Source organism: Chamaea fasciata, unplaced genomic scaffold (genome assembly GCF_029207755.1).
Source record: "Chamaea fasciata isolate MVZ Bird 193981 ecotype frontalis unplaced genomic scaffold, bChaFas1.0.hap1 SCAF_13, whole genome shotgun sequence".
NCBI lineage: Eukaryota > Metazoa > Chordata > Aves > Passeriformes > Sylviidae > Chamaea > Chamaea fasciata.
In genome coordinates this window covers 19,743,428-19,884,563 of record NW_027094098.1, presented here as the reverse complement: position 1 = coordinate 19,884,563, position 141,136 = coordinate 19,743,428, and the positions used below count along the sequence as shown (strand labels likewise).

The following is a 141,136-nucleotide window of genomic DNA, read 5'->3' as shown; positions in this document are numbered from 1 at the left end:
GGCCTCCATGCACCCACGGCTGCAGCAAACAGCAGTCTGGGCTCTAAAGGAGTGCATTCTGTTTTTCCAACACCAGTTTCCCATTTCATGCCCATTCCGTCCTCTGTTACAGAATTGTTCCCACAACCACGGAGATCCACCACGTCTAAAAGCACAGCATGCAATCAAATTAATTTTCGAATGTTGAGGAAATCAGGGACTCTTCACCGCAAATTTCAGAGCCAAGCTGGGTTCTGAGGTGCATAATAAGATTCACAGCACTCCTCTAACAGCACAGATCAAACATTTGCTGCAGATGCTCTGGAGGCCACCAAGAGACCCAAGTGCAGCAGCTCCACGTGCACCTGCACTCTCTCCCTCCAACACCTTCCCATTCCACTGCTGCTGGAGAAAACGACCTCGTTTATTTGAAATATGTTTATCCTACCTTGCTGCAGGCCAGCTCTCTTCAGGTTCTCCTTTCTCCTCGCGGCACCCTGGCTGAATTTTGGAGGTGACCTCTCTCAACTGCCCTCCCTGGGAGCTGTCCAGGAGCTCAGCACAGCTCTCCTGTGCCAGCGTCACAGATGTCGTCTGCCAGTGGGACACCCTGTGCCAGCCCCTCCTGCTGTTTGCAGATGTTCTCTAAGTGCTCACCAAGTGATGAGAACCTGGAAAAATCCAGCAGCAGCATCTCGGGATAACGGGTGGCTGCGGTTTGCAAACCGCCATCCAAGGTGGATAATGGACTTGGCAAAGCACGAGCTGGAAGGGAGCAGAGTCTTCACACAAAGCAGATTGGAGGCCACTCAACCATCCAAAAAACGCTGGCGTTGGCATCCAACCTCCTCTGCAGCCAGACAACCCCGGGGGGAGCATCACGTGGGCACCCTGAAGGACAAGTTCACAACTTCAAGTGAGAGCAGCTCCAGTTTTCAAGTTTTTAACAGCAGCTCATGGCTTAGCGCAGAGCTGGGATGAAGCCCAGCACTCAGCTCCCCCAGGGGAGGCAGCACAGCCTGGCACAGCCCCCGACAGGGCTGGGGATCCAACTCCAGCTGCACTTCCCCGAGTGCATCTCCCATCCCGTCTGTCCCACTGACACCATCACAGCCTGATCACTGCAGGAGAGATCCTGCAGCACCTCGGCTGCTCCACTCCAGCTGCAGGGGCCTCCACTGCTCAGAGTGTTATGTGATAACTTCGAAACGTGGAATCACACCCTGGCTTGGGTTGGAAGGGACCTTAAATCCCAGCCAGTGTCACCCCTGCCATGACAGGGACACCTCCCACTGTCCCAGGCTGCTCCAAGCAGGCCTTGGGCACTGCCAGGGACCCAGGGCCTCCCCACCCTCCCGAGGAAGAAATTCTTCCCAACATCCCCTCTAAATCCACCCTCCTTCCGCTAAAAGCCATTATTTGTTGCTTCATAAGGAATTTTTTCTATTCAAACCCCTCCTTTCCATTCCGCCTCACGGCATGGAGTCAGAGAGCTGCGATCACCCCTGGAACAGCCACTCCTCTGCCTTGCTCCAGCCTCTCATGCAGAGCAATTTTTTATCTCCGTTATTTAGCACTTACAGCGTCAGATATTGTTTTCCAACACAGAAGAGCAAGAAAACCGGTGAAACAGGAGAGAGAGGAGAGAAGAGAATTCCAGGTCTGGGTTATTACATGCCAAATTTCTACCCAGAATAAATTTTCACAATGGATCACATTGCAAATGCTGACAGACTCTTAATTGGAGCTCCACAGAGCTCACGCTCAGCTACAGAGCAACCATTTGGAAATGTCTTGTTTAAAATACATCGAGGTTATTCAAAGCAGATATTGATATTCTCGTGTAGTACGAGATGCCAACAACGCCTCGCAGGCATCTCGGAGCAGCAGAACCCTTTCCAGCAGCAGGTGGGATGAAACGCTGACAAATGGGGTGGAAGCAGCACGCAGGAATAAACTCTATAATATCCTATTTGTTTCCCCAGCCTGGCTGCTGGTGGTGTTATTTTTCAGGAGCTGGCAGCTGAGAGCAGCCGGAGCACAGCCCCGTTCCCCCGCAGCTCCGTCCCGCGGGAGCTCGGCAGCGATTTGGGCTCTCCCCAGGAAAGCACAAAGTGTCCCCGGGGACACAGAGCTGCCTGGGGCAATAACTGATGAACAGAGCTCTGCTCTTCCTCCGGAGCAGGTTTGCAGAGAGCTTTATTAACAGCACATCCCCGAGAGGGAAAAGCTGCCAGCTCCCACCCCGCGCTGTCCTGCTGCTCCCCTGTTCGCTGGCACTCAAGGGACAAACAGCTCCTGACGTGCCCAGCCTCACAGGGCAGCAAAATTCCTCCTCTAGGGACTCATTCACACTGTATCAGGTGTACTTACATCGAGGAAGAGCCAAGATGTAAAATCCTTACCAAAGCAGAATGAAGTAGCAAAGGAAACCAAAAAATAAAAAAAAAAGTCGACACCGGGTTTTCAAAGCCTGTAAATGACAAAGAAAAAAATAGTGATTTTGTTCTACAAATCTTGTTTGGGACCCATGCGGGGAGGACTTAAAACACCTAAAGAGGATCTCTTGAAGAGGAGCAGCTCTTTGCAGAGCTCTGATCCTGCACAGCTGGGGCTCAGTGGGAGCCCTGCCAGCTCCTCGGCTTGGCCGGATTTTGGCCGGGCACCACGGCAGGTCTGCTCATCATTTATCATTACGCTGTCTCAGCTCGTGTTGCCTTAGCCATGAAATGAGACGGTAAATATTTGCCTCCCTCCCACAGCTGGGGGGACGTGTGATAAGCTGAAGCCTGCTCGCTGTTCTGTGGGAAGGCCGAGGGTGGAATTGCCTCGGAGGGGAGCAGCAGCACAGCGGGGAAGGCAGAGTTGGGTAAGCTGTGCTCCAAATGACCTCTGAGAGGTTCCCTAATCCCTGATGTTCAGTCGTGGAAAAGGGGCTCCGTGCTGTCCTCACACGGAGGAGACAAAGGTGAATTTACCACGACACAGACACACAAAGGAGCCAAGGGCACATTGCCCTGAGGGCCAAACGCCCTTGAATGGAGGGTAAGCACGATATTGGGATTTCTTGATTTAGAAATCGCAGCATCCCAGAGTTATTGAGGTTGGAAAAGCCCTCCCAGATCATCAGCTCCAAGCTGTGTCCAATCCCCACCCTGTCCCCAGCCCAGAGCACTGAGTGCCACGTCCAGGAGTTCCTTGGATACCTCCAGGGATGGAGATCCAAACCTCCCTGGGCAGTTCCAAGGCCTGAGCACCCTTTCCATGGAGAAATTCCTCCTGATGTCCAACCTGACCCTCCCCTGACACAGCTGAAGCCTTTTCCTCTTGCTCCTGGTGGCAGGAATGCTGCTCCCTGCCAGCCCAGGAAGGTAAAATCAGACCAGAATCCTTATGAACAGCATTCTGCCTTCTTTAGTCAAATATTTTCCGTTTCTTCTCTAACCTGTCCATCTAAGCCTTCTTGGCACCCCATTTCTCCACTGCAGCACTTCCTCACAAACGCTGGCCATGGAGAGAAAGCTGGATGTGCTCAGTCTGAGCTAACAAACAGCATTTGTCAGCGATCCCAGAGGGAATGTTTCTCCTCCCGGGTTTGGGAGGGATGGGGGGGACAGGACACAATGATCATTGAGCATCCTCACTCTTTCTGGACATGCAACCAGATAAATTAAGCTGAGGGGAAAATGAAGCTTTTTTTTTTTTGGTGGATTTCCAGAAGGAGGTTATGAATAATGCTCTTTGAATTCCAGGATGAAAAGTGACTGAGCGCAGGAATCAGGATTCTTCTGTCAAGCTCATTCTTTCAGGAGAGGAAGCGGAGAACATCCATCCTCTCTGTGCTGGGTGCACCGAAAAACTCATCTTTGGGGAAAACATGGGCACATTTTCACCTTGCTGGAGAAATACTAAAGAGAAAATACCCTCAGTGTCCTCTGCAGTCCTCAAAAACCCAGCTCAGAAAATCTGCCAGGTACTCACGGGCGCTGCCCTCCTGGATCCACTTCACTCTGAAGTGCTTCTCCATCATTTCCACAGCGATTAAATTGAGATCCACGACTCAAATACCCAGAAAAGCTGTTTCACGAGTGATTTAAACTCAGGTTTAAGCCCAAACATTCAGAACGTTCCCAAACCCAAATTGTATTTAGGGTGACACAGCCTAACCAACACAAAATCCCGAATAACGCAGTCGAATCCATTTAAAGGGCTGAGATTCTCAGTTTGTGGGTTGAAGGGTTAAAATATCTTCAGCCTTTGCTTTACTCAAGCTCAGAATTTCAATGCTGCCTCAGAGCAAACATCACTTACCTTGTCTTTTACTATTGCAGCTTTTAAGTCTCCCTACAATCATCTGATTACACTACAAGATGTGCATTTAATGCTCAGTATTACCTGTGGGTTCCTGAGACAAAATCACATTTTATGCGTTTTTACATCCATAAATTGCTGGGTTCTGTTGCTGTGGTAGAAATCCTGCTCACTCCGAAGCAGTTTGCCTTTGAGGGGGAGCAAGGACAGATTATTCCCCAATGCTGCCGTGCCCTTGCACAGAATTCAGCTCAAAAGTTGCCCAAAGATTTGGGGTCAACTTCAGAGAAGTGTTTTCTACTTTGCAGGATAATAAAGTCCTCAACAGTAACAACCATGGGACCAAGTGACAAATACAACTTAATCAAGGGAAAATCTATTTCAAACAGAAGGCAAATTGCCTCAGGCCTTGGTAATTATCTCTCCGGGATTAATAATCGACTTTAATTTAATAATTGGCTTAATATTTCCTTTTTGAAGTTTTCAATAATTAACCTGCAGTCTCTCAAAAATAAAGATTCCCAGGCACTTCAGAGAAGCGTGTTATTTAATGAAAACAAAGTTCGATAAGCTGTCACTGGATTATAAAAATCAAAGGGTAATTTATAATCCTCCGAAGGCTTTCACAACACACAAATCTGTAGGGAACAGGTACCTGGAGTGCTGTCACTCCACGTGTGGGGCCAGCAGGAGGAGGTGCTGGAGTGCCCAAAGCCAGGCTTTAAAAGAAAGGCAGATGAACCCCTAGGAAAAGCTGGATAGAAAAGATGTTTTCATAGCAGAGCAATGCAGGGGCTGCCCAAGGTGAGGAAATCATCAGATGATGCTGGAGAAGTGCTGCCCCTCCTGCAGTGGGCTCCGGCCACTTTAAATACTCTCGTGGCCGAACGGCTGAAGGTCATCCCCGGATATTTCCATATTTTATTTTCTTATAAAGGAGCTTCAAGCCACACAATATCTTCTGTGTGGAACAAAATCTGATAAAGATCCTCAGCTCAAGGCACGGCCCGAGCAGAGGCAGTGGGGGCACAGACCCTCAGCCTGTGGGGACTGATCTGCTGCCGGGCCTGGGGGCTTCTCCAGCATTTTCTAGACCTGCCTGATGGTTGCTGACACCTGTGGAGGTGCCCACCTGAGGGGCCTTTAGCTCTACACCTTTGACACCTGCTGGTGCTCACTAGAAAAATCTCATTCTGAAAGCGAATCACAACGCAGAGCTCCGCCGTGGCTTTTCTGGTGTCACACACGAGCTCTAATTCGGCTGAGAAATGGGTTTTCCTTCCCCAAAACACCAATCCCTCTCCACCAGCGTGACATGCAGTGCTCCGATGTCACCCAGAGCAGATTGGGAGCTGGAGCTCAGCACCCCCGGGTGAGGCACAGGCACGCAGCACAGGCGGGGGCTGCTCACTCACAATAAATGTGCCTCTCTCACGCTGCCAGAAAGTAATTGCCAATCTGAAAAGCTGAGGCAGAAATAACGGGCTGAAATAACGCCGAGATCTCTGACCAAAGTCGCCCACAGCACTGAATTATTCCCTCCTTCAGCGTTGCGAAGTCAGCCCAGATGAGGCACTTCGTCCGAGACTGGCTGGATCCTGTTAACTTGGTGTCATGGCTTGTTTCAGGGAACCTGGGTCTCGAGTCAGCCTGAATTTGGCTCTTTGGCAGCACTTGCGAAATTGAAATGCACCGGGCAGAGAAAGCCTGTTCATTTGTTTTCTAATATCATTATGAATCCAGAAATCAGTTGCCGCCAGTTTTATAAATAGAGAAAAATAACAAAAGCAATTTAAAAAATCAGTCTTCCAGCCTCTGAGGTTTTCTAGGCGTCCTTTAAACCCGTTTTCTTTTGAGAATCTCCTTTCCCCAAAACACAGCACTTCCTTTGGAGGGAGCAGAGCGTGAGCTGTTCTCACACTGCTCCAAAGTCACCTTGCTCCTTCCTTTTGCCTCTTTGCTACTTCATTGCTCTTCTTACTCAAAGTTTCCTACTTTGTTATTACCTGATTTTAAACAGAGCTAATGCAGAGCTGGGAAATCAGATTCAGTTGATGTGGGGGCAGCAATTCCTTAAACATCACACCCACCCCAGTGACCACCTTAACCTGGTCCCGCAGCAAAACCTCTCTCCAGAAGCCACCCCTGTCCTCCCCACCACCAGAGGACACCACAGACCTGCTCCCTGGAGTATTTCCCGGCACAACCTTTTTTTTAATTTCCCTTTTTCACTCAGTTTGCTTTCTTCCAGTGCTCAAGTTTCCTTTCCCTTCTATTTAAGGATGGAGAGCGCAGCTTGTGACCCCCCTCAGCTGCTCCTTTGAACCTCCCAGCCCCACACAGCAGCTCTGTTCCCATTTTCCTCGCTGTGACTCACCAGCCTCTCCCTGGGTTTTTTCCCAGGTCACCTCCACTCTGATTTAGGAGAAACAAGAGCACAAAACAAATCCATTGCCCGGGTTAATGGAAGAGCTTTTGGGGGAAGGACACGTGAGCAGCTCATAAACCTGCCAGGGCACCCTGAAGGAGAATTCCTGCTGCGATGGTCCTGGCAGCTGGATAAACCTCAGACACACCTGGCAGCAGCAGGAAAGGTTTGCTTTGGTCTTTCATGGAGCCACAATTTCCTGTGCAGCTCTGGGCTTTAAATTCCCAGTTCTATTCATCCCTACAGCAGAAACCAGGCCGGTTTTTCCCAGTGTACGCATCCCAGCGCACAAGAATCAAGGGAAAGCAAGATTTCCGCCCATTACAAATCCAAATCACTCCTGTGCCCATCAGTCATTCCTTAATCTGCTTGAAACTCCACTTCCCTTTTGAGCTGTTCCTATCACACGGTGCTTTTTCCAAACAGAGCTGGGATTTCAGGATTCCTCACAGAAATAAGTTGCTTTTCCATTTGTTTTTTTTTTTTAAAACCCGTTTCTGTTAATTTTCTCCTTCACGTGCATTTGCAGCCTCTGAAGGGAGAAAAAGTGTGCGGGAGAAAAAAGGTGAAAATGTTTTTTAAGACCTCTAGCAATCAATAAAGGCAAGGCTCCAGAAGGCAGAGTGTTCCCCCCTGCACTGCCTGTCCTGGAAATATTGATGGTGTTGTGGGAGAGCTTTTTTCCTTCCTGTTGCCTTTTGAAAATACTGATAATATGAATGTTCCCATTAGCAAGAAATATGTCACATCAATATTAATGGCATCCAGCCAATAACAATGCGACTGTGGCTGTCAGCTTAACTCAATTCCAGGGCAGCAGAGCAATTCTGCCATCCGAACCTTCTCCAGAGACAGAGATGGATGCAGGTGATTCTCCCGGGCTGCAGAGCCTTGAGAGTGTGCCCCGGATCCCAGGGATTGTCTGGAACCTTCCCCAAAACCCTTTAATTCCAGCGCTGGGCACTGTCCTGATCCCAAACCTGCAGGGGAAAGGAGGGAAATGGGAATGTTGTTACCTCCCCACTGGTTAAAAAGAGTCAGGATCTGCTCTGGGGGTTTGACCATCTTGCTTTACTCAGTTTTAGGTTTTAAAAGCTGACCAGTGTTGTCCTCCACATAATGTTTGACTCCTTTTTATTGAAATATTCAAGAGCAAGTTAAACACTTGTTAAGACAACTGAGATAAAAGATTCTTTTGCTTGCCTTTCTCATTCAAAAAGTCCTCTCGAAAGATAAAAATGTGTTAACAGCTTGGCTAAACTGCAGCAAGACCAGACTGGAGATGCCTGCCAAGACTGACGTGAAATCTTTATTCTAAAAAAGGTTATGGACAGATCAATGCTCCGGGGTGATTAAGTGACTAAATCATTTCATATGAGCAGCAGATGTTTCACTGGCAGGCAGTGGACAAAGGGAATCCGAAATGAGGTGCCCACGATGACACTGGCACAAACCTTAAACATTCTGGGTACAACAAGAAGGTGACATTGGGACAAATCAGCGATGCCAGCAGCTCCTGTGCTGTGAAATCCAATATCAATGGCCATAAAAACACAGCTATCCATGCTCCAGACACTTGAAATGTGTCCTGAAATTTCCAGCGGTGTTTTGAGAAGTGCCCAAGCATTTATCCTGTTGATATGATTAGATAAACACCACTGGAAATTATATTTGGTGCCTTTAAGAACAAGTCTGCTGGAGCTGGTTTGATGGATGCAATAACTTTTAGTTCCATCTAAATCTCCTCCCAGACTAAATTGCTCCTCACCAGGACTAACCTGGCTTAAATATTACAGTTTAAATTCAGAATTTATACCTGGAAGAAAAACCCTTCTGTGCTCAGCAAACAGGTTTTCTCTTCTAGCTCCAGCTCTTGTGGCCTCCCAGCCTAATTGTGGCCAGAGCTTCCTGCAGATCTCTCATTGCCCTGGGAATTCTGGATGATTTCCTCTAAATTTCCATTAGCAATGTTAGCTATGGACTGGGCTGTCAGAAAAGATCTTTTCTCAGTTCCAGTCTCCAACACTGGCTCCCATTCTCCACCCAGGCAGAATTCACAGCCAAACGCAGCAATTCCAACCCCCCAAGGGAGGCAGCCTGGCACAGCAAACGTGGCTAAAATCACATTTGGATGAAGGTTACTGGAGCTTTGGCTGGTTTCAGTCAGGACCCCCTGAGTGGCACTTTGGAGGGGATGGAGTGTTGACCCCCCGAAAACTGACAGCAAACACAACAAGAGCCACTCCAGGATCCATCACGTCCCAATAAACATCCTCCACCCACCTTCCCATGGAAGATCATGTTATTAATAAGTAATATAATGAATCAATAAAGCGAAATCTGAGAGCAATGCCTTCAAAGCCAAGGCTCAGAGCATCTCCTTGATGTTCTGTGAGCCTGCTCCCCCTCGGAGAGCTCCTGCCCCAAGGCTCCCAGGGGGTCAGATCCCTCCACAGGAGCTGAAAACCTCCTCTGGAGCTTTCCTTTTCCCCTTCCCTTCCCTTCCCTTCCCCTCCCCTTTTCCCTTTTCCCTTTTCCCTTTTCCTTTTTCCCTTTTCCCTTTTCCCTTTTCCCTTTTCCCTTTTCCCTTTTCCCTTTTCCCTTTTCCCTTTTCCCTTTTCTCTCCCTTCCCTTTCCCTGGACATGCACCTCAATCCCACTGTTGTGCAAGGGACAATTTCTCCCCCGAGCCCAGCGAGTCAGGCTGGAAACACGGGGAAAACAAACAGCAAATTGTTATGGGGAAAGCACAGAATTAGATGTAAAATTGCTGTGGACTCACTGCACTTTCAAAAACCTATTTGGCTGCTACCACTAGAGAGTGATCTTCTAATATTTCCCTTGCTTTAGAACAAGCAGAGTTGTTTTGCAGTATTTCTGCAAAAAGAAAATTACTCCTGATTATACTCTCTGCAGGAATCTATTTTTGAATCTATTTCTTCTTTTTCCCCCCTCGGCTATTTTTTTTTCTTTTTTTTTTTTGAAGTTCAGATGTGCTCTTTTCAGGCTGACAGTAAAATCAGGGACTGATTGGAGCCGTTCTGAATAACAAAATCATCCCAGAAGGCAAGAGACAATGTGAGAGGTCTGAATGTAAACTCAGGAGCTCCTAGTTTTACAGCTGTAGTACAGCACAGAATGTCCAAAAGAATCAAACTATCGTTTCATTTTTGTTTAATCAGTGAAATATATTTATTTTTATACCAAATGTTGGAGGGGTTTTGAGCCACAGTTGTTTCATGAGCCAGAAAGAACAACTGTTTTCTATCTGCGAATATGATTAAAACAACCAGATATTTATTTGTGATATTTAACCACGAGTATTTCCTGAGTAACTGTTCACTCTTTAGGATCTGTTTGGTTGCTCTTTGACCCCACACTCAAATACAAATTAACTTCATTCACAGATGTCCCTGGGGACTGTCAGAACTGAGTGAAGGGAACAGGGCAGTGCTTTGGAAGGTGTCCTAAATCACGGAATTATTAAGGTTGGGAAAGACCTTTAAGATGATGAGTCCAGCCATCTCCAGAACAATGGGGTAAGCACTGAAACAACATCAAAGTTGTAACATGGAAGAACTAACTACTGCTGTTGCCTCATGAATATTTGATGGCAACATTAAAATATTATAATCACCTCTTCTAGACCCAGCTCTGCTGAAATGCCAATGAGATCAAGGTGATTAAAGGCACCACAATATTCATTAAGGCTCAAATACCAGCACCAGAATGATTTCTTTTCCATCACAATTACGCTGAATTATTAAAATATATATTCCATATGTTGTGCATTAAAGTTTTACCTGTGGAGGCTTTGCTGGCATAAAAATGCAGATTTTCAGTTTGGTTAACAATACAAATGAAGTTAAGACCCCATCAGAGAATGTTATCGTTCAAAAACATTTTTTCATTGCCACATTAAAACTTGGAATGAACCGGCAAAGCAGCTCCACTTACTCATGAGCACAGCAGCCAAAATCCTCCACGGAGAGCGAGCAGGAACTTTCCACAACAGAGTTCAGGGCACCACTTCCACACTGAGAAAATGTCCCCGTGTACTTTCATTTGAAATATGCACAACTTTCACACTTACTTTGTGCATGGCCTTGTGAACATCCCCTAATTTCAAAGAAAAAAAAAATCAGTTAAATTTACAGAAAAAAAAAAAAAAAAAAAACAACCCTCCACCACTCACAAACAGATTTTGCAGCTTTTGGAGCCCTCAGCTCTGAAATGTTGTCAGGCAGCTCTGAGTTACACACACTCCTGAAGGAATCCGTTTCTCTAGATAAATATTGCTGTAAGTGACTGCCCCATCTCCCTGGGTCTGACACCTTTAATTCCAGGTAAATCCAGAGCCCAGGCTGTTCCATGGTGACTGTTCCAAACCTCTCCCCATCTCCTGCAGTTCCAGGGGGTTTTTGGACAGGAAACAGCTCCTGCTTCATGGGGAACACTGGGATTCCTCTCCAGGCCCAGTTCTAACCCCAACAGCTCCACATTCCCCATTTTCCAAGGGCCACACTTCCTTTTGGACCAGCTAATAAGACAAAGATGATCCCTGCTACTGTAGGGATTTCCTGGGAAAGGGGGAAAACCCCAAACCAACAGCTGCAGGTGAGTGGAGCACCCCAGAAACTCTGGGTTTGTCCAAAAGGGAAGAAGCAGCAGCAATTGCAGACAGAGAATTCCAGAAGGGCAGCGGGGCAAGGCTCTGTCAGCACAACCCTGCTCACCTGGGATGGAGCTGCAGCCTCTCAGGAGATTCCCTGGGAATTGCTTCAAGTTCCTGCAACAGCCACTTCATTGTCACTGCATTTCATGAGGCAGCCAAGGCCAAAGTGATCCGAGGGACTGGCTGGGGCTGCCCCTGCCAGCCTGGCCAGCTCCTGGAGCAACATCCCAGGCTGGCCACGTTTTCACTCAGGGAAATGCTCCTGCTGGAATAAAAGATCCCATTCCTCTTGCTGAGCTCTGTGAGCTTTAATGCCTTTGTGTGGTGCTGCTCCTCCTTTCATCCTAAGCACACCTTTTATCCCAAAACTGGCCAGGGGAGATGAAAGGAGGAGACAGGAGGTTAATCACACCTGACAAACTTGGTGGGGTTCTGGGACCGGGTCCCAGCGTGGGTGGGGAAGGGAAGAGCCAGGGGCAGCAGCAGCTGGGCTTGTGCAGAGCTCTGGGTGCTGCCCACGGGACATCCCTGCCTGCAGGATGGACAGACCGCACGACGTTGTTATACACCACAACAACACAGACTCCGACTTCAGAAGGCTGAAAATGATTCTTTTATTTTTGGGAAGTGTTTCCCTTTTATACTATTTTACACAAACCAATTTGATTCGTGAAACAAAGATAAACCTCTTCACTCACATTGGTCAGGGCAGAGGGACAGCAAGAAGTCCCTCCCGGGGAAAGGAATGAATAACAAAGTTACAGTTACAGAAACACTTCACTTGTTTACAGAAAATTCCCTGGGAAAAGAATTTCAGAAAACCAAAACACCTCAGGCACGGAACCGGGGCTACAACTGCATCTGATGGAGGGGCAGCTCAGGGGGCAGGAATTGTCTGCTCCAGCAGCTCCATGCCCACGCAGGGAGAGCAGTGACCAGGGATGTTGGGACTGGCACTGCGTGACATCCTCACGGTGACACAGGCACTGCTGATGCCTTGAGTTTGAACTTTCCTGGATTTCAGGTTCTGTGGTGCCCAGGGGTGCAGCTCTGAGCTCACAGTCAGTGTCACTCAGCTCTGCACACAGCAGGGACACAAAACAAATCCTTCTCCTGCTGCACACCAAGGACAACTTTCAGCCCCAAAAGTACAAACAAGGGTGGGCTGGAGGGAGGGACAAGGATGGGAGCTCACAGCCTGGAGCTGGGATTGGACAATTAAACACCAAAATGCAAATGGACCAAAACTTATGGAAGTGTGAGACCTGGTGACCATTTGTCCATTTTGTGACCATTTTGTGCCCATTTTGTGTCCATTTTGTGACCATTTTGTGCCCATTTTGGGTCCACCTTGGGTGTAGCTCTGGCCAGGCTCTTGTCCTGCCCAAGGTGGATCCTAAAGGCCTTTTAATAAATATGTGCTTTATTCCCCAGCTCTGCCCAGTCTCTATTCCAGCTCAGCCTGGAACATCGGTGGCATTGGGACACCTTCTCCAGGTGTCCCAGGACACGGAGGTGAGGGGTGCTGAGGGGTCTGGGCAGCCTGGACTCACTGATGCTTTGTCTCCTTAAAAACAACCCGGCAGAGACAATAGAAATGTCCTGGCTGGATTGTCACACACACTGACGTGCCACAATCCTGCCCATTCCCACCGGGATTACTCTTCCTCCTGCTTTGTTCCTCCTGCTCCTTTGTTGGATTGTGAGGTGGAAGAAGTGCACGCCATTCATAATTCAGGGCTGCAGAAACAAAAACATCCTGAGGGCTGCCAAGTCTAGACAGACAACAAACGAAGTTTGGGCAGACCATCTCTTCTCAGGGCTCTCTTTAAGCACTCAAACATCCCACTTTTCCACAGAAATCCTTTTGACCTTACTTTTGTACGTCTTTAGCTCAGTTTCTGGAGACTTTTCTACAACTGTGCCTGACTCAGGTGCGAGACAAGTCCCAGAATTGTGCTGGGATGGGCCTGGAGAAATTTGAAGTGGAAAAAATTCAAGGGGAGAAATGTGGTCAATCTAAGGGGCACCAGGGCTGAACATCCCAAAGGGATTTGGAGGACTTCAGACCCACCAGTGTCAGACCTGACCAGACAGGAAAATCATCCAATTATGCCCCTAGGTCAGAAAAACCCCAGGCACAGCTAAAAAAATCACTTTAACCCCCACTGTGGGCACTCACATAGAATTTTAGGGTTTGCTTTTTTTAAGTGCCTATAGAAACATCTCCAAAAACCTACACGAAAAATGAGCTTTTTTACTCCAAGAAAGTTCCCAGAGAATGGGATGTTTCTATAACTGTATCAGCTGCGACTTGTGTTTTAAGGCAAAAATATTTTCTGAACAACAACAAAAAAAAAATAAAGAGTTTAGCGCAGTCCATAAACGGCTGAAATACAGCAGCTATTACAGGAATGGAAAGAGGACCACAATGCCTACGTAAATTGATAGATCCATTTCTCGGTGAGATACACAAGCTGGTAAAATAAACCGTGTATTACAGTAATGGCAGAGCACAGGAGCACCTGGAGAGGTCTCTCTACATAACAAATGCGTCTGAACCCGTCCCCGCCGCTTCCCACCGCACAATTACTGATTTACCGTGGAGGTTTCCAAAGGCGTCCTCACAAATGGGAGCTGCCGGGGGAGGCTCTGCCGTTCATTCAGGTTTTATTTGCGCCCAAGAGCAAAGCCAGGCTGGGGAGGGCTCAGCTCCTCCCTCAGCCTCGGCTGGCAGCGAACACGGGGAAAAGGAGCAGCTCCTGCTCCTCTCACCCAGGGAACCACCCGTACCACGGCCAGCGACCAAACGAGCGCGTTCCCCTCTGGTGTGCTGGGCCGTACATTAAACGGACAAGTTTCACACTCTGCTCTCTCTCCTCAGGCTCTTCTCCCCTTCCAGGGTTTGTTTTTTGTTGTTTTTTTTTTTTCAAACAGCATCAGCCACACGAGATAAAAACGGGATAATTACCACGTCACCCAGTGCTTTCTCTGCAGAAAGCAGCCAGCTGCACTGCCAGGCCTCCAGTGCGTTCCCTGCTCATTCCTGACTACAAATCCTCTTGTGGAGCGCTGAATTTGGGAACTGGCAGCATCCCTCACCCCTGCCTGGGCAGACAGAGGTCACCAGCCAGTCTGGCCATGAAGATCTGCCCTGCACTGCTCAGAAACCTCAGCTGGGACCAGGGACCTGCTGCAGCTCCCGTTTGTGACCCAAAGCAGCTGCATGTGTGGGGAATTGGTTACAGAACATTTACAGCACGAAATGTGCGTGCAAGGGGACTGAGGGCACGGCTGGGGCAGCGTGCAAGGGCCAGCCCCTCATCCTGCCTGGTCAGAACCCCTTGGGCAGAAAAACCCTGCAGCAGCAGCTCCTCACTCCCAAATCCTGCCACAGCCCTCCCCAAATCCTGCCACAGCCCTCACTCCCAAATCCTGCCACAGCCCTCACTCCCAAATCCTGCCACAGCCCTCACTCCCAAATCCTGCCACAACCCTCACTCCCAAATCCTGCCACAACCCTCCCCAAATCCTGCCACAGCTCTCCCCAAATCCTGCCACAGCCCTCACTCCCAAATCCTGCCACAGCCCTCACTCCCAAATCCTGCCACAGCCCTCACTCCCAAATCCTGCCACAGCCCTCCCAAATCCTGCCACAGCCCTCACTCCCAAATCCTGCCACAGCCCTCCCTCCCAAATCCTGCCACAGCCCTCCCTCCCAAATCCTGCCACAGCCCTCACTCCCAAATCCTGCCACAGCCCTCCCAGCATTGTCCATGGCAGGGAAATGGGACCAGCTCTGACAGGTCCAGGTCTGTTCCCAAACCGGAGCTGGGAACATCCATGTTTGACTGACCCTGGGCTGGGAGCACAGCAGGACCAAAGTTTCCCTCTGAGCTCTGCCCACCCTGCAGGATCCAGCTGGGTTTTACTGTCCCCAGGTCCCGGAGGGTTTGGCAGGAACGAGGCTGGTTCTTCTTTCATCCAACCTGATTTACCTTGCAGAAACGTGGGGAGAACTGCAAATGAACAAGGCACAGGGCGTTCCAGTCTGCAGGAACACACAGAGAGGTGAATTCAGGGGGGTTTCCTTTTGCTCTGTTAAAAATGAATGCGAAAACCATCAACAGTTCTGTTTGAATACAATATTTTTTTAAAATCTAAACGTTGTTTTCCCTCTAGCCCCAAGAGCCTGCTGTTCTACAGGATATTTTTACGGCTCAAAACTATTTCTGCAGAAATGGTCTGCGTTTCTTGGCAGTGAGGAGCAGAGCTCCTCAGAACAGAAAGGCAGCAGCAAAGAGGCTTTGCTGGTTCTGGCAGAGCCACCAGCAACCTTGGGCAGACCTGCTCACATCAGCTGCTAAATTGTGTCCCCAGGGGTCACCTGGTGCTCAGCACACCCCTCAGCTCAGTCTCACCCCAGCTTTGCCCTCCCTCACCTGTGCCAGGGAGCAGGAGCTGGCCTGGCTGAAGGAAAACAAGAGAAGCTGAACCTCCTCAGGGCACAAATTGGGATAAATAACCACAGTCCTTGGGTTTTGTCCTTTTTGCAGTCAGTTCTGCTGCTGTTCAGGATGTTCCAGTGAGTCAGAAGTGGCTGAAAGCACAGGAAAATGAAGCTGGAGCCTGCCATGAGAGCAGAGTGCCAAATCCCTGCCTGTGGTGGGCTGGGAGCCATCCCTGCCCCAGGCTCCAGCAGGGAAAGGATCACCTGGGGCTCTGTCCTGCTCCCCAGGAGAGGTGGAAAGGGGCAGCAGACCCTGGAGTGCAGCAGAGGGGCACAACCACCTCCCTCAATCTATGCAAATATAAAAAAAAAATGGAAATATTTATAGACATCTATTCTTGAATGCGTCATGAAGCCATTTAGATATTTACATTCGTGCCATGGAGATGCCACAGGACACACATTTAACCTCAGGTCTGAGTCGTTCCATCCTTTCCTTCCACAGCCTGACCCTGTGACTACAGGGAGAGGCCAAGCCCAGCCCCAGCATCCCACAAAACCCCACACTCCATCTTCTGGACCAGGTGCTCCCAAATGTGCAGGAAAAGAGGGAAGACAAAAAAAAAAAAAAACAACAAAAAACCCCACAAAAAAGTGACCTGAGGGGGCACTTCAGACAGTGACAAGGAAGCCCAAGCTCCATAATCATTTGTTTCCAAGACAAAAACTGAAGTAGGGGAGGAAGAAAGCAGCAAATGGGCTTCTTAAAATATAAACTTCTTAAAATAAAATATAGTCCTGTCAAGTGTTGTCTCACTGTGAGCTCAACTGCTATGCTAAAGCTGCAAGGTATATTAAGAGTTGAAGAACCCATAAAGTCGACCATAAGTCTCTTTAATTTATGGCTGCCTGACAGTTTCCTTCTCCTGAGCCATTCACTTGATGTATACCTGACGTCACCCCCGGTGCACATTGAAATAGAAAATACAATGGCGTGGGGTAAACAAGTTTGCCTGGGAGACGTTCCAAAGCTGGCCTGGAAAGCACACCTGGCTCAGGAACTTTCTCACTCCTCCCCATCCGCACATGGCCCTTCCCACACGCAGAGCCCGGGCCAAAATGCAAATTCCGGCTCTCCCCTCCTTTCACCCTCTTTCAACAGGCACCAGGAATTCTAAATATATGTTTGTTTGTTTGCCAAGCCGGGGAAGATTCAGGAGATTTTCGCCAAGCTTCTCTTTGGAAGCTGATAAAAACAACTTAAGAGGTGCTGGGGAAAGGGAACCTTCTCCCCATCGAGGGCCCTTTGCCTCAGCCCAGCAGAGCACTGAGGCACACAGATCATTTCCAGCACGCAAATAACGTCACTGCAAACAGCACTAAAAAGCAGTTTACAAGATCAAGGCTAGAATATCACAGCCTCTCCTCGCGAAGCCTCAAAAATACGAGGGAGCCCGTGAAAGCAGCTTCCTAATAGAACATCTCCCCGAGGAGCTGCTCCTGACCCTTCTCCTCCTGCAGAACAAATGTTTATCCAAATATTCGACAATTAGTCCTGGCGAGGAGGAAAAAACCTCAGTGGCATCACACTGCAGAGATAAAGCCCTGGTGGTAATGAGCTGCTGCTCGACACTTCCGCGACGTTCTGCCTCGTAATTACCCTGTCCAGGGCTCCTCAGCTCCCAGCTCCAGCCCAGGGTGGAGGTTGGATTTATTTGGGCAGAATTCCTGCTCCTCCCCGCCCTGGGAAGGATCCACCCATAAACCAGCCCGTGTCCAGGCAGGAGCAATGACAGAGGCAATTCCTATCGCTGCCACTGCAAAATCCTCCTCACCAAGAGCGCAGTAGCCCATTATTAGCTTGTCAGGAATCTCTGATTTAAAGGCCATAAAAGCCGTATTTTCCCCTGGATTTTGCTATACCAAGGAATTTCTAGGCTGTAGGATGAAATTGCTTAAGGATGAGAACTCCCCAGCCCTACCTGCTGCTCCTGGCACGTGGCTCCAGGCGTTGGGGCACACAGGACAGGGAGCAGGACAGATTTAATTAGCACAGCCAGCTTGACAACCAAGACGCCTTGGCAAGAACAAACATCGCTTTGAAGATGACAAGAAGATTGGATCAAGTCTGGCTCGACAGGAAGAGAAGATTGAATCAGACTCCTGAAAGCAAGAGATGTGAAATGTATGTTTGTCTGTGCGATGCTTAACCTAATCACTGTAGTAAAAATATGGAATAGTGCGTAAGAATAGTAGAAAAAATAGAATAGTATCTAAATACAGTATATACTTATTGTATATGCTTACTATATATAAGTATATACTAGATACAAGTATATACTTATTATATATATATAACAGTATAGAAGTATAAAAACAGATTAGTATATAAGCCTTCCTGGAATGGTATTTAAGCATTCGGAAATCACAGTAAAAGTGAATTCTGATCAGCCAATCGTTGTTCCCATCCCTCTGTAAACCATGGATATCCCGGGGCTGTGCAGTCCCAGATGAGGGAATGGGGTGAGCGGGGCCCCGAGGGGACAGGAGCAGCTTTGGGTCACACCTGGGGGCCGCTGGCACAGCCCAGGGACAGGAGAGAGGCACAGCCACACGCCCTGAGAGACGGGACGTGCTGCTGCACCAGGGACAGGGTCTGCACCCTGTCTGCAATGACATTTTCGGGTATTTAGGGGAAAAAATCACCTCAGCTAAATTCGGTGTAGTGCTTTACTCTTGCCTGTAGGAAATTATTAATGGAGGGAGAGCTGGAAAAGGTTTGGAATCACAGAACGTCCTGAGCTGGGAGGGACCCACGGGGATCATCCAGTCCAACCCTGGCCCTGCACAGACACCCCAAAAACCCCCAATTGTCCAAAGGCTCCTGGAGCTTTGGGGTTGTGCCCGTTCCCTGGGCAGTGCCCTCTAAATTCCACCTCAGGAATGGAGCTGGGAAGATGATAATCTCTGAAGGTCCAGAGACACAAAGAGGAGCTGAAACGCTTCATGTCAAAGCCCCTCTCCCTCAGACCCTCCTCCTGCCTACACCCTCCCTCCAGCACGAGGCAAGGTAGTCCAAGAAACCCCTTAGGGCAGACAACAGATTTCCTGTAAGTTCTGAAATCGGGATTAAAAGTGCCTGTCCCTTGTCATGGGCAGTTCTTCCCAACGAGCTGTTTGCAGCAGATTTTGCAATACTGTTTTCCCATAACGAGCAGGCATCTGCATCCTGTTCCCACTTTAAAATCCAACACCAGAACTCTCATTTTCCATGTGGCAAGAGAATGACTGCCCAGCTTCTCTTCCAGGAGAGCAGAAATGTCTGGGAGGGAAAGAATCTCACCAATTTGGAGCGTGCTGCTTCCACCAGGGAAGAAAAGGGTTATTTCCCTTCTGTCAAAACAACGTGTCCTGAAATGTGCTTCAATTTTCTCACAAAATGGACCAGAAGGGAACAAAAAAAAAACCCCATATCAGAAAGACTGCTGAAAAGAGAAAATGTTCTCTGCTGAGGAATGCTAATATAAGGCAGAAATATTGGGAACTGTTTCAGGGAAAGGAGAGGCCTTGGAGCTGCCTGGTGCAGGTACAGCCTTGGAGAACTTTGAATCGTAGGACAGAGGCTTAAATCTCATTCAGGGACACAGGCAGGGACACCTCCCACTGTCCCAGGTGCTCCAACCTGGCCTGGGACATTCCAGGGACAGCCACAGCTGCTCAGGGCACCCGTGCCAGGGCCTCACATAACACAAAACACTCTGAGCTGATCAGTCACTCCTCTGACCCCGAGTTTCCTTGTGGGAAACCACCAAAATTATTACTGGAACCAAGGCTGGTGAATGGGAACATTGCTGGCTCCTGTTTGCTTGGCAGGGCTGGCCCAGCTGGGTACCCGTGGGTGACACCCAGGTCCCTCAGGGGCCCCCAACAAATCCCAGCTGTGCTGGCAAATCCCGACTGTTCCACGTTGGGTTTTCACATCAGCAAGGTCAAATGCAGAGGTGCCTGTGACAGCTGAAACCAGCAAGGATAAGTCCCAGGGATTTGTGGATTTGTTGGGAGCACTCCAGCCTTGCAGGAGGAGCCCTGACCCCGAGGAACTCCCAGAGCAGCCAGGAAAGGCTGCGAAATGTCCTCCCAGGTACAAACATGCTCTGCTTGTGTTTTCAGCTGGGCTTTTTTAAAAATTCATGAGGCCTTGAACACTGCGAAGATCCAGCCAGTGTTGAGCTATTAAAAAAATAACAGTACATAAAGTACTTGGGTTTGGTTTTTTTTTCTTCTCCATAAAAAAACAGTGCAGTCAAGTGGAAAAAACCTGGGATATGAGCTGCTGCCTTGTAAAGGTTCCTGCAGAGCATGAACCACCCCTGCTCTTTTCCCTCCATCCACATCCTCCTTCCCCGCTGCAGCCTGGGCTCTTCCATGGCTCTGGACCTTGACCTGCCCTTTGGGAGTCGGGAGTTTGTTCCCAGGGAACACCCAGGGACTGGAACGAGGCACTGAGACAAACAGATTTAAAATCCCATTAAGCTGTGAGTCAGCAGAGACAAATCAAACTATTTAAACAAATATTTCTGGTTGGGGAGACAGAGTGGTGGCATCCAAGGCTGGGCAGGAGGGGAGGGGACAGCCCCCCCTGGAGCTCTGCTGATGTGGAAACTCAAGAATTTCACCAAATGCTTCGAGTTACCGAGTGAATTTCCTGCAGAAGGCAGAAGAGGGGGGAATTTTCATAAACGTAAATAGGAGCTCAGCACGTTTGGGACACTGTTTGATTTGCCATCAGCTGTCCATCAGCACCCTGCTGGAAGCACAGGGGTTCCTGGGAGCTGCCCCCACATCCTGCCCCCTTTTCCCCCCCATCCCTGTGCCCAGCTGGGCACAGCCTTGTAATGCACTGGGAGGGAAAATTCCTGGGAGGGGAATGGAAAAGGCTCGCTCTGTGTGAGGCAGCAGCAGCTCCTGCTCACCGCAGCTCAGCTGGAGCCGGAGCTTTGCGTCTCTCATGGGCAGGACGGTCCCACCGCTCTTTGTGTGCTTGGTGGATATTTCCCTGAAAGCAATCCACTGAAAATAATTTTTTAAAAAAAATAGAATCATCAACAGGGAACTGAGCAAAACAAGGAGAGCAGAGCTGGAAAAGCTGAACAGCACTGCTGCAATGCACTCTGCTGGAAGGAGAGGAGAAATCCTGGAGACGCCAGGGGAGGTGATGCCCGAGGAGCAGCTCCTCCTGTTCTGAGCCACAGGCAGCGCCCTGACCCTGCTGGCTGCAGCAAAACTCCTTCACCCTTCCAGCTCCAAGTGCTGCCTGCCCAAAGCTCTCACCTAAACCTGCAGCAGGACACGCCTTAACCGACACAGAGAGGGGCAGGAGCTGACAAACATCTCCTGAGTGATAAAAACCAGAGAAGAGCTGCAAAAGGACAAAAAAAAGCTTCATCCCCTCTACGTTTTGGTGCCCCGCTCTCTCCAGCAGACTTCCAAAGCCGTTTCTTCCCTCCAGGACCAGGGACAGCTCCAGGAGGGAGGTCGCACGCGGCTCTGGGAAATTCCAGGATTTCAGCCGCTCTCTGGGATTTAAGGGGCATCTCCAACTTCCCGGCAGTGGCTCAGAGGAAATTCCCAGGAAATTCCGCTCCCCAGAAGTTCCCCCAGGGGTCGAAGTGAGGATTTTCTCCCGGCTTGCAGCAGAGTCACCTCTGGGTGTCTTTGCAGGAGAGTCAGGCAGGCGCCGAGGGAAAGTGGGACAGCACCAACACGCCGGAATTGCTGCTGGAAACGGGGATGATGAGCATGACCAAAGCACTGGAACAGCCATTAATAAATAATGGTGATGATAATGGGGGAATAATAACTTATTAACGGCCAGGAATAAAGAAAATTTCCATGCTCTAGGGTGCTGCTCAATATGAGGAGCCACTCCAGACATCAGCTCATTAACAAATTGTCTCAGTTGCTCCCTGAAATGATTTGCAGGACGTGTTTTGGGTTTGAAAACGCTGCGCTCTGGGTGATGACAATCACAAACCTCACTTACGTCTCCAGGAGAAATGAGCAAGTTTAAAATAAAAGAGAAAAAAAAGAAAAAAAGGCGTTCAGGGGCCATCACATCAATAAATGAATCCAGCAGAGGGGATTTTTGGAGGGGTTCCCCACTGCCCATGGCAATGGCACAATGTCCTTTCACTCCTCAGAGGGGACAGTTCCGAAGGGACACTTGAGTAAATCACAAATAAGCTGTAACATGAAAACAAATGCAAGAAATGTCTCCAAACTCCCCGAATAAAGAGCTCTAGTTCTTCAATAAATTGCTCCTCGAGCACTATGGCTAATAATTATTTTCCCAAACTTAGGAACTTTCAATCTTCTCGTAAAGATATATATATTTTTACCTGATATATCCATACTATTTATATTACTTTGACACTCACTATAAAAAAAATCAACCCTTTTGGTGACTGGCCATGCTTATTTGCTGCTTAATAAATAGCATTTATATTTGTCACTATTTGTCTTCTAAATATTAAATCACGGACTGATTTTGTTAAATATACAGTGTGATGAAAAATTATATGCGATGCTTAATCAGATCAAAATAAATTCAAGCTAGCACTGACATCTCCACGAGATAGAAGCGTTCTTTTATTTTTATTTTCCAGTTCATTTGAGCTCTATTTATGTCTGTGGAGTAAATACCAGTAAAATTAGGCACTATTTATAATTTCAAATTATAGCTGCGCCTATACAGCAGGATAATATTTGTGTTCCCAAACAGCTGCTGGGAAGGAGGGGAAAACTACAAGGATGAGGTTTGCTTTGCCCTTATTTCCATGTAAAACAACCCCCTAATCCCAGACCCTACGGGATGTGACATCCTGGAGGAAGAAAAACCAAATTATTCTAAAAATCTCCATTTATCCAGACTCCCAAAGAGGAACCTTCTCTTCAAACCCTGGCTCAAGTTGCTTTGAGCCCATTTCTGGAGTTACTTCCAACTGGAAATGAGCTTTAGGAAGGGTTTTCAGGCGAGTGTTTCCCAAAGTAATCCTCTCTGGGCACTCGAAAAGATTGAAGGATCTAATATGGCTCTCCCCTCTGAAGCTCCAATTGTGTATCTATTAACAGGACACAATAAATCATCAAAGTCTGCCACGGCCGGAGACAACGGGATGAGTTGGGAAGCGAGGATTAAATAAAGTTTAATAAAAAAGTATTATGAAGCAGTGATAAATGGGAAGCAATACTTACTGTGTAATTCCACCGTATTTCCTTGACATGAAATATCCCAAAGTGCCCAAGTTACTTCCAATATTATCTGGTTTTCGGCTCAGGAAGCGTTTCAGGGAGAGCCAGAGACTCTTACTGGGGATCCCAGTAAATGCTGGTTGTTAAAGAACTGGGAAGGGACAGGAATGGCTGCAGCAGCCTTTGGAGGAATTCTATTTACAGCAAGAGGGAGCAAAGCAGAGGATGGATTCCCTGGGAATAAGACAGCCAGGAAAGGGGAGCCCAGCCAAGGGGAAGGTACCTGGGGGAGCCCTGGTCACTCACAGGAGGCCTCCAGGTCAACACCCTCCCATGGCCAGGTCCAGGGCTCTCCTCAGCTCCTCTCCCAAGGCTCTGGCCTCAGGGAAAGCAGAAGGATCAGTTTAAAGTCTCAAACCTGGAATGTGACACAGCTGACTTTCTCCTTTCTCCAGCATCTCCAGTCTACTGAGGGAAAACGCAACAGATCAAACACAATACATCCGAATTCAAACACAAATTAATGTTTTGGGCAATTCTCGTTCAGCTGAAAGGTCTTTCCTAACATAAATTATTTCAAGTGCTGCCAGGAGGTCCCATACCCTGAGTTCCCACTGGAAAACCAGCAGCTCTTAATTCAGAGAAGATAAACAAACAGGAATCTGTTAATTTAGAGGAGATAAACTGACAGGGGAGAAGTCCATAAAACTGCTGCTGTCGCCTCCCAGTTTTCCAGCTCCATCATGCTGGAAAAGCAACGGCAGTGGCCTGGGTTTATTCCCTGCACATGGATGTGGCAGGCTGTGGGCACGAGTGGAACTGAGAAGCTTTTGAGAAGCATTTTGTTGGGATGGATGGCTCGTGCTTAAAGCTTAATAGAGCTCAGGCAATTTCACCTCACTGCCCGTCTGGATGAGGAAGAGCTCATAAATGGGTGAACTCCGAGACAAAATGAGACCTTTCCCTCCATCCAGGGAGATTGCTGCACCTCGAGTGCGGGAGCCAGGGACATTTCCTGGTTGTGAGGAGCCATTCCCAGTGATCAGCGCCGTGTTCCGGAGAAAAATGCCTGCAATTTCCACGGCCAGAATGCACCAAGTGATTTTGCCAACTCGGATCCTCCTTTGTTAAACATTCCATTGCTCCTGCTCTTGGTGGAGGAGCGAGAGCCAGGCCTGCTGCTCCCTGGAACCACGACTGCCTGGATTCAGGTGAGATGTCCCCCTGGGAATGACCCAGGTGAGTGCAGAGCCCCAGCAGCACCGCAATCTCTTCCCCCTGCCCTGACGCCAGACCCCAGAGGAGCCCATTCCTGTGGCAGCCGATCTAGCTGAGATGGATAACACCTTAGCCCAGGTAGCCCATGCAGAAAGCACAAACCTGAGACCGTGGGAGGCGGGATATGGAAATTAGCATGCTAATGACATCATTCCAGAACAGGTCATGTCTTCAGTTCTGCCTCTCTGTTGGCTCAGGACCTTTGACATGTAAAGTCATGCCCCTATTGCCTGTTTGGGGTTAGACACCTGCCCCCGGATAACCTGACATACTGCTAAGTTAAACCCTATATATTGTTAAGTTATTAAAACTTATATATTGTTAAGTTAAACCTTATATATTGTTAATTTGTCCACGCCCCCGGGCCTTTGGATGCTGCCTCCCAAAACCACGTGGTCACCACGTCTGTGATCAGATCACCATTAAGGTTCTATTTTTGGGCACTCCGTCCTTCCCATCCCGTTTATTTTGCCACGCCAGACCCAGAGCCTCACAATGCCAACCGGGAGACATTTCCACCCCCTTTCCCATTCCCATTCCCATTCCCATTCCCATCCCTCCACTCCACATTCCCAACTCCAGCCCCTCAACTCCTCCCCCAGCAAAGCCATCAAAGCTCCCCCAAAGCTCCTGATGTCTCCTGAAGGCTCGGTGAGCCAGCCCGGGGATGTGTTTGGGATAATTCAGCCTCCCTCTGTTCACGGCAGATTAGACACTGTGGTCAGTGAGTCTGAAAGGAAGAAAACGCAGAACTCATTTGCATTAATGCCTTCAATTTGCTCAGAATGTTTTCTCTTTTAATTATTAGCCCACAGTAAACTACTTATCAATTAATTGCTAGAAAATGGAAGTGAGTGTGTGTTATTGCTTAAATCTCTAATTGGCTAGACTGTTGCTTTCTTGTTAAATGCTAATTAAAGTTTTGAAACAGGCAAACATTACTTAACTTTAAATGGCTTAACGAGCTCCACCAAGGTATAAACATTTACATTGCACATTATTTTCATGCCAGATCATGGGAAACCCAAAGCAAATATGACTAGGGTGGTTTTTCACTAATAAATCCCACAATTGATATGGATTTTAATTAAATTTAAAAGGTCTTTTTCTTAATCTCTTTTGTCAGTTATCCAGTAAATATTGCAAATAACACTTTCCCCATCAGTGTTTAGATGTATTTTTTTTTCTTCTCAGAAGCACAGAATGGCTTGTGATGGAAGGGACCTCAAAGAGCCTCTGGTTCCACCCTCTGCCCTGGGGATCTCATTGCCATCAGGAGAAACTGGGATTTATGACCAAATTTATCACATCACTATAATCACCTCAGCAAGAACTTCATTTATGATTTACACACCTTTTGTAAATGTATGGAACGATTGAAAAACACTCCTGAAAAAAATATCCGACGAGATACTGATGTTAAATTAAGTTCGTGGAACTCAGCCAAAGTTAAAACTATAGGCAAGAGAAGAGCTGTGGCAGCCCCAAAATGTTATTTTTAGTGTGGCATTTCGAGCCTCAGATTGAGTTCAGCGACTGGAACCAGCAATGCGAGAGATTAAAGCTCAGCCACTCCCCCAGGCATTGCTCTCCCCGAAAAAGGTTCAGGCAAAAAAGGAAAGTCTCACACGGGCAACGTCATCTTCACGGAGCAGTTTCTGACCAAAGAGGGAAGGTGTTGGCACAAAAAAATATGAGTTGCAAACACAAGGAGTTTACAGCAAGCACAAACGCTGGCACTTCTTCGAACGCCTCTAATCTGGAAGTAATAAATAATTTCATTATAACCCCAGATGTCAATGAAAGCCTATCGAGTATTCATTGTTCAGTTCAAGCATATCTGCGACCTCCGTATTTAATTAGATATTGGGCAAGGCAGGCAAACACGCTGATTTATTTAAAGCCTGGAAATCAAACAGGGAACTGAGGCCTTGACAAAGAGGCAATGACACAAAGCTTCATCTCCACGCTCTAGGTTTTTATCGAGTGTTTTAAAAAACGTAATTTAAGCTCCCCAAAGGTGTGCCCTAAGCACAGCTCCCAGAGCCCTCCTCACCTTTGAGGGAGCAGAGTTAGAAAGGCCCAGGTAACGCCGAGTACTTCTGCAAATGAGAGCGTGGTTTAGAGCCCTGAGGATGGGATTTCTGAGGGGCTTCCAGTCATTAGGAGTGTACAAGTCCCATTGATTTGCAGCGGGACTTGATCTCCCTGGGCAGGTGAAAATCCCACTCTGAATGCCAAACAAAGGAGCCAACGGGGAGCAATTCTTGGCGAAGATTTGTATGCCACAATTACACCTGGCTGTGCCCTGCAGGGCCTTTAACCATTCGAGCTCCTGGAGTAAATTAGAACTGCACTCGGAGCCGGGAATGTCTCCCAGTGGGTTTATTAACCTGAGAAAGGACAACCAGGGAGCTGCTCCCAGCCCGGCCTCCCTGTGTTCCACACCCAGACAGCTCAGAAGGCAAAAGCTGCCCGCTCACAGCCAATTATTGCCATTGCTGAGCACATTCTGCCTTTTCTGAAACCAGCAGAAATAGAAAACTCCTTTTATTTATTTTTTTTTTTAATCCCAAACGGTTCTGCAGAGTGACTGAGCCATTAACAGGTCCTGGGTGTCCCTCTCCCCGCCTGATAATGAGCATTTTCTCCCAGGTCCATTTCAAAAGCCGGCCCTGGAGGCTCAATTTTCCAGGAATTCAGGCACACAGGAAGGGCCCGGAGCAGCTGGAGCTGCTCACACACTCGCTGTGGGGGACACCGGGGAATTCAGGTTCATTTAGAGCCGCTTTCATTAACCTGATACACGGTAACAAATTAAAACTTCAATTACCTGCGAGCCAAAATGGAGGAGCTGCCCAGACTGAAAAGATACAGAAAAGCATTTAGCCTGCTGAAGTGATAGCACTTTTTTTTTTTTTTCCCCCTCCGGCTTTAATTGATTCCCTAATTTCAGGCAGTTTCCATGGCAGCCACATGTCGCCTTGTCCGTGCGCCCAGCAGCACCTTTGGATCGGGAGGAGCAGCTGGATGGAGCACCACCGGGCAGCAATGTTGGATAAAACTCAAATATCGGGCAAAATCACGCCCTGCTTTTGAGCCTGTGGACTTCAGCCGGCCGTGGTGAAGCTGCACAGCCACAAAGCAAATTTTTGGACACCTCTGGGAGGCGGGAAGGTTTTGCATCCCCGGGATATCCAGTCGGTGCATCCATTGGAGGCAGCAGGGACAGAGCTCCGGGGTGGGTTAAAATTCCTCCTCTGGCTTCCAAAAAGCCTCACCTGGCACAGCTGCTCCCCCAGCTCCCCATTTAAAGCCATCCCTGTAAAAAAAATAAAAAAATAAAAAAAACCTCTCAGTGTTTAAGGTCCTGCAGGGAGAAAGGAGAAAGTTTATGAGAAAACTGCCTGATAAAATAAGAGGGGGGAAAAAAACCAACCCAAAACCCCCAAAGATTTAAGAAAAAGCTGCCATCCAGAGATATTAGACTGAGCTTGAGAATAGATTGTATCTGATCAAAAGCTCGTTCCACCAAGGCCTCTCCTGGAATTTTAATAAGTCTGAGGCTTGTCTGGCTGCTTTGCATCCCCACCTTTCCCCGGCAGAGAGGAGCCGGGGCTCTCAGGACCTGCCTGTGGGGAGAGAAAAAGGCAAATCTGGAGCTCAGGTTCATTGGAGAGGGAGCCCTGCTGCTGCTGAACAGCAAATAACCATCCCAGGAAACAAACTGCACCTCTGAAGGGCAATAAAAAACCTCCCGGAGGCTCTTTGTGCTGGGCAGGGATGGAAAAAAACCTCCCTGCGGAGAGGCCAGCTCGGAGGGACGTGTCCACGCTGAGGTTTGGCCCCAGCAAAGCCCTTTTGTCCCCTCCGTGCAGCCACCCCGGGAGGGAGAGCTGGAAAAGCTGCCGGGAGATGCTTCTGAGGAGGAAAATGTGGGACGGGAGAACTCTCACCTGGCTGCAGTCAGGAATTCCTCCGAGTTCAGCAGGAATTCCTCCGAGTTCAGCTGGTTCAGGGGCAACTCAAGGGTATCAGTCCCCTACAATACAAAGTGATAAACAAAGCAAGCACATAAATAAGCTATTTCTATTAAAAATAAACTCCCCAGCACATTTTGGGACAAGCACCCAAACCTCCCCCTGGAGCACAATTGCCGAAAAGAGGCAGCTGTGAGCTGACAGCGTTTGTCGGTGTTGTCATGTTAATGTAAAACCTGCCCAGGAAATCAGTCCTTGACAGCAAAACGTTCCTTTTTCTCCTCGTGGCACAACCAAACACGGGAACCAAGTGTCCCACACAGCTGTTTGTTTATAAAATGCAACACAAATGGCTCTGATCACTCCTTAAAAGCTCCCAGGAGAGCTCTGTAGGAAAACAATTGTTTGCATCCAGATGTTTTGGGTCACTGTTCTCTCACTGAGAGACTGAGGAAAATAAATATACCTGCTAAAAAAGCAGGAACCCGCAGTGGTTATCCCAGCAAAATCTACTGCAAGCAAATGAAATTTTGCTAAGGCTGTTAACAGAAGAATTCTTTCACCCTGCATTCCCTCTTATTAAAAAAAAAAAAATTAATTCCACTGCTTGCTTTGCTCTCTCAACCTTCAATTCCTCCAACGCTGCTGATTCCAAAGGAAACGTTCCTGGTGCTGCCGGTGTGAGTGCTCAGGATCTGATGTCAACATCTGAAATGCCTTTGGGGTTGCTGGGTATCCCCTGTGCCCCGTTCCCAGCCACAAAACCCCTGCAGCATCACCCTCTTCACTCCGGGGGAGATTTCAGCAATGGGAATGTGATTGTGGACGGACAAACCTGACCCCAGCCAGCCCTGTGTGCATCCTCCAGCTTCACCCAGACCTGCGGATTCTACTCCACAGCAACATTCCATCTCCCCTGCCTCCAGCCAAGGACACACAGAGGCCTCAGTGGCTTTCAAACGTTCAATTTCCCATTTCTGAAGCCCAGCCAGAGGATCCCCCTGCACTCCTGACACCCAGCACAGGGGGATGCGGGAGGAGAGGCGACCCCACGGCCCATCCCTGTGTGAGGAGGAGAGGTGGCACCTGAAGGGAAGGCTGACAATCCCCCACCTGCCTGAAACAGCAAAAAAAAAATGGGGCTGGGGTGGGTATTGTTCGTGTGATTTGATGCCAATGGGCTGTTAAAACCCACCCTGTCGTTGGCAAAAATAATATTTCAATATTAACTTTGTTATTTGGATGGAATGTCTGCGGTGTAACAGCGTTACCCTCACAGCTGCATGGGTGATGTATTGATGCTCTTACACGTTCTGGCTGGAGGAAACAAGAAATAGTTACGATATTTTTAATAAAAACCTCATTTTTCCTGTTCATTTTTGTACACAGCAAACAGATTTCACCGTAGGTGGTTGGATCTAATTCATTAGCTCCATCATGCACTGATATCCCAGAATAATCTCCCCAGCAGCCCAGCTGCCTCCTTGCAGCTCTCCTGAAGGTACTTGGGAATCCAATTTCCATGTGGAATATCAATCAGTCGCTTCTGGCTCGGCCAGCGATGCACAAAACGGAATTTTGGAGCTTTTCCCTGCGCCCCGGGCTGGGAGGGGACAAACCCCGTGGTGCTGCCTCTCCTGTGGGCTGGGCCATCCTGGGCCCCCAAAAAACAAACCCTGGGAAACAAAACGCTGCAGGATTTCCCCCACTGCCCTGGGGGGATTGCTGCTGGTCCTGGGATAACCGCTGAGGCTGGAAAAGCTCTCCAGGGCCAGGAGAACAGGGATTTCTCAGAGTTTGACTGGCCAAGAGGCAGCTCAGGGGTAACAGTCTCCTAAAACACAGAGGGATAAACAGACCAAGTGTATAAATAAGTCATTTTTATTGAAAATAAGTTCCCCAGGAAGTTATCAATCAATTCCAGCCACGCCCAGCACCGCCCATGGCCCCAAGTGCCACATCCCTGAGGTTTTTCAGAAGAATCCTGCAGGAAATCCTACAGGATCACTCTGTTCAGCAGCAGCCACCTCTTGTTCTGCTCTCCTGATCCTCCAGCGTGGAGACAACAGGATGTGAACCAGCTCCCAGATCCAAGGATTTGCAGGGAGCAGGCAGAGGGCTCCTCACCCTGCCTGGCCCCTCTCCTGAGGAACACCTCACCAGGGCACCGCGTCTCTGTCCTCTCGCTTCACTCTTCAATAATTTAGATGGGGAAACAACCAACCAAACAAACAACAAAACCACAACTTTTATAAGTGTATCCCCAGCCAAAAAAAAAAAAAAAACAACACAAAAAACCCCATATTTCATAACCTTGAGGAGATTAACTTCCCCAGCAGTGATTTCAATGCATATTGCTACAATCAAAAGACAATTTTGTTCTCTGACAGTTATGATATTTCTCGGTGAAAATACGGCCTATCGCCTCCATTTCCGCTGATCCATAAATCAGATTGTTGTGTTCTGCAACGCTCTTCCCAAAACGTTTTCCTGCACTTTGGCTCTACCCTGAGCAACCCTCCCAGAAGGGCCTCTCAGTGCCCCTGGCATCAGCAGCTTGGACAGAACGTTGTGGTGGGAATTCTTCAGCACGGGGAGTTCACAGGTGACATTTTTCGGGATTTTTGGCATTTCAGGCCACATTTCCCACCTGTGTAACCCACCCACCTCTGGCACTGATCCACTCTGAGCACTCTTAACCCTACAAAAACCAGCTCCGATCAGTAGAAAGGTCTTTAGATAACAACAGGAGCTTCATCGCTGAGATAAGCAGCATGGGGAGAGGTGTGTGCTGGATTTGGGGAGAAGAGCAGGGTGTGCTCAGAGGAGGGGGGAGAGCCCTGGGGACACAACAGGGACAAGGCTGAGCCTGAGGGACTCAGGAGCAAACCAACCCCCATTATTGGAGCCCATATCCCAACAACAGCTACTGCACCCCCATGAAAACTCCTGGCTGATGAAACATTCCTCCCTGGAACTGCTGCAGCTCACGAGCAAGAGCTAAAACGAGAGAACAACGTCATTTCAAATTTTAAAAAGTAAATCTCGGATTCCAAACCAGCTTAGAAAACAGGAAACACATCTCCACGTTATCAGAGTCTATTTAAGGGCAATTTCCACCACCAGCCTCATCTGGACGGTGGAAAGTCCCACTGGAACAAGGGTTTGCCTAAACCCTTGGCAAACCAAGGGATTTGGGGTTTCAATCCCAAATTCAATTGTCCAATTCCAACTGCAGATTATGAAGTCCCATCCTTCTTGTTTTCTCCCTTCAGCCCACCCTTGTTTGTGCTGTTGGGCTGAAAGTTGTCCTTGGTGTGCAGCAGGAGAAGGATTTGTTTTGTGTCCCTGCTGTGTGCAGAGCTGAGTGACACTGACTGTGAGCTCAGAGCTGCAGCCCTGGGCACCACAGAACCTGAAATACATCACAGATAAAACTGAAGGCATCATTTCCATCAGCCCCTGGAGCCTCTTTACCTGTGAGCACCTCACCACCTCCATAAAGAACATCATCCATCCTTCCAGCATCCCCTGGAGCCTCATTCCCTGTGAGCCCTCCATGGGCACCTCACAACTTCCATAAAGAACATCATCCATCCCTCCATCACCCCCTGGACCTCTGTTCACTGTGGGCACCTCACCATTTCCACAAGGAATGTCATCCATCCTTCCAGCACCCCCTGGAGCCCTCCATGGGCACCTCACGACTTCCACAAGAAACATAATCCATCTTCCAGCATCCCCTGGACCTTTATTCCCTGTGAGCACCTCACCACTTCAATAAGGAACATCATCCATCCTTCCAGCATCCCCTGGAGCCCCCTGTGAGCACCTCATCCCTTCCATAGGAACATAATCCATCATGCCCTGGAGCCTCATTCCCTGTGAGCCCTCTCTGAGCACCTCACAATTTCCACAAGGAACATCATCCATCCCTCCATCACCCCCTGGACCTCTATTCCCTGTGGGCACCTCACCACTTCCACAAGGAACATCATCCATCCTTCCATGACCCTCTGGACCTTTATTCCCTGTGATTCCTCCCTGGTGCCCACAGAATGCCAGCAGAAGGGCCGAGCCCTGGCTGAGGGGACCCTGCCAAGCACAGCCCATGTTCATTAAGAGCTCTGCCGGTGATTTATTTGTGCCTGGGAGGGATTGCAGCTCCGTCCCCACAGCGCTGCCCCAGCCACCGATGCCTCAGCAGTGATTGATTAGCGCTTCAGAGGGGATTCATTAACAGATCCCTGCGCACAAACCGCTCCCAGAGCGTGCTGCGGGTCCTCTAGTAAAGCACAAAGAAAAGGTTTGAGCAGCTTGTATCAATATTCCCGGCAATGAGTGCGAATTCAGCCCGTCTCCGTTGCTCAGGTGAGCGTGAAGCAGAACAAGGAACGAGGCACTTTGTGCTATTATTGCCCAATCTGCCGGGATCCCTGGGCTGGCTCCATCACGGCAATGGGCTCCTCTGCAGTCTGTATCCATCCGGGGAGCTGTGGCAGCAGCAAGACGTGTCCTGTGCTTCCCTCTCCTCCTCCAGCCCTGCCCAGTGCTCCCAGTGAATGCACTCCCGAGGTGACCATTCCACCTTTGCACAGCTGATCTGCCCAGGCCGAGGAGCCACCGAACCGAAGGGCAAAAAGGGATTTATTCCCGCAGCTCCTGCTTTGTATTATTAATGCCGGAGCTCTGTATCCTCCAGCAGCACGGTCCATGTCACCCCGCCACTCTCCCGACGCAAAATGCAACTTTTTTTCCCATTTTTTCCATTTTTTTCCCCCCATTTTACTCTTTCAGTTGATCTCAAAACCCAGTCAAGTGTTAAGCAGCCCCCGTGTGTGTTCTACAGGTTAAATGAGCTGCGCTCTCAATTACATTATGTACAAAACGTGGGTACAGGAATAATGCTGAAATTTGGATTCGCCTCTTGGGTGGATTGTTTCTGCTCTGTCCCCATCTAGAAGTGCAGTTTGGGATGAAGTTGCTGGTTCAAAGCAGCGAGGTTTAGTCTTTTTCTCCAGAACTGAAGGAAAAGCCTTGATAAAAAGGGTTGGAATCAGCTTCATCCGGGCGTTTAAAATGATGAAAAGATGAATTCAGAGCAGGCAATTTTCTGTCAGTTAACTAATCATGGAACAAGGGGACAGAAATAGCAACAACCCCAAACAACCAGCAACTGGCTCCCAATGGCAGAAGAGAAGAATTTGTCTACGCGCACACGGAGCTGTGTCTGCCTCCTCCCAAAGCCTCAGTCTTTTGTTAGAGTCAGGATTCCTTAGGAACACTGGATTATTCCGCTTTTGCTGCTGGTTTCGATATCATTTTTATATTAAATAAGACATCTGAATTGAAAACTGCTCTGGATTTAAATAAATAAATTAAATTTTAAAAACCCGAATTTAAAACTCCAGTTTGTGCACAAACTCTGCTGGTAAGGTTTGGGCTTTGGGGGTTCCCATTTGCCCCCACGTTGGGAATCCAGTGGCAGGAGAGCAGAGTATCAAATGTTAGGGACTGAGCTAAGGATAGAAGAAAATGTAAAAGGAAAGAGTCCCAAAGCAATTTAATACTAAATTAAAAATTGAATCCTAAACCAATTCCCCAGTAATGGACTATTTCTAATTAATTACCTCGTGTGTCTATAAAGATTTCTGTGGACCTCCCAGGCATGGCTCGTTTTACCAGGGTTGTTTTTACAGGAACTCCTTCATCTCGGTGAATGAGTCCCAAACCATTTGGAAACCACGCCGAGCTTCACCTCACAGCCACAGGGGCAGGAAAAGTGTGCTGGGGGAAACTGAGGCACGGCAGGGATCACAGGGATTTGCGATCCAGGATTTGGGCTCTCCACACAGACAGGACTTTGTGGACTTTTGGGATTTGCCACGGATTTGTTTACACGGCAAAGCTGTGCCTGTCTCTGCAGGGCTGGGATTAAAACCTGCTGTTCAGGAGAGAGGAGCTCATCCAAGGGAACAACACAAGTCCCCAAATTTCAGTTTGACTCCAGCTTACAGAGAAGGAAATGCTGGAGGATCTCACGTGTAACAGAGTGACCCTGGGCAGTCAGAAACGGCAGAGATCAAACATCTGAGCACAATTCCGTGGGAATTATTTGTCCATTTTACCTCTGCAGAAGGGCAGGGATGCAAGGAAGCCTAAAGATCAGCCAAAATCTTGATGAAAGCACCACCAGCCCCCAGGAGAGCTCAACCCCGGGCTGTTTGTTTGATAAAATCTGTTCAGCAGAGGGGGGAAAAGCTCAGCTGGCACAAATTCTGGCTGGTTGTTCTGTGATCCCATCCCCCAGCTCCGGGGACGGGGTCATTCCCACTTCCATCCTTTTAAATTGCTTTGCTAAATGTCAGCTTGGGCCAGGCTATGAAATCCAGCGTCTCAGCACCAGCGTGGGGGCACCAAAATCAGAGTTTGATTTTTTTCTCATCCAGCTGCTCCCAGAGCTGGGCAGGGCAGGAGTTAACCCAGCACCAAGGGGCTGGTGATGGGATGCCCCTGAAATTCCTGAGGGATCCCTCCTGTACTGCTCAACCCACCCATCGCATTCCCTGCCACCTCCACCTGGAAAGGGCCCCAATTCCCACCTGGAAAGGGCCCCAAATTCCCCACATTGTCCAGAATTTCTGCTGTAGTTCCTTCTGCAGGCCCAGCGCCCCCTCTCCAATCAGAATTCTGGGAGATGCTCAGGCCCGTGGAAGCAGCAAGTTTGGCCCACTGATAACTTCCTTGAGAGCAACTTCCCGCTGGAAACTTCCTGATGGGAAAAAACAAGAAGTTGTAGGGATCATTTTGTGAGGCGACTGTTAACCAGTCATGGCAGGGCTCTTTTCCCTCTCCCAACGAGCAGATTTCCCAGGAAAACACCAAATCACCACGAGGTAAATTCCCTGTGATTTCCCTGTGGAGAGAGCAGGTGCTGATCCACCAGCACACATCCCACTGAACCAGAATTCCCACCCATCCAGGAATTTGCACGGGATAACTCGGGGCACTGGCGGGTAACAACAAGAAAATCTGTTTCCAAAGGGACAATTAAAAGGGCTCAAATGTTTTCTTGGTGGGTGAGAGCCTCATCCATCCTGCGGCAAAGCTGATTTGAGCGACGTGAGCAGCATTGAGCTGCACTTTGTAATTATGGGCAGGCTGAACTTCTAATCGCGTCTGTCTGCCAGCTCCCCGCATGCCAGCCCGGAGCTAAGGAACGGGCAGTAATATTGTTGATATTTATTTGTTGAAATTGCTGCTGTTGACCTCTCTCAGCTGCTCCTTCCATGACTCCACCAGGGCCCTCCCAGCTCAGGATATTCCATATTCCACAATCCCTGGCTCAGCTCTGTCGCTGTAGGACACGAAAGACTCCGAATATTTCAGAAGGCAAGGAGAATTTTTTTTAAAAAAGGCTTTATTGTCTGAATTCTTACTACCTTTTATAAAGTGTTTGCACACAAACGTAACACGATTAGTGAATAAGAACAACACCTTTCTAATCCCATTGGTTAAACTAGAGAAACAGTAAAACAACACTTAGACAAAGATTGTTTTGAGAAGGGAGAGTTGTTTGCCAAGATTGCTTTGAGAAAAAGCTTTCTTGAGAATTTTTTCCTTGGGGAAAGACAGCAGCTGCTGAAATCTCCCAGGCCCACACAGTTCCATCCCTGGAAGGGCTCCACATCCCCCCCTCCACCCCAGGCACAACCCACAGGTGACCCTGCTTGGTGCAGGGGATCCAGGGAATTAAAAAGTTCCACAGGAGCAGCGGCGATGCTGCTCAGGCCCCTGTAACACAGCAGGGCTTTATGGACACGTGCCTCAGACAAGCCAGGGAGGAAAACCCATAAAATGCCGAGTTCAGCTTCACTGACACATCACACCAGGCACAGAGGGGAATAAACAACTCACAGAAAGCTCCTTTATGATCCTACAGGCTCTTCCCTTTCTCTTCAATTACTTTTTCTCTTCTAAAAGATGCAACTACAAGGCTTTTTCTCTGCTTCTGAGGGATTTTCCATTCTTTGACTTATTTATAATTAAAAGGTGTGCGAAATGCCAAGAGATTATTTGCTGTCTCACGAGGGATTTGAAGAACCATCACAATAAATCAATGAAAGGTTCACTGTAAAAGGGAGGGAGAGATGGATACTGTCAGTGTGAAACAGCAGTGAACTGTAAAAATAAGAATTAGGGTGCTGAGCTGTTTGTCAAACACGCGCAAGCACTGCCAGGGAAAGCAAGAAATTCTGTTTAGAATCATAAAGAGCTTAGGTTGGAAGGGAGCTTAAAACCCATCCATGGCCATGGGCAGGGACACCCTCACTGTCCCAGGCTGCTCCAAACCCCAGTCTCCAAGCTGGGACATTCCAGGGGCCTCCCCACCCTCCCAGGGAAGGAATTTTTTCGGTATATAACCTCAATTTCCCCTCTTTCAGCTGCTCTCCAGGCGCCCTTGGAGCAGAGTCTCTCCTGCACCACAAATCCCAGAAAATACCTCCCCTACCCCCTTGAAGCCAGGCAGTAGCCGGAATTCCTGCCTCCAGAATTCCCGCCTCCAGAATTCCTGTTTGTCCCCAGCACGGGATAAGGGCAGTGGCTCTCTGCTCTGTTTTCCTTCGGCTCTTATCGAATTTCCCAAAATCCCAGGAATTCCAGGACGACAGTCCCTGCACAGGGACTCCCCTGGGTCAGGAGGGTTTGGGTGCAGCCTGTCGGGCTCGTTGCAGGCACATCACTGCCAGGAACAGGGAAACCATCCAAGCAGTGGACGGGCAGAGGAGCAAGGCTGCAGGAAATGCAGAAATCAGAATACTGCATTTCCTGCACTGCTCTGCGGAGGGCTGGGGCTCTGGGCTGAGCTCAATGCTCTGTTCAGGCCGAGCTGGAGCGTTTTGGGAGGGACTCACCCCCCTCAGAGGGGTCACTGTGAGGAGCAGGATCCACGTGCTGACCCCGCAGATCCAGCTCGGTGTCCCTGGGGGAGCCAAAATTTACAGTGGAACCCCAGCTGTGCTCATCGCAGGGTCCCACGAGGGGATAAATGAGGAATAACGCCCATTTTGCCTCAAAAGGGCCCTCGGGTTGTATTTCTGCCGAAGGAGAACTGCCTCAGCCAGCTCACAGATCACCCTGGAGCGGGTCTCAGTGACCACAGCACCTCGAGACATGAAAATTCAGTGAAAATTCATTCAGAGAGCACCAGAACCGTTCACCAAAGAGCTCCAGCACAATTATCTCCTTCCTTAGCCCCTCCAGGATGGTTTCCCCATCACTGCAGTAAAAATCTATTTAATTCCCTCATTCCTGAGTCAATCCAGCTCCTTCCCTCAGCTCTGCCGGCACACAGGCAGCGAGGCTGGAAGTGCTGGAACAATTTATTACCTGGGAACGCCGCGCAAATGAGCCCGTTCATATGCACATCTCCGATGTTTAAATTACCCTCCCTGCCGTCTGCTGCTCCGCGGGGCTGCCTTTGAACAGGTAACGGATTTATTGGGAATTATTTTTTTTCTTTCCCAAGATTTCAGATCTAAACAGAGCGTTCCTTCTCCCGGGACGGCGATCCCGGCATTTGGCACCTTCCGAGCCTGGGTTTAAATGAGGAGTGAGAAGGACGGAGGTTCAGAGGGATTGATGCTGTTAGAAAGTTTATTTTATGGCCACGGGGCCCTCCAGTCCCAAATCCTGGAGATCTTGGGGATGCAAAAATGGCTTCGTGGTGTCCCAGCCTGGAATTCAAGGTGGTGCAGGCAAGAGCAGCGGGAAGGATCTCAGGAGGTTTTATTCAAATTTTGCCTTTTCCAAGACGAATGTGAATCACCCCACACAAACTCCCTCCGTTCCTCCACAGTTTATGGCTTATCCCAGACGATTTTTCTGGGCTCTTGAGGGAAAGTGTCGCACGCTACTCAAATCCGCACCACCCAACAACAGCCCTGACGCTTTAACAGGGTCTTTCATTTCGTTCTTTACTCGCAATTAGACTTCACACTAATTCCTGTAGCCCTCAATTATGGATGCGCTTTAACGACGCACCTGAAAGAATTCGAGAGACATTTTATCTCCCGATGCAGCCCCTGGAAAGAAAAGAAAAAGAAAAAAAAAATGGGGGGGCATAATTGCTTGCCATTTCAAAGAAAATTCAGAATCATTTGGGGGACGATGTGAATGGAATTCGCGATTTATCTGAGGATTTTTTTTCCCCTCTCCCTGTGCGTCGGAGGGCCCTTCAGCAGACAGGTGAAGGACAACGACTGCCCTGGGTGCGAATTTCACCACGCCGAGGATCCCTTTACATGAATTTAGATGTTCAGTCGCACCCTCAGCTGACCTGTACCTAATCAAGCTGCAATTCCCCCTCCCTTTCCATGGAAATGAAGCTGTCAGCTGCTCCTGGAAGCCCCAGTGGCCAATAAAAGGCAGGAATTAACACGTGTGGTGGCCACTCATCCCATCCCCTCCCAGCTGCTGGGGTCCTCCGAGCCCTGAGCGTCATTTCCCTGATGTCACCGGCACAAAATCGCGGCCAAATTAATTCGTCCTGGAGCAGGTGGGTTTGCAGGCACAGCAGGGGATATTCTCATATTAATAAAAAGAAAACCCAATCAAAACCCCCACGTTTAGTGCCTGCCTACATTTTTTTTTTCCTTTAAAGGTTCAATTGAGAATAAACCATGAATGTTTTTTTTTCCTATGGAACATCTGGCCCTGTAATCCACAACACATTTTCCTATCAGAAGCCACAGGGAAAAAATAGGAAAATAGATGGAGTTTCACAGGGAAATATTCTTTCTAATTGAAGTTTAAGCAGTTCATTTTTTTTTTAATAAAAGTGTTGTTGTGTTTAGTGATTTTAGTACAAACTTGGGGGAAAAAAAAAAAAACAGCCAGAACATCTCATTTAAGACCCTCAATAATTACGGAAATTAGTGACACGGCATGACTTTCCATCCTCAGCCCCACCTGCCTGTGCATCTCCTTCATTGACAAGTTTTTAATTACATCATCAGCCCTTCCCCACGTGTGTGTCTGCTGCCCCCTGAGCACACCGAGTTCAATCCTTCCTCCTAAACGAGCCTGGATTTAATATTTTGGGGTTGCCTCATTTTTCAGCGTGTGTCTGAGCCTTATCTCCTGCCGACTGTCCAAACACTGCTCCCGAGAAAGAATTTTTCATTTCCTTTGGGCTTTTCTCAGCTGTTTGTCGCTATCTGAAGGCTCCACAACATTAATTAAACTGACAAGGTAAGGCAGCAAAATTATCTCCACTTCACACGCACAGGGGGCTGAGGCAGAGAGTTCAAGCTAAAACTGAAAATAAACTCCACAGAAACACTGGAGTTGAAACCAACTCCAAAAGGCAGCGTGGCCTTTCCACGAGGGCACGGGAGGAGGAGCTGGACAAACACAGGTGTCAGGTGAGCGCAGAAAAAAAAACCACCTGAAAATTTCCATTTAGTCTTTGGATTTACAGTGTGAGCCTGAAAACTCTGTGAGTTTGCTTTGGAGCAGCCAAAACCAGCCACGCTTCGGATGTTTCCTGCTGGGCTTCCCATGCAAAGGCACGGATGGGATTTAAAGGGAAGCAGCTCCCGAAAATCAACATTAAGGGGTCTGAACTGCAGGTTCCAGCGCTGCCGTAGAACCAAACATCCCTCTGCAAGGTCAGGTAGTTCAGGGATCCATTTGGCCCCTGTCACATCCATTGCTCTGCTGGGATCACCACTCAGCCTTCCCAGGTTTTCCATCACTGCTTGGACCTCCCCAACCCTGGGGCCATCACCAGGATGGCGGAGGTGCCCATCTGACTGACCCCGGTGCTCTTGGTGAGAATTCTCTGCGCAAACCGCAGATTTTCGGGAGTTTGACTCTTTACCAAGCATGGGCAAGAGGTGCTCCAAGAAAAACCTGGAGGAGCTGAAAAAATGGAGCCAAACATTTTGCACTGCACTTCTTTCCAGCCCCTGAGTGTCATTGGAAATCCCCCAGCTCTGGCACCAGATGTGGTTCTGTTCCTTCTTCGTGCCCTGGGAGCTGCTCACATCCAAACCCCCCGGAACAAGTGAATCCCATCAGAGTCTCCCAAACAAGGGCTGAAAGGAGGGGTTGGACAAGGAGCAGAGAATTCTGGCTGCTCCAGTGACTCTGCTCTCCTCTTGGCAAGGCAGAGCTTCGGGACAGCCCCAAAGTGCCAGACTCAGTCCCCAAAAATCCCGTCCTCAAGGTAATTAACAGGCTTCCAAAGCCAATGTTTCCAAAAATAAATGACAAAGACAAAATCATCAAAACTCTTGCAGAAAGCAAGGGTTTCAACTGCCAGAGAAATGTCATAACATTTTCTCTGAAAACCGTTCCTAGCCTCCCAATCAGTTCCAGAATCTTCTGCTTCCTTCCCTCCCTCCAAACTGCCGTGAAATGCAGCAAGGCGCCGACTGCAAGGCTTTGCCTCTGCTAAATCCCTTCCCAGCACGTCAAGTGTATCAATATTTGAACAGGCAACGGCAAAACTCCACGGCCACGCAGATATATTTATTAATTCCAATCATCCAGGCCAGGGAGGTGTGAAGGAGGGCACTGTCATTTAGGGCTGTAATTAATCATCCCGGACACTTCCCTGTCAGGGCCCATAAATCAAGAAGCAAAGTGTTTCTCCTGCTGAGTGATAGGGAGGCAGCGTTAACGGGGTGACAAAAAATCTGATGCTGTCAGGGAGTGGGAGATATTTTATCTGCCTTTGACACGGGGCTGTTCCACACAGGTGCCCTCCACCTCGGGGGTTATTTTCTGCCTGTAGAGCACACATTTTAAAAAAACACGAACGGAGCAGAACAACGAGGCTGAAGCACGAAGTTGCCAAATGCCAAGATAGAGAAAAGTTTCTGGAGGAAAGGGGAGAAAAACAACCCTGACACATCAGTCCGAGGCGTAACCAGCACGTGGTGGAAGTGAGAAGGGACAAATCCCCGTTTGCAGGGCAATTCCTGGAGTGTGGAACAGCTCCAAAGCAGCCCCTGCTCAGCTCCACATCCAACAGCCACCGAGTCATTAAGGAAAAGACAAGGAAAAACAAGTCTTAAAGCACTGATTTAAAAAAAATATATATATATATAAAAAGAACTAAATCTCCTTTCTAAAAAATGCCTGAGCCCACAGGCCATGTCCGTGGTGAGGGGATTGCCGGGCTGGTGCTCTCAGCTCATGGCAGGGATCACCAGCCTCTCCTGCCAGGGCATTGCCTGCCCATATTTCACATGAGAAATACCAAATGCGACCCGTTAAGCCTCCGAATTTTCACTTTTCAAAAGATTGTTTTAAAGTGCAGCTATACAGGAGCATTTATTACCTTTAATATTTGGGTGGAGCTGCGGCAAACCAAACCCAAACCAGGCACAGCCAGGCTGGTGACAGACCTGCAACTGAAGAGGTCCAAGCCCTGCGCTAAGAGCTTGTCTGAAACACATTCAAACACTTGAAATTCTTTTTAAAAAACCCTTGTTAGATTCTGGGAATAACAGCCAGTGTCTTTTTATTTGATGTTTCTCCCATCTCCAGCTACCCCACGTGCCCCTGGGATTATTCACAGCATCTCCCAGCAGTCACTCTGACATTTTTCACAACACGAATTACCTGGGGATTGCTCTGATCTCCAGGCAGGGGCTGGAGCAGTTTTGGGGCTGTGTGAGAGGGATCTCAGGCAGCTGCCATGAGGAACAGTGGACACTGAATTTTCTGAATGTTCTGGAAGCTGAACAGAGCCCAGCTCTGGGATGATGAAGCACAGCCATGAACACACCTCATCACCTGGCACTAAACACAGCTCAAGGCTCCCCCCGAGACCTTTCCTCTCGAAATATCTGAGCCCTCAGCACTTCCATTCTGCCAGTAACAATTCAACCTGCGACTTCTTATCCCGCTCGTTCGCAGGCTACAAATTTTACAGCCAGAATCAAACCTAAATATACCGACTGCAATCCACGACGGGAAAAGAAATCATAAAATTTCTTATTTAATCACACCATTCTATCACCAATCTGCTGAAAAACAGATGCAGGAGTGTAGTACTGCCTGTGCTCTAAGTGCTAAGGTGGAAATCTGCCCACAGGCAATAACGATAAAGCCAGGTCTGAGATAATCCAGTTGTAAAACACTGAGCATAAACCACATGCTTTTAGCCTCTGATGGAAGCATTCTTCTCCAAAGCACAATTTACATTTAAATTGATATTGTAGGGAATCGAATACTCAAAATAAGTGTCAAGGTTTTCTCCTTCGCCAAGTTGTTTCCTAATTGGATTCAAGTGTTTTGCCGAATCACTTCATAGCCTTATTTTGTTCTGGAAATTAAAAATAAAATCTCTCATTATTCATGATCCCTAACTTCTGGGAAGTGCCTCGAATTGTTTTTGTTAAGAAAATAAGAACAGGCTGTTTACATTTAACTGCTGAGAGGCAGCAAACAAAAGGGAAGAGATTCCTCCTGGTGCAGCAACAGCAGAGAGTTCTGATGGCAGCCAGGAGAAACATCCACATCCCAAATCCCTCTCCTGGCCAGAGGGAACAGAGCACCCGGGGATTCCTCACGGGAACGTGCTGCTGGAGCCAGAGACCCCCCTGCCTTGCCCTGGCTCTGCTTCTCCTCACACCCACCCCGATATTTCAGGTGAATTGCAAACCAGACTCTGGATTCCCTACAGAAGGATAATACCGAAAAACTTCTGGCCATCTAAACAAACAAACGCTTTTTTCAGCAATAAAGCAGCAGCTCCCTACCGGAGAACTTTCTAAATGAATTCCAGAACTAATGAGGCTGAGGAACGTCCATGACCGGGGTAAACCTGCAAAGAGCAGCCGAGTGCCCATCGCACTTTGCATTTCTGGCAGGGCCGGAAGGGAACAGAACCTGTTCAATCCTTCCTTCGCTGCCACCAGGACAAAGCACAGGCGCTGCCGTGGGTTGTTAGACACAAATAAAATCCATTAAGTGGTGAAAGAACGCCGTTGAGTGATCCCCTACCAGGTTTGTCTGGTTGTTTTTTGTCCTGGCAGAAGACATGGTGAGGACAAAGTTCGGTGAGAAACTTCTCTGCAGTGAAAGTAGAAAAACAATCAGGCGCTGAGATTTCGCACAGAAGCCACACAAGGCCCCTGATGGCTGCACCAGCAAATTGCTCGAGTTAACAAAACATTTTCCACGTCCCGAATTCCTTCATTTCCGTCCCGAGTACCGCGAAAGGAATCACAGACATTCCCGAACCATTCCGCAGCCAGATGTGCTGAGACCTCCCGGACTGAGCGGGCTCATTTTTAATTCACAAAATCTCTTTCTGCACCTGGTTTTTCTATTCTGCTCCTACAAGAACTTGAGGCTGAACTTCTGCCAGTTTCCTCTGCCAAGTGCTCCCGGTGTAATTCCTTTCCAGCCCATAACATCACGCAGGGAAATTTCACTCCTCAGCTCTCCTCAGAGCTAAATGTGCTGCTAATTTGTGAAATATTTCACCTGACCCGTCAAATCAACTGAACACTTCCATGTCCTTTCCTTTCTTCCCGTGATAACCGATTCAAAGCCATTTATTCCGCTTGGCTAAAATCAAAAGTTGAGCTGGAAAACAATAGCTGGGGCTTGCACTGGATCGAGCTACGCGTCCTCAATGCAGCAGGAAAACAACAGCAAAAATCAGAATATTGTTTATCTCTAAATGATCATCACCTTCGCAAGGATTTTATTTTTTTTACATCGATCTTTGGCCCATCTCAGCAGCCCGGGGCAATGCCAGCAGTGCCCCCAGGCAGGGAAGGGAATAATCCCATCCCATCCCATGGGGCAGAGCAGCAGCCCCATTCCCCGGCTGGGAACGGACAAATGGGGTCCAATTTAGCCCACCCTAAAAACAACCAGACATTTCAGCCTCGTTCAGCCACTCGAGGCCAAAAGCACAAAGCTCTCCACCCAGAATTTCCAACTCTCTCAAAGGAAAAGCAACAATAAAATATTGATTTCAAGAAAACTCGACAGGCTCAACAAGGTGCCAAATGCAGTTCCTGAATTAAGGAGAGAGAAGGTGAAAGGGATGAAGAGAATTTACTTTTATTGGCCCAAGAAAAACTTGCCCCTTGACCAAAGGGCAATGGCTGGGCCTAGCTCAGGTTTTTAAACACGTCTATTAAAAGCTTTCATTTAGGAGACATCTAGATTTTCAGCCCCAATTCCCACCTAATCAATTTTTATCAAATTGTTAAAACGCCAGCAAGAAAGAAGAAAGTTTTAGGATCTCTTTCCCTTTTCCCTAGAGGGTGACCTACACCATGGAGCTGCTCACAGCGTGGCAGAGCAGGCAAACCTCAGGCTGTAAAAATGGATTTAGAGGGCACAGAAATGAAACGTTGTGGTTCAGTTCAGGTTAAATAAATTCACCCCCGGCACTCGGGCTGGCTGGCACAACCTTAGACCTAAAAAATTACCTTTGGAAGAAGCTGGGTGAGGTCCTCGACTGGAGGGAAGGAGAAAAAAAAGGTCCCGGTTTAGAAAAGATAACGAGAGGAGGAAATTGGGAGCCTTAAATTGGCTCTGCCTCCATCCCATGAGGACCACCGGGGGCATGGGCAACCCCTGGGAGTGTCTGGGATGTCCCGAAGGATCTGCCAGAGGCCGGGCAGGAATTTTCCCCCGTTTCCAGCTCCTTCAGAGGCCACTGTTAACCTGCCCTCACCTCACCCTCATTAGCGTTAGTGATGCTTGATTAGCCAGCGCTGCCCCGCGGGGATGCTGCACCTCAGGATTCCAGGGAATCCTCCAGGAGTTCCTCCTCTGCCATTCCAGGGAAATTCCCCTCCATCCACGCCGTGACAGCTGAGGATGAGAAATCAGACATCCCCTCTCCCCCAGCCTCACGTGGCTTATAACCTGGTGAATTTATCCAAACTGGGCATCGTGGTTAGGAATTCCAGCCAGGGAAAGAAAGGCTCTGGGGCAATTCCCCACCTTCTCAGGGAAATCAGATTTAACAAGTGTTTGCCTCAGCCCTGCAGAACTCGGTGTCCCTGTCCAAGCCGCTCTGGAGCAGCGAACTCGAGGGTAGTCTATGAAATGTGTAATTCCCCAAATTGCTGCCATCGATGGGACTCCAGTGAGAGATGTGTGAGTGCAGCAGCTTCCCCTGCAATGCATTCCTGCTTGGAAAATTCCACCTTCCCCTTGGAGGGCAGAGCAGAACTCCTGAGCTGCCTTTCATCAGCCCAAGCCAGTGGCAGAGCTCGTTGGATTTGTCATTTACTCCTTTGGCAAAGAGATGAAATAATTCACATTAAAGAAAGATTAAAATTAAACTGAACCCCTCTGCAAACCTCACCTTTGTGGAGGTGTGGGATTCCACTTGCCTCGGAGCAAAATGTTCTGTTCCAGCTGGCCGGGAGTGAAATAAGTGCCACGAATGGGTAAAGATTTTCTGTGGTCAGCTGGTACAGATTTATTTCCTTTAAAGTGGAAGCTCCTTACGTTATCCCTCTGGGAAGGGTAAAGTCAGAGAGACCTCAGACAGTGGTTAAGATTTACCAAATGCTATTATGTGTCAGCTAAAGAAGAGGCCGCCGTTATAATAAAAACCGCACAGCATGCACGCATCACAAAGGGTTTTATTCCATTTTATTGGAAATCACAGTCACACCTTTCAAACGCCGAGGTGACAGATTTCTCTGCCAGCGCTGTCTCAGAGACTGTTCAGAAACCTCCGCTGTTGTTCATCAGCTTGTGCAAAATAATTGGCACTATAATTTTATACCTGTCAGAAATGCAATGTGCGGCATTGACTAATTGCTATTTTGTGTGCTCAGAAAGGTATAAAATCAATGGAACCACAGTGGGAAACAACAAATCCTTTTGTGAAGCTGCAGAACGCTACACATAATTATGTTTACTACCCCCGGTCTTTGGGGGCACCAGATTTGCTTCTATCACACATAATCTACTAACAACTTACAAGAGCAATCTTGTAAAGCACTTAAAGCACCCTCCCACTGGTGAGAGGCCTCAAAACCTGTCAGATTCTCCCCGAGTTTATGGTTTGCATGACTGTGGGAATAATGGAAACTCTCTGCATCCCCAGTGATTCACTTCTTCCGCTCCTGGCCTTTGTAACTCTGCCTGAATCAATGAACATCACAGACCTGTAAAGCTTTTTAGGATTTGAACGTGTGAGCACGTGGCAAGGCCTGTGAGGTGTAAAAATCCTGCAGAATGCTCCCTCTATTTCTTGCGCCTCACACTGGAGAGCTTCACCCATTGCCTGGGAGCGAAATAATGTTATTTTCCTCTTGCTGTGCCCCCCCTGCTCCCACTGAAACAAACAAACAAAAAAAAGCCTTTTCCACGAATGCCACTTTTATCAGGCCCTGGAAAGAACTTAATGAGAAGCTGGAAGTGGCTGCCATCAAATTTGATGTCGGTGTGTTTCGGCAAACAATGCCTCTGTCCCGGTTTTACAGCCTGTTTGGGCAGAGCGTTCTCGGCTGTGCAAACAGCCTCTCGGCCCTCCCCACAGGGGTTTATTGGCAGCTGCACTGGATCCTTGCAGATGCAATAAAGGCAGAGAAAAGAAACTGTTACAGCCGAAATAAAAAGGGTTTCAGCAACAGGTGAAGTGCAGAGAGAGGTGGTGCCGGCGCCGATTTCCTCGGCTGGCAATAATCGATGTGCAATAAAAGAACCAAGCAGAGGCTCTAATGAGCTGGTGGCTGAGGAGAAGGGAATGCTGTGTGCAGCCTTAAATGAATGTGTTTGGTTGTCAGTGCAGTTGTTCGTTCCTGCACAGGTTTCTGTGAGGTCCCGGGTGTCCTGCAGCAGTTGGGGTTGGAAGGCAATGACCCAAATGGGTTCATTTGGGGGGTTAATAACCCTCCAAAACCCACCCACACCACCGAGTCCATGCCCCAAAGCGCCACACCCACGTGGCTTTTAAATCCCTCCGGGGATGCGAACTTGGATTCAAGGACGTGAAGACATGAAGGCCAAATAGCACAAAATAAAATTGCTTTTGCCCAGACCGCCTTTTGTTGAAACCCTGGAGGTTGAAAAATTCGGGTTTTCTGTGCTAAAAGCTGCTGACCCTCAGGTGAACACCACATTTGACTTGAGACCGTGGAACAGGCTCCCAAAATTAAGTGGCAGCACTGGGGTTGGGAGGGTGTCGTTTGAATGGAATTGTGTGATCTCACAGGGTGAAAAACTTAGATTTAAGATTTGAGTAAATAGCAATACGTGTGAGTCAAAATAAAAAAACTTTAAGCACTGTCTAAGTCCTTTTTCTTCACCTTGTTCTTCCTTCTTCTTCATAGGTTTAAGTAGTTTTCTGAAATTAAGTGAAAAAGGTCCTCATTGTCATCCTTGAGTAGTCATTATTAAGTCAAAAATATAAATAATATAAGTGTCACCTCATTATTAAGTAATTAGCGCTTACATAACCTTAAAAAAAAAACCTTAAAAAAAAAGTTTAAAGTGCTCCATTTTACCTCATTTCTCTAACTTACCAGTTCAGGCTCACAGCTCATGAATCTGTCAATAAATAAAAATTAATAAACACCCAAGTCCAAACACCAACTCCAAGTCCCATGTATTAACCCCAAGCTTAACAAAAAAAAACCCCAACAAAGCCCAAACCATCTCACCCTGGAGCTGTGGCCCCAGTTTTTAGCAGCCACCACCTCCCCCAGCAGGAAAACCACTTTTATCCTTCTGATAAAACCCCCCGTGATCTCTTCCCTTTGCATTTGCTCTCCTAATACATTCAATTAATCCATGACACGGCAGAGGCAGCACGAGAACAGACTTAAGGCTCAGCTTTAATGAGCATTAGTGCAGTTAGGCTGGGCTTGGCAGAGCAGCCCCCTCCTAATTCTTCTCTGCCCAGATTCCAGCCCCGGGAATTAATGATCTGTCACTGGGCTTGCCGGGGTTCTAATGAAATAGTTAGTCAAGTACAAGGCAAGTCAGGTGGAAGGAGCTGCCTCTTCCCGTTTGCAATAAAGCCTTTCCCCCTCTTTGGCTAACAAATTAACTTAGCTGAGAGGAAATATTTAATTACTGTCATGCACCATCTTCGTGTTTGTGATCAAAGAAGTGCCTCTCTGGGAGCTTTGTAGTCCCCTGCTCTGCTGAGACGGGAGAGAAGGACGAGAAGCTTTGGCTGAAGATCAGGATGGATTTAGAAGTCTTGTTTTCTCCGAGAAAAAAAAAAAAAAATCTTGGGGGGAAAAAGGTTTTATTTCTTTGATTTAAGTGCAAAAGTTTCTTTGAGCAGTGTGAGAGCAGAGCTGCTGGCGCTCATCAGAACCCCCCTCTGCGACTCCCCAGCTCCCGTTAGGGTTAAACTTCTCCTGAGCTACTGGGCTGTGCTCCACTGCTCTGGAAATCTGCAGCGTTCCTGTGTACCTGCCTGCTCCCTGTCACATCGTACATCAAATAAATCCCCGGGGACAATCCAAACCCCATCAGCCTCTCTCTTTTTCTGTGTGTCTGTAAGCTGGGAAAAGTTAGCGCAGTCCTGAGCCCTTTCCCTTGCTCTGCTGTTAACGATTTCTCTCTCTTTTTTTTCCCCCGGAATTGATGTTCAGCATCCCTCAGCCCCTCTCTGCAGGAGGAGGAGCTGCTTTGTGTGGCAGAGCAGAACTGGAGTCCAACAGAGAGCAGACACACTCGGAGTGTCCTCTGCTGAAGCCTGAGGTGTTGTTCCTTTGCTCTCTCCGTTGTCGGTGGAGAGGATGGGCTGGGATCTGTGGGCTCCTCGTGTCACTGGGGATCCCAACATCACCCTGATCACCAGAATGAACAGCGTGATGATTAAATGCGTCCTGATCGTTAAAATAAACAGCAAATAGGGGCTTTCCTTGGAATTTCCCCTCAAACCATGGATATTTCCAATACTTTGCCATAAATGAGTTAACAAAGGACCTTTCTGTTCCTCATCTCACAGCTGGATTGACCTCTGGAAGACTCCAAGGGGCACCTAAAGGCTCAGGGTAGGCGATGCACAGCAGCAGCAGCAGAGCTCTGAAGGTTCTGCTGTGAGCTCTGGGCTGAGTTTTGGGCACTAAAGTTTAACATGAGCTCTCTCCTGCTGGACTGCAGCCTGGGCAATGCTGCTGCTGCTCACTCCGGTGTGCTCAGCTCACCCAGAGCCTGGAAATCAAAGGTAGATGAGCCAGAGGAGCCAAGTCCTGCTGCTCCCCCACAGCTGCAGAGCTTTCCTTATGCTCTGAATCAGGAATTTCCCCGGGGACCTTTTCCTGTGGCATCAGTCAGGGTTATCTCCGTGCTTTATCTGCCCCCACTGCCTTTCTCTGCACACCCCCTGTGTGCTAAGACAGTATTATTGTATATATTATTTCTCCCCAACAAGGCCGGGAATAAAAGATCAGAAATCCCCCCCAAAGCTGGCTGATGTGTCTGAGGTCTGAGCATTATTTCCAGAGTGTTTCTCGTTCTCTGGGGCCCCACAAGCAGAGTGCAGCAGGCAGGAGGAGCAGCTGAGGCAGGGGAGGTGGAGAGGACAGAGGTAACTGCACTCCCAGCGTCTCCTCAGAGCCAACAGCCAAAATTACAGAGAGCAATGCTAAATGAGCTTCCATTCCCGCAGCTCCTGGGGGGAAACAAACAGTCCAAATCCATCTGTTTCCTAAAAACACCTCTCCCACCTTAAACAAACGCCAGTTAATCCCAACAGCACAACAAACACTCGGTGTTTACACAGCGGCAGGAGCGAAGCGGCGCGCGGGGGGGGGGAAAAATGGAATTTGTAATGTGCTCCTCTATCTCCAGCAGCAAGAGCACAGCAGTGGATTTTTCAAAACTGCTTCTTTGTGAATATGCATGGAACACATGTAGTGGCGTGGAACGGGCTCTTCTTTCAACGGGCAACTCATTTTTCACGCACAAAAGGGGAAAAAAAAAAAAAAGAGCATTGTCTTTTTTTTTTTTTTTTTTTTTGAGTAGCCACAGAGCCTGGTGCTTGTCTTTTAAATTCAGGCAGGGCACGGTGTCAAACAGGAGACTCTGAAATCCTAAAATCCTGAGAGATTTAGGAAAAGATCACGGAATTCTAGAGTGGTCGGGTTGGAAGGGAGCACAGGGGGTCACCTTGTCCCATCCCAGGATTGTGCGCACTGGAATATCGCCAGTGAGGAGGATCCACCTGGGCAGCCTGGGCAGGGCTCAGCTGTGGGAAATGGATTTGTGGAGAATCCCCAAAGCCTGACCGAAGGCTCACATAGCATTGTACATCTGTGTGGAAACTTCCAGATGAAAAACTGCTGGCTTGGGAATGCCGTGGGATAGGACAGACTTTGAGAGAAAGGGAACTGGGAACAAGTTTTAAATGGTGGCCTTGCAAATAGACTGGATACTTTGGAGAAATGGAAATATGAAAGGTGCACTGTAGTAGGACCCACGAGGGGTAATTTTAGATGACTGGCTTCAAGGCATCAACAGAACTGTGTGGCAAAAGCTGATAGGCCAAGAAATAATTATAGTGTAATTAGGAAATAGTTTGGCTTCTGATTGTGATGGCGTGAACTGTGATATCTGTATTGTTATGATTGAATAAAAGTTTAAAAACTTTCGTTGAATAGAAGTTTTTAAAACACCTCCCAGTTGCCCCGTCTCTGGGTCAGAAAAAGGAATAATCTGACACTCAGTCTCTGCTCAGGGAAGTTCTGCCTCCTGTCCCCTGTGCGGCTGGAACTCCCCGCTCACCATCACCCCCTGTGCGTGGCTGGGCTCCCACAGAGCCTCACAGCAGGGCAGGAACACAACGCAGATCTCAGGGCCTGAGAATAACAGAAAATGCTCCACTGAATGAGCGTGGCTGCACTTTCCTTCCAGAACCTTCATCTTCAGGCCTCCCTCACCCCCTTCCTGCCCCAGCCCCTGTGGAGCAGGCTCTGGATCCCTGAGGAATCCCCGATCCCCTCGCCCCTGAGGAATGGGAGCCCAACCAAAGCTCTGGGAGGGAGAAACCAGCCGCAGTCACCCCTCCCGGGAGGTCACAGCTCAGGGGATGGAATGTGTTGGGCGATGTCCTTGGGTTCCTTCAGCTTCCTGGTGTTTGTGGCAGGGAAGTGCAGCTGCTCCAAGGTGTCCCAAACGCTGCCCTGCAGGAGCTGTCCCCATGTCACCAGGTGAGTGACAACGGGAGCCGGCTCCCGTTCCCCCCGGGGCTCTGCCCCACCAGCTGGGAGCAGCAGCAGCTGTGTCCCAGGCTGGCTGTGGGCTGGGAGCCTTCACCCTGTGATTTATGGCAGTCATTACAGCTCAGGCAAACACCTGCCTGGATCCATACACAAAAAATTCCCATCTCCAGCGCACTTCAATCATCTCCTTTGCCTAAAGCCTCTTCCCTTTCTGGCATTTTTCCTGCCCGTTCTCAGGACTCCTCCATTTAGAATTCCACAAGTCGCTTATTCCTTGTCCGTTGTCATCCTGAACCAAACCTGGGGTTATCCTTTCTCTTCTTCCTGCTGCTGCAAAATACTGGCTTGGGGTTGTTTTTTTATTTGTAAATTAAACCAGAAGCTCACAATAAATTGCAGGTTACCATAACTCAGAAACTCAGACCTAAAACCTTTCACCTGTCGCAGCGCTGGGCTCCTCAAAACTTCCTCCTTCCCCTTTGGAATTTGGGATTCCAAACCAAACCTAACCCCAAAGGCTCCCAAATCCTCTTCACTCCTGGAAATCTCGTGGCATCTTGAAGTTTTAGTGTCTTTAACTTTAGTTTAGTGTTTTTAACTCTGGCTTTTGAAGCCTCAGACAAATCCTTCAGCTGTGCCACAGACCGGTTCTGACCACCCAGAACTAACTGGGCTCCTTCAAGGCTCCTCTCTCCTCATCCTCACCATCATCACCCCCTACTACAAGGAGGACAGCTCCCCAAAAGTTAAAGGTGGTGGATTTCTCCTTATCACAGGAATTTCAGCGGGGTAAAGAGAACAAATATTGATTCTATGAGTGCACGAGCTGCTTTCCTGAAAACTCCTTCGTTTTGCCACGGGCCTGAACGAACAGGAAGAAAATCAAACAAGCAGGGCAGGAGTTTCAAGGACCACGTTTAGAAACCCTTCTCATTTCGAGCAGGTGATTTAGCAGGAAGTTAGAGAGTAGAAAGGGCCTTTGAATAGTTCCCTCCCCATCCCTACATGGGAGTGCACGGCCCTGATTTTCAGCTGGAATTGGAGTGATGAGGGCAATGAACGGCGCCTTTCCAGAAATCCTCTCAGAAACTCTGGGAAATTCCTTCCTGGGAACAATTAAACATTGTATTTTATCATATGAGGGGCTATTCATGGTTTTGGATTCCATTTCATTTAACCAGTAACCACTGAGAGGTGACAAAGCTTTCCCAGATCACAGAATCCCAGAATGGTTTGGGTTGGAAGGGACATCTCATCCCACACCCCTGCCATGGGGAAAACTTCCACACCTGCAGAAGTCCCACCAGCCCTTTGGGATCCTGTCTGACCTCCCCAAAAAACCAGCTCCTCGGCAGGAAAACTGAAAACTAAAGCGCTAAAATTACAACCATTAGCCGAGCAAATCGAATCTTTGGAAAAGGGTATTTGACATTGTTATTTAAACTTAATTATTCACTCGTTCAGGGAGATGTTCCGTGGCTTGGTGCTTTGTGGGGAACAAACATTCCGTGGTGGCTTCTGTTCCTCAGCTGGGGAAGTGACATGTGGCAGTTGTAAAGATTAATTGGTGCTGCTGCGTGGCACCGCTGCTGGCTGCTCCTCGGGGAGCGGGGATGGGGGGGAAAACATCCTGAAACATTCCAGTAAATTAATTAACAACGGAATGCTCGGATCTAATTAGGAAACCGGCAGCTCGTTAGTACTGCACGAAGTGTATGAAGGGATCTCCAGCGAGTGGGGCCTGCAGGATCACGCCTGCAGTGTCCCAAAGTTTTTGGGATGTCCAACCTCCCCTCAGGAGGAAAAGCAGGGATGAGATTCAGGAAAAATGAACTTAATTCTTGCTGAGCTGGGGGGGATAATTCCCAGGCTGAGATGATTCTGAGGCTGTTTTCAGAGCACAGCCAAGCTTTGGGGGAGTTTCACACCACCAGGAACAGGAGTGAGGTTCAGGGACACACATTCCAAGCAGGCACTGGAGGGATTCAAGGAACAGGCACCTGCTTTACCCGGGCTCAGCAAATCCACAAAACCCCCTGCAAAGCCACAGAAAAGCCTTTCCCTGCCTCCTAGAGCTGCTCTGCATCCCTCCCTCAGCTCTGGGACTTCCCTTCCCACATTCCTGTGGATTATCCCTCTGCTAAGCACAGGCAGATTGTTGAGAATGGGCTTTAAATTTCCAAAAGTGCCTCTCTTGCTCTCAAAAATCTCTGCCTGAGCACCGCAGACAACACTTTAAAACATCCTCCCCGGTAAATCTTCGATCCCATCAGAGCAGCCAGGAGTATTTACTGTGCTCAGCCCCTCCAGTGGCAGCCCCAAACCTCCCAAGTCTCTTCAGCCTCATTCCCTCCTTTCCAAGCCTCGTAATTCCTCGTGTTCCCATCCTCTCTCCCTGCTCCCGGGGCTGGGGGGAGGAAAGGAGCTGCTGCTGCCACAGGAGGTTACAACATCGGCTGCTCCAGAGGTTTCTCTGGAATGTCAGCGCTGTGGGGATCCTTTGGGGGGACATGTCTCACCTTCGGAGGGACATTCCTCACTTTTGGAGGGACTTTCCTCACCTTTGGAGGGTCGTTCCCCATTTTTGGAGGGTGGAGATTTGCTGCTGCTTGGTGGGTGAGGCTTCTCTCATGGGATCATGGAATTCCAGGATGATTTGGGTGGGAATGGACCTTAAAGATCATCTCAGCCGTGGGCAGGGACACCTCCCACTGTCCCAGGCTGCTCCAAACCCTGTCCAGCTTGGCCTTGGACACTTCCAGGGATCCAGGGGCAGCCACAGCTGCTCTGGGAATCTGTGCCAGAGCCACCAACACAGCTGAGGTCATCCATGGATCCAAGGAAAGGGAAATATTACCGGAGGCACTTTCTTCTGCAAGGGTCAGAAAAGTTGATTTTTGCCCTTAAACAGCAATAGTTGTGACATGTAAGGCAGCCTTAAGGACGCATTCCAGTCCCCAGCTTTTTCCCAGCAAATAAACTGACCAAACCCTGCTGAACATTTCGTGTTCACATCAGTGCAGGCTCCAGGGGTGTGCACGAAATAAGCATCAAATTAAAAGCACGTTGGAAGTGGACGCGACCTTCAGCCCTGCCTGTACCGGCGGCAGCTGAGTGAGACACACAGTCTGGCAGCTTGTGCTCTAGGGGGGCTCAAAACAGGTGTAAATATAGCTGGAGTGAATACAGTGGATGTAAATACAGATGTAAATACAGGGAAGTGCCAATTCCCACCTCCACACCCTGCTGGGAATGGACGGAGCTGCTTGAGGCACTCCTTGAAGCCCACCTGAAGCCCGTGACCTCCGCGGGAGCCGCAGCAATCCCGGCATGCGCACAGCAATCAAGGAAACGGAATTTTCACAAGTTGCTTTTTTCCCCATCAGGAGCCACGGTGGTTAGTGAGGGGGCTGTTCATTTCACTTCGACAAGAATTACATGGCTTTTAATTGAAATTTCCCTGCCTAAGTGGTCAAATGTTAATATTTTAGTGATCTTAACATATTTTCCTGCTTCCTCTGCGCTTTTTCAAAGCCACATTACCGTCCATTGGGCCTCTTCTTTTTTTTTCCTGTTACTTCTCCTAAACACAAGTTGCTCTGAAAGATCGCCAGTAATTTGCATAAAATATAGAGCTGTTACTTTTTCTTTTCTTAAAAGAAGCAGAATAATTGCAAGCTGCAACTACTGGAGCTGAAAATAACTCTCCAGACAGTTGCACATGCAGAATTAGATTAAAATGAGCTCATTTTTTTTAAATGACCTGATAATTTGTGAGGGGAAAAAAAAAAAAAAACACTCTCAAAGTATTTTCATCAGTAGAGAATGCTACAGCCCTTAAACCAAGGAGGAGGTGCCTCCCTGCATGCAGATGAGGCCAGCATGACCTAGAGAGGCCAAATTAACAGGAATGGAGTTTTGTAGACCAATAACCATCAGTGTCTTCTCCTGGAAAACACAGCAGGGGCAGATGTGGGACATCCTGTGGCACTCAGGGGGGAGAAATTCCATGGAAAAGCCGGGACAAAAAGTTGGAGGGATCAGTGCTTGGGGTTGAAAGTGGAGCTCAATGTTTTGTTCCCTCTCCTCTGGACTTGGGGACACCACGGCAGGAGCAGAACAAGGAAATCATGGAATGGTTTGGGTTGGAAGGATCTCAAAGCTCGTCCTGTTTGCAGTGGGCAGGGACAGGTTCCACTGTCCCAGGCTGCTCCCAGCCCTGTCCAGCCTGGCCTGGGACACTGCCAGGGACAGCCACAGCTCCTCTGGGAATTCCATCCCAGCCCCATCCTCACGGGAAATGTTTTCCGACCAGTGGCTTGAGGGGAAATGTTTTCAGATCAAAGGTTTTCCCTGACCACGAGGGCAAATATGACCAACACTTGGATTTGTCGGCCAACTTCATCAAACTTTCCCAACTTTGCTCAGCCGAGAAGCGCTTCCTAATTTCTGGGAGAGAATTCAGAAACAGAGAATGGGGAAGTCTGTTAAAGCTTCCGTTTCCAGGGATTACGACGAGGAATTAGCAGGCACAGCTCCCTGCAGCAATAAATTCTGACTGGTTTTTATGGTTAACCTCTAGTATTGTCAATATTACTCAAACCCCCTCGAGTGGGCTTTGCAGGTTTATAAATACACCCAATTATCACGTTTTTTGATGAGATTTCATTTAAATCCAGCAAAAAATATTCCCAAGTGAATCATCTATTATTCATAACTGAAGATGAATTCAGCCTCCCTATCACAACTTTTCCTCCTCCTCCTTTTTCAGACCCATTGCTCCGGCATAAATTAAATCCTTCGCTACATGCGTCCCAGTCAGATTTCCTTTTAGAGAGCCGTATTTTAGAGAAAGCAATTACATTTGGTCATTGATGGATCACCCAGGCTCTCAGAGCCCCCCAAAATAGAAGAGGGGGTTGAGATGTTAATCCGAACAAATGTTACACTTGGATCATAACTCAGAGGAGGAAACAGAAATCACCGTGCCATGGGATGTCGCCCACTCCAGAGGCAGCCCTGGGAGGTTTGGGGATGGGATGGGGCTGGGCTGGAGATGCCACTGGTCACTGTTCACCAGGACTGTGAGGAATGGTGGCAATTCCTGCCAGAAAATCTCAGATCTCAGGCCGGGGGCAGCAGGGCTGGGGGAGCCCAGCAGAACCATCCTCACCCTGGAGCTGAGGGGACAGGAGCAAGAAAAGCCTTTGCTTGGAGTTAAATCCCACAAACCCCCCACCTTCCTCCTTGGAGTTTTTTCCCCTCATTTGCTGGTGCTCTGTACATGAATCTGATTTTGCTGGTCCTGTGCCTGCCCTGGCCGGGCAGTGGCTGCAGCCCTGCCCAGGTCCTGGCGTTTGACTCTGGGCTTCTGTTGGCTGAAGATCCCTCCCGGCTGCAGCACCAGCCCAGAGCGAGTCAATTAACCCCAGTGCCCCCAGCCTGGCTGTGGGATAATCCTCAGCTAAGCTCTGGAAGACGGGCGGGTTGAGAGGGTTTTATAAAATAATCATCATTACCATTATTATTATTATTACTATTACCGTAATTATTATTACTATCATCACTATTAATTGAACAGTGCCGCGAATGCCTGGCCCTGGAAGGAAAGAATCCCTGCTGCGCTCCCGGGTTTTGTGCAGACACGAGGGGGAGGAAAGGCAAAGGGAGGCAGAGAACAGCCCCTGGTGCCCCCCCAGGCCAGCAGTGATGGGGCTGAGGGCAACAATTCACCCGCGGGAGATGGGGGATCACCTTGAACTTCCACAACGTCCACATTTCCTGGAGTCATGGAACCACTAAGGCTGGAAAACACCTCCAAGATGATCGTGTCTGAACTTCAACCACCAAATCCAACCTTTTAGCTGGACCTTTAGTCCACCCTCACACGGTGACCCTTAAGGAAGAGTTGCTAAAGCCAGTGCAGATTTCAAACAGGGGAAGGGATGCAGGGGCTTTCAATCCCCACCTGCACAGGGATGGGTTTTATTCTGCAGCCTCTGTGCCCAGGACGTGCTGCTCCCAGGGATTTGTGTGGAGCAACCACAGCTGGGTTCCCCTGGATTCTCCACAGCCCAGGGATCACCCAGACCAGCTCCATTTGAACATCTGAGGACAGGGACACGTGGCTTTCATTACCGTTAAATCACGAGTCAATTAAATCAAGGCAGCAGCTCTGTGCTTTTTGATGATCCTAAATCAGAGGCAATGATTCATTCTCGGGCCTCTTAAGCGAGGATGTTTGATGACATGGTGGGAAATGGAGCCTCTTTGTAACAGGAGAGGAAACTCTGCTGCCTTTAACAGCACTTGCTGAATAATTAACCTGCACCCCTGTCATTACTTAAGAGTGTTTGCCATTACCCCGATAGAAAAATCATCTGAGGCATGAATGGGAGCGATGAAAACGCACAGCTCAGACCACATCACCGGGATAACACCCACATGCCTGTCTGAGCCTAGTGAAGGAGACGCAGTTTAAATCGGTGAATACAAACAGGAGACATTTGTTCAGCGCGTATTCCAGCTTTGATTCTGGAGCTGAGCCTGACCCTCTCCTGCCATGGCTATAAATCATCCGAAAACAGGTGGCTTCCCCCTTTGTTGGAGTTCAACTCCTTTGTGCCACACTTGACCAGACATGATTATTTCTGTGTTGCTGCCAAGACTGCAACCTTTTCCTGGCGAGGGAAGCAGGAGCTCAGTGAGAATGTCATCGCTGACAGCTCTGAGAATGGCTCCTGGGAAGCCTCTCCTCAATCCTCAACACTTCAGCTCTCTGAGGCAAAGGTGCCCTCTTCCCTTTGCCACAAAAAAAAGAGAATTTTTAAATTATGGATGGAAGGTCTTTGGCTGTTCTGGCCTTTTATCCACCAGGAGTCTCTTTGGCGTTGGACTCTCTGATCCCACTCACCTGATTAAAAATCGTCGAAGAACTTTGTGTTCCGTTCACACTTTGCCTCAGTTTCTCACAGTTTCGGGCTGAGCCGTTGTTCAGTCCTACAAAACCACCTGAGAGCCAAAACAACCGGCAGTGTTTGCAGGCTGAAGTCGGTTATTAGCTGGAAACACTCACCTGATTAATGGACACAGAAATTAACAGATCCCACGGGTAATCATCCTCCTCCTTCCAGAGCGATGCCAGACAGACCTTGTTGTGTGGTGTCTCTGTGCAGTTAAGTGACCTTCAGTGTGGCTGCTTAAGGTGGCCTGATAATGATTTGATTATCATTTCATGCAAATTAAGAGTTACCTCTCCTAAAAGAGCTGATTTTCAATTTCATCCTTATTTGCACACTGCATGAAACCATGACATTTCGGAGCTCTCCAGAGTCTGTCACCCTCCCTGGCACCGTTAGATGCTGTTATCCAGCTCTTTTTCTTTTTTTTTTTTCTCTCCTTAATTTATTTCCTAACTCTTTGTTCTTTGTTCTCAGCACAGTTGAAAAGGTGCATCCCCCAAACACGACATTTCCAACAGCTGGGCTGGGGCGGGTTCCTGGCCAGGGAACCTGCAGCTCCACAAAAGATCCGTCAATTCCATCAGCCCCCAGTGCAAACCTTCGGCAAAGCACTCGAACACGTCTGCATGTGCTGATGGAAAAGCAAAACTTTATACTCTTAAAATAATAATACTTTCTACTCTTAAAGTAATAATTAAAAAAGGAGTAAGAGAGAAGCTGGGGGTCTCTGAAAACCCAAAACCCGGCTTCTCTCTCCAAGATTCTTCAAATTCCCTGTTCTGCTTGGTGAGTTACATTTTACTTTTTTCTCTAGGTATTTTCTCAGTATTCGCATTTGAACAAGAATCCAAAATAAAGCAAAAGCTTCAAGGTCAACAATCTTTTTATAGAAGAAAAAAAAAACCCCCAAGAGAGAAATTTAAGCAATTACTCTTAGCCAAAGGAGCAGTCAGCTCAAACAAATGTATCAAAGCCTCCAAATTATCAGCAATAAAATCTTATGTCATCTAATAACCACAATGATGACAATAATTACTGGGACAATGATTTAAAGCTCAGCGTTTTTATAGTGCCTAATTTAACAAGTACAGGTTGCTTATTTGTGCCTTTCCAGACTGAAAAAAAAGCATTCGTCTGGCTTTGTTTAGTGTCTGAGATTCGACTTGGGGAAGACAAAAAAGCTTCGGGAAATTGCCCGAGTTCCTGCAGAGGGAGACGCTGATGGAGGCACAATTTCCATGGGCAGAAAGTTTGCAGGTGTCAATTCTGCGTTTACCCAGAAAAGGGGAAGGAAGGAGAGCAGAGGAGCAGCAAGCTCGTGGAAAACAAAGTCGGGATTTAGAAACCACCTCAGCAACCACCCGAGTGGATTCCTCACGTGGAAATCATCCCCAGCCTCTCCCTGTGCCTCGCAGGCAGCGGCAGGATGTTTGCGTGTGAGGAATGCTTAAAAAACCTCTCCTGGAATGCTTAAAAAAACCTCTCCTGGAATGCTTAAAAAAACCTCTCCTGGAATGCTAAAAACCCTCTCCTGGAATGCTAAAAACCCTCTCCTGCATCAGCAGGGATCCATGGCCCGGCCCTGCTGTGGCTCTGAGGACAAACCCCTCGGGAGCAGCAGCAGGAATCGTGGCTGGGAACAGCCCAGATGTGGTGGGGAACAGCTGGAGCAGCCCAGCTCTCCTGGCTGGGAGTGTCCCCGGGCCAGGACATCAGTGCAGGCAGAGAAACACAACCCCACCTCCCACAGCACTGCAGGGCTGGTGGGAGTCTGAGACTTTTCCTTTTGGTAGATCAAAAAATCACGGAATGGAATTGTTTGGGTCGGGAAGAGCTTTCAGATCAAACCCAGGCATTGCCCGGGACTGACCCATGTCCCCAAGTGCCACATCCACGGAGTTCTTAAATCCTCCCACTCTGCGATAGACTCAAAATCATGCCCACACTGTTTTTGTCTCTGTCATTTTTTTAAATGAACCTCACTCATCAAACAAGGAGTTCAAAAGGCTTTCTTTCCTTTTCTTTTTTTTTTTTTTTTCTTTTTTTCTTTATAAGCAGAAGGAATAAAACACATTAAAAGCTGCAGAAATTCCCTCTCACTCTGGACAAGGAGAGATCAAAGGCAGAAGATTTCTTTGGGATGGATCCTGAAAGGTCAGATTTCTGAAGAGTCTGGAAAACGCCGTGTCCTCCGTGTTCATCTGCAACCAGCAAAACTTCTGAGATCCCAGAATCCCAGAAGGGTTTGGGTTGGGAGGACCTGACAGCGCATCCAGTGCCTCCAGGGACACCTCCCACTGTCCCAGGCTGCTCCAAGCCCCAGTGTCCAACCTGGCCTTGGGCACTGCCAGGGATCCACAGCTGCTCTGGGAATTCCAGCCCAGTCAGGAATTTCTTCTTGATATCGCCCCCAAATCTCCCCTTTCCCAGCTAAAAGCCATTCCCTGTGTCCTGTCCCTCCATCCCTTGTCCCCAGTCCCTCTCCAGCTCTCCTGGAGCCCCTTCAGGCCCTGGCAGGGGCTCGGAGCTCTCCCTGGAGCTTCTCCTCTCCAGGTGAGCGCCCCCAGGTGTCCCAGCCTGGCCTGACCCCGTGAGGTGTCACCCACTGCTCCCTCTCCTGTCAGTGACTCCCACAACCTTTCTCAGTGAAATGGTGATTTTTTTTTTCTGATTTCTCGAACTACTCCTCATTAACATGAAGAAGATAATTTCCATTTGGCAGCATTAGCATGAATAAAACATCCCCGGGATAAAAACCTGCTCGGGGCTAGGGGTGGTGACCTTCACAAATGAGGACAGGCCTGGGGCTGGGTGCAGGAGTGAGAAAATCCAGGGACTTCCAACGTTCCTCAGCTTGGAGGAGAAGAGGGAAAATTTTCCACTGCTGAATATTCACACTACGGGCGTTTTTTCCAGCTAATACCATTTGGGTTTGGAATTTCTGCACGCCGGCTGCCAAAAATAAATGACTGTGACTCCGAAGGGGGCTGCTGTGTGTGGATGGGCTGGGTGAGGCTGCACGTTCTGCAGGGCCCTGCAGGAGAAGGGAGACACGAGCAGCCAGCCCAGACACGGCAGCAGCTCCTGGGAGACATCCAGCACCTGCAGAGGAGGTGCAGGAATCTCCCAGGGATGAGGAGGGCAGGGGGGGTCAGCCAAGCATTTCAGGAGGTCTCACCTTGATTTTTCAAACCACAGAGCTCAATATCTTCTCTAAAATATTTATCCCTTTAGGTTTTCATATCACATCACAGCAGCCTTTTTTTATTATTATTATTTTTGAGCACCAGGACCTCAGCGCGGCAGGAAACCGAGATATTGATTCCAGGCTGTTTCTAATTAACGAGGCATTCTGATCTTGTGCCTGTCATCAGGGTCCTTATTGGAAAAAGCTCAATTTCTTCCCTTTAAATATGCCTTTGGTGGTGCCTCTGCTGGCGTGGATGCCAACAGGCACACACACACACCCCCACACACAGAATTCCTTTTGCAACCCAGCACCAGGCACCCAGAGGTTCCCACTCCCCTCCTGTTAATCACATTTTGTCTCCAGGCAGCCTGGCCCACAGTTTGCACCCATCAACCCCCGTGTAACGTAATGTGCCAGCCATTTAGGGCTGGAAAATTCATCACTCGACCAGAGTCAAGGATCCTGTAGCAAGCAACACTCCCACCTCCCAATGGCTGTCATTTCACCTGCTCCACACAATTTGCCAAAGCCTCTCCCTCCCTCGGCCCTGCGAGGATTCCAGCCCTGTGGTTTATGTGTTTAACTGGTCAGGGAAAGGCCAGAATGAATTCGTCCCTAAAAGCCAGCCCTGCAGCGTGTCACAGCACGCTCTGATGGCAGTCACACGTACAAATGGATATAAATGCTGGATTTGTGCAGCCGAGCAATTAGACACTGTCACATTAACAACAGCATCTCCTCCGTGGATGGGGAAGGGAAGGGAAGGGAAGGGAAGGGAAGGGAAGGGAAGGGAAGGGAAGGGAAGGGAAGGGAAGGGAAGGGAAGGGAAGGGAAGGGAAGGGAAGGGAAGGGAAGGGAAGGGAAGGGAAGGGAAGGGAAGGGAAGGGAAGGGAAGGGAAGGGAAGGGAAGGGAAGGGAAGGGAAGGGAAGGGAAGGGAAGGGAAGGGAAGGGAAGGGAAGGGAAGGGAAGGGAAGGGAAGGGAAGGGAAGGGAAGGGAAGGGAAGGGAAGGGAAGGGAAGGGAAGGGAAGGGAAGGGAAGGGAAGGGAAGGGAAGGGAAGGGAAGGGAAGGGAAGGGAAGGGAAGGGAAGGGAAGGGAAGGGATTTCCTGCTGCGTGGGGCCCTGGCCATTTGTCACACAAGTGGTGCAGATGACCAGTGAGGAGCTGCGGGAAATTCATCATCATAATGAATGGCCACGAGTGCGATTCCTTTTCATAACGTTATCATCGCAGTAATTAACTGCCTGCTTGTTCACTTGTGCACCAGAGTTGTTGCACATAATCCATCACAGTTTCCAGTGGTAACAGGCATTAAACACATCCCCAGCCATGAAATTCCAGGGCTTTGGCACAGAGAGAGAGAGCTGCTTTCACACCCCACCACCAGCACAGCCCAGGTTTTGTGTCCCTCACAGGTGCTCCATGCACGGAGCTGCCCTGGGATGTGGGAGAAGCTGGAGGATTCCCTGCCTTGCATGGCCACAAACACAGCTGAAAGAAGAAATAAGAAGAAATAAGAAGAAATAAGAAGAAATAAGAAGAAATAAGAAGAAATAAGAAGAAATAAGAAGAAATAAGAAGAAATAAGAAGAAATAAGAAGAAATAAGAAGAAATAAGAAGAAATAAGAAGAAATAAGAAATAAGGAACCTTCGCACTGCAATCAAGGGCAAAGAGGTTTGCTCTGAGGGCTGGCACTTTCCTGTGCTGTACAAGGCAGATGAATTGCTCCGGGCAATCCCAGCAGTTAAACTGCAACGAGGCTCAAACCCCATCCTGAATCTCCCAAAAAAACCTGCAGTGTGCAGCCCCTCCATTCCTGCAGCCCCATGCACAGCTGGGAAAGCACCTGAGAGCTCAGGAAGGGTTTTTCTCAGAAGGTCAATGACTTTTATCTCTCACGGTGCTGTTTTTAACACTTCTTCGAATACTGGAATTCCCTGCTTTGTATCTTTTCTGACCAGGGACACTGGCCATGCTGCAGCTCCCACCTCCTCTGCATCCAGGAGATTCCAGTTCCTCCTCTGCCCTAACACTGCTCCCATCTCTGAGAGAATTTATTCTGTTGAAAGGATTAACCTGGGAGAGAGGTTTTAAATACCCCAGGCTCCTACACGTCTGCTTTATTTTTCCACGGCGTTTCATTCCACCTCAACAGGAGGAGTTAAACCCAAAGAGATTCCCAAGGGACAGGCAATAAAAAGCCAGGGGTGGGGAGGTGCTTGGACAAAAGCCCCCAGAGAACAGCTCCAGGATTGCCAGGGATAAGGCAAGGGTTGGTCACTGCAGACAAATGAGATTAGCTCAGCAAGACGCTGGATGATTAAAACACTTGTCCTTATGCAAAATTCAGCAGATATTCCCTGATGTCCATGGCAGACAAATTGCACCATCTGGCCAAGTGAGATAAAGTCTTTAAACAAGAACTTTGCAGGCCGAAGGTTCTCAGCTGTAAAAACAGGTCATGCTGGTGGCCCTGTGATTTGCCAAATTGAGGGCAATCCACTCTGCCTCTCCTCTCCCACTTCACTGCGGCATTAAAAACCACATATGGTGCCTTCCCAAAGTGACACTGCCCAAAAGAATAGAGGATCTGATCTCAGCTCTCTCTTTTCTACAGTGATAATTCCCTATTTTATCTGATTCCTGACGCCAACGTTGCTGCTAAAACACCACTTTTCCTGTTAGGAAGCTATCTAATTAATGAATATATTTATATATAAGCTAATTGATAAATATGCTCTCTCTTAATATATTTACCACGTATTCGGCAGGGTCTGAAGCCCTTTGAGCAGTCCCTGTGTGAACACACAGGAATTTCTCATCTCACGTCTGCCAAACGAGCCCAGGAGCCACGGGGAGCCCCAAAAAACCCAATAAAGGAGCATTCCATACAAAGACAGGGGCAATCCCTCCATTTATCTCAGCCCAGCTGGATCAGAGAACCCACATCAAACATCTGTAAATTGGCCATTAGTTTGGCACGTCCAGACCCCCAAAAGTCAGGTAATTAGTGCACAGCCCTTTCCCCGGGGCACCTGGAGACAGCTCGGGAGCGGTTAAACCTGCAAAATCCGTTCTGAGCAGAGATGAACTGACATTACATAATAATAATCTCAGCGCCTGGACGTCAGGAGCGCTGCAAGGGGAAGCAGCAGCTTTGCACAGGGGGAAGATCTGCCCTGCCAGTGTGAGTTCAGAACTCTAACGGCCTTAATTACTTAATTGCTATTTTATACATTGCGCTAATTTCCTTGATTGTGCTGCGAAATCACAACACGTAATGAAGACCTTTTCGCCCCTCTAATAGAAGCTGTCAAAGTAAATAAATATTCATCCCCATCTGCCCCTCTGGATGAAGGGAGAATTAATTGATGATTTTCCGAGCTCTGTAACCTGCTGCCCGGTGCTGTGTTGGCTGAGGGCTCGGTGTGGAGTCTGCCTTCCTGCAATCCTGTTAACACAAGTTTAAAAGTCAGACAGGCGTGGTGCACTGAATCAAATCTGTTTTCTAGGCTGCACCACGTGGCAAAAGACTCATCTGTTCCTGGGGAGCTGGGTTCCACATCCCCCGGCTGCTCTCAGATAACCTGCGTGCAGCCACAGCAGCGCTGTGGCCACCAGGACACCTGCACACACCTAGATTTCCCAGAACACCTGCACAGATCCTGATTCCTCAGGACACCGCACAGACCCTGATTTCTCAGGACACCTGCACAGATTTTTATTTCTCAGGCCATCTGCACAGATCCTGGTTCCTCAGAACACCTGCACAGATCCTGATTCCTCAGGACACCTGCACAGACCGATTCCTCAGGCCACCTGCACAGATTTTTATTTCTCAGGGCATCTGCACAGATCCTGGTTTCTCAGGACACCTGCACAGATCCTGATTCCTCAGGCCACCTGCACAGATTTTTATTTCTCAGGCCATCTGCACAGATCCTGGTTCCTCAGAACACCTGCACAGATTCTGATTCCTCAGGGCACCTGCACACATCCCGATTTCCCAGGGCACCTGCACAGATCCCGATTTCTCTGCTCTGAGTAAGTTACTACGTGCTGGAGCCCAGCCCTGAGCACCACACTGGATTTGTTGCCCGGTTGGGGAATGAGGAAACACAGCTGGGTGAGGAACTGGCAGATCTGCCAGTGTGGACGGCCTCCTTTTCCTGCTGTTCCCGAGATTTCGGGTGCAGAGCAGTGATGTTCAGGGAGGTATTCGAGCAGAGAGGCTGCAGGTGCTGCTCGTGTTCCCAGGGCACGGCCGCTCCTGGAGAAGCTCCGGGAGGATGCGAAGACGTTTTAAAATTAATTTGAAGTGCAAATCTAACTCCTCTTTGTCACACAGGATCCCGTAATGGAAACGTGCCCCCCGCGCCGGGGAGGAGAGGGAATAATCACAAAGGTAAATGCCACTCGAGGGATTTTTATCTCCCCGTGACATTTGCGGTAGCTCGTTCTTCCTCCCGTCGGCGCAGCCCTGCCTGGATGTTCTGCATATCCAAACTGCTAAAGCCTTCCAGGAATTCCGGGGCAGTGGAGACGGGGGAGTCACTGCAGGTGAGCAAACGTGAACCAAGCACACAGGACAAAACCCACGGAGTGAGGTGCAGATTGCCAGGGAAGGCAATCCCTCGTTTTCTGATGTCCCAGGAACACACATCCCTGCAGGAACTCTGGGGCTGGGGGGGATCTCAGCCAGCACTGAGCAGGATAATCCATGCAAAGCCCAGGAGCAAAAACTCCATCCCGAGCCCAACTTTGCAAGCAGACACCCTGGGAAAGTCGGCAGTGCCAGGCTAATGAGAGCAGTGGTGTGGGGGATGTATACATATTTTATATCTGTATTTTCTCACTCCTGTAACTCTCCAGAAAAGGAAAATCCATCTCATTCGGAACCAGATGCTGGACATGAATTTATTAAGATGAACGAAGCTGCTTCATTCCCCTTTAGCGCCTGGAGGTTGAAAACTCAGGCAATATTGCCTCTCCCTGGCACCAGAGCACTCCATCTCTCCCCGAAGTTCTCAACAATAATTCATGCCTCTGTATGGCATTGATCAGCCAGGCTTTGAGATCCTGTTCTTTTGTCGACATCTTCTCTTGCACTCAGCTCCCGAGACCACGGGGAAGAAAGGATTCTGGCAGGAAAGATAAAAACTATTTATTGTACTGACCTTTTTGATTAATGGGTGGAGTTGGGTGTGAAATCATTTTTATCAGGTGAACATAATGACTCGCAGGACAACAAAAAGGGCATTTCAATTTTTTATCAAAACCTTCAGCGGAGAGCTCAATCCCCCAAGGTGAACTCCGGGGACAGCCCAAGTAGCCAGGAGTGAATAAATATCTTATAACTTCAGTATTAGCTGAGAATTGGCTCATGAATCAGCAGGGATCATTTGAAGGAGCCGGGCACTCCTTCCCCCTGCCTGCGGAGAGTGATTTCATGGAGCTGTGCTGGCAGGAGATGGAGGCAGGCAGACTCAGACACTCCGGATGTTCTAAATAACTCCGTTATCAACTCTACCTCCACTGGGCCTCGTGCTCTGAAATCATCCACTCGAGCCTAATTAAGTAGACATTAATGAGATCAGAGTGTCTGACTGTGTGTTAGTCTCTCAGAACATGATAGAGCCGTTCCATTTTTTTTGCCACACTGCTGCAGGAAACCCATCTGCCCAATGTTTACCAGCAGCACAAAATCCTGGAACTGCTTCCCTGGACCCTGCGCCCCTGATCCTGGGCTCGGGATATTCTGTGATTCCATGGAAACCGCATTCAACCTGTACGCACACACACAGAGTTATAACAACACACACGAAGGCTTGCAGACATTAAAGAAATACATTTTGGATCATTGGTTGAATTAATGAACCCTTACAACTTGTTCAAAACGAACCCTCCTGACCCAAGGCCCACCTGATGAGGTTTGAGCTGTGTTTACCCAGGCACTGAGTTCTCCCAGCCCCTGGAAAACTCTGTCTGACACTTCATCACCTTCCACCTCCCCGCATCCTGATAATTCCGGCCGAAAGGCTCAAAGTTTGAGGCTATAAAAGTGAAAATGTTTCGAGGCAAAATGGCCTTTTAATAATATTTTTGAAGCCCAGCATGGCCGAGATGGCAGGCTGCAGTAACTAAACCGGGATGGTTTTTTGGCAGAGGGCTGTAAAGGGCACTCTGTCAGACACAGTCCTGTTATCTCTGCGCCCCCGGCCAGCCGGAGAGGAAATGGAGACTGGTATAAAACAAGGGTGGGCTGCAGACAGAGAGGGTGGGGAGCGTCCACAGAGGCTTTGGAGCATCCCTGGGGGAGGGCTGGTTCTCTCCAGGGCGCGGGGATGGAGCTGCCTCCTGCCCCCCGAGCGTTCCCAAGGCTCGCCCACTCAAGGGCATCATCATGACGACTTTGGAGCTCGTTCCTCCCTGCCCGTCTCCGTGCATAATTTCAAACCAGCCTCCCAGGCAACCGGCGAGGAGAGCTGCACGGAAAGCAGTGGCAGCCTTTGAAGTCGGAGTCTCTGTTCTGTTTCCAGACAGATTTTTGATTTAATGATAGATGCCTGCCCCTGCCAGGGAAGAAATTCGGAGTGATGTGGGTATAAATAGAAGCCAGCTGCGGTGTGGAGCGAGGAGGGCAGGAGCGGAGGACAGGCTGGGCTTTGGGTCGAGCTCAGATCTGGGCTCAGCCACCCCTCAGGCTTTGCCCTGGGGTAGAAACCTGATTGAGGCTCATTTTTTTCTGCGGCTGCAAGGGTGGTAAAGGCGGCGATAACCCGGGCACAGCCGGGAGCCAAAATCTCGGTGTGAGCTGTGACAAACCCAGGGCGGGGTCTGTCCCGGGAGCTCCCATTTCCACAGGGTTTGTTCCTGAGCGAGGAATGCCCATCTCAGTTATCCAGGCTGTGGGATGCCTGCAGGGTGTCAGGAAATGATTTAAAGGCTTCAGCACCATGGAATGGCCTGGGCTGGGAGGGCCATCAAAGCCTTCCCAATATAATCTCCAAGATTCTGGAGCATTATCTGGGCATTAGGAGTTGCTTTTCGTTACTGCTTCAGTAACTGTCCTTTAGGGAGGATGTCCCCTTTCCCCAAGCACACAGACATTTCCCCACGCCACAAAAACCTGATCTCACCCGGCTCAGGATTCTGAGAGCCCAGGCAGCCCTTTTTTTGGGAATTTTCCCTGTTATCCTGTTTGTTGCCATCACGGCTCTGGTTTCTGCAGAGGGATGGACCAGCCCAGCCTCTCTCACCTTTGAGAGCAGTGACAGACTTGTCTTCACAACCAAACTCTGGGTCTGCTGGTGGATAAAACCAGCACTGAGAGAGAAAACAAACAATGGGAAGGATCCCACTGATTGATGGATGGAAAAGAGGATATTCGCCTTTACAAACAAATTGTGGGTCTGCTGATAAATGAAATTGGATATTGAAAGATGAAAGAAACAATGGGGAAAAGCCATAAATTCCATAAGAATTAAAAATTCAAAGGGGGGTTGTGGATTAAAGGGGAAATTTAGGTATTAGGCACTCCGGGAAGTCTGTAACTCTCAAGTGCCTCAGCCAATGGGGAAAGAGAGAGGGAAATTAGGATAGAGAGGAGGCCGTGTCCTCCAGAAACTGGAGCCACGCCAGGGGAAATGCCCCACGGCCTCTCCCTTTATTGGAACAAAGTCAAAGGACTCCTCGGTCTCCTTTAAGGACATAAACCTCTGGCGTTTGGGGATTAATTTTCCTAACACCTTCAATCATTCTGATCAGCTGAGATCAGAGAGATGCTTTAACTTATTTTGGGGGAAACGGCACAAGAGGCTGAGCACGGCTGCGTGCAGCACCCACCAGCTGCTTCCATCCGCTGCCGGCACCCGCCTGGGAAGGAAAATCCTCTCCCAGCTCCCCACCTTTCCTCACCCTCGGCTGTGTGCAGCTGTAATTCCACCTCAACCAGTGGGAAAACGCACTCCTCCTTTCTCTTTCAAGATATATCTTCCGGCTCGTGCGCGTGGTGCTGATATTCATCTCAAATACCAGCAGCCAGATGAACCCACTGTGACTTTCATTCCTCAGCTACAACATCCTTGTCAGCCCTGCAGAGCTTAAGTGCTCTTCCTTTCACACCTATTAGGTCGGAACGCGCCTTAAAAGCATAAATAACCTTCCCCACAACATAATGAAAGACCTTATTACAGCTTGGGATTAATTTTTTTCTAATCTGTTTACAAGCAAAAAGGTCGAGCTCAAATTTGACAGTGAGGAAGGGAGGCAGGATTCATTATCTCCAGGAAGGCTGGAGAAAATGGATGAGCACGAACAGAAGATAGTTTTGGAGCTTGAATCCATGTCCTAGCCTCTAATTAAAAATTACCCAGCAAGGCACTGCCTCGCAAACACCATTAGCTGCAGGAAAAATGAAATTCCTAATGGCTGAGCAGAAATGTTTTGATCTCAACAATTTTGAAGTTTTATTTTAAAAATCCATCCTTACTGCTCAAACCCCCGCTCCATTCCTTTTCCTTCTCCGTGTAAAAGCTCTGCTTTATCCTTTTATTATCAAAGGACCAGCAGGACATAACCACACATGGAGCACTGATGGGTTTTTTGGGGTTTTTTTCCATTCAGCTGCCCTCACAAACCTCCCCTTGCTGCCCACGGATCTCATCCCGTTCCCTCTGGCTGCAGCTGCGGGCAAAGAGGCAACGCTGGGCTGAGGCTGTTCCCTCAGCTCTGCAGAACAACCTGGGAAGGGCTGAGCTGGTGGGGAAAAGGGGACAGTTCCTACAATTCCGGAGGCTGTTTGAGCTGGATAGAGGGAAACCGGCCAGGATCGGCCCGGATGATGAGGAATCCCGGAGGGGGAAGGGATTGCACACACGCTGCGAGGTGAGTACCCACAGCAGGCACCTCCGGCCACGGAAAGCTCCCGGCGGGGATTTGGGAAAGGGCTCGGCTGTGCCTCCGCAGGCTCTGCTGTTCCTGAGGCTGTGCCTCCCTCTCCAGGCAGCCCGGGAGCTGGCACTGCTCCTGCTTCATCCAACCCAACCTCTTCCCAAAATCCCATCCCGACCCTGCCCTTTGTCGGTTTGAGGCCATTCCCCCTTGTCCTCTCACTGCCCTTGTAATTATTTGCTCTAATAATTATAAAACTTGTAATTTTTTGCTTTGATGTTGCTTGAGTAGCTGACTGCACTCCCTGGGCATCAGAGGAGCCAGTGGCCAGAGATAATTTGTATTTATTCCACGTGTTAACTGTATTTGTACGTGCTCGTTGCATTTAAGCGTGCAGCGAATTTATTTATTTAACTCCGCGAAAAGAGTGCCAGGAGGTTTTTCAGTTTGTTTCCATCTTCAGCGGCTGTAAATAAACCCCAGCTCATTAAGAGCCCTGCACAGAGCTCTGCTTCCATTAGTGCTGGGGCTGGTGCCGCCAGGCTGGGCACGATCCTATCCCTGCCGCGAGGATCACATGGAATTATGGTGCCTAACAAAGCAGGAAAGCAGTGGAGATGGGGAGCAGCCTCCAGCCCTCCTGGAGCCAGCCCAAAACTCCACTCTGGACAATTCCTACTAGGAAAAAAGAAAAAAATATGCAAATACCATTATTTTTCTGGGCTATTCCTTAGCAGAGGGATGTGGGCACTGGGAGGATGAGCTTTTATCTCATTCAGCTGAGGGCAACCTGGGGAGGCAGGTTCCTATCAACCACTTGCTTTTTCTATTCCTTTTTAGCACAAAGAGAGAATGTTCCGTGTGCTCTTTGAAGGGGGAGGCAGAGGATGGCGGGGGCTCGGCGCCTTTTGCCCGAGGAGCCAGAAATCCAAGGGCTCCACCAGGGAGAACTCAGGGAATTCCATCCCTGCCCCGGCTGCAAATCTCTCATCTCATCTCATCTCATCTCCCCGTTCTTCCTAAAAGCCACTTTGCTGAGAACACGGAGCTCTCGGGGCAGCCGAACCACCTGGACCAGAGCGAGCCGCAGTCAAACCCACGGAACATCCATTTTTATGGGCGCCGATTCCCAGAGAATTCCAGCACCTGGAGAAGGAGGCGAGGAGTTCAGAGCTTCAGTCCTCTGGCAGAGAGGTCGGAGATTATTCTAAATGGCTCTTGAGATTCCTGAATGCTAAAGGAAGGAGGATTAAAGGAAAAGGAAATCAAGAGGAGTTTGAAATCCGGGCCTAAATAAACAGGATTATTGAGACCGCCTGAACTGAACAGCTTTCCTGCCTGGGGCAGGGGAGAAAAGGGAGGTGGGAAAAAAGCTTTCCTCCAGCTCAGGGAGCGGCAGGAATCGGAGCAGATTTTGGGGACAATCTGGTTTTTCAGGCATCGCACCTGAGTCCGGCTGGGGCTGGGGACGGGCCCGCGGAGCCACAGAGCCAAAGGTGCGGAATTCCTGCAGAAACCACGCTTTTGAGAACTCCATCCCTGCTGCGGCCTTAATCGAGGGATAATTAGGATTTAGTGAAGCCTGCAACCTTTCTGCTCTGCTCGCTCATGAAAGGGAGAGGATGAGAGCCCGCACAGCTTGCGGCCGCTTTGTTTTTGTGATCACCTTGCCGAGCGTTTGCGGGTTCCCAGTCGGGCTCCACCTCCGCCCCACGCCCTTCCAGAGCTCAGGAAAACTCCGGCAGGTTTCTCCCGATTCCCATTTTTCACCAACGCAATTATCGGTGGATGAGTCTCAGCAACTATTCGAAAAGCGTTTTCAAAAATCGCTTTTTAAATAAGGCTTATAAAGCCCTCACAAAACTCCTTTCCAAAAGCCGGGCACGCGTTTCTGAAAACAAGTCTGGAATCGCCTGTTATCACTATTTATGTCTTCATTTTTTTTGAGCTCGCAGCTCATTTTCTGACACTCGCAGGGCGTTCAAACAATTTGGCCGCGTCCTCTGGATGATTATAATGAGCCGCAGCCTCCCCAAAACCCCCAGAAAATGCGATTCTGCTCATGCTGACTTAATCTGGCTGCAGCATTCATCCTCTCCCCTGGGAATACTTACAGGATATAGAGGATTTCTTGCCAGGAGAGGGGGAAAAAAAGGAAAAGGAGCCGGTTGGGGTTGTTCCCTCACCTTTCCACCCTCCCCAGAGCCTCGGGATAAAACCCCTCCTGTAGCCCCGGGCCTGCAGCAACACCTGGGCCGTTTACTGCCCCTTAATTCAGTGCAAAGATCCTCCGGGGCTGGCAAACACCGCACGGAAAGTGACGATAAACGTGAGTTATTGGACTTTTGGAAGCCTGAACTCCCCGCACAAGGGCAGGGGCAGCCTGTGGTGCCTGTGGCTGGATTTCCCCGGGGGTTTGCCTGAGCTCTGGGGCTGGGATTGCTCCCACACAGGGGTGTGGGGTTCCAGGAGAGCTCTGCTCCCGCCCAGGGGGGAATTCACCAAACCATCACTCAGAGCAAGAAATGTCTCAGCAGGGTCTCCTCCTCCTCCTGAGGTGAACTGGGCTTGAGGTTTTCCTGAAGGGAGCCACGAAAATGATGGGGAAGGACTTTGGAGAGGGGCCTGGAGAGCCAGGACAAGGGGGAATGGCTTCAAAGTGACAGAGAGTGGGTTTAGATGGGATATAAATGGTATAAATTATAATTGTATATTGATTTATGCATATATAATTGTATTATGGAATTGTCATTGTCGTTATTATTTGTGTTTTTCTTGAATCACCCACGGCCCTGGCAGAGCTGGGGATGAAGATTCACCCATCGCTGCTGGATTTGGTTGGAAAGGCCCTGCAGAAGCACTGGATGGGATTTAAGGTCCTCCCAACCCACTCTGGGATTTGTGATTTTCCACAGTGCCGTTTGCTCTTAGGCAGGGCCAAAAGGGACAGGAAAGCACGGAAAATGTGCGGGTGCTGCACAACCATCTCACCCTGCAGAACTGGGATGGGGAATGATTTAACTGGACAGGACCAGGAAAGAGCTGGAACTGGCAGGAATCCCCAAAGACACATCAGTGCCACGGGGCTGGTGAAGAACTCACTCTGTACAGCCCTGGGATTTTATTTCTTTGTCATCATTATCACGAATTGCTATTGTTACTATTATTTTAAAATTGTATATATATATATATATTTGTATTATAGCATTGTGCTTGTTATTATTATCTGTGTTTTTCTAGAATGACCCACGGCCCTGGCAGAGCTGGGGGTGAAGATTCCCCGATCACTGCTGGATTTGGCTGCAGGAGCATCCATCAGCACCGCCTGCCCCTCGCCCCTGGCCAGCTGCAGCGCCTCCCTCGGTCCGTGATCTATGGAATGTTCGCCCAAACATCTGCCAGGCGGGGAACGGCAAATTAACTCGCTGTAATTAAGGCTGAGCACGCGGTGCTTTGAGCAGGAGCTTTGCGAAAAGGGCACAAAGAGTCTCCCATCACTCATTAATGTTGATAAAACAACGGAGCTCTTCACTAAACTGGATGCCCGGCAGCGCTGCTCTGCCAAATTGCGACACGAGTCGTTTTAATTAGTGCCTTAATACAGGGCAGGTCGTGGGACACGACGGGGGAGAGACAACCAGGGGAAGTTTGGGGTTAGGCATTAAAAACTGGATTGGTGTCGGAGATGAGATGGTCTCCCTCCTGTTTGTCAGCCAAACCCAGGTGGGAAAGGCTGCGGTGACACTCCATCGCTGTCTGCTTTATTCTCTGTATGTTGTGCGAAATAGAGTAGAAAGAGATTTTTATGTATATTTATGTTACATTATGTTACATTGTATTATGTTTTATATTATTATATTACATTATATTATATGTTATTATATGTTATTATATGTTATTATATTATGTTATTATATGTTATTATATTATATGTTATTATTATAGGTTATTATGTTATATTATATGCTATGTTATATGTTGCTATATTACATTACATGATATTTATTATTTTTACTATTATTATTACTATTATTACTATTATTATTATTATTATTATTATTATTATTACATTATTATTATATTCAGTATTTACTGCATTCTCTACTTCTCTGTATTGATTTGCCACCCCTGGTGCAGGGGCCGGGTGTGGAAAAGTTGGCAGGGCGAGTTTCAAATGTTCCAGGTTGTTAAAAACGGTGACATGAATAACAATGACGGTTTGTAAAGACAAACTGAGAAATAAAAAGAGGAGGGATTGCTAGGGAAGACGTGTGTTCATGTCTTTATAAACAATGTGATGGGTGTTAATGTCTGGACTGACCTTGGGCACCAGGGTGGCTCCTGAAACAAACCAGGGTCTGCCCAAGGCTGAATTTTTGGGTAAAAGGACAAATGTGATTTATTGGAATAAACTTGAGTCCTCAGTCTCCTTTCTGGACATGAACCCCTGACATTTGTGGATTTTACTGACAGAGGAAGGAAAATGGTTACTTGGGGTCATTTGGGGTTACTTGAGGCCCTTTGAGTCTCTGATAGAGGTTTCTTGAGGGCACTTCAGTTTATTTGAGACCCTCATCGGGGTTATTTGGGGTTATTTGGAGTTATTTAGGGTTATTTGGGGTTCCTTGAGGTCACCGAGTCCCTGGTCAGGGCTACTTGAGGTCATTTGGGGTTCCTTGAACAGGAAGCCCCGTTAGCCCAGACTCTCCTTTGGACTTTGATGGTCAGAACATCCAGGCAGGACAGCAGGAACAGCAGCCAGGACAGCTGGACACAGCTGGACCCATCACACTCAGGCCAAGCTCCACAAAACCCCAGAGATGCGGAGCTGTCAGCTGGAGGGAAAGGATGGGACACCTCAGCTCTCAGTAGCCACAGACAAGGACCCCCCCAGTGATAATTTGGGTCAGTATTTGCCACGCCTGGTGCAAGGAGCTGACGTGGAAAAGTTGGGATGGCTTGTTTCAAATGTTCCAGGTTGTCGAAAGCCACGGGTTTCCCCTCTGGAGCAGCCAGCAGAATGAATCCATGAGCAAAATGAGTCCAAAATTCTGAATGAGTCCACGATCCTCTTCCAGTTCATCCCTCTCGCAGAGTATTTCTCCAGATAAATACATGGAGCTTGAAAGCTTTTCGTCTTTGCAGCTTGTTAGGAATCCAGATTTAAAAAAATAAAATACAACTAGAAATCCCAGCTCTCTGCAGGGGTTTGTCCCAAGGCTGGCTCGCTGTAGGAACACATCTCTGCTTTCCTTTGCTTTCAGCCTGGTGAAACATCTCATGAATAAGTTTGTCCATTATTATTATTATCATTATTAGGTTTTTAAATAATTTATGGGAAGGGGGTTGTGGGCCTGGCCCAGATCTCTGTGTCTGTGGCAGTGACTCTGCTCCCACCCCACGAGGGACAATGATGGCTCATCCCCCTCCTTGGGGAAACGCATCCAGCTTTGATTGGAAAAGGTGGCAAAACCTGAACCTTTTAAAAAATGCTGTGGCTTAATTTTTAACTCTAAAAAAAAAATGAAAATAATTTTAAAAGAATTGTCTAAACCCCTTTGGCACCATCAACATTGAGCTCAGGCATGGAGAGCCTGGGAAGGGATGGAGTTCCCAGCCCCTCACCCCCCCAGGGTTCTGTGTGCTCTGTGCTTTTTAAAACATGCACCCAAAGAATCCATTTCTGCAGGAGAGACAGGCCCACGTAATTACCTGTCCTCTGCACTGCCAGGCAATGTATATTAAAATGTTTGAATGGAGGATCCTGCAGTAAGTCCAGTTTGGAATTATTTTTTTTACCTCCTGGAAAGCATTAAAAAAAAAAAAAAAAAAAAAAAAAAAAAAAAAAAAAAAACCAAAAACCAGAAGGGAATAGAATAACCAATAAAAGATAAAAATTCTCATCTTCTTTCTCTCAAATCGACGTTCACCTCAGTTACACCAATGCAGCGTTTGACACTTCAGAAGGGTTTTGTGCTAATACTAAAACCCAATCAGTGGAGTTCATCATTTAACTAATCCCATTTGCAGGAATAAACCCCAGAGTCTTTCCTGGCGTGGTTCTCTTTGTCGTATTTTCGGTTTGGGAGGCAGAGCAGGGAACCCCGCGGCCACCAAACCCTACAGGTGATTTTATCCACCTCAGAGCTTGGAGCAGAACATTTCCTTCCCTGCAGCCCCACCCTGAGAGCCACGACTGCTGAAATGAACTTTCTGCCGGCTGGGGGATGGTTTGGGACCATTAATTAATTAATTACAGATTACAGGGACACCTTCCCCTGTCCCAGCTTGTCCCAAAGCCATCCAGCCTGGCCTTGGGCACTGCCAGGGATCCAGGGGCAGCCCCAGCAAGTCTGTCTCCCCTGGATTTCTCCCAGAGATGCCACACTCCTGCCCAGCCCTGCGGTTCTGCTGCAAGCACACATCTGAGAGAGGGAAGAAAACTTACACGCTTGTTTATTGCTTATACTGAGCTTTTTTTAATTTCTTTTTTTTCTTTTTTTTTTTCTTTTTTTTGGAGTGAATCCTTTCCTTTGACATAATGGCATAAATATATCGAAAAGAACCAAAGCAAACCTGGCATAAATCAGAATTTAACACGGGCGAGCGTGGTGGTTTAGTTATAGTATAGGTTAATAGTTTAGCTGATGGATAGTAATTCCTCTCCCGGAGTAATACAAAATTACGCTTAAATAGTTGCAACTAACTAAAATCATCATTTTCTCTCTGTGTTAAGTAAAAAAGGAAACAATTTGTAATAATAAAAAAGAAAGTGTTTAAATTTTTCTCTTTTTTTCTTTCTTTTCTTAATGTCTATTAATAAAATCTATCTGTTTTACCTTGAAATTAAACCCATTCCACCCTTTTTCTCCCAATTTCCTGTCTCCCAATGAAGAAACAAAATTTAGCAACCATAAAACCACGGCAGTGAGCCAGCAAGGCTCAGCTGGGTGCAGTGGGTCCTCCTGCACCTGCCAAGGGCTGTTGGTGAGCTTACAGTGACCACACAATGAGCTCTGACCCACCTGCTCCAAAAATCCCCGAGGGAACGAAGTGCTGAGGATCCCCGGGTCTCAAATCCCCCTTTTGCACCCAGTCAGGCTTCCCCAATACTGGATCACCAGAGAGGAGCTTCTGATGGAGCAGCAACCTTCAGCTGCCCCCCGGGTCAGGTTTTACCTCCTGGGGATGTCCTGAGGCCGGATTTGCCCGCGGAGAGGTCGTGCACCCGCAGAAATCCTGCACGGCAGCCCCAGAACGGGGCTGGTGCTCATCCCCTCAGTCCTGAGCAAATGTTTCCCTTGTCCTTGAGATCTTCCCGTCCAATCCAGCCTTGTCTCCTGGAGAAAGCAAGCCTGACCTTTCCCGCTGAATTAAGAGCCAATTTATTACATATTTTAAATTCATAATGAGATCAAAAGGGATAACGCTCAGATGACCCGGAGATCAGCCCAAGACACGGGAGATAATTGTCCCCTTAATTGCCCCGCCTGAATTAAATTACCGGGGCGCTGTGTGTGCCCAGACAGAGGAGCAGGGGAGGTGTCAGAGCCCTGAGCGCTGCCCTGGCAGCTCCTGCCTGTGCCAGCCCTGTGCCAGGGCCACCAAAGCCAGCCTGGGACGGCTGCACTCCAGCCTCCGGCCCTGGGAATTTGAGTTTTAGCCAAACCGTGGCCAGGTGGGGAGGAACTGGGACACACAGAGCGCGGGAGAGGAGCTGAGAGAAGGGCCGGGGGCTGCCCTGGGCAGGGACCTCCCACCATCCCAGGCTGCTCCAAGATCCATCCAGCCCGGCCTGGGACGCTGCCAGGGATCCAGGGGCAGCCACAGCTGCTCTGGCCACCACCTCCCTCATTTTAAAAAACTCCATCAATTAAAAGCCTTTCCCCCTGTGAGCTCTGCCGGTCCTGGGGCTGCCCGGTGTCCCTGTCACCCACAAGGTGTGGTGGCAGCCCCTCCCTGGCACGGAGGGGCAGCAGAACCTTTGTCCCATCCAGCCCCAGCCCTGCCCACAGCCCCCAGCATGAAAAGGCAGATAAAGACACCAATATTCTCCTTCCACTGCTTTTGATGCATTATTTATCCCTGGTTAAGGAACTGGGGCCGGCACAAACAGCAGCAAATGAGGGTGGCATTAATTTTAAAGAGCCTGTAATAGCCATCAGGTGGTTACAGGATTTATTATAAATAACTTAACGGATTTGCTGAGTCCTCAGACCCGCACCAACAATTGATCACTGAGTAAAAACATCCCAGCCAAGTGCAACTGCGAGTTATTAACCTGCACGTGAAAACCCATTTAAACCTGCTAAGAGGGCCCAATTAAAGAGAGAGGAGACCTAACAGCCTGTCGCTCCAGTTCCAGGATGGGTGAGCCAAAAGAATTAAAAGACTGACTTGAATAATATATTGAGAACCTCTTGCCAGTGCGAGGTGGGAGCACCCCCAGAGCCTCTGTGACACGCTCCCACCCTCCCAGATGAGAAGATTGCGTCCCTCAGGCAGCTGGGTAAGTGTGCAGGAGCAGGCAACAACAGACCTGGGAGCTGAGCACAAAGGAGGATTAATAGCAGGTAAATTAAAGGGTTTGTGGGAGGTAAATCGGGGGGGAAGAAAAGCACTCAGATAATTCCCATCAAAAAAAAAAAAATTCCCCAAAGCCTGTGGCTGGAAGTGCAGCTCCAGGGGATGGGATCAGAGCAGGAAACGAGACTGGGGGTTGTGAAGAGAGCAGAAATCTGCTGTGAAGCAGATAAAGGTGCTGAGGCCCCCAGGAGATGCTCTGGGGGGGGTTTCAGTGACCACAGAGAGGAAATGATTGCTTTGGAGGGGTTCCCAAAAATCCACTGAGCAACAGAAACCCCTCAGGGCTCCCACAGGGCAGATTCCTTCCCAAATCCCGCCCAGCCCTGCCCTGCCCCTGCACCCCTGGGCAGATGTGAGGCTCCAGGAGCAGCTTTAGGCACACACATCCACGGTGACATCGCCTCGTTTCGGTCCGTCCGCATTTGCAACGTCAAGAGGGGGGAAAAAAAATTATCTCTTTTCCAACAGATTTGAGAGCTTTTTACCCCAGAAAGCCCCTTGACCCCCAGCTCCTGTCCCCAGGCCCTCCCTTTGAACAAATCCTGTGACCCCGCGGAGGAGCAGCTCCAGCCAAGCCCTGCCAGGCACCAGCCCCTTCCTTGATCCGGCTGCATCATAAATAATTTCCATAGAAACTGGAAACATTCCCTAAACCAACAGAGGCTCCCTTATTTCCAGCAATTATCTTAAGGTCTGATTTGCATTTTTAAATGTCACCTGTATAAATTAGAACTGTTTACTGCTGGCGCTGTCATTATCCTGAGTCATCTGGCAGTAGCCAGCTCCGGGCTCGCTTGGTTCGCCGCAGAAATCTCCCCACGGGAGCGTCCCCTGGAAGCCTCTCCGGGCCTGCTCCCCTCACACGGGTGCCTGGCTCCTTCTCCAGCCTCTTAAGCATCCCCCTTTCCCCCCTCAACCCGCTGGCTGTGGCAGTGAAACTCTTCCAGAGCATCACTCGGGGTCCATTTTTCACGTTTTTCGGCTGCTGCTGCAGGTCGCGCAGCTGTTCTCTCCTGGAGGGATCCCGGGGAGCAGCAGCAGAACTGATCTCCCAGCTCTGCTTTGCATTCCCCTGCATTCATTTTTTAAAGCTTGCAGTCATTTTTTGGGTTATAAATGACTTTTTTTTTTTTTTATATTAAACTTCAAGGACAAACAGAGCAGCTCCACATTCGAGGAGTGGGAAATTGAGGAGTTGGATGATTCCGTGTGCTCTCCATGGCTCACTGGCAAACTGGGGGGCTCCCAGTTCAGACTGGGACTCCTCTCCTGACCCACGGGGCACACAGGGGAGGCCAGCCCCCAATTCCAGCCCTTGCCAGGAAGGATCTGCTCCCTTGGATCACCAGGTCTGGCTGATGGATCTCACTTCTCATCTCGCTGAGCTTGGAAAACACTTCCAGGACCCTCAGTGCAGCCTCTGACCAATCCCCACCTTCCCACACCCTTTTCTCCACCTCCTCCCCACCATTTCAAACCCTCGAGCCAGTAAAAGGCTCTGGAATCTGCCCTGCTCGGAGCAATATTCCCAAATTTTAGGTGGGGAAAACCAGAGTCCAGCCAAGCGTCCCCGGGAGAGATGGATGGGAACCAGCAGCAGTGATGAGGGGCAGCTTTACAACATTTCACCCCCCAAAAAAGGCTTTCTAAAATCTTCCTCAAAGGCAGGAGAAGCTGGAAGGGCAGGTCCTGCCCACCTGCCAAGAACTCCTGATAATTACTTGTTAATCACAGTCCCCTGGTTCTCATTATTTCCTTGTAACAATTCCCAGTTTTTTCTTCAATTGTTATCCCAATTTTTTTTTCATCCTTCAGACGAGTCCTGGCAGTTGAAGCCGGCTACACTTGGGATTAGAAGTTGCTAAAATCACAGTTCCTGCCTGGAAATTAAAAACTGAGAGAAGAAAGACACTTCCCTTCGGTTGGGGAATATTTAAACTTTTAATTATTTTTTAAAAAAATAAATAAATAAAGCAGAAACATTGAAAATCCAGAAAAAGCTTCCCCCAGGTCTGAGCCTCAGCACGGGAGACAAAACATTCCCACTCTTTTCTCTCAAAACCTGCAGCTCCATTTTCCATCTTTCCTCCCAGGTGAAGCCCACGTGGATCTCAGAGCCCCACAAGGTGATGTCCTTCAGCACAAGTGTCCAGGAAAATCATTATTCTGAGGAAGTTTATGAAATTATTCTCGTGTCCGACTTTCCAGTTCAGCTTAGAGATCAGTCTGGGTGAACTAATTCCATCTCCCTAATGATTAAATGCTTCATATTAATATAACCCTGAGCAGGCAAGTTCAAGCAGCCCGCCTTGCTTTCATTCCCTGCAATAATTAGATCTTGAGGATCATTTTGTGCCTCCTTGGATTTTAAATTTGTTGTTTCTTAAAAAAAAATAATAATTAAAAAAAGCTTTCCTGCACCTCCTGTTGCCGTCTGTGCTAATGGGCAAAGCATGGGTTTGCCTCTGCCTTGGAAAACCGTGGATTTATGGATTTAAATCAGCTGGAAAAACTGGAGGAGCCAGGCAGGGGAACAGCCAGAAATCATGGAATTACAGCTCCTTCCATGCCACCACCAGAAATGTTTTGCCACAGAGGGCGAAACACAAAAAGAGAACGTCTGGATTCTTCCAGCATTAAAACCCCCAAGCTGCTCCTGCAGAGAATTCCCTGGACTTTTCTCCCAGTGAATCCCCTGGGCAAGAGGAAGGAAAGGCAAGAGCAGGAAGCAGAGCAGGAGCCTGGTTTATCCTGGAGAACCCTGAGCCTGGTTTATCCTGGAGAACCCTGAGCCTGGTTTATCCTGGAGAATCCTGAGCCCGGTTTATCCTGGAGAATCCTGAGCCTGGTTTATCCTGGAGAATTCTGAGTCTGGTTTATCCTCGAGAACCCTGAGCCTGATTTATCCTGGAGAACTCTGAGCCCGGTTTATCCTGGAGAACCCTGAGCCTGGTTTATCCTGGAGAACCCTGAGCCCGGTTTATCCTGGAGAACCCTGAGCCTGGTTTATCCTGGAGAACTCTGAGCCCGGTTTATCCTGGAGAACTCTGAGCCCGGTTTATCCTGGAGAACTCTGAGCCTGGTTTATCCTGGAGAACCCTGAGCCTGGTTTATCCTGGAGAACCCTGAGTCTGGTTTATCCTGGAGAACCCTGAGCCTGGTTTATCCTGGAGAACTCTGAGTCTGGTTTATCCTGGAGAATCCTGAGCCTGGTTTATCCTGGAGAACCCTGAGCCCGGTTTATCCTGGAGAACCCTGAGCCCGGTTTATCCTGGAGAACCCTGAGTCTGGTTTATCCTGGAGAACCCTGAGCCTGGTTTATCCTGGAGAATTCTGGGCCTGGTTTCTCCTGGAGAACCCTGAGCCTGGTTTATCCTGGAGAACCCTGAGCCCGGTTTTATCCCCTCCCTCCCGGCCCAGAGGAGGGAGCACCGCCCCACCCACTGCTCACAACCTGCCAGGACCGAAATAAGGATGGGGCACAAAATCCCGGGGCAGGGAGGGGATGGAGGAATCCAGAGCGAGCAAATCCCCCAGAAGGATGTTTTCCTCCAGCACCTTTGGGATTGAGGCAGGTTGTGTCCCCCTGGAGCTGCCCCAGGTTTCCCAGCCCAGGGGGAACCAGTTCATCTACAGAGTTGGTTTTTTAATATGGAAACAGGTGTAGGGTGTGTGAGACAGGAGCTTTTTATTATTTTAATAATAAAACCCCCACAAAACGCCTGGAACAAACGGCTTTTGCTGCTGCTGCTGCTGCCCTCACTGTCCCTAATTAGATAACAGGAGATTTCTTGGCTCACACCAAGCAGTTCGGAAGAAAGAGCCTCGTTATTGATGGGACAAACCACACAAAGCAATGGAGCAGAGTTTAATAAAGCAGGGAAGTATCAAAGGGAGAAAGGTTTTAATTCTTAATAAGTAGATCCATGGGTTTCATTAACCAGCGTTCAAAGGAGGGTTTTTTTTTTTAAGGGTTGCTTTTATTACCTAATTAATTAAAGCCTGACCAATAAGACAGATTAGTCCAATGGAATTGCATCTTGTATTAATAGCAATACTAATTAATCACTGAGCTGAAGCATTCCTCTGCACTGAGGAGAAATCGTCCCAGGGTGAATTTGGAGAGAAGGCTGGACAGGAAAGGGGAGGGATGGGCGTGATTTTCTCCCCCAAGATGTGATGTTGATGATCATGGCCAGTCCAGCTGACGAAGCGCAGGAGGAAATGTAAAATAAGGAGTTAAACATTTTAAACGGCATTTCTGAGGTTTCAGATGGACTTTCTAAACCCTTCCACAGACCCACCCTTGCTCTGCCCTGTGTTCCATCTCCACATTCCCAGGATGAGGAGGCCGTGGGCAAACCAGGACTGAGACACAGGGGATTATCCCAAAATCTCCCCAAATCTCCCCAAATCTCTGTGACCTCCACTCACACACCAACAGCCTCAATTCCAGGGAGTCTCAGCTGGGACATCAGACCTCCTTCCCTTCTCCTTATCACATATTCCCAACCAGGGGAAAAAAAAAAAAAAAAGGGAAAAAAGAAATAGAAAAGGAAAAAAAGAAGGGAAAAGGAAGGGAGGAGAGAAGGGAGGGAAAAGAAGGAAAATAAAGCAAAGGAAAAAGGGGGAAAAAAACCCAACTCTGTTGAATATCTGATTTTTCTGCCACCAAATTATGGCTAATTCTCCCTCCTCCTCCTCTCCAGCAGCTCCCCCAGATCTGGGCTCTGCCGTGGTGGATCTGTGCACTCGGCTGCAGGCAGGGAAGCAAAAGCAAAGGAGAGGGAATCATTTCTACATAAATATTAAAAATAATAATAATAATAAAAAGAGAATCTGTAGCTCCCACGCAATTTGTTTTCTCATTAAGCAGCGTCTGCGAGCGCGGGGATATTTGATCTATTAAAAATGCTTATTTAAATACTCCTCCTGGAGTTAATTTTTCCTCCCGAAGGCTGCTGCAAATAAATCCATCTCTGCAACAGAGGAGGGGGAGAAGCAGCGTTTTCTCGGGCCAGAGTTCTGTTCTCCGTGTGAAGTTCTGCCACAGGAGCACGCTGCTGCCACGGCTGTCCCACCACGAGGACGATGATTCATGGAGCTTTCCAGGAGCTGAGCGTGTCAGCAATGACTTAGCCCAAATGAACATGATAAATAATTAACAGTATGCAGATTGCCATTATTGGAAAGCCCCTGGGCCTTACCCAGCGAGAAATTTCAATTATTCAGAAGTATTATTAAACTGAAATATTCCTTTTTTTTTTTTTTCCTCCCCCATTTAATTTATCTGGGGGGTTATTTTGTGTTTTAGAGCACCTGCCTTGGGTGTGGAAAAGCCAAGGGAGTTGTCCCCGCAATCTCCAAATTCCAGGGAGTGTTTCCCATCATCTCCAAATTCCAAGGACTTCTCCTCACAATCTCCAGATTCCCACGAGTGCTCCCACCAGTCTCCAGATTTCAGGGAGATCTCTCCATGATCTCCAGATTCCAGGGAGTTCCCCCACAATATCCCAATTCCAGGGATTTCCTCCCCCAAAATCCCAATTCCAGGGGGTTCTCTCCAGGTCCTCCCCTCTCCCCAGGGCAGGGGGCACTGGGGCACTCCCAGTCACACCAGTTGCACCCCATGGAGACTGGAATTCCTTTCTGGACCTGCTCCCAGTTCTTCCAGTTCCCACCTGGGGCTTGTGCAGGAGGTCAGAGCATCCTCACCAGCTGAGCCCTGGGCCATACAGCTTCTTTTTTGCCCTTTCCCAGAGTTTCCTAAATAAAAAAATCACTTTCCCAGGGTCGCTGTTTGAAGAACCAACCGTGCTGCCTCCCGCTGGAAAACCGGAGTGACCAACTCGGGGTAAAGCAGCAAAAAAATCACAGATCTTTGGGAGAAAAAAAAGGTGATTTCCAGGAAAATGGTTCCAAACCGATGGCCTCTCATCAGGGTGGGGACAAAGGGGACAAACGGGGCACGAAGCAGCTCCCAGGGAACATTTCTTGGGGCGTTTTTAGGTGGATAGACCACAGCGGAGGTGATCAGTGACACAAAATCCTTCCCTGAAAGCAGTTCCGAGCCCGGAGCAAAGGTGAACATCCCTAGGAATGAGCAGTGCCGTGTCCCCTTTCCCTTTGCGGCTCCCCGGGCGGCGATAATTCCGCGTTTTCCCCGGGAAGATGGAGAAGCGCTTTTGGCAGCCCTGGAGTCACCGCGGTGTCAGCCAAAGCCTCGAACGGCGGCACAAGGGAGGGCTCTGCTGGAGGCAAACCGGAGCTACAGCACCGCAGAACCTCTGTCCTGCTCCAAACCCGCTTCGTCCCCTGCGTTCGGCTCTGAAAAAAGCGACTTTTCAGTCGCACGTTTGGATTTTCAACCGTGTGTCACAGGCGATGTTACTCCGCGCTCCAATCTCCCAGGGAAGCAACAACGGCAGAGAGGGTTTTTTTGGAGATAATTTCTTAAATGTGGGCTGGAAAAGCTGCAATCCAAACAGTCAGTCCCAGTCCAGAGCTGCTCGACCCTCCGGGGGCAGAGAAGGCAGCGAGACAAGATAAGGAATGACAGGAAAATGCTGCTCGGGGCAGAGAGGGATTGTGCAGCCACAGGGAAAATATCAGATTTTAGGGTGTTTGCCCCAAAATCATCATTCCAGCCCCTCTACACCCACTTTCGAATTGACACTTAGAAGTCTGAATGCAGCAAAAGTAAAGAAAGGCAAAGATCTCATTATCCAAAAGCCCAGAGGAAGTTTCAAACCAGTGCAAAATTCCCATCTCTGATGTTCGGCAGACATTTCCCTGGGACGTGGGGTTTGATCCGGACACAGCCAAGGCCCTGCCAGCTCCAACAGCCTCTGCACCACGACTGCAGAGCAGGAAACAACTCAGGAGATAGTGCCAGTCACAGGGAAAACAAATCCAGCGGGGAAAAGCAGCAAAAGAGAACCAATAAATCAAAGTGATGGTCAGTCAGGCAGCTCATTTCCACATTCCTCTTCCCAAACCCAGCACGAGCTGCTTCCCAGGCTGGTGATCCATGGGGTGCAGGGAGCCCAGCAAGGTTCCTGGGGCAGAATTCCCACCTGAACCAGGTTTTTCATGGATTGACTGGACAAAGGACTGGGAATCCCAGCAGGGAGGTCAGGAGCTGCTGATGAGACCAGGAACTGCCACACTCCACTCACCCCACATCAACCCCCGCTCCCAGCTGCCCCCAAATCCTCATGGAGAGAAAAAAGGGGTTTTTTTTCTGTTGTTTTGGGGTGGGTTTATTCTCCTGCAGGAAGAATAAACAGGATTCTCCCAGCCCAAACCAGATGGAATCCCAGTGTACAGAAGGTGCAGGGAGATCCCCTGCAAGACAAACACACATCCAAGGAGTCGAACACACTATTTTTTTTAATGCAGATTTGCAAGCCAGCTGTTGAAAATTCAGGACATTTCACGGAAAGCACATTTGGTCCTCCTCCAAGTTTCCCATCCCCAGTTAAATACTTCACGGATAAATAACAATTTAAGCATACATGGCACTTCGAGTTAGGAAAACCTGATATTGCACATGATACCAAGAAATACAAGAGTCTGTTTCAGCAAGTGATTCCAGCCCTGTTATCAGCTCCATTTTGATGCCACTGACTCGTACAAAAGCTCTCATTTCAGTGCATACCAGGTGCCCCGTCTTCTTTACAGAGAAAAAACCTATCCAAGCAGTTTGAGAACAAAGAGGAAGAAAAAAACTGGCTCCTGAAGGAACACAGAGTCTTTCATCACCAGTCTCAGTGAGGATAAAGAACATTTCCACGGGAAGATGACTGTGACATCAGCAGGCAACAGAAATTCCAAAGCAATTCCCAAGGGCAGCTGACCACGGGTCTGGCTGGAAAGCTGCAATTCCTGTCTGGGCTGCTCCCATTGTCAGCCACCCTCCCCTATTCCTGGCAATCCCAAGGAAAACACAATGGCAAAACAGTTGTGCAACTTCCTCACAGCCGTGGAATTCTCTCTGGAAAGCTCTGGAACGGATTCTGTGCACAGCCCTGGGCTGGGACCCTCCCCTGGCTTCAGGAATTCAGAAGGCACTAACAGGGAGAGTGGCCAGTGTCACACTCAGGGAGCTGAACTGGGACAAACCTGGACCAGGAGAAGCCACCACTGTACTCGGGGTGTGTCTGTCCTGGTGTCCTGTCCATCCCCAAATCCTGCTCATCTCAGAATCCTGCCCATCCTGGCATCCTGTCCATCCCCAGAATCCTGCTCACCCCGGAATCCTGTCCACCCTGGCGCTGCCACTCTGAGTTCACAGAGCCAGTGTGGGATGCTGCTCTGGGCCCCCACCCCAGCACCTCTCATGGCAGGGCTGGCTGAGCCCACCTGGCCCAGGCGCAGCACGGAGAGCCCCACTCCCCCTGCCTGTGTCCTTCCTCCTGCCCTCCTCACCCTGCTCTGGCTGGAAGCACAGCCTGAACCTCTCCCAACACCTCTCTGCATCACAACACCCGGAATGCCTGTTCTCCTGTCAAACAGACAGCTCAGACACTCCAACAACACCTTGGGCAAATCCTACAGGAGCTGGAAGCAGCAGCTGCCTCAGACACCAAGGCAACCCATTCCATTCCAATATTTTGGGAAATTTTAAGCCTATTTCCCTCTCCCCCCTCCAACCCTTCAAACACACATATTAAAAACTAAGACTTGATGATTTTTTTTTTTTCTTTTTTTGCCTGAATACAAGATTCAACTATCATGGAACAGAAGATTCCACAACAAAGTCCCTGAGATGCATCTGTGCATTAAAAGATTCCAACAATAACCTCTCCAGCACAAACTTCGTATTTATTAGAAATGTTTTTGAGTGGCAGCACGTGGTTTATGAAAACCAATGTTGTTGTAAGAAGGTGAAAATACAGCAGATCAAGTCGCCCTTGTATTTATGCCTCAATTTAAAAGTCATTAACCCAAAAATAACATCCTACTACTTCAACTGCAGTTAAAAGTATGTAAGCAACGGGGAACCACTGGAAAAAAAACCCCACCAACTTGTTATATTTAAAATAGTTGTTTTGGCCTCAGTTTGTTGTCATCCCTCAAGCCCTTAACTGCTTTCTCCCTGAAAGTCCATAGACATTCTTCCAGCCTCTTAAAAAAACAAACAAACATCTCTTTTTAAGTGACTTTGGGTTCCACTGTATTTTGCAACCAGCTCGTCAAAAAGAAACACTTCTCCATCTTCCCAAGGAAGCTCAGTTTTCCCTGCTAGTGAAGAGAACTTAAGGCACTAACACATCAATCCTGTCAGGAATGTGAAAGAGTTTGTTCTCCGTGTACTGTGACACCAGTTCTTAGCAGCATCTCTCCTGAAAAGGCACTGAAACATGGCAAACAAGGAAACTTTGGGAACTTCTGCCTGAGTGGCTTTGCAATTCCCCCTTCCCTCCCCCCATCCCCTTCCAAAAAGGCACCTGGATTGCTTTGATCACTGGCTCCTGCAGCTGCAGGCTCCCACAACCCTGCAGGTTCTATCACCTGTGAGCATGAGGGATGGCACACTCCACCAACAGCTCTTACACCACCAGGAACCATCTTTCCAGGAGCACACAGAGCAGATTTGTTTCAGCAAACCCAGTGGGTTCCTACCTGAGTAGACCTTAAGGTTGTGTATTGCTAGTCAGAAAACTTCAATAATTCAACTCGGTGTAAAAAAAAAAAAAAATTGCACTTCCCCAACTCCTTGCCCAAGCCCCGAGATCATTTCAAATGAAACACCAGGCCCTGCTCTAGAGGGACGTTTGTAACACAGCTACAAAGAGGTAGCTAAGTGGCCAATTTGCCTCCTTTTCCTTTTGAAATATTTTCAGCCTTCATTTGCGACAACATTTTTCAGAGGAGGTCTTGAAGCAAGAGCTGTCCGTTCAGGTGGCACAGGAGGCTCCCCCAGCTCGGGGGACTGAGCTCCATCTCCTTCGTGTCCCCACAGGGGCCACCTGGGGGGCTCAGGCTGTGCAGGGAGCAGCTGGAGGGGGGAGGAATGTGTGCAGAGGAATCCCCAGCTCCTGTGAAGTGTCCCTGCAGAGTCCCTCAGATCAGTCCCACCATTCTGTCGATCTGTCTCATGTAGTTGCTCTTCAGGGGCAGCAGGTACCTCCTCTCATCAGGGACTCTGTTACACTGTGGGGAAAATTTACATCTCTTTAAAAACTCAAATCCAAACCCAGGCAAGCCCATCCCCTTTGCAAGCCTTTCAGACCCTCCCAGTACAGAAAATTGTACCAAACAACACTTTTTACTCCAACTTTCCCTCGTTCTTTGCAGACTTCCAGCACAAATCCCATAAATGAGCAGCCAAGTGTTTCCTCAGTGCAGGCTGCAGCTTCCAAACACGCAGCACAGCTTGTTGTGCAACTGAGATTTCCTTCACTATGACAACTGTGAATGTTTCGAATAATGCTCTTTTTTTCTGGAGCTTTGTGGGGAGGAGGGAAGGAACCACACCAGAACCTACCAGCAGAGATTTTAAAAAAACATTGTCCTCAGCTGCTCTAGTGGAAGGTGTCCCTGCCCATGGGGATGGAATGAGGTTATCTGTAAGGTCCTTTCAACTGGACCCACTCTGTGATTCCGTGATTAAAGCCAGCCCTGTTCTGCTTGGGGATGGGCACTGGAGCCACAGCTCTGGGCTCAGCTGAAGCCTTGCTAAGAAAAGTCCCCCTGACACCCCCCAAAACCACACTGAGGAAGACCAAGCTTGGTTTAGAGGCCCCTCTGCTTCTCCCTTTGCCCCTGGCAGCAACACTGGAGGGTTTTACGGGCAAAGCAAAGGGGAAGGGAAAAACAATCGGAAGTAAATTAACGAAGAACAAAAAATATTGCTGCAAAACACTTGAAAGGGGACAGGTTTCACCTTCAGCAGAATCCCTGATCCCATCCATGCTGCTGCTGAAAGTGTTTTTCAGGGAGCTTCTCAGGTATTTAACATTTCTAAAGGAAACACTCCCCAGCACCACTTCCAAAGGGCTCCCTTTGTCCTGCCTGCCCCACCTCCACCCCCCAGGCAGGTGCTGTCCTTACGTTGGAGCTGAAGTTGGCTGCCTTGAGCTCGGGGGCTTTGGATTTCTGGGCGCTGTCCTCCTCCCCAGGGAGGATGTCCTCCCACAGCGAGTTCCGGAATCGCTCATCCACAGACACGACGTGGCCCTCAGTAGTAAACATGAACTTATTCCCAGATTTGTGCACCGGATTCTCTTCATCAAACAACTGAAGGAGAGATGAGAGAGAGTCGTTGGAGGTGTGCCACATCCTTCACCTCCCAGTAACAAGGAGCTGGACACAGGTACTCACGCTTCGAAGGGTCACACAAAAATTACCTTTCGGTGCTAAATAATGCTGGAGCAAATGGAAATAAATAGTCTTACTACAAGGGATGGATCTGAGCAGTCGGAAGAGGAGAGCAGAAGAAAAACTTCTCCCACAACTTAAAGTGCCCTTTATTTTTCTAAGCTGCTCTGTGAGGCATTTCTAGGCTGGCATCCACTCAGTCACAGATTTATTTGGTTTTTCTGCACTAAAGGAGATTGAGAACAGGGGCTCAGGCAATGTCAGCCCAAAAGCTTTCTCCTGTGAGTGCCAAAGCCCAGCGGGGACAAAGCAGAGGCTGCTCCAGGCAGGAGGGCTGCAAGCAGCGATTAGCTCAGAGCTGAGCAGCAGCTCCCTCCAGCCCTGCTCCCTCTCCTTTCCAGCCTCTTCCCAAAGATCTGCAGCTCTCCAGGTTCAGGAACCACTCCTGGGCAGCTGCCCCACCTCAGAGACTGGGCTGAGGTCAAAGAAGATGAGCTCAGCCTGAATCACCCCCATCCACAAAGCCCAGCAGCTCGTCATTAATGATGCCCCGCCCCCAACCCAGCTCCTAATTAATAATTAATGACCTCCTGCCCCCTCCTCTGCCACGTGAGGAACGGCCACGTACCAGGTACAAATATTTACAGGTTTCACTGAGGAAGAAGCTCTCCATCCGATCCTCCTTGGTCTTCTCCACCACGTGGTGCAACGTGGCATAGCCACACCTGCAACATTGGACATTGGCCTGGGGTCAGCTCCAGCCGTCCAGGCCCCCAGAGTGCTCCCCAGAAATTCCTTCACTCCAGAGCATTCCAGCTGCCGGGGGTGAAGGTCAAATGGAACAAGCGTGTTGTGCAAACACTCACTGGTCATTGGTGCTGGGGTGCTCAGGGGGCTGGGATCACCTGAACCCCACTCAGCAGCAAGGTCTGACCCGGCCAACCATTACACATTTGTCTAGAAAACGAGTCGATTCATAACGAGGAATGAAAATTCCCTGTCTTCCCCCTGAGCCTTGCCAGGAGTTCAGCTGCTCAGTATTAAAGTCAGCGTTCAGAACTGGAAGCTGATACCCAACAGCATCTGGCTTAGGGGCCATCCCTCAGTTCAGCTGAACACCACGAGGTGAGAAATAATCTTGCAGGATCCCTAGGAAAAAATCCCAACGACTATTTTCAGCAGTTTTTAGCAGCTGATCATCACCAATGCATTTGGAAAGGCGGTGATAAAATTCCTGAGGTATAAAGTTGCCACTGGACTCTAATTTCAATTTTCAGAGGGGAAAGAAAGAAGTGCTCAATAAATAAACCAATCATCTCTTGTGGCTTTCAGGGAGGGCTGGGTTTTCTGGTTTACCTACATGTGGCAGACTGGATTCTATATAGTATTTGTATAATAAAATGTAGGTATATAGCACTGAGGGAAGAAAAGAACATTGAAGACTGACTTTGCTTTTGTATATTTTTCCAAACTCTGCAGAATATCCATTCCCACATGAAGGTAAAACGGGTTCTTTGTGGCCTAAATAAGGAAGACAGACAAGAGTTAGAGTCAGCAATTTTGAAATCTTGTAAAAATAACACAACAAAGGCCTATTGGTACCAGAGTCTTGTGTATCACAGCAAACTTATCTTTACAGGAGCATGACTTGGATTAGCCAGTGCAAGCTTCTCACATTTCCTTTAGTGCAAATCCTACAAAACCTGCAGTAAATCCAAACTCTCTGATCCTTTCCTTGTGGGCAGACAGTTATTTCAGTTTATTGTATCTCTGCCTGGACAGTATTGCAAGGAAAGCTGTTACATTTCCTTCCAACAATTTTGGTCGAGCAGTCACAGGTCTCTCTCTACCTTGTAAAAATCTGCCAGCAGCTTTTAGAAAAGGTTGTTTAGTGTTGTTTTTTTTTGCCTGCCTTATTAAAAAAAGGCTGTCTTTGAAGCAAACAGCAACATTGCACAGCACTGCAGTGCCTGCCCAGAGGCCTCCATGTGACAACAGACAGCTCCAAACTTCAGCTGGCCACAGGTCAGGGGGGAAAAGGGACTTTCTGAACAAACGCAATCTGGCCAAGCCGCGATGTGCAGCTCAGGGAAGTCAAATACCTGATAAAGAAGATATGTGGACTCCACCAGCTCTGGCCTCAGAGGGTAGAAGGGAACATCTGGGGCCTGCAGCTGCCAGTTGTACCTCTCTGGGAGGGCTCCATAGCGTTTCCATATGGCATAATAGAAGGCATGGAGACAAATGGCATCTTCCACATCTCCTATCAACACCTGGGCACGAGAGCAGCCACACACACACTTAGAGCCAGCAAAGAGGAGAGTGGGGCATCTGATACAACTCATCTCCCATAAAACACCCAGGAAATAACCCCCAGGAAGTAGTAATGTGTTAATTCTTTGCAGTAAGAGCTTTAGCAGAGCCTCACAGCACAGAATACAAATGCTGAGGGCAAAAGAGGGAAGTTGAAAGTCTCTCAGACCTGGCAGAGAGCAGGCCAGGCCTCCCCACATTGCTGTGTTACTGCAGAGCTGAACTGAACTCTCATCAGAGCAGCAAACCCACAGGGGGGAGCTCAGCTCAGAACTCCATTCCCAGCCCAGCATTAGGACGGGCCTTGAGCAGAAGGAAAGCTGACCTGCAGCCCAGGGAAGAAGGCCTGCAGAGAGTCAATCCAGGTGTTCATCAGCTGGCCCGTGTACATGTTCACGTTGACGTACAGGGGAGGGTCCCCCTCGCCTTCATTGCAGGCCTCCCGCCTGCCAGGGAACAACAGCAACATGGAACTGCTCTGCCTGAGGAGAACACAGCACGCTGCCACAGCACAGGCAGGCAGCCACTGCTCTGCTGGCCTGGGAGCCCAAACATCAGTCCTGCCCTCAGAGAAGTTAATTCGTAAAGGGCTGTGTCCTATCTTAGAGCTCTGCCAGCAGAACCTCTGCCATAAAGTCACGGCAGGCAAGATCAGGCTTTCAGAAGAACAAAGCAGCCAGTTTAATACATTTCTTATGCACTGCCAGGCTTTTCTCAGCCTTAACTTTTATAAATGGGGCAGGAACCAGTTTGGCTTCTCTGCACCCCATCAGTTGCTGAGGGACGAGGAGGCTACCACGGAAATGAGGTTTGACTTCTTACAGTAACAAGGGGAACAGATTTCCTAGAGCATGACACAAAGCACTATAACCAGATGTGTTTCAGATCTTGCACGAGGATTCACTGCTCAGGGAACTGCTGCTGACATGAAGCACATACCCTCTCCTCAGGTGGTTCTGGATGTTCTGATAAGCAGCGTTGAACATCTCCAGGTCTTCCTTTTCCCCAAAGAGGATGTAGGACTTCAGCAGGTACTCATAGAACGAATCTGAGCCTGCTCCCAGCCCACTCTGCTTCCCAACCCAGTGGCCAGTCTGGATGTTCACAACGTTTCCTATCAGAACAAACAAAAAGTTTAGTCTGAGGCTGCAGAGAAAAACAATCCAGTCAGGACTTGGGAATGTTACACGTTCAGAAATTCCCAAGGAGGAAGGATCAAAGATTAGCATCAGATGAAGTGCTACAACGGTGCATTCATCCGAGGAACACCCACACACACATGCAGTTATTTTAAGCGCTTTCAGTCATCTGCCAATCTGAATTATATTAACAGGGACACAGATCGGGGCCTTCAGTTCCATTCCCCAGTTTCGTGAAAAACTCCGTTTGAAAACCTGCGCCCTGAGGAGCCTTTCAGCGACTCCATTTCTCTTACAAAGCCCCCAAAGCACCATTTGTCCCACAGAAGCCCTGGGTACAGCAGGAGAAGGAGACCGAACAGCTGCAGAGGGACAAAGGTGTGAGGACACACGAGGGAAGTGTGGCCTGATGGCCCAGCCTGAGGCAGGCTAACACAGCAGCCCCCAGACATTACCCAGCAGCCCAGTGTTATTGCTCCTCAGGCTCCACAGGGCCTTCACAGCTCTCCTGGCCACCCACTCGAAGGTGGAATCACCAAGCAGCCTGCTGAGGATGCCAAACTCCACCAGCAAGGATCCAGCTCCTGCTGTGCAGGTCTCGTTGTGGCTGTCTGGAGGAACTCCCTTCTTCAGGTTCACCTGTGAACAGGGACAGTGCCAACAGGGACAGGCAGGCTGCACCCAGCCACTGTGCTCACAGTGCATCTTAACCCTCAGGAACAAACCTTTTGGGTAGTTTTTACACCCTCACCCCCAGGAACAAACCTTTTGGGTAGTTTTTACACCCTCACCTTTAGGAACAAACCTTCTGGGTAGTTTTTACATCCTCACCTTCAGGAACAAACCTTTTGGGTAGTTTTTGCACCATGTGCAGCATGGAATGTGCACACAGACAACAAAACCAGCACACTGCTGCTTGGAAAGCTTTCCCGTGGAATTCCTGACATTCTTCTTCCAGCTTTATAGCATTGTGCTTAAAGTGGGCAAGCCTCATTTTTCTCTTACATTTGCTAACCCTTGCAAACTTCACTCCACTTTTTCATGCTTTCCACTAAACATTCAGGCTCTTTTCCTTCTCTGCTGCCCCTCAGTTTGTGCTGTTGAAAGCCAGAGCTTCCTCGGTGGATGCTCCTCCCCTTCCCCACGGAACACAACGTGGAAGGGAAGTTACACCACCCTCAGCTGCTTTACCAGGCCCTGAACAGAAGTGAAAATTCACATTTCTACAGCCTGGCAGGTCTGGAAGGAAAAGCAGTGCTGCTGCCTCCAGAAATGAAGAGCAGCCAGGCAAGTGCTAATTATAGTTTTGCAGTTTAGGATTGTTCCAGTAGTAGTGACATCCTTCTCCTTGCCAATGGATCTGCTTAAAACCAGAGGCTGCAGCATCCAAGAATCCCAGAGTACTCACTAAGCAGTCTTCAGGAAAATGATAACTTCCAAGCCCAGTATGATAAATATTTCAGGAGAGTTTTATTCTAACATAATTATTTTAGTAGCAAGTGACCAATAGAGTCGCTTTCCTCAGCTATTTGCCTTTACATTGTCCCTTGTTAATGACAGTGGTGTTTGCTGCTGTGTGACACAGGGCAGGGAATGCTCCAGCCAAACAGCACAGAAATGACTCCTGACCCACGGGGAGCAACGAACACAGTGAACAATCAGCCCAGGGAAAACATTCACTAGACAGAAGGAGCAACTTGTACCACCAAAACTTAGGGCAGTGTCCCCTGTGTAACCCAGAGCAGGCTCAATAACCCAAGTGCACATAAAAGGGCACAGAATTCCAGTTGTAGGATTCTGAAACACTGCTTTGAGCCCGTTTCCCCCAGGGCTGCTGTGTGCACTCACCCGAGGATAGGGAATGCCAGTTTTGGTGTTCTCAAAGGCTGGGAGCAGCCTCACTGCCAGGTCATGAGCCAAGTGCAGCAGCTCATTGTCATAATCCTTAATGGTCATGTCCCCAAAGGGCTGCTTGGTGTCTGTGATGATGATGTGGGCAGACAGCAGGCTTCCCAAAACCCTGTGGGAAAAGGAAAATCCAGGTTTTCAGTCTGTTCTGAACCTCATTATTCACCTAAACACCTCACTGGTGTCATGTCTGACAGAATTACTACTTTGTGCTCCTTACAGGCACCACACAAAACGATCTGGTTTTCCCCCACCAGCAGTGAACATAGGCAGAAGGCAGGCGGTTGTCAGCCACAGTATCCCAAAACCTGGTTCTGCAGAATTTACCCAACCCAGGAGTTGTTGTAACAAGTGTTCAGGAGTGAAGACCTCCCTGTTCCTGCAAAGGGCAGGAAGGCTGTTACATAAACTTTGTACTCAGAAAAAAGAAAGCCTAGCCAAGTGAAGCAGGAATAAACACTGCTTGAGACACTCAGAAAAATGAAACCCTTTAAAATCAGACGGTATCTAAACCCATTTCCAAGACAGAAGAGTCTTTTTCCACCTAAAATGAAAGTGAAAGTGAGCAGAAGTCCACGAAACAAAAAAACAAACCAGGGAAAAGCTGTCCCAGGGTTGTTTGCTGGGCACAGATCTGAGTCTCTGCTGCAAGAGTGACAGCACAAAAGCAGAGTCTGCAAGCACAGAGCCAACCACCCTCACTGCTCCAGGTCACATGGGACTGATTAAAATTGTTTCCAATATGAAAGGATGGAGTATTTTCATAGAAGATTAAGAAACAGCTCACTTGAGGAACAATTTAGGGAATAAAGCCTCCCAAAGACCTCCTAATCAATGATTTCACTTTGAATCACACACATCAAATCTTTGACCTTGTCACTGCTTTAAAGACAGAAACTCAGCTCCACATACCTGATTGTAGCCTCAAAAACTTGGACTGTCGAGTCTTTGTCAAATGAAACTGTGTCAATCACCAACTTCACTGCCTTCTGGAACTCTGAGGAGTTCCCCATTACCTTTTAAAGAAGAACAAAGCCAGTTTGTAGAATTGTTGCTCCAGAAGAGGGTTGGGGGAGAGAAGGGCAACTTCACATCTTAGCCCAGCAGTCAGATTTAGCACACTGAGGGTTCAAACTGCCTGAACCATCAGTTCAAGAGTTCAGTTTAAAACATAACCCAACTTGCAGAACAATGAAGTTTGATTTAATGTTTGTTTGACCAAAGGCCAGTCCAACCTTTCAGGTTCCTGCCCCAACACTGCACATCCAGAGTTCCCTTGTGCCTGCTTCCTACAGGTTCTAACCTAGGAAGTGAATCCATTCCATCCAGAGACAGATGTAAAATCAGCCTGAGCTTTAGGGGAGCAGCAATGTGGAAGGAAAACAGGTTCCTGCTTGCCTGAGCTCATGAAAAGGCTGGGACATACCTAAATTTTTAACCAGAGCACCAGATGCCAGCTGTCCCCATTACCTAGAGCCAGGGGGGAAGCACCACGTGTTTGATCTGAGCAATGAGGAGCAGAACAGGCTTCCCCCCATGCAGCAGCTTCTGAAACACCAGAGACTTTAGCAACCACAACCTTCACATTTGAGAAAAGAAGTTAAGCACTGGCCTGCTGGTGATGGAGGACAGGAAGGCACCGCTATCAGCCACACAGCACAGAATTTAAACTTCTCTGTCAATAAAACCCAACGCTTCCCTCACTTCTGCTTTCGGTTCTGCTCAGAGCTGCCCTGCTCAGGCAGCTCCTCACCACTGCTGCAGTCCCAGGGTAGAATGGGAAAGGGGTTTATGTCCCTAAGAGCAGAAAACCACCTTCAGCACACATCCCCTCTGCCTCCAGCACATCAGTGAGACTCCAGAAGGCACAAAACCTGCTCTGGCTGCACAGATGGGAATCACGAAACCCACTGGGGGCTCTGCAGATGCCCAAGCAGGGAGCCCTTCCTCATGACCCCACACCCTGGTACTGACACAAACATGAGCAGCTCCTCACATTATCTTCCAGTTTTATCAGAAATGCAGGTGAGAAGCAGCTTTGTGGGTTTTCCCCTCCTTCCTTTCACCACTCTTCCCACAGATCGGTGTGTCAGCCAGGCCCTCTCTGCCAAGTGAAACAACCAGAGCTCTTGCAGCTATTGTGCACACGATGAACCCTCCTCCTGATGGACCTCTCAGCAGCAGACAGCAGCTCCAGCTCTAACCCACCCCCCCTGAGCACCAGAGTGACGGCATATCCCAAAGACACCTCGTCTGAACCTTGGGGAGGAGCTCCAAATTCCCACCGCCTCTTCGGGAAGTCTCTGCTGACATCCCCAACTACTCTCATTCTGTCACCCCCACGTGACACTGCTGGTTTGTGATCCAGCTGTTAGCTCATCATCCAGCTGTTTGCATCACCTGCCAGGGCAGTCCCAGCGTGACCAGGGCAGGTCCCAGGGTGGGCAGGGCACTGTCCCCACGCCAAGGACTCACCGCCAGCGTGTCCAGCGCGTCGATCAGCGTCAGGGAGTAGTTCCCCAGCACATCATTGATGTTCAGGTTGGAGCTGGAAGGGCAGAATCACAGAATTGTAAAGGTTGGAAGAGATCTGCGCAGATTATCCAGTCCAACCTCCTGTCCAGGCAGGGTCACCTGGAGCAGGTGACACAGGAAGTGCCCAGGTAGGTTTGGAATGTCTCCAAGTCCTTGGGCAGCTGCTCCAGAGCTCTGCCCCACTACGGAATGAAGTTAATTCCAGCACCTGAAGGCAGACTACAAGAAATATGGAGAGGGACTGGAGTGACAGGACAAGAGGAAACGGCTTCAAACTTAAGGGGAATAGGTTGACATTGGATATTAACAGGAAATTCCTCCCTGGGAGGGTGGGCAGGCGCTGGCACAGGGTGCCCAGAGCAGCTGTGGCTGCCCCTGGATCCCTGGCAGTGCCCAAGGCCAGGTTGGACACTGGCGTTGGAGCAGCCTGGGACAGTGGGAGGTGTCCCTGCCATGGCAGGGGTGGCTCTGGGTGGACTTTAAGCTCCCTCCCAACCCAACCCAGTCCACGGCTCATACAGCGGTGAAACTTGCTGTATTCTAGCTTATGGCCATTACCAACTGTCCCGAGGCTGGGCCCAGCCTGAGCCCCAGGGAGACACACCCGGAGCGATGCCAGCCCCGCGCCCGTGCCCACCCCGGCCCCACAGCCGTTCCCGGTCCCCACAGCCGTTCCCGGTCCCGGCCCCGTTCCCTTTGCCGGCCCCGTTCCCGGCCCCGTTCCCGTTCCCGGCCCCGTTCCCTCTCCCGGCCCCGTTCCCGGCCGCACTCACGGGTCGCGGCGGTCGGGCCCGCGGCCGCAGCAGTGCAGCGGGTCGAGCTCGTCGCGGGGGAAGGCGTGCTCCATGTAGCTGTCGTAGCCGAACACGAACATGCCCCGGGCCGCGTCCCGCAGCCGCGCCCGCAGCTGCGGCGGGAAGGCGCCGCTGTAGCGCCGCTCGTACTCGTCGCCGCCCGCCGCCGCGCCCCACAGCCGGGCCCCGCGGCCCGCAGCGCCCGCGGGCGGGCCGGGCAGCGCGGGCGGCCGCGGGCCGGGGCAGGGCAGGCGCGGGTGCAGGCAGAGCCCGCGGGCCAGCGCGGGCAGCAGCGCCAGCAGCGCCTGCAGCCCGAGCCGCAGCAGCAGCAGCCCCAGCACCACCGACCGCCATCGCATGGCCGCCCGCGCATAGCGCAGCCGCGCCGCCCGCGCCGCGCCGCGGCCCCTTTAAGAGCGGAAGGGAACCTCGGGCTGGGAGCGGCGCAAGGCCCGCCTATGCCGCGCTGCTATTGGCAAGGAGACGGGAGCGGCCGGCGGCCATAGGGCGAGCCGGGTGTCACCCCGGGGCGGCGCCCCGCGGCGTTAAAGGGGCGGCGCGGAGCGGGGCTGTCGTGGCACGGCCCGCGGCCGCCGCTCCGCCCGGGCGGGGTCGGGGCGGGGCCGGACGGGCCCGGGCGATGGGCCGTGCCCCGGTGCCGGGCCCTGCCCCGCGGCCACAGCCACCCCCGGAGCGCTGGGAAAGGCCCCGGGGCGCCGCTGACAGCGGCTGGACGGCAGCAGGAATTCCGCCGTGGAAAGGCTGGTCAGGCCTTGGACCTGCCCGGGGAGGCTTGGAGTGCCCGAGGAGGGGCTGCGGTGGGCTGGGGACACGGCGGGCACCGGGCACAGCTTGGCCGCGATCACCCCGGGGGCTTTTCCAGCCTCAGTGACCGGGATTCGGTGACACGTGGGGCCGCGGCTCCTGCAGGCCGGGCCGGGCTGGCACCGGAGCCACGGAGCACGGCACGGCACGGCACCAGCCCGGCCAGGGCAGGAGCCGCAGGGAACCGCGCTGGGAGGAAGCCGAGCCGCGCTCCCGGGCCAGCATCGTGGAGGAGGAAGAGATGGACACAGCGATTTCCATCCCGCAGTGACTGGACAACAACGTGGCCAACACAGCATCAGGAGCGACCCCGCGGGACGAGCTCGGGGTCCCCGGAACCGCGGAAATAGAAGAGCTGACAAATGCCAGGTGTGGATGTGAAAGTGAACACGCTCGGGCAGTGCTGGTAAAACCAAACCTCTTGAAGATAAGCAAAAGAACAGAAGAAACCACAGCCGGGGGAGGTAAAGAAGAAACCCAGCTCCGAACTATCCCAGCAGCATCGCAGTGACTGGCTGTGGACAGGTCGCTTGTCACTGAACTGAGCTGCCCTTTCACACCGGAGTTACATCCTTTTACCAAAGTGCCTGGTTTGTTACAAGGAAAGGGGACAGAATATGAAAAATTCGGGAAAAATAATAAAAGGCTTACTATGCACAGCCAGACAGACAATAATGATCTGTCTGCAGCCTGTACTTCAGAAGTCAGATCTTTGTTTGCCGGTTATTGTAACAGGAACAGTCGAATGAATCAATCCAAACCAAGCATCACAGCTCAGTGGTTCATCCAGACTTCAGGACGCTGACTTTGGACAAAATCCTCTAGCCTGGCCAGCTCCCTTCCTCAGTCTGCAGAATTCATGGATCTTTTTAATGTTACTCAAATTCAAGAAGGGAATTCTTCTATTGATTCTAAAACGAGGAAAATTCCTCCTTGTTGCAAAGACTGAAGTGTCCACACCCCAAGTGAACACAATCACACAAAAGCACCTTAACAGTTTACTTACTCTTGAGACTCTGGTGAGAATCAAGTTTAAATTTCACACACAGCAACTTTTTCTTCCTCTACTGACATATTTGCTCCGTTTATTGAATAATATGGTTCAGGAACTTCAACCCAGTGGGTCTTTTCAGAGAGAAACGCAAATGAGACCAAGCAGTGCTTCCAGTACCAGAACAAAAACAATCAGAAATGGGAATTTCACAGCCTGGCCTCTCAAAGTTGCCTGCACTGAGCACAATGTTGACAGTCACTCTCCAGATGACGTCGTGTACTTAAAGACACCCAAATGTTTCCCAGAATTAGCTAATGAGGGTTCTTAGATATTTCTAACAATAGTAAAAGCAGCTGTCCTACTACAGATGAATATGCAAAAAAAAAAAGTGGTTTTCAACAACACTTTATTGAAGCACTTCAAAATTATCACAATGATAGATGTTGCCTTTAACAGAACAAAACCTGTCATGTCATAATTAAAAGGCACTAATCCTGGCACAAAGGTCTACTTACCCACCTTCCACTGGGAGGGAAATAAAAACATCAAGTATTTCACTTCTCCTTTGAAAGAGTATGTGCAAAGCCCCTCTGAGTGCCATTCTGTGTTTGCCACCGGAGTGACACGTCGGAGAAAACCCCTCTGTTTCACCAGGACACACCAGAACGTGCAGCAGCTGCAGCCCTAAAGCAGCAGAGCACTCTCTGAAGGGACAAGTTCTGCACTCATTTTTTTGGGAACTAAAGCCCTGAAGCTCAGGCACTCACACACTGCATCTCCTTTAACACGAATTCACTGCCTGTGTCAGCTTAGAAACACAGCTCAAGAGCCTGCTTTCCTTTTTGGGATCCACACTGGTCAGGGTCAGTGCAGGACAAGGCAGGGGAGCAGGGCTGGGCATGCAGGGGGAGCACAGATCCTGCACAAAGCAAACCAGGACGTGCCACTGCACAGCCACGACAAAGGAAACCTCAGGGCAGTTAAAAGCTTGATAATCCTGCTAAGCCATTCCTCAGGTTATTACAGATCCCTCCACGACATTCCTAGATTCAACAGAGATTAAGGCATTTTCTTTGGCCTTTACTTCTACCAGAAAGTGAAGATTTATGCAGTTTGATACGTCAGCACCCAAAACCTTTCCGACCTGCTTCCATCAAGATGCAAAGAGAAAACATAAATCGCTGAGAAACTGGATTACTGGTTCCAGGGATCATGGACCAGCTCTGCATTTGTGCATCTTTCCTCTTGCCAGGTGGTGGGACGGAGCTGCTCCTGCAGCTGCCCAGCCCCTGGGTGATGGGGACTCCCCTGCTCTGGAATTGCACTTTAAAGAACCACCATCCACACTGAAGCTGGACTGGGACACTCCGAAAAACTCACACAGCCAGAGCTGTGGGGGCAAGCACAACCATTCCTCCTCTCATCACCGCTGCTCCAGGACCACTGAACAGAGCCAGCCCCAAGGACTGAGAGCTGATTTAAACCCCAGGACAGCACACAATGCCCACAGCCCAGCAGGGCACAGAGGCAGGGCTGCTGTCCAGCTTCCAGGTATTCACCACCACGAGTTCTCTCTGGCTCAGGGTCTGCCTTGTCACAAGAGCTGCTTTTCTTAACGTGCCAACAGTCCCAACATGCATCAGAGGAGTTTCAGGACTATGGCTATTGATGTCAAATGCAGTAATTTATGAAATTAAAATGCATCCCCAAAAGCAACTTTTGTGAAAAGAAAGGAAAATTTAATCAGCTTCTTGTTACTGTCCATGCTCACTACAGAGCCTGAGACAAGCAATGGTGTTGAGATGACATTTCTAGAACACAGCTACAGCGTCCAAGTTCAGCAAACACCACTGCTAATGCCTGAACTCCACACCTTTATTAGGCCAGAAAAGATTTAACCTTGAACATGAAGTGCCAGGTGAGTCTTGTTTTCAGTCCAAGGCTGAAAGGTGTCCAGAAGGAAACACTTCCTACACTTCCCCTTTCAAACGAAAGGGACCTGGCAAGTTACTCCAGCCCAGAAATAGAACAAGAGCAGCCCTGTGCACTGGAATCAAACAGCCACTCTGAGGGCATCTGGCAGAGCAGCACCACAACAGCTGTGAAACCCAGCTGGGCACATCTGGGGAACTACTGCAAACGTACCTTTTAGAGCACACACATCACAGGGGGCCCCTGTGTCTCTCCCTGCTGTTTACACCTAGAAACAGAAACGGGGACTGAAATACCACATCAAGCAGAGAGCTGTGGGCCAGTCCATACCACAGCTGATTTACTGAATGACTGGTCCTGGTGTCACACCAGCCAGGCTGACAAGGCTCAGTGCACCAACGCTGTTTTCAGATTTCTTTCTAGAGATGTTTTACTTTGACTATGAACTGCAGGGAGCTTGTTCTGCATGCAGGAAACTCCCAAGGAAATATGCACGGGATCTTTAGCAGTTCACCAGTCCTTCCCACCAGCTGAGTTACACGTGAAGGGTGCTCAAAGACCTGCACTCAGGACTAAAAACAAACCTGATACAGCTCAGCAAGTTTGAAAGCTCACAGGGAGACAAGCCTGAAACAAGACATCCAATTTCTTACCATTAATTGGAAGATGCTGACAGACAGTCCTGTAAATTATCCAGTGTCCTAAGAGAAATTAATACAACAAAAACCTTTGGGAAGAACAGTCAGTGAAACTTCGGATTAAGACCACAGCAAAGGTTTTTTTCAAGACCTCCGTCAACAAAAGCCTCACTTTCCACTGAGATAAGAATCTTTCTGCTTAAATTGGCAGTGAATGATCAGGCACTGCAAGACCTGACACTTGTGCTAGAAAAGCCAAGGTTTTACTCTAGGCTGGACACAAGAACCAAGCTTGCAGACACATGTATTTCTCTCCTGAAAACAGAGCTCTCCTGAAGAAAGCTGCCCCTACTTCAGACCCTGCAGCTGCCCAGTGCTTTTCACACACAGAAAAAAGCCCTGAAATCTGCTCAGACTGACCATCTGAGCTTGCTCGGGTAAAGGTGAGCAAGCCCCAGGTCTCAAAGGTAGATTCTGTGAGCATTTCACTGGAATAGCTGAACCACAGACTAGAAATCAGCTCAGGTATTTACCAATCCTTCTTCCCCCACTGTAATCTTTGGCAGAGGAGACAGACATCCCATTGTGTTTTTCCATGAGTTCAGCCACATCAACTCAAGTCAGGCAGTTAAGTGTCAATACAACCCTCAAAACATAAGTTTATTGAATAAAGCTGAAGAGCAGTAAACCAACATATGCATCCACCTAAATAAAAAATTTCACGTATTTACAAAGTTCAGTAATTGTATAAGTTGTTCACATGCAGAGAGTAATGCACAGGTTAACAATTGGTAGTGTTTGGATGCCATAAATGCTGAAAGCAGTGAAGTAGATAAACACCAAACACATCAAGTTTAGCTATAGGCCAGTTAACTAAACAGTGACCTGGTCCCCCACAAAGATTCACACATTCTAGTTTAGTTTCCTTATTATAGGCACAAGCAAATTTGCTAAATAAAAGTAACTGTAGCAGTTCTGGTGAACTCGGGACTACAGCAGCAGGTTAATACACCCTCTCCTCTACAGCACCAGAGTATGGATTAATTGAATTCATGCTTCAGAGAACTGAAAGGGGACAAAAAAGTTCAAATGCAACTTGAGGCCGCCGAATGAAGGCAGGCAGGGCAGCGTGTAGTGTCTGTGCAGCAGTGGCAGAGCTGGGACACCACAGTAAGGCCATGGCAGCCTGCATTAACACTGCCTGGGCACAGCTGAGGGCACTGAACGCTGCCCCAGGCTCCCAGGGGCTGCAAACCACGTGGAGCTGGGGGATCACACACGGTGTGAGGCAACACAAGCAGCTGCGGCATGGATTTATCTGCGCACACGAGTAGCTACGCTGACACTGCTGGGTGAACAGACCGGTCTGCACGAGGCTGTCCCTTTGAGTATGCTGAAGTCACTGAGGAAGTAAAGCTACAGGAACGTTACAATCTGGAGTTTATACACACTTCCCTAAGCTGCAGGAGCTAAGTCAAGAGACAGGATCGAGTCATCGGCTCTCTTGTGCTTTGACACAGCGAAACATTTCATTGCGTCTGACAGGCTTTGCACATGGTTGCATGGAGGAAGCAGGCGGGTCTAGAGTTGTCACAATAGCCCAGGTATTCCATAGCACCAGGTGAAACTGTGCCCAGCCATTCCACGAGCAGGACAGACACTGACAATTACACACAGATTGTGCTAAAGGTCAACAACTGCCTCGATACAAGAGCATCGGTAATTTGGGTGTCATGCAGCTGCTCAGAATGCGTGTTCTGGTTTCAGAGAGAGACCACGAGTATCTGGAGATAGAAAAATGTATTTGAACGAAGCCTGATGTCCCTAGCGATTTGTTTTCATGCTGGAATACTCCAATGGTTGAAAGTTTGACAGAACAGTCCATTCCCATCCCCCACGTAAATGTTAAACCGAATGCAACAGAATGATTTTCAACAGATGACTTCCCTAATTCACCGAGAGTTTTCTTTTTCAAGTGACAGGATCTCAGCTGTAGATTAGTGATGCTGATCTATGCCTTGTGCTCCCCTCAGCAAACTGTTTCCATTTCTCTGCTTACGTACACACATCACATGCATTTGTGAGATCAATCAGTATCCCACAACTCACGCTTAAATGTTTTCTAACTACTGTATGTGGCATCTTACAGAATCTTAATGCTGTCAAGCATCAGCATCTTCAAGCCACTAAACACTAGAAATAAAACACTTGCTGAAAATCATATAAAAACCTGGCCCTGAAAAACCAGAACAGAGTGTACCATCGTAGTTAACACGGTAGAGATAAGGTTTTTTTAAAAAGCCCCCCCCACAACCCTCCCACCACAAGATGGTTGTAAAATAAATATTTGTGCTGACTTTTATCATGACAACTCTAGTTGTTTTGTGACAGAATAGGAATACAAGTCTTCAGCAGTGCACATGAGAAATGAACCGTGAAAAGGCAGATTCTTGATACAGGATTTTTGGGTAGTATCTCATTATGGAGGGAAGTGGACAATTGAGATTATGGCCAACTGGTACTGGAGATTCCAGGAAGACTTCAGCTTCTTCTAGATTTTGAATGCTGAATAAGCCACTGAAGCGTGATATCTACAGGGAGAGAGAAGAGAAGTTCCACATTCAAGTGTCTGTATTGGATATAAGCGGCAAGGCTTTGGTATTCCAGAGTCCCAAGCACAGGACAGGAATATGCACGCCCTCCTCTGGAGGATGGCCCAGGGCAGATGAACACAATGGTTTTTTAGCATGCTTGCTGTCCATGCTTTGATCCTGTAACTGCCCAGCATCCTTTAGGTAACAATGACAGGCACTGCCCCACACACCCTGGTTCCTCAGCTCTGTCCATCTTTGAGAAAAAGATATTCCTTCATGGGACATCTCACTATGGCTCCAATGATCAGTTTTAGATCAGCACTGCTCTGTTCAGCCAGCCTGCAGCTCCTCCCCTGATGAGAACAAAGCTGGTTTAGCCCTGTGGGACAAGGCATCATGCTCCTCCCTGCCTGGAAGAGGTCCTCCTAAGGAAGGGAAAGGCCTCAGGGAGGCTCAGCTGCGCTGGGAGCCTTGTGTGGATCTCCACAGAAGGGAGTCTCTGCTTCCACCCATCATGTGTGAACCTTTAACTGATGCTAAGGTGACAGGGGCTTCTTGGAAGCCACAGCTGCTCCACAGACTATCCAGTTTTCCTAGAAATAAGCCTTTTTCCCCCTATAAAGTCATCCTGGTATCCTTTGGAGCTTCTCCTGAGAGCATCACCCTGAAGTTGCCTCATCAGCAAACTCCTGTCACCCCGGCAATGCACCAGTGTTAATCCCACGGCAGTCATGGAAGGCATCAGGAAAAGGATGGGAAGTGTTGTTAAATTCTGTTTTCACTCAGCTCAGTTTACTCACAAAGCTTATGGCAAACAGCACAGATCACACAGGACGTGGTTTCTGCTTTGAACTCCCCAAGTTCTGAAGCATTTGATGTCTGTGCCAGAGAAAGGCACTGTTTGGCTGCAGGGAACGGGGACTGGCAGCTGCCACAACGCCAACTGCTCTGATAACACACCAAGGGAAGGTGATTATTTCAAGGGGATGACTTGAGGAAAAACTTGCTGCAAGTACTTGGCATCCTCACCAAGTGAGGCAGAGGTGAGAGCACCTGGCAGGAGTATAAAATCATTTAGGCCAAGCTAATGGACTAGTCAGCTCTTTCCTGCAAGCTGACTGAAGGAAGGAGCAGATTTCACAGGCACTGACATTTTTTGGTAACTGCAACCCCTAAAACTTTACCACCAGTCAGCCTTCCTCACTGCCATCAGGAGTCATGCTGAATTCAACCAGTGCCCTCCCACATTGGTCTTTGATTTGTTCCTGGTTTCCTGACGACAGGAAGTTTGTGTTTAAGAAGTTACAATCCCCCCAGCCCATCCTCTGACAGCACTTCACGATTCTCAGTGTTGTGGGTTCATAGTTACCTATATTATCTTTCTCTTTGCAAGAAATTGAGTAGCAGCAGATTTCTCTGTCCTGAATAGCAGCAAGGTTCCTAGGAAAGAGAGAACATTTCAGCACACATTTCACTGACACAAGGACTCTTACTGACAATCTGAATGTTCCCCTTCCCCACACAACTTGTTCTGTACAACATTCAGCTCCCTGCTGTTGCTGGGTTTTCCATTCATAAATGTGGGCTTCCTGATCTAATAACAACCCCACGTACATGGATTTATTGAGGAAGAGAAATGTTTCTTAGCAAGGGTTAGACTTACATCTTTTCAATTAGCTGTTTCTCATCCAAAGCATTAGGGAGGTCTCTCTTATTTCCAAGTACTAGCACCTGAAATCCAGAGAAGGAAATGGTTGTGGCTTTGCTTAAAAAAATCCCCAAACAAACGGACAAAACCCCCAACCAAAACCAGAAAACCAACAAACTTCAAGGGAGTCTCATGAGCAGTCTGCATCTGCCTGTCAAATCCAATGGAATGAGATATCCACTGCTAAACCAGATCAAGAAAGGAAGACTGACCTAGTCACAGGGAAAGAGGGGGCACAAATAAACTGCTCTGTGCAAAGAGCAAGCAGGAGAATACATCAGCTGATAAATCTGAGAACATTTGCAGCACTCTCATCTGAGATTCCCCAAACTAACTCAACATTTCCGTACTACACCGTGGTTACCCTTTAGTCAATAGCACAAACTCATCCTGTGGAACCCTCTAAACTGCTGTTTCAATTTTATTTATTATGTTTTGTGAGCACTGAATGGAGTAAGACCACTGAAGGTCAAAAATTGGTTTAAGGCACTGGGGCAGGTATTGTTCATGCTTATACTGACCAGTAAGGCTGGGCCTTACAATTCAGAGTTCAAGGCAGACTTCAGAGTTGCTCAAGTGATGCACACTCCTCAGAGACATTTAATGGTGTTTGAGGTGATGTTACTTACAGGGATTCCTTGTAACTGGGGCTTATCTAGAAGATTGTGCAGCTCATTTCGAGAGGCTTCTATTTTGTCACGATCTGCAGCATCTACCATGTAGCTTTAAAGAGAATTTCAGGTTAGGTCAGTGACACTGAGCTCCTGCAGAAACATCACTTCCCTTCACACTGCCACGTTTGAGCACATTCAACAAGGCTTTCAACAAAGCTAGGACTTCTGAGCAAAGAATTTAGATCTTTAAAAAAAAGTTCACTAAGAGCAGAGTAGAAGGAAGATGCTTTGTGTTAGCACTGCCACCCAGTTCAGACAGGGAGAAGTTAGTACTCCAAATGAGACCCTGATAAAATAACCCATCCTGAGCCCTGAACTGAAGGGTGAAAAAGGTGAGTGTGGCTGCAGTGCAGGTTGAGAATCCCGAGGAGAACTCCAGAGTCAGGCATGCAGTGTTAGGAAGGCTCCCAGAGAAGAGGAGCACATGTGAAGGAAGCAGAGTTGAAGGAAGGACACTTACACAATAGCATTAACTCCTCTGCAATATCGCTCCCACATGCTTCGGAATCGGGGCTGCCCTCCTATATCCCAAATCTTAAGGCAAGGGGAGAAAGACAATTTAGCCATGCGCTGTGTTTAAACATGTCAGGCAAAGATAAGACAAGAAATCACAACAGTTCTTCCTTTCTCTTCAAGCAGCTGCTCGACCTCTCCCACGTCAAACCAGGAATAATCCCTTGCACAGCTGCTCAGAGCTTAGGGCCCAAGAGCAGGAGGTGCAAACTGGAGCACCTTGCACCAGACACAAGAACATCCTGTGTACCGAGGTTACACACTGAGGCACACCAGAAAATACAATGTGTTCACTTAAAGCTTTGCTTTGGATGTCAACTTTCCCTTAAGCGAACTGATGAGCAGGAAAGCAGCATCTCTGGGCCTCAAACACTCAGATCCAAGCCGGAGAGCAGCACCACAACAGTGCTTTAACTAGTCCATGAACCTGGGAATCACACACACAGTCTCATTTCAGAAACTCCATAAATAAACATAAATGTCTTCTTAAGCTACTCGACAGATTTAGCTGAGCCTCTTCGGTTTTCTATATTTGCCTCAAGGCTGGAAGCAAAACAGAGCAAACATGTAAATTTCGAAGCAGAAGCTAAAGAAACAGTCAACAATGGCAACATACCTTTATTGTAACATTACCCTTTGTAACTTTCCTCATGTTGAAGCCCACCGTAGGAATCATGTCTTCACTGAATTGACCTGACTGGAAAAAAAAGAAAAAAAAAAAAAGAGGAAGTTAAATTTAGTGCTTATCTGACACAACTGGTTTACATAGGAAAATATCACAAGCTTTTTCTAACCATTTGCCTTCCAACGGAAGGTTTTACAGCCGAGGAGTCACGGATGTTAAATCCATGTGTACCGGAGCTTGTGTGAAGTCAGACAGCACATTCCTTACAAGCACTGAAATCATTTTTCAAGCCTTGAGACAGCCAGGGGCACAAAGTCACCCGGGAAAGTGCTTTGCACAGCTTAACAGATGGACAAGAGCCATTCACCTACGGCAGGAGCCAAGGTCTGCATGTCAGCATCTCCCAGTTACCTGGGAGCTAGAAATATCCAGCAGGGCTCCCTCTGATGCAAGCTGCTCTCTGGGCAGCATTTGCAGTGATAAATCACTCCTGTGGAGGAAGCCTGCAGCCCACAGGGATGGGGTGACTCCCTGAGGAGTGTTAAAGGCTGCAGAGTGGCAGGACCTGCCGGGTCAGCTTCCTGCCAGGCCACAGTGTCCGGCAGCGGGAAATGCTCCAGGGTATCTCAGGCAGCAGAGACTTGTTTCCAGCAGACACTCAGCATCACTCCCAGCTGGGACAGAACTGCTGCAAACAGCACTGCACTGGAGAGCCTCTCCAGTGGCAGATGTTTTACTGTCTCTAACACTTCCATCTGCAGCAGCCTGACAGCCAAGCTCCCCACCATCTCCTGCAGCCACAACAAGAGTTTTCAACACTACTACAGATTTCTCCCTTGGCTGTTTGGCAGAAGGTGAATCAGCCACAGTGGCCATTATGAAGCTGCCTACATCCATGATGTGTAACAGAACCAGACACTCAAGCACATTTGGAAAAATTAGGGTTGGTCCCGAAGCATTCAGTTGTTTAATTAGGGTTTGGTATCACAGCAGCAGAGTCCGCATCTCTCCCCTGACACTGCCCAGAGAAGTTCCCGGGGGTTCAAAGCCTTTTGGGATCTCTGAAGCAGACACAGCACCCCAGAGGCAGGGCCTGAGTGCCCGCAAGCTGCAAGGAGCAGCTGAGCCTGACCAGGTGGCCATGAAGGGCCACAGCTCCTGGCTTGTATGAGGAGCAGTGCGGCCAGCAGGACCAGGGCTGCAGCAGGAGCTTGGCTCGCAGCCTGCAGCACTGCTCCACAAGCCGCTCTGCCCTTTCTAAGGGAGCAGGGTGGGTGCCCAATGGCAATGCCAGTGCAGGAGCTGCCCATCCCTGCCCGAAATGCCAGGGCCTGAGCTGCCCGCTGCAGCCAGAGCGACCAGCACAGCTCAGAGCTGACGCTCCGCCGCGGCTGGGGCAGCTCAGCTCAGCTCCTCGAACCAATCTTGCCTCTCAAGGGTCACTTGCCATGTTGCTCAAGCACCACAGCATTCCTGCCTCCACATTCCTGCCTCCACAGTCACACCCCACACCCACAGCTCCCATCCCAGCGTCTCCCAAGCACTCCCTGAGCCTCCATCTCTGCTGCTGAGCCTTACCCCAGATGCTGCCAACTATTCCCACTCAGATCCTTCCAGATCCTTCTCTCGAGAGCTGTTCTTATCAATAGGAACACACATTCCAGGATCCTCCTGGACTCATCACCTCCCTGCTGGGTTTATTTCCAGCAGACACGTGGGAAGCTGAGGTCCCCTAGGAAAACAAGGCCCAGCCACGGTGAGACTTCTCCCAGCAGTTTAAGGGGGATTTTGGTGCCTCTTCATCCTGGGCTGGGTGATCTAGAAGAGACTCCCACCAGGGTATCTGCCTTGTTGGCCTTCCCCCTGATTCTCACCCATAAAGAACCTTACCATGACCCTCATCAAGCTCTCATCAAGCTGTCCCAACACTCCCTGCCCATCCCTGGGAGGAGTTTACAGCCCTCCCTTGCAGCACTCACTGTGCCAGTCATCCCACTAATTGCAGTGTGTTCAGCGCCGATTTCATGTTCTCCCACTGCTCTTTCAGGATCCAGACTCCTGCAGATTGGAGCAGCACTTCAATTGCCACATCTTTCATGGAACGTTGAAATTACCGTGACCCACCACAGGGAAACTTTGACAGAATCTTCAGGAAAGCTGCTGCATCTTATTCCTTCCCAAGTGCTCTCTACCCACGCTGCACATCCCCGAACTTGCTCTGACTTGCCTAAAACCTCAAAACCTTCCAACTGCAGGTGCTCAGTTGGGTTTCAGCTGCCTGCTCTCTGCTTTGCAGAGGGACAATCCAGAGCTGACGTGAACCTGTGGGTCAGCTCAGGTCTTCATCTGACAGACCTTCCCCTGATGTGAGTGTGGGTGTTCCTCTGCTCACAGGCAGTGGGCCCAAGGTACTGGCACTCACCTTCTCTTTTAAGACAGGTCAAAAATTGGTTAAAAGGATTGTAGAGGATTTTAGCAGCAGGCAGTGATCTCCTTTGATGGATTCTGCTACCACAATTCAACTGTCTTGGCCCAGAAACAGTTCTCTAAACTCAGAATTTAGAGGGCTCTTGTTTACGACCTCCTCAGAGGAAAAAAGCCAGGAATTCAGCTTGACTTTGAGTATTCAAATGCAAAAGCTACTGGAAGAGCAGAACAAAAGGAACATACTTTTCCTAGCAGTCACTTCTGGAACCAGCCTTCCCAGCGCTATCAGCGTGCTCACAATAAGATCCTTCCAAAACACCGGCTTTAAAACAAGCCCGATATGCACAGCAATATTTTCAGTTCCCGATGGGAAAGCCTCTGGCTGTTGTCACACACGGCAGCACTGCTCAAATACCCACCAAGGACGGGAGGAGCAGGTGCTGACAACCCAGCGGTGCCTTGTTTCCAGCACTGGTGCCACCCCACAGGCAGAGCCCGAACTCCCTGCAGGGCTCCTGGAAGGGCAGGAGCTGTCCCACGGGGATTCCGAGGGAAGCCTCAGCCCCGAGGTCACACACCCCACACATCACAAACCCAAGGTCACCAAACAAAGTTAACTCCAACCCGTGGGGGAGATAAGGGACAGGGAGACTAAACAGGGCAAATTTCAGGGGCCACATTCACAGAGAACCCACAGGACTAATCCTTCAGCCTCCTGCTTTAGGAGCTGCTCCCTCCAAAGCTCCTGGAGAACCCAGACACGAGATTTTAGTGCAGCAGGAACCCACTTACCCCGATGAGTGCTTATGTTGGATAAGGAGCATTCAGAACAGCAAAACTGCATCCAGACTGAACCCAGGGACTTCATTCCGTGGTCAGGAGCAGCACTAAATCACAGACTGCAGCATTTCTGAACAGGCCAGCTACAGGTCCAGCTCATTTCCCAGAGGAAAACTTCGGGCAAGTGTTTAACTTGCCATCCCTTGGCATTCCAGAAGTGTACAAAGGATGCGAGTTCAGTCTCTTTCATAATTTAATTAATATTACAACAACCTTATTAAACCTCCCATTTCCAGCTGTCTTGAGTTCAAAAAGCATAAACCAAACAAAGCCACATTTGGGTTTCTTCATCTGCCTCTCTACAACCATAAGGCTACAGCCAGAAACTCCAAATTCCAGCAAGTTATGGAACGGTGGAGTGGTTTCAATTGGGAGGAACCTCGAAGACCACCCAGTTCCACCCCCTGCCATGGCCAGGGGCACCTCCCACAGCACCAGACTGCTCCAAGCCCTGTCCAGCCTGGCCTTGGACACCTCTTAGCAGACTGTCAGCCCCCTAAGCAGCCTGGTTTTGCACAAGGACATCCTTTGTACCATCAGAGAAGGTCAGGGCAGCCTTTAGCTCGTATCTCATAAAGCTGACATGATTCACTCCTGTTATAGGACCGATTTCTTCACACAGCCTTTGTTATTACACAGCAAAGATTGTTTTATCTTTAATCATACACTTTTCATCCAGCTAGATGAGATCACAAACAAGCTTAACCAACTAGGAGACAACACCACTGGAGTATGGAATCCAGCCAGGACACTCCCAATCCACCTGAACCAGAGCATTACATTATACCCTGCTGCTCAGCCCTACAAATTTCTTTCTTTCCTCACTAAGAAAAAAACGCTGCACATTTCCAAAATGTCTTCTTGAAAAAAAAAATTATTTAAAAAGCAGTGCAATTTTAGCATTAAATCAAGCTACCCCTACACTAAGCCTCCTCTGCAACACTCATAGCCTCAACCAAGCAGTGCATCATAAATGGACAAATCAACTTTCTACAGTCCAGCTTCCTTCTTTAGGAAATTCTTCAGTGCTCCAGCTACTTGTGATCATGATCAGAAGCCTGAACTCCAGATTAGAAGCTTCCATCACTGAGAGGCTTCCCAAAAGCACTTCCAGGAATGATTCCTGCAGAAACCAGAACACTGGTATATGACAAGAGAAGGTGTTTTTCTCTCCCCAGCCCTGACTTCAACTGAATATTTAAAAGGACATGGACTGCTCAGCAAACATCCACCACAAAGAAGGAATATGCCTGTCTAGAAGTCAGTCATGTAAGAGCTCAGGACATTTCATGTTCCTGACACTCAAGAAAGTGTCCTTATCCAGATGTTACCACTTAAAGCTGTGCCATTGCTTACAAAGTGCTCTACAGGACCTCAGGACCGAGATGGGAAAAGGAGATTCTGATTTCAGCCACCTGTTTTAGCCTACCTAGGGTACAGGACCTCAGAGATAGGGTCTGAGTCACCTCCTAGGAGCTTTATTAGCTAATGAAGTGATGCAATGCATTTCAAGAGACTTCTGCCATTAAGAAACACTCCAAATGTTATCACCCTTCTCCCTTGGCCACGGCGTGTCTGAAGTGACAACACGTGGGATTTATGGCCTGCCTGCGTGGTTCAAAAGGCATTAAAACAGCAGTGGACCTCTTCAGAGCAATATTTTTCTGCACTTCTCTGCTGGGACTTCTTCAAGTCCAAGTCACTTCTAACAGTCATGAGAAGAGAAGGAAGTTGCAGCTCCCAGCTGGCCAAACGAACCTTTTGTCGAGAGGCACTTGAGGAATTGCCTCTCTCTAGAAACCACAGTCTCATTCCAACACTTGCCAGATATCCCAAAGTTTAAAAACCAGCCACACTAATTCAGGCTCTGACACAAAGCCTAAAAAAGGACCTGATTTACCCTGTCACCACAAACAGGTTGAGTTTAGCTCTTGAGCCTGATAACTGTATCAGAAACGTCCAAGTTCCTCCCACTCCTCCAGATCTCTGCCCGCCGACTATCAGGCCGACGAGCTTCAGTGCTCCAGTGCCAAACACCTGGACCAAGGATCAACCAAAACCTCTCCAGAAAGCCCAGGACATGCCACTCTTCCATGAAATTCCCTGCTGAGGCTGCAGGAGAGCCCCGGGGCCGGGATCAGGCTCAGTTTACTTGAGTCGTGTTTCAGTCGCGTCACTGGGCTGGAGCAGCCCCTGGTGCTCCCCACGGCAGCACAGCCACGGCTCCCAGCTCCAGCTGCTGGCCTCGGGGATGGCTGGGGATGGCCACGAGCTGCAGACACCACAGCATCCTGCAGGCTCTGTAAATAAGGGGCATTTCCAGGGCTGGGATCAGGAGCCGACGGTGCCAGATGCGATCCCGGGATGACACGCTGCTTCTCTGAACAAGAGCCACAGGCCATCCACATTAGGGAAATGAGGAGCAGGAAGAAATGATATCCTCCCTTGTGAGCAAGTTTACTCACGCACATGGAAAACTTAGGCTTAATATCTAATTAGAGACAGTGACTAATGCAGAGCCTTAGAAAAGCAGAAGCTGCATTAGCTGAATCCAGCTCTAACGAGATTTCGCCGCTAACGTCGGGTTTTAAACCTTCTAATCAAACTGAGCACAGGAGGGTTTGGGTCGGAAGGGCCATCCAAGACCATCCAGGGACACCTTCCTCTATCCCAGGGCACTTGCAGGGATCCAGGGGCAGCCACAGCTTCTCTGGGAGCCTGTGCCAGGGCCCCAGCACCCCCCCAGGGAAGGGTTTATCCCTGATATCTAATCTAACCTCTCCATCTCTCAGCTCAAAGCCGTTCCCTCTTGTCCTGTCTCCCTCGTTTGGTGTGATTACAAATCAGGGGTTTGTTTACACTGGAGGAATAAACGTGGTCAAACCAATCTGCAAAAGGATTGTTCTAGAAGTGCACTGTTTCTCTTCAGCAGCAGTCAGGCCTTGTACCAAGCCTCCCTGTGATGAGTTTTCCCTCTAGTTCCCTGTGCCTGATTTGATGAGCAGAGATTATAGTAGAGGTTTATACTGGATTAAAGTCACTGCTGTCAAGACTGGCCAGAGCCCTTTGTTAGGCAGCAACACAACCTTCTAAGCCACAGCAAGCTGCTGGTGTGCACTCCAGCTTTTAGAGCTGTCCTACAGGACATCTTGCTGTGTCATTCCTCTCATTTCAGTTTTGAGGAATCCCAACAGCCTCATCCACCCAAACCATTAACTGGCCTGCAGAGAGCAGTTGTTCTGTTCCTGCACTCCTTCCCGAATGCAGACTCTGAACTAAAGTCAGTCAAGGAAGAAAATGAGAAATCAGCCCTGCACTTCTCTAAAAAGTGATTTTGCACTGGTAACTGAAGCTTATGCCATTATTTTGTTTAAACCAATGATACAAACCTGAGCAAACCCCTTTCCCTCCGATTATTTTTGTGTTCAGCCTCACCAGATTTCCTAATGAACAACTTCAGAGATGTGACCTGATGCTTCCAAACCAAACCAGCTGAGGAGGCTGTGTCAGCACGCTCAACAGCTTCCTCCTTGCCCGGGGTTTTGCAAGGCTCTTTGAATGGCACTCGCACAGATAAACGCCTGGGTGTGATCCCAACATGTGGCTGAAACCTTGCAAGATCCAACCCCCGCAGAGGAGGCTGCAAACAGGCTCCAGCTTTACTCAGGGAAAACTTCTCCCACTGGAGACAACTCAGCTGGGCTGGAGTGATGGGCAACTACAGGGAGCTGCACAGGTAACTCCCCAAACACGTCCTGCTGCTGCTGCTGCTGTACAGAAGCAAAGCACTCATTTTTTTGTCAAGTGCCATCAGCAGGAGGACTCCAGAGGATGAAAAGCCTCTGCAGAGAGCCCCCAGCTGCAGGAACACTCCAAGCAGTACCAGCTCAGCAGCCACAGAATTTCAATTTCTACAAATCAGATGTATTGGTAGAGTGTGAAAGAAAAGGCTCCTGGCACTCCTGGGTCACCCCAGCAACTTTCAGCTAACAGCTGGTCAGAGAAAAGTGACCTTTCATGAAGTAACCCATTTTCCAGGATTGTCAGGAAGCCCACTGGGTGCTCACACCTGAGCTACACAAGGTTGTGTCTTGCCAGGGTGTTTGTCAGTGTGCAGGGATGATGCACAACTGCAAGAGCATGAAAGTCCTTTTCCCAGCCAGTAACTCGCTCAACTGGCACTTAAAAGACTACATTCTTACAAGTATTCCACGGTGTGAAGGACACAGCCTCAAAAACCAAAAGACAAGGCGAAGGTGTGCTCTCTCTAAAGCTGGAGACATCAGCTTTCCCATTCTAGGTGCACCACGCTCAGGTCACTCACGCTCCCAAAAAAACCAACAGACACCCTTTGGCTGCCCATTCCGGGAGCTCCCAAAGTCTCCTGGAATGTTTTCCATCACACCCATCAGCAGAGCAGGACCCTGCTGAAGCTGAATGGTTTCGCCGTTTAGGCAAAGCCACTCTTTATCTCGTTCAACAATGGAAAAAAAGCTTCGTGTAGGAGTATTCCCACACCCCTCCTTTACCTGCTGCAGGCACATCACCACACCAGCAGCCCCGAGAGCAGCGCTCTGCTGCTGATGGGCTTGTGCTTGTCAGTTGGACTCCTTAGGTGAGTCGTACCTTAAGAGAAAGGAGATTATTTGATACGGGTTTCGGCAAGCGATAAGCGAACATTTGAGAGGAGAACCGTGAGTGGATGCCGACACTTAAGTGATTTCGGACTAGTGAAAAACAGTCCAAGGGAGGCGGCGGCTGAAGACACACGGCGTTATCTCCGCAGCTGCCACACCGACACCCTGGCGGAACAGGGCGCCTTCAGAGCCCGCAGTGGGATCGCCGTCCCCGCGGGTCCCGTTAGCACACGAAGCCTTAGGGCGGCCCGGCAGCCCCCAGGGCTCAGCCACCGCACCCAGGGAGGGCTCACACGGCTCCATCCCCGCGGCCCCGCTCCATCCGCGGCCCCCGCCCGCCGCCCCGCTCACCGCGATGACGTTGACGAAGGTGGTCTTGCCCGAGTACTGCAGCCCCACCAGCGTCAGCTCCATCTCTTCCTTCCAGAAGAGCGAGCGGAACCAGTCGAGCAGCCGGGACAGCAGCGCCAGCATGGTGGCGGCGGGCGGGCGGGCGGGCCGGGGGCGCTGCGGGCCGGGCCGGGGGCGCTGCGGGTTGGGCCGGGCGATGGCTCCGGCGGGCCGGGACGCTGCGGGCCGGGCTGGGCCGGGCTGGGCCGTACCGGGCGCTGCTCTCGGCCGCTCCGGGACACCCGCGCTCGTCCGGGCCCGGCTCCCCCCGCCGCCGTCACGTGACGCCGCGGTCACCCGGCCCGGCCGGCCCCGCCCCGCCCCGCAGCGCCCCCTGTCGGCCGGGAGGACCCGCGGCGGGACACGGCGGGGCCGCCATGTTGGGTGTGCTGAGGAGGGGTGTGACACCCCTGAGCTGCCATGTTGGGTGTGGTGGGGCGGGGTGGGACACCCCTGAGCTGCCATGTTGGGTGTGCTGAGGAGGGGTGTGACACCCCTGAGCTGCCATGTTGGGTGTGGTGAGGAGGGGTGTGACACCCCTGAGCTGCCATGTTGGGTGTGGTGAGGAGGGCTGTGACACCCCTGAGCTGCCATGTTGGGTGTGCTGAGGAGGGGTGTGACACCCCTGAGCTGCCATGTTGGGTGTGGTGAGGGGCGGGGTGTGACACCCCTGAGCTGCCATGTTGGGTGTGGTGAGGAGGGCTGTGACACCCCTGTGCCCACCATGGAGCGGGGCAGGCAGTGGTGACACCCCTGGTGACACCACCATGGAGCAGGCTCTCCCCTGCCCTCTCCATCACAGGCTCCATTAGGTTGGGGAGGATCCCCAAGGCCATCGAGCCCAGCTTATGACCCAACGCCACCTTGTCACCATGTCCAGTGGCTCCTCGGACACCTCCAGGGATGGGGACTCCGCCACCACCCAGGGCAGCCCCTTCCAAAGGCTGAGCACCTTTTCCATGAAGAAATTCCCCTTGGTATCAAAGCCGACCCTCCCCTGGCACAGATTCAGTCTGTGCCATCCTTGCCCGCCGTGGTGGGGACGGTGAAGGGCTGCCGGCCCGCACCCCTCACACGCCATCATGGCAATGCTGTGAGGGCCCCTCAGCGTGACCCGGATTCAGGGTCACCCACAAATCCAATCCCACCTTGCAGAGGAATGAAGATTAAAAATACATCAGCTGTAATATTTCCAGTTAGCCTAAGTACGTTTTAAGCAAGTGCAATACAAAACCTTGTGTGTGCTCACAGAACTTCCGAAACTGAAGGGACAGCCCCCTTCACCTCGGTATTCCCAGTTATCCTCACACACCCAGATGTTCTCCGGACGTTCCTGCCTTTTGCATGGACTTTGATAAACCGACTTTCCGCTTGAGCCAAACAAACTCTAAGTAGATAACACTGACCAAACTGCTCCATTCGGTGCATGTATCACAACTTAGTTGAGGTCACTTCAGTTTCCAGCAGGAAGCACTTCCAAGTGGAGCTGAAGGAGTAGCATGCATTTTGCATGGACCTCTTGGGTGATTCCCCAGGGTTCTTGCCACTGTAACTGGGGTTATTTTAATTCCCAGTCAAAGTAAGGCCAAATTCACAAATTTTGGGATTCCAGCTCTCTGGGGAGTTACACAGTGGCCTGTGCACTGCGAGGCCAGGAGGGAGCAAATGGAGATGAAGCAGGGGAAAAAAAATCATGAGGAAACTACAGGATGCCTATTTTTTGTTCCCCTGAAGCACAGTCTTTTTCCTCGGGATTTTTTGTGATGTTACAGTAAAACTTTCACGACTCCAATTAAGAGTTATTAACGGATATTAAACAGGATTTGTTGGTTTGTCAATAGGTTGGAAAAGAGCTACTGTTTTGCACCTGGCTGCAATGGCTCTGAAATTATTTTACAAATATTAAAGAGCTTAGAAAATGCATGAAGAATGGATTGGGCTGTCTGGATATGGACCACAGATTGCTGTGACTGGGACTTCTGCAAAGGATTCTCCTTCTCCACTGCTGGCAGAAGGAGAAGTTCTAAATCGCAAAGAAAATCTGAGCCAGAAAAAAAGTGGGAGTCACAAATCTACTCTTCAGACCAGTGTAAAACAGGTGAAAAAAATAAAATAAAATCAGAATGGGATCAGTAGAAAAACACCAAACTGTGCACTGCCACACTGAAATTAGAAATTCCCAGCTCCCCAGCGGCAGGGAAAGCATTTGTGCATGTGCTTTTCCACCCCAAAACACGGCTTTTTCCTTTGTATCCATAAAAAAAAAAAAAAAAAAGCCAACTAATATACTCCTTCCAATTAAGCTGAGATATGAACTGCGCTTTGAAAGTTCTTAATCCATCCTCTGCTTCATTAACTCAGAAAATTTCATCCCCATGGTTAGCTCTATCGGAGAGCACGGAATGCCCGGCACCAATTAGTGCTAATAACGAGCTAAGTTGTGCACGGATTTCGGAGCTTGTCATTAGTGTGAGAAAATAGGACGGCTCCTCTCAGAATAGAATATCCTACTGGACTTTCCTTTCATTTGTCTCTGGCTAAGGACTCCTCCCGCAGACAAAGGGACTAATTGATTTGATGAGTTGCAGGCGCCTGCTGTGTGGCACCTCCCCTGCTGCCGGGCCAGGAGCCACGGCCAAAAAATCGTGACAGCATCGCTCCGAGATTCTGCTCTCCTGCTTGTTCACGGTCCGTGCTCTAAGGAGGAAAACACGCGTGCCCTGTTGGTGCCCTCGCTTCGTTTGGATGCTGATTTGCTTCCAGGGGTTTCAGCTGGGTGTTGGTAAAATACATACAGTGGTAAATATGGTAAATATTTTGGTAAAATTGGGATTCAGCTGGGTGTTGCTCTTAGAGACTGTGGGTGCCTCCCAGGTCAGGACCCTCCCTTGTGGAGGGAGGGAGGGAGGGGGAGGCTCTGGCATCTGGGGAATCTGAGCGCTGTGAGGACAAACGGGTGCCAGCAGGCAGCTGGGGGCTCTTTCCAGCTCTGCTCTTTCAAGGCCAACTTAAAATAATATCGAAAGAAACAGATGATAGCAGATACAAGATATATGTCTTCTTACGTTACGGACTCTTAAAGGAAAGGGTAAGATTAGTGGTCACCTCTAAAGAGATGGGCATTAAATAACTGCTTCCTAAACCTGCCACGGCCTGGGACAGTCTTCCTGTCATTTTACACAGCGTTTTCGGTACTGCCACAGTATAAACAGTCACTAAATAACCCGAGGAGGCAGAGCAAGGGTTTCTCTGTGCCTTCCTCACTTCTTCCCTGATAAAAAGAAACATATCAGTTGTGCTGTTACTGCTTAAGCTACACCAGAAGTATTCCTTTGCCGTGAAGAGAGACACACCACAAAAATTAAACCATAACTTATTTCCTCAGAGATGTTCGCGTGCCATAAAATCCTGCCTCTTTCTGCAGCCCAGGAAATCACCGAGTCTTCTCCACAGCAGGGAAGGGGAGGGAGGTGGCAGCGAGGGCAGCACAGCGCTGCTTCCCCAGGGAGCCGGGGCAGGCAGCAGCACGATTCCTGCGTGAGACCTGACGTGAGCAGCAGGATCTCATTTCCCGGAGTCACGGGATCGCAGGGCGACAGAACGGTTTGGGTGTAAGTCACTGGGGTGCGTGCCTGGACGCTGAGGTTTCCATATCCCTGAGAGGACAGCCTGCAGGTGAGCCCAGGTGAGAATCCCCATCTCAAGGTGAACCCGGTGTCGGGTTCGTGAGGAGGCATCACTTTTCACGCACCTCCTTCACCTTGGAGCAGCCTCCGAGCCTGGAAACGTGGCAGCTTGGCGGCTGGCAGGCTGTGCAACTGTCTGTCACTGCCAGGGAAAATATAAATGATGGCAGGCGCTTTAGCATTTCGATTTCGTAGGTGCTGGCAAACACTCCCCAGCATGAGCTGCTGCATGCAAGTGATGACCTTTAGGAATGCTGGCATCTCCCAGTGCCGAAGAAGCAGGAGCATGAATCAGCAGAAGGGAGCAGGGGGAAAAAAATTAGATAGTTCAAAAGGAGCCTGCTGTTAGCAGTAAGTTAAATAAAATTCTCCTGGTCCTGCAGTCAGATTTATTAGCAGTGACCTTGGCACTTGCAGAGCCCCCTGCACAAAAGCCAGGCCCACGTTTGCAGATTTAGTGCGCAGTCAGGGCCTTGGCCAGCCCAGTCACCGCATTTCACCCTTTCTGTAATTTAGATTTTACATCTACAAGGAAACAAACCCATTCTTCCAGTCCAAGCACAAACAGCCTCCAAGTGAGGCTCTGAAAGGCGGGCACGGGGCCCTGGGCTCCAGCTCTGCACAGACACCTGCACGACCAGACCCAATGGAGCAGCACCTTGGGAAGGCCACAGCAGGGACCCCTTGGAGGTCCTGGGTTAAACCGAGCCATGAGCTGCCCACCCAGGGACCATGCCCACGGTGCCAGGCCAGGGGAGGCATTTCCTCCAGCCTCTGCTTTGAATAGAGCTCCCTCCCAGCTGCCAGGCAATATCCAAAGAGTGCTGCAGCCCTTTCCCGACAAACCCCAGTGCCCACAGCCCAGGTGTCCGTGTGTATTTCAGTCCCACCAAGTGTTTTGCAGCTTGTGCCCATCAGCCGTGGCCCCTGGGCACCCCCTGGGCACCCCCTGGGCACCCCCTGGGCCGCGAGGCAGCTCTGAAGCCGTCACCACAGCACTGAGGCTGTCTGTCCACTCCTGTTTGGTTCCAGTCACGATCCTCCGCCTGCTGTGGGACTCTGCCACGCCACCAGGAGCAACCTGAGCCCCCGGGGGCTGCCCCTGCCTCACTTATCCCTGCCCACACGGGGAAGTGGGATTGTGCCTGGCACAAACTTGGTGTGTCCCAATTTCTGCAGAGGGTTGTCCCCAGCAAGAGCCCTCTCGCTGTGACATGAAGCCCAGCAGAGCCCGGACTGGATGCCGCGATGTCCCGGGGAGCCCGGGCCTCACCCGTGTCCTTTGCACGTTGATTTCTCCTCCTCCCAGGTTTCGTCCTTGGCCAGCGGCCCTGCTGCCTTGGCTCGGATTTTCCAGCAGAGGGGGATGCAGCCTCACCAAAGCCCTCCTTGCTTCCCCGAAGCTTTTCGATGTGTCCTCACCTCCGTCCTCACCCTCACCATCCCCGGGGCTGGCACTGCCAGCGCCCGCAGCCAGCCCTCCCCGGGCGCCACGGCGTCCAACAAATCTTCCTCTCTATTTTTCGGAATAATTCCAAAGCAAGGGATGTTATCAGCAGTGAGCCGTTCGCGGCAGAGGGACACCAGCAGAGAAGCAAAGTCCCCTGTGACCCCAGGGGAACATCTCTGGGGACTTGTCCCCAGTGTTGTCAGAGGTGTCACCGTGCTGCCCACGCTCTCACCTGGCGGCCAAGGAGCACCTGAATCGCTCCAGCTGTGAGGGGCAAATCCCAGGGGATGCCTTTGCCTTTAGTGGGGGAAGAAGCAGCACGCCCACAGGCACAAGGAGCCCTCCGTGAGCCCAGGCAGCACCGATTTACACCAGCCAAACACAACCTGCTGCCTCAGCACCTGGGGAGAGCCCTGAGCTGAGCAGGGGGACTTTCAGGAATGTCAGTGCTGAAACCAGGAGCAGAAGGGAGCTTTGGATTTTGGGTGCTCTGCTGGTCTGTATTGTCCTTTGTCACCTCCTCTGGAAGTCACCTTCCCTGCTGGCATTTCATGGGGCAGGGCCGTGTCAGGGAGCTGCGCACCTCACACCATCGTGTCAGAGCTGTGCTTCAAGGTTATTTCCTATCAAGTGCTCCTTCTTCCAGCCATCCAGTTATTTTCTCCCTGGCTAAATCATCTGAAAATAGTCTGCAGCCATCCTGGTTCTTCCTGCTTGGTATGCATGAGCAGGAAGGGGAATTTAGGACTTTGCTGTAATGCCATACACAAAAGCCTGCTGGAGAGCATCACTTTGATTAGCTCTTATTGTACACCCAAGAAAACAGAAAAGAATAAGAATAAGGGAGAGCCCAGCATGTGGCTGCTGTGCCTTGCTGCTTCAAGGCTGCTCAGAAAATCTGCCTGGCTGCTCAGGGCCCTCATCAGGAGGATATGTGTGCATGTCCCAGAAGTGGCTTGGGTTTTATCCTCTTAATAATAAGGGAAAGAAGGGCAGGAGCACTGTAAGGATTTGCTCCCTGGCACATCTCAAAACTTGGGCTCTGGCAATAAGGCAGCCTGACCCCGAGGCCTCCCCTGCCCTCGGTCACCTGCAGGCAGGTGAACCTTTCCAACCCCCCCAGCACACCACACAGGGCACAGCAGAGCTTCCCAAACTGCAAACAAGGCATCCCAGCTCCTGGAAGTCTGAGATGGAAAACTTGATTTGGATCTGGGAATTAAATTAGCAAAAGGGATGAAAAAAAGAAGAAAAATATCTCACGTCCAAGCACGCATCTTTGGCAGGATTTATGATTGGAAAAAAGTATTGGGACATGAATTTTGCAGACAGCTCTGACGAGTGATGGAATGGACCGAACTCCTCGCTCTAAACTCCCTGAACTTTGAGGATTTGATGCGGATCCAGATTTCAAATTTCCATTGGGGCCTTTCTCATTAAAACCAGAAACAGAAGGATCTTGTTTTGCCTACAGGGGCTGTAGCAGATACTAACTTGCCCCTTCTCCCCCTGTGTCCTGGCCACCCCCTCTTTATCCCTTCTCAGTTCACGTGAGTCTTTGTCACAAGGTGCTGACAAACCCAGTGCTCCTGGTTCTCCCAAGACACAGTTCTGGAAAACAGAATCCAGTGCAAGTATCTGCATATGGATTTTATTTTTTTTTTTTAATAAACTAATCCCAAATAAAGCTCCTCCGAAGCTGTGGGTACTCAAATCATGTTTAAAAACACGAGAACAGGGCAGAGACAGAATGCAATCGATGCTTCCCTGCTTCCCACCCAGCCGGGCGAGCACCAGTCATGAGACTCACACAGCTCAAATCCCACTGTTACACTTTCCCACCAGACAAATCCTACTTTATTAAACCAAAGTGCAAGGGAATTAGCAAAACCGCCTGTTTCCTTCACACTATAGTGTGTATAAGCAACCTAACCCATACGCCAAAGCTCCCACCGCTCTCGGAACCTCTCAGCTGGGAATTCCCGTCGCAGTCTCCCTCCTGTCAGCTCGGGATTCCCTTTCCCTAACAGGGAAAACAAACACGTGGGAATTTGCCAAACTCATCCCCGCTGCTCCCGTCGCACGGTGACCCCGCCCGAAGGAGAACCGCGGGGACGAGCATGGGGCGAGGGGCTGCGCTCCGGACTAATTAGCGCTCGGCTTGGCTCATTAAAGAGCCTCCTTCGGCTGACCTGGCCGAACACTTCCCGTTGTTCCCTTCACCCCCGTGGCTGCGGGGTCTGCTCGGCGGCGCGGGGAGGAGAGGGATGGATGGGCCAGGGAGGGATGCCCGTGCCCTGCCCGTCACCCCGCCTGGCAGGGGCCGCCCAAAACTCCGCCGAGAGAGAGAGAGAGAGAGAACGGAGGTGCGAGTCAGCGGGGCCGGCGTTTCGTTTCCATGAGATAAGCGCCTCCGGGGAGCGACAGAACCCGGGGGTAATTGGCGGGGCTGGGAGGACGGAGCCTTTTGTTAACACGAGGCTTAATGGGCCTCTCCGGAGGGAGCGGGAACCAGCGAACGGCGCAGCCTGGAATAGCGATGTGCTACATCCCATTTCTCAGGAGGGAGGAAGGAAGGAAGGACACGTGAAAAGAAAATAGCAGTAAATGATCCCACTTCATAATTTTTCTTCCTGTAACCCTTCTGGCCCTACAAACAGGAACTCGGTTTTAAACTAAAAATAAAGCCCGGTGCCTGTGTGGCAGTTGCAGATGGGTGTTCCCAAGCCGGGGCTCAGCCCTGCTCTATAAGCAGCCTGGGCCGGGCACCCTAGGAAAGTGCCTGGCTTTGCATTTGCTATATTTACATATCATCAGTTATCAGGAGAACAGGATGTCCCAGGGGATCTGAAATAGGATATAGCACACTCCATCTCCTGGTCAGTGTGACTGATCGTGTTTGCCTGTCTGCCCGCGGCCCCGGGGCTGCCCGGCGGGTGTCACCCACCCCAGCCCGCCTGGCACGCAGGCCAGGCTGCCGTGACATCCCCAGCCTTCCTCCAGACACGTGTGGCTGCAGCAGAGAGGAGCCGGGAGGGGGGTGGAAAGCTCCTCTTTCTCTTTCTGCCACGCTGTCTTTTATTGCGAAGGCAGGGGAGATCGATTCTGCCCTCCGAAAAATCGGGTCTGTGTTCTCCTCCTCACGTTTTCCACCCTAAAGCCCCAGCAGCCATGGGGAGCATTTCAGTACAGGGTGATGGAGCACAAACAAAGCCTCTCCCAGGGCGAGCAGTGCCAGGACAGGAGCAGAACCCCTGGCACAGCTTCCTGCAGGCCCACGGAGGGGCTCACTGGGGTGCAAAGCACGGGGCCAGACAGGGCAGGTGGAGGGGTGGGTACCCAGCGCCCTGGCACTGCACGCCCTGCGAGGCACAGGCTGTGCCATCAGGAGCACGGGGAATGCCCTGCCTACCTCACCACCTTGGATTTAAACGCCTTTCTCACACGCTGGGCGTAGCTGCCAAGTATTGTGCCTTCAGTACATCACTCCACCTTGATTTCAAACCACTTCAGCTTGTGTTTGGGAGTGGTTTCCAAGCATTCAGCTCACCCATATCTTATCCACACTGGTTTCCTTTATGAGCTGCACCCACTACAGGTCCAGGGCTTTAAATGCAAACCCAAACAAATATGTGGTAGCGCTTCCCATTCCCACTGGACTGGCCTGGAGTGGGAGTGGAATGAGTCAGGAGCACCATAAAGGAAAGTGAAATAGATCCACCCTGAGCAGATGATAGGATCAGGGCAGATTAGTAGCCTTGGATCAGATTCAAGGGTCAGCATAAATCTTTAATCTTTGCAAAGTCCTCGAGCCTCCCTCCCCTCAGTGTCTCACATGCACACACACCAGGCATGACTAAACAGCTCTCTGCGGGGATGGCAGACGCTTCAGAAACTCCCGGCTGGTTTTGGTTTGCAAAATACAACAATAAAGCTGCTCTCTGTTCTGTGAACGTGAGAACTTCCCTACGCAGGCACCTCGCCCCTGGATGCTGTGGGATGCTGCCAGGGACGGTGTCACACCACAGCCACCGCTCCCACCGGCACCGGGGCCCCTCTGCCTTGCCCTGACCCCACAGCCAGGCTGCCCCAACCCGGTGAGAGCCAAGGGCAGTCCCCACCCGGTGCCTTATTTGGTCCCAACGCGGTCTGCCAGCTCGTCATTACTCATTATTCCTCTATATTTGCTTCCCACTGACGCTGTGCTCAGTGCACATAATCTGGATGGTTCCCAGGTTTCACGTGGAGCTGCAAGTGCCTGGCTCAGGGGTGGTGGAAATGCCAGGCTGCCCTGGGAAAGGGGCTGTGTGGGAGCAGAGGGGCTGGGGGAGAGGTGTGTGCCAGCTTTGCACCCAACTGATGCACTGAGGGGAAAAAAAAAAATAAAGAAAAAAAAAAAACATAGCAGAAAGCCCTGGCCTAGTTTTTGCTAGTTTTTGTTTCACTGTGCTGGGCTCAGGCTCGAAGGATGTGGTTTGGTGGTCAGCGCATAAGACAGCAAATGAAATGAAAAAAAAAATTCCTTTGATTGAATCCAGATCGGGTCTGTGCAAGCTCTTCCTGCGGCCATCGGGAAATCACACGAGGGAAAACCCTGCCCACGCTGCCTGCGCCTGGGCACCCAGCGACGTGACACAGCCCTGACGGGGCCCCATCCTGCTCACTGGGTCATTTTGTCCCATAGAGCCAGGTGTCCCATCCTGGCACCCCAGGGAAGCTCTGGGACATCCATCTCGAGCTTTCTCGATGGGTTTATAACAATTCAAGGCGCTCTCGCCACCGCTCTGCGCACCAAGGGCCGGGCCAGTTCTGTTCAAGCGAACATTTATATATTCCCATAAACATTTTTAAATGGGAAATTGCCTAACGTGCCTTATTAAAGGGAAAGCACGAACAGCTGGCCGAGGGCGCCTGGCAGAGCTGCTGACGGTGGATGTGCTGCTGCTGCTGCTGCACCTCACGGCTCCAATTGTTTCAGGAATCCTTTGACTCATCTTCCGAGCGGGCTCCAGGATCTGAGCAGAGATCTCTGTCTTGCCGGTCTCCTTCAAAACACCTTCGCCTCGCGGCTGGGTTCAAAAAAACCTCGTGCTGCGGCTGCCTCCTGACCTCAAGTGCCCAGGTGCTGCTGGAGGCCGGAAAACCCCTCTGTGGTCGCCGCCTCAGCCGCGCACGGCAGCCGGGCTCCTGCTTCTCGCACACAGCCTGGCCCTGCCACAGCAGATCCTGGCGACAAGGACCCAGCCGGCTCCTGCCCCAGCCCCACGCCTGCCCCTTCCACCCTCTTATCAACCTTTTTCGGCTTTCCCGGGGCTGCAGAGTCACGGTGAGAGCCCGACACGCTCTGAATCTCAGGAAAGCTGGCCCCAGGCTCCCGCACACACCGAGGAGCTGGGATCCGGAGCACGCGGGTCCTTGGCTTCTTCTCCCCGGGGACCAGGGATGTCACTGAGCGCTGCAGTGCCAGCCCGCTCCGTTACTATGGGGACAGGCACCACGGGGCTGACAGGAACAAATGGATAAAAAGGCCCAGCGGCTTCTCTCCGAGGGCGGCAGCGGGATCGCCGGGGTGCCGAAACCTACCGCCCCTTGCCCGGCCCGGCGGCCCCGCAGCCCTTGCGACACTCAGCCCGTTGTTATCTTTGCCCGATCTGCCCGGCCGGCAGCTCAGGGCGTACCCGGGGCTGTGGTTACACCGGCCCGGAGCATCCCCGGGCAGAGGCGCCGTGCCCCGGGCTCCGCGCCCCGCTGAGAGGCTGGGAGAGCAGAGAGTCACTCGCTCCTTATTCACCCGCCGGCGTGAGCTCCGGCCGAATTCCCCGAGACCTTTGCGCACTCATTTCAGCCGCGGAAAGGGTGATGGGCGGCCGGAGGGAAGGGAAAACGGGCAAAGGGCCCGGAGAGATGGCAGCGGGCGCTGCCGGTCCCCGGGCTGGGAGGTGGCATCACCAGCAGCTGTGGGACACCCGTGTGCCCGTGGTCCCGCCTGGGGAAAGGCGCTGCTCCCCCGGGAACGGGCCCGGGGAGGGATTGAGGGCGGCTGTGCTGCCGGGAGGGAGCTCCACGGGCGGTGACAGCTCTCCCGAGGGCATCGTCTTAGAAAGCGGCCCTTGGGAGGCCCGGTGATTCAAGGGGAAAGCTCTGCAACACTCATTCTGGGAAGTTTCCATTTGAATTGCTGCAAAGAGCAGTTTTTCCATGATAAACAGATTGCTTCAGTTCCCCAGCAGCACTGGGGGGGTCACTGCCGCCCCCTCCCTCCCTCCCTCCCCGGGGCCCTGAGTCATCCTCCACCCAAAGGCTCAGCCGGGGGGCCGGTGTGGCGGGGCTGGGATGGCAGGGCCCTGGCGGGGCCGGGCCCTGCGAGGTGCTCCAGCAGCCTCCCATGCCTCAGGGGAATTCAGCCCTGGAGCCACTGGCACCTCTTTGAGGTCAAACGTTTGTCTGAGATCAGGAACCTGAGAAAACCGCTCCCCAGTCCTGCCCAGCGTGTGCAGAGCCGGGGCCCCGCTGGGCTGCTCATTCCTGAACCAGGGCTCCAGCGCAGGTGGGTCAAACACCTGGCGCAGGCAGTGCTGGTGAGAACGCTGCCTCCTGTGTCCCCACGGCCCGCTCATCTCCCCGGGCTGACACCAAAACCGGGCCGGCTGCTCCATGTCCCAGCCAGCTCCAGGGCAAAGATGTCAGCAGCAGAGATCAGTGGGAGAGAGGAATCCCAGTGCCTGCGCCTCTGTAATCCTGTGGAATAATGCATCCCATGAAGTGCAGTCTGGATCCAGTCCAGCACTCACGGAAGGCAATGACAGACCTCCCACTGATTCCAACGGGAGCAGAGCGAGCTGGGGTTTAATCAGTGTGGTACCGGCAGCAATAGCTCGTCAGCCCCGGCATCTCTGAATACATTAGAGCATGCTGCCTGTGCCCATAGGTCACGTTTCATCTCAAATCGCACCAATTTCACAATACACACACTAACACCACGAGATAATCATCAGCGACTGCTTCCACTCGGGATGGAGCTTTACCCCGATCAGTAGCTGCAGTCAAAGCCCACCAGCAGGTCCCCAGGCCCTGCCAAAGCAGGAGGGAAAGCACGGCCATAACCTTATTAAAGATTCGGTGTCAAGAATAGAAATAAGAGTTAAATCTTCCCTAAGCTGCTCAGCTGCACCCTGGTGGTGTACACATCCTCAGGCAGCAGCACAAACGCGGGCTCCGTGCACACCCCGTGACGTGGATAAGCAATATTTCAGCCCTAAGAGTTTGCATATTCATCAGTTCTCTCAGAGCAGGATAGATCTTGGCCTTTTCTCTCGCTGCCACGGCACGGAGGAGACCAGAGACCTGCACAGAGGAGGGAATGCTGCTCTACTCCACGGGCTGAGGGAAGGATAAACTAAAGAAGAGAAACTAATTACTCCTCTTGTGTGACAGCTCTGGCAGCCCCAGCACCGTGGCCATCGCTCCTTGGGCTGAGCTGGTGCTCAGGAAACAGCAACGTGGGAGCCCGTCCTGGACGCTGGAATAAAGAGCAGAGGTCAGAGAGGAGTGAAATGGAGCGCTGGGGGCAAGTCCAAGGCTGTAACTCCAGCTCAGCCCTTTCCCATCACCCCGCAGAGGGTCACCCATGGACACGGGCAGGGCTGGGATGACCGAGGGTCCAGCCCACAGCAAACACCCACCAGTCTCAGCCAGGCCTGCCTCGGTGTCGGTGCAGAGGGTTGGATGTCAGGAGCAGCCAGCCCAGGACAGACCCCGGCCACCTCCCACCATCCCAAGGACACCACCATCAAACGCAGGAGGAGCTGGGGGAGCTGCCTTTTATTTCCAGGCCTTCCTGTTTCCATCAGCTGTGTGGTATTCCCCAGCCTGCTCTGTTTGCAGTTTTAACAAGGCACATGTGGTGAAAGAACCCCCCTTCCCGTGCAGAGCTTTCCTGTTTGGCCATTTCCAAAGGCAATAACTGCCTGTTGCCATCTAATATTGCCTATAACTGATAAATCATGGGCTGATGTGCCTGGGGCAGGAACACACCTGAGAGAAAGAAATAAATTATTCCAAAACCAGGCAGAAATATCATCCTCCATTTCTCCCACGGCGGCACGGTGGTGCCCCAGGAGCGAGGGCACGAGGGCACAGGCACCCCCGAGCCGTGCCCAGGGCTGCCCGGGCAGAGGTGCCTTGCCCAGGGCCAGCGGCGCTCGCTGCAGTTAGCAGCTCTCCGAGTCCTCCAGGGAGAGTTTTCCAGGGAGAATTCTCAAGGGAGAGTTCTCCAGCGCCCCAGCCGCCCGCAGAAGGGCGGTGGGAAAGGTCTGGAACACGAAGGAGCAGCGAGAGCCACCTCTCCCGGCTCGGGCAGCACGCCAGGGTTACAAAACACGGACACCCCGTGTCACATAGCCAGGGTCAGTGTCACCAGCCCCGCGGGCTACGGTTACACGGGCTGAGCCCAGCAGAGTCATTCTGCCGGCAGCCCTGAGGAGATCATCCTGCCCCCGCCGCCCGCCCGGGCATTCCCAACCCTCTCCTTCCTTCCATCGCGAGCATCACACGAAATGTCTAAGGGGGGAAAAAGAAAAAAAAAAAAAAAAAAAAAGACTTGCTCAAGACCTGCTGCTTTTTTTTTCCACGCTGAAGCAGAAACAGCAATTATCTGGTTCAGTCTGGTGCTGCTGGCCTGGAACATGCCATGACAACGTGTTTCTCGTTTGAAAGCCTCTTTTGTACTAGGACACAGTTCAAGGGATCTTGCAATGCCTGCATTTGTAAACACGCCGCACTTGCAGCTACACGCTCTGCAGATGAAAGCCAAGGCGGAGCACAAGGGCACTTCTCCCTCCCCGTGTCACAAGGGGGGGGACAAGGCAGCTCCCCCCGGTGCTGAATCAGAGCCCCGGCAGCCCCGGGGCTGGCTAACCATGCGTGGTCCTCAAAAGTCACGGCACGTTCAGAAACATGGAGTCCTGGAAAAAGGAGGGGGGGGGCGGGGGGGGGGGGGGGGGAGGGAAAAAAAAATCTCGGCAAAAAAAAAAAAAAAAAAAAATAGGAAAAAAAAAAAGAAAAAAAAGTGCGTCACTGCAGATTATTTTAGGCCCTGGTCCATGCATAATGCAAATAAGCAGCTCCCGGGGTACATGCCTGGAAAAACCATCCAGTCCCACAGCGCTCGGCTACGGGAGCTTTCCAAACAGGTGGTGAAAACTAAAATTATGTGTCTGTGTGTCCTCGCCGGGGTTAGGAAAGGCCCTGGCTCTCAGGAAGGCTCTCCCCGTGCCTCCACAGGGCTGGTATGAAACAGGACCGAGACATTAAAAAATTCAGGAGCATTTCTTTCCTTTTGAGGCAATCCCGCGCTCCCACTCGGCAAAGCTCACTCAGCACCTCCACGACACCCTTTGATCTGCCTGACCCCGCTGCCCCCTCGCACCCGCTCTTCACACACACTAACTTTCTTTTTCTTTTTCTGTTTCTTTTTCTTTTTTTTTTTTTTTTTTTTTTTTTTTTGCGCCTAAAATCATTGTATCCTCCTTGTCTGACTTCAAGGAGTTGCTCGGGAAGCCCTATTTATGGGTTGAAATGCTGCTGAAAGAGTTATTGCCGTGTTATTCAGCTGTTGTGCCAAGCCTGCATGGGGATCGGGTTTCTGCTGAAAGGGTGCCAGGCACGTCTTTTTCCAGGAACCGGCAGCCGTATTTAGCCTCCGGCTGCACATGAAAGACTGCAGTCGGAAACGTGACATTGTGTCAACATTTGAGGCAGGTCAGAGCTGGGTGAGACCATGAAAACAAGCCCGGGAACTCAGCACACCCCGGCGGGGCGGGCGGCACGGGCTGTCCCGGGCTGGCGCTGTGCCGGGGGTCGCCCCTCCACCCCTCCATCCCTCCATCCCTCCATCATTCCATCCTTTCATCCTTCCATCCTTTCATCCTTTCATCCATCCATCATCCATCCATCATCCACCCATCCCTCCATCCATCCATCCCTCTATCCTTCCATCCATCCATCCATCCATCCATCCATCCACCCATCCCTCCATCCATCCATCCATCCATCCACCCCTCCATCCCTCCATCATTCCATCCTTTCATCCTTCCATCCATCCATCCATCTATCCATCCATCCATCCATCCATCCATCCACCCCTCCATCCATCCATCCATCCATCTATCCATCCCTCCATCCATCATCCATCCCTCCATCCATCCATCTATCCATCCCTCCATCCATCCATCCATCCATCCATCTATCCATCCCTCCATCCATCATCCATCCCTCCATCCATCCATCTATCCATCCCTCCATCCATCCATCCATCCATCCATCATCCATCCCTCCATCCATCCATCCATCCATCCATCCATCCATCCCTCAATCCCTCCATCCCTCCATCCCTCCATCCATCCATCCATCCATCCATCCATCCATCCATCCCTCCATCCATCATCCATCCCTCCATCCATCCATCCCTCCATCCATCCATCCATCCATCCATCCATCCATCCATCCATCCATCCCTCCCTCCATCCCTCCCTCCATCCCTCCCTCCATCCATCCCTCCATCCATCCCTCCATCCGCTCCTCCTCCCCTCGGGATGGGGAGCCTGGGGATGCTGTTCTGGCAGGGCAGGGAGGGGCTGCTCTGGTGTTGGTGTCCCCACCCGGTGTCACCACAGTGCAGCCCCTGCCCCACTCTGCCCCACAGACCTCACCCGTGCACGCACCGGGCCAGAGGGCAGAGAAAATTCCCAGCCCATAATAATCTTTTGCTTCCTGAGTAAACGTTCTCTCCTCCACTTTATTTTTTTTTGCCATTTTTTACCTCCGTGACTGAGGAGCTGGCACTCCTGCCAGTCATCCCACCATAGGACAAGGAGGGTCAGAATATGAGGAAAAGGGGAGTGAAAGCCACAGAAAGGAGCCAGAATTCCTGGGGGTCCCGAGGCTGGAGACCCCTCCGCCCTGAGCACCAAATGTGTCCCCCAACGGGCTTGTTACAGCCAGCTTCAGTAAGATCAATATTTAGCCCTAATTAAAGCAAACATAACATGAACACTGGGACATGTGGAGGCCCCAAACACATTAAACCGAGCAGCAATATTTTTTTTGTTTTGTTTTTCTAGCGTTACTTAAGCTCAGGTTTCTTTAGTTCTAACCACAGGGTTACAGAAGCATCAGCCTCTCCATGTGGGGTCCTGGAGATGCTCAGCCCAGGACTGAGCAGCGCTGGCCCACTTGGACATTTAAACCACTCCCCACGTTTTGTGATTCATCTGCACAGTGAAAATCTGAAATTCCCCCTCAGAACTGCCCGTGCCCCATCCAGCACCACTGGGAAACCGAGTCCTCCCACCCATCCCTTTGCTTTGCCCCCCTTTTGCCTTTAAAGGCGGAGGTTTGGGGTGGTTGTCATTTCACCAGGGGACCAACAAGCAGCGTTGCTGCTGGAGAGGTTGGGAGGGAGCCCGTGGTGGGATGAGGACCTTGCCCTCTGGCTCATTTTGCAGCACTGGGAGTAGAGGCTGCTCCACCACCCGCAGTGCCAGCTGGAATTCCCAAGTCACGGACACCTGGGACATGTGGGGGTGGCAGGGGTGACCCCAGCAAAGGCAGGACCTGACCCTGGCACCCCTCAGCTCAGGGGCACCGTCCCTGGCAGTCCTGGGGCAGCTCAGCCACAGGCCTCTGAGGGTGCTGAAGTGAAACCAGTTCGCCACAAGTCCATTTTCCTCCAGGAATTGGGCAAAGCCTGTGGAGTCACAGCATCCTCCGGGGTGAGGGGCTGCCTCCTGCCACAGAGCTCGGGGCCCAGGAGCCAAATGCCAGACACAGGGAGCACAACGTGACATCAGGAGAGAGCAGGAAAGCCAGCCAGGCTCTCCTGGCACCTCCCTCCAGTCTGGAAGGAAAAGAACCCCTGGAGGTGCCAAGGGAGTTAAAATAAATAAATGTCCCTGGTGACAGGGGTAATGGGACCCGGAGCTCCTTCAGGCACTGACAGCGGAGCAGCTGTGGGGGGGAGCAAGGAGAGCCCTGCACCCCAAATCCTCCCTCCCCCCTGCACCCCATGACCCCTCATCGCCCCTGCACCCCAAATCCTCCCTCCCCCCTGCACCCCGAGATCCCTCATCGCCCCTGCACCCCAAATCCTCCCTCCTCCCTGCACCCCGAGATCCCTCATCGCCCCTGCACCCCAAATCCTCCCTCCTCCCTGCACCCCGAGATCCCTCTCATCCCCCTGCACCCCAAATCCTCCCTCCCCCCTGCACCCCATGACCCCTCATCGCCCCTGCACCCCAAATCCTCCCTCCTCCCTGCACCCCATGACCCCTCATCGCCCCTGCACCCCAAATCCTCCCTCCCCCCTGCACCCCGAGATCCCTCATCCCCCTGCACCCCAAATCCTCCCTCCCCCCTGCACCCCGAGATCCCTCATCCCCCTGCACCCCAGGACACCCCTGCACCCTGAGATCCTCACTCGTCCCGGCATCACAAGATCTCTGCTCCTCCCTGCACCCTGAGATCCCCCATCTCCCCTGCCCCCAAGAGTTCCCACTCTCCCCTGCATCCCCTGATCCCCCCTCCTCCCTGAACCCCGAGATCCTGCTCCCTCCCGCATCCCGAATCCCTGCTCCCCCCTGTGCCATCCCCTGCTGGACCAGACCGTGGGGAACGACCCTGCTCAACCATTTCAAAGCACAGGAGGCAAACCCTTATCTTCCACAGGAAAAGAATTATTTTATTAAGCATTTTTAAACAGCTACTTAACATTTACTCAAGATAAAAATATGTACAATATCCCACCTTAAAGGCGGCTCCAAAATATAAACACTGTACCTCTCCCGAGAGAAAAACGGAATATTCTTCTCTTCAAAAAAAAAAAAAAAAGACAACCCAGAAACAAGAATACATTCATATTTCTCACTTCTTTATGCTCAAGTAGTTATACAAATAATAGACATCTGAAACGTTTTAACTTTCAATATATTTATATATAATATATATATTTATAACAGGATTTTACAAATAAAGGCAACAACTGTATACCAAAAAAAAAAAAACAAACCCCAAAAAACCAACAACAAAATAAACGTTAGAACACAATCTGCAATCAAGCATAGTGCATCTCAACAGCTGGTGCAATGGGAGGGCGACATGAGGATCCAGACAGGGGTTCTCTGCTCACCAGTCCTCAAAACCAGTAAGGAAAAAAAAACCCAAAACCCACCGAAGAGCACTGCCTTCTGCAGTGAAGTTTGGGGGGTTTTCGTTAAAAAGAAGCTAAAGTGGAGATGATGTTCTCTGCGGGGAAAGCCTCTTGCAGGTTCCAGGCCAGGCGTCACCACCCGACCCCTCTCTCCTTCACACGGGGTGTGAGCCAGGCTTGGCCAAGGAGGAATCCAGATGCTCAAACCCCGCCGGGATCGGGGTTAGAAACTCCCAGCCTTGTCATTTTCCAAAGGCACTGGCAGGGGCGCGTTCAGCAGGGATGGCGCTGCCGGCTCCGGCTGAACCGCTCCCTCGGGCGAGAAACTCCCGAGCCGGGAAAACCGCGGGGAGACCGGGAGAGGCTGGAGCCACCAGCAGAGCCACCGCTCCAGGGACAGCTCCTCCCGAGGCGGCCCAGCCTCGCCGCTCAAGTTACAGGAAGGGCACAGGTTAATTTATTTATTAGATGTACGCCGTGGAAAGCTCCAAGCAGCAGCTACCTTTTATTTCTTAAAAAAATATCTATGCATCAGCAAAGGTGTGGAGAGAAACCCATCCAAGGACTGCCTGACCATTTGTCACCAGGCAGTGACCGCTGCCCTGCTCTTCCTGGACTCCTGGTGGCAATGCCACCACTGCCACCACCTCACAGTGGCCACTGCCCTGCTCCTGGACTCACAGTGGCATTGCCACCACCACCAGTGACCAGTGCCCTGCTCTTCCTGGACTCCTGGTGGCAATGCCACCACTTCACAGTGGCCACTACCCTACCCTTCCTGGTGACATTGCTGCCCCTGCAGTGACCACTGCCCTGCTCCTCCTGTGCCCACGGTGGCACTGCCACCACCACCACGCCACGCTCGGGGTCACAGGGACACCAGTCCAGCTCCACCAGAGCCAGCAGGGCCGATGCTTTCAGAGCTGCTCAGGGAAGTACCGTGTCTGATATTCAGGTATTTTATTTTCGGGTATTTTATATTCGCAGGCCCTCAAGCCAGGCCTGCCCAATGGAATATTTCTTCACAGCTTTGCAAGAGATTAGCAGCTGACCGAGTCAACTGTTGCTCTGTAGACATAGAGAGGGAGGAAGGCAAGGGGTAAAGCACAAAACCCTTCTTAAACCCTTCTTTAATCTTTTGGAAGTAGTTGCCAATCGCTAACCTGGGCGCATCCTTCATCCTCCTCCAAGCTACCTGACAAGTCAGAGAAAAGGGGATTTAGCTTCCTACGCACAGTGAACCTCGTCCCCACACCTCAGTCCAGCCAATATATAAAAGTGAAACAGTCTCTCAAACTAAAAAAAAAAAAAACAACAACAAAAAAAAAGAAGAAAAAAGAGAAAAACCAGTCACACTGCGCTCAGTCTTTGGTTTCCAAGTTCAAAGGAGGAATCTGCTTCAAAGCTTGAAGCAGAGCCGAGGAGTCGATGGGGGAATGGGCCGGTACAGGAGAAGGGAGTCTCTGGGGCATCAGCAGAGGGGGGGAGATTTTGTCGGGGTTCATGAAGCCCGTCAGGGCTGCGGCAGAGGCCGGCAGGCTGGGGTACAGCACGGGCACCGAGGCCGGGTACCAGCACTTCTCCAGCATGGGCAGGTAGGCGGTGGCGGACGGCGGGATCAGGTAGAAAGGCAGGCACAGGGGAGGCTGGTGAGCGTGGGGGCCCAGGAAGCTGCTGGTGGAGCCCATCATGTCGCTGCCAAAAGGGCCCTCGTCCTGCGGCGACTCCAGCCGGCTCCTTTTGGCCGGCGGGTCCTCAGTCTCTTGCTTAATGGAGCTTATTCTCTCCTGCACGGCGTACTTGAGGTCGGTATCCTTTTTGAAATAGGGCTGCTCGGGTTTGGAGTCACTTTTCTCCAGCTCCCCGCCGTAGCCGCTGTCCGTGTCCGTGTCGCTGCCGCTCTGCTCCCCGCTGGAGTGAGCGAATGTCCGCTGGATCACGGGCACGCAGTTCTTCCCGTGGCCCTCGCCCGCCGCGCCCAGCGGCGCCGGCTTCTCCTTCAGGTCCATCATTTTGGGAGGGATGTCCCCGGGCTTGCGGGCGGCCCCGCCCTGCAGCACCTCGCTGGCCATCCGGTGCAGGTGGCTGACCAGCTGCGACGACTTCAGCTCCTTGCCGTTCTCGTGCTTGGCCAGGTATTGCAGCATTTCCTTGGCACACATCTGGAAACCGGATCGAAACATTTCCTGGCTGGAATCGAGGTTTCTCGATGACAGGTCACCTAAGGAAACATTAACAGAGGAATTAAAAATTAACAACGTGCTAAATAGCTCCCTTTCCATCTCCCAGGCGGACAGGAGGCGATGTTGGACTTGGGTTACAGCACAGCCAGAGGGGAAAGCGATGGCCAAGCTGGAGCCTATGAACAGAAATCCCCGGATTTCTGCAGAAATGGCCAATTCCACTGGAACATCCGCCTGTCCACTTTTACATAATAACTTTACCTAAAGCGCTGCCTGCTCTCTTTTGTTATCTGCTGTATAATCCACCCTCAACAGGTACCGGAGCGTGGAGCAGGGGAGTGAGTCAAGCTGTGGCTTCTCCAGGAAACCCCCCGGGGAAGGCAGGGAAGGTTCCCAGCACCTCCAGGCAGGGAGCTCCAGGCCCTGCCAGCAGCTCTGTCAGCCCCGGGGGACTCGGCTGCTCCGGCAGCTCCACTGCACTCCCTGTGGCTGCCGGGGCAGGGATGGCGCCTCCGAAAAATTTGGGTTTACTGTATCAGATTCACGTGAGTGCCACATGTGAAAACAGCAGGAGGAAGTGCATCTAAGGCTGATAAGCTGAAGCACAGGGTCCCCTCCGCCTGCAGAGCACAGGCCAGCTCGGTTAGAAAGACACTTAAAAAGGTGTGGATAGAAAGCAGATTTATATCTGTTTCCAGAGAAAAACAACCAAATAAACCCGACTGGGTTATCTAAAGCTCACAGACACAAATGGGAAGAATCGAATGGCTTTGGAGAGAACCTCACAGCAAACCTGCGCTGTCACTGCAACGACTTAAAACCCAGTTTAATTTCCAACAACCCCCAGGGCGCTCTGCACCGACCACCTTGAGCAATGAGTCTTTTTTTGGGAAAGCTCGTAAGCAAAGCCTGAGAAAATGACAGCATGAAAGGCCAGGATTCCTGTCTCCTCCCTTCTCGGGAACAAGGTGTCACAACCGCATTTCACAGGCTCCCCAGGGAAGGTCCATCACACACACACACACACACACACAGGCTCTCTCCCTGCCGTCTGAGCACTCACCTGCCTGCAAACCGTTCTGCAGAGCGATGATCTTCTGCTGCTGCTGCTCGATGAGATTGGTCAGTGCCTTTACGTGCTTCAAGGTGAGCTCCAGAACCACAGCCTTCTCCAGGTGACCTAGAGTCTGGGAGCACGGGGACAGGTTGGCACAGGCTCGGCCACGCAGGCAGGAATCCCTCGGGGCTGGCAGTGCCCTCCCAGGAGCCGCGGGAGGACGGACACGCCGAGACCCTGACTACCACCGGCAACATCCCACGGAAATAAGTTAACAAGCAGGCTACGGAAAAGGCTCTCAGGGAAACCCGCGGGTACTTTCAGAGCAGCCGCTTAGCTCGGAGAGAAGCGTTTTATTTATCGGTACTGCTGCCCCTGCTGGCACCGTGACCTGAGCCCGGGGGGAGCCCGGCCGGGGATTGCTCTCGCCCGGACACGGTGTGGGGGCAGCTCCCGCAGGGATCCGCAGCTCCCGGGAAGTTTGGGATGCGCTCACAGCCTGCCCGGGCGAGCGGCACCACGGAGCAGAAACAATACCCAATAAAAAAATAAAAATTAAAAAAAACCCACCCCAAATCCGCGGTGAAGCGGCAGCAGAGAGCCAGCCGCGGGGGAGCCGCTGCCCCGTCCCTCCGCTCGCACCTACCGTCAGCTTGAGGTGCTCGGGCAGCAGGTCCTTCAGCTGCGCGATGCACTCGTTGATCCTGTCGCGCCTCTTCTTCTCGATCAGCCGGTGCGGCAGCTTGTAGGTCTCCTGCGGGGCCGGGGACAGCGGGTCAGCGGGGGGACAGCCCGCACGGCCCCGGCTGCCGCCGCTCCTCCCGTCCCGAGCGCGCCGGGGAGCGGCCGAGCCCCCGCCCCGGGAGCGCTGCCACCGGCCGGTTCACGCCGCCAACCCCCCGTTCACCCCGTGGCCCCCCGTTGTACCCCGTCACCCCCCGCCCCATTCACCTTATTATCCTCGCTCCTCTTTAAACCCCTCCGGGGCTTGTACACCTGGTACATGTGCGCGAAGTCCAGCCTGCACGGGCGAGAGGAGAGCAGCGCGTTACCCCCGTCCCGGGAAGCGGCGGGAGCCGCTCTCCCGGAGCACCCCCCGGAGCCCCCCGAAGCCGCCGCTTACCCCGGCAGATCTCCGCTCTCCAGGGCGGGCAGCTTGCCCAGGCAGCCGGGCGGGGGCTGCGCGCCGGGGACGCGCTCCATGCCGGGGGGCGCGGGCGGTGCGGGGCGCTCAGGGGCTGCGGGCGCTGCCGGGGCCGCCGCTGCTCATGCCGCGCCCGCGCCGCGCGGGCTGAGGAGCGGCGGGCGGCCGCGGGCCGGGTTAAATGCGGGCGAGTGGGTGGACGGGAGCGACGTGCGGAGCCCTGTGACCGCCGGCACGTCTGGCGGCCCCGGCGCCCCCGCCCCGCCGTCACATGAGCCTCACGTGGCGGCGGCGCGGGGGGAGGCGGGGCCGCGCCTCGGGCCCCCCCCGCACGTGTGTCCCGGCGCGGCGGGGCCGGGCCGTGCCCGTCTGTGCCGGGCCGTGCCCGTACCGTGCCCGCCCGTGCCGCGCCGTGCCCGTACTGTGCCCT

General features: G+C 50.3%; 3 protein-coding genes and 3 long non-coding RNA genes across 9 annotated transcripts; 1 reads left to right on the top strand and 5 right to left on the bottom strand.

Moving 5' to 3' along the window:
- Window positions 1-24,973: 24,973 nt before the first annotated feature.
- LOC136296462 (uncharacterized) lies at window positions 24,974-28,410 on the bottom strand. 2 transcript variants are annotated; one of them, XR_010722932.1, is made up of 5 exons: window positions 28,329-28,410; window positions 27,654-27,694; window positions 27,206-27,235; window positions 25,727-26,131; window positions 24,974-25,102 (listed from the first exon to the last, which is right to left on the bottom strand). It is a non-coding gene; the product is annotated as an uncharacterized lncRNA (long non-coding RNA). The 2 variants fall into 2 exon arrangements; XR_010722931.1 differs by lacking the exon at window positions 24,974-25,102 and having other exon boundaries at window positions 25,217-26,131.
- A 50,412-nt stretch (window positions 28,411-78,822) lies between these two features.
- LOC136296374 (uncharacterized) lies at window positions 78,823-82,046 on the top strand. Its single transcript, XR_010722904.1, has 3 exons — window positions 78,823-79,094; window positions 80,322-80,520; window positions 80,987-82,046. It is a non-coding gene; the product is annotated as an uncharacterized lncRNA (long non-coding RNA).
- A 4,486-nt stretch (window positions 82,047-86,532) lies between these two features.
- Window positions 86,533-99,544, bottom strand: EDEM1 (ER degradation enhancing alpha-mannosidase like protein 1). Of its 3 annotated transcripts, none has more exons than XM_066195255.1 (12): window positions 99,165-99,544; window positions 98,332-98,404; window positions 96,769-96,872; window positions 95,797-95,968; window positions 94,404-94,587; window positions 93,749-93,923; window positions 93,135-93,291; window positions 92,599-92,769; window positions 91,944-92,017; window positions 91,125-91,221; window positions 90,230-90,415; window positions 86,533-89,329 (listed from the first exon to the last, which is right to left on the bottom strand). In XM_066195255.1, exons 1-12 carry the CDS (start codon window positions 99,542-99,544, stop codon window positions 89,240-89,242), a joined length of 1,863 nt encoding a protein of 620 aa, XP_066051352.1. In that variant the 3' UTR covers window positions 86,533-89,239. The 3 variants fall into 3 exon arrangements, with proteins under 3 accessions (XP_066051352.1, XP_066051353.1, XP_066051354.1); XM_066195256.1 differs by having other exon boundaries at window positions 93,135-93,255; XM_066195257.1 differs by lacking the exons at window positions 86,533-89,329; window positions 91,944-92,017 and having other exon boundaries at window positions 90,327-90,415.
- Window positions 99,545-101,393: 1,849 nt separating this feature from the next.
- ARL8B (ADP ribosylation factor like GTPase 8B) lies at window positions 101,394-118,247 on the bottom strand. The gene is made up of 7 exons (XM_066195163.1): window positions 117,944-118,247; window positions 109,680-109,760; window positions 109,011-109,084; window positions 108,506-108,599; window positions 107,832-107,899; window positions 107,538-107,608; window positions 101,394-106,165 (listed from the first exon to the last, which is right to left on the bottom strand). Exons 1-7 carry the CDS (start codon window positions 118,064-118,066, stop codon window positions 106,116-106,118), a joined length of 561 nt encoding a protein of 186 aa, XP_066051260.1. The 5' UTR covers window positions 118,067-118,247; the 3' UTR covers window positions 101,394-106,115.
- Window positions 118,248-129,178: 10,931 nt separating this feature from the next.
- On the bottom strand, window positions 129,179-130,901 carry LOC136296337 (uncharacterized). The gene is made up of 2 exons (XR_010722896.1): window positions 130,801-130,901; window positions 129,179-130,637 (listed from the first exon to the last, which is right to left on the bottom strand). It is a non-coding gene; the product is annotated as an uncharacterized lncRNA (long non-coding RNA).
- Window positions 130,902-135,828: 4,927 nt separating this feature from the next.
- BHLHE40 (basic helix-loop-helix family member e40) lies at window positions 135,829-140,935 on the bottom strand. Its single transcript, XM_066195410.1, has 5 exons — window positions 140,686-140,935; window positions 140,514-140,583; window positions 140,209-140,316; window positions 139,569-139,692; window positions 135,829-138,543 (listed from the first exon to the last, which is right to left on the bottom strand). The coding sequence occupies exons 1-5, from the start codon at window positions 140,763-140,765 to the stop codon at window positions 137,684-137,686; spliced, it is 1,242 nt and encodes a 413-aa protein (XP_066051507.1). The 5' UTR covers window positions 140,766-140,935; the 3' UTR covers window positions 135,829-137,683.
- Between the last annotated feature and the right edge of the window lie 201 nt (window positions 140,936-141,136).

Bases quoted from the DNA above. Each gene is read 5' to 3' on its own strand.
- EDEM1 (XM_066195255.1), bottom strand. From the start codon at position 99,544: ATGCGATGGCGGTCGGTGGTGCTGGGGCTGCTGCTGCTGCGGCTCGGG. The intron at 90,416-91,124 runs GTACGTGGCCGT...TCTCTCCTTCAG, and splicing joins CCTGTAAATATTTGTACCTG to TTGTTTGATGAAGAGAATCC. The intron at 89,330-90,229 runs GTAAGGACAGCA...TTTTCCCCACAG, and splicing joins CAGCCAACTTCAGCTCCAAC to TGTAACAGAGTCCCTGATGA.
- ARL8B (XM_066195163.1), bottom strand. From the start codon at position 118,066: ATGCTGGCGCTGCTGTCCCGGCTGCTCGACTGGTTCCGCTCGCTCTTC. The intron at 109,761-117,943 runs GTGAGCGGGGCG...TTTTTTTTCCAG, and splicing joins CCTTCGTCAACGTCATCGCG to TCAGGTCAATTCAGTGAAGA. The intron at 107,900-108,505 runs GTAAGTAACATC...TCTGGATTTCAG, and splicing joins CCCAGTTACAAGGAATCCCT to GTGCTAGTACTTGGAAATAA.
- BHLHE40 (XM_066195410.1), bottom strand. From the start codon at position 140,765: ATGGAGCGCGTCCCCGGCGCGCAGCCCCCGCCCGGCTGCCTGGGCAAG. The intron at 140,584-140,685 runs GTAAGCGGCGGC...TCGCCCGTGCAG, and splicing joins GAGAGCGGAGATCTGCCGGG to GCTGGACTTCGCGCACATGT. The intron at 138,544-139,568 runs GTGAGTGCTCAG...ATGTTTCCTTAG, and splicing joins GCAGAACGGTTTGCAGGCAG to GTGACCTGTCATCGAGAAAC.